This window comes from Condylostylus longicornis, unplaced genomic scaffold (assembly GCF_029603195.1).
Source record: "Condylostylus longicornis isolate FDR11 unplaced genomic scaffold, ASM2960319v2 ptg000077l, whole genome shotgun sequence".
In the NCBI taxonomy this organism is placed as follows: Eukaryota; Metazoa; Arthropoda; class Insecta; order Diptera; family Dolichopodidae; genus Condylostylus; species Condylostylus longicornis.
Genome location: NW_026578045.1, coordinates 2,278,957 through 2,423,135, shown reverse-complemented (window position 1 = coordinate 2,423,135; position 144,179 = coordinate 2,278,957). Strand labels below are relative to the sequence as shown.

The window sequence follows — 144,179 nt, the reverse complement described above, 5'->3', positions numbered from 1 at the left end:
ACTTTCGCTGGAACCTGATTCGCTACTATCTCCTTCACCAGACTCAGAACTGCCGCTTCCGGAGGTATAAGATGTATAGGAAGTGTAACCTGTTCCTGTGTATGTCGTTCCGTATGAAGTAGGACTTGTTATTGTACCAGTAGTAAGAGTTTCTGTACTTTCGCTGGAACCGGATTCACTACTATCTCCTTCACCAGACTCAGAACTGCCGCTTCCGGGGGTATAAGATGTATAGGAAGTGTAACTTGTTCCTGTGTATGTCGTTCCGTATGAAGTAGGATTTGTTATTGTACCAGTAGTAAGAGTTTCTGTACTTTCGCTGGAACCGGATTCGCTACTATCTCCTTCACCAGACTCAGAACTGCCGCTTCCGGAGGTATAAGATGTATAGGAAGTGTAACCTGTTCCTGTGTATGTCGTTCCGTATGAAGTAGGACTTGTTATTGTGCCAGTAGTAAGAGTTTCTGTACTTTCGCTGGAACCGGATTCGCTACTATCTCCTTCACCAGACTCAGAACTGCCGCTTCCGGAGGTATAAGATGTATAGGAAGTGTAACCAGTTCCTGTGTATGTCGTTCCGTATGAAGTAGGAATTGTTATTGTACCAGTAGTAAGAGTTTCTGTACTTTCGCTGGAACCGGATTCGCTACTATCTCCTTCACCAGACTCAGAACTGCCGCTTCCGGAGGTATAAGATGTATAGGAAGTGTAACCTGTTCCTGTGTATGTCGTTCCGTATGAAGTAGGATTTGTTATTGTACCAGTAGTAAGAGTTTCTGTACTTTCGCTGGAACCGGATTCGCTACTATCTCCTTCCCCAGACTCAGAACTGCCGCTTCCGGAGGTATAAGATGTATAGGAAGTGTAACCTGTTCCTGTGTATGTCGTTCCGTATGAAGTAGGACTTGTTATTGTGCCAGTAGTAAGAGTTTCTGTACTTTCGCTGGAACCGGATTCGCTACTATCTCCTTCACCAGACTCAGAACTGCCGCTTCCGGAGGTATAAGATGTATAGGAAGTGTAACCTGTTCCTGTGTATGTCGTTCCGTATGAAGTAGGACTTGTTATTGTACCAGTAGTAAGAGTTTCTGTACTTTCGCTGGAACCGGATTCGCTACTATCTCCTTCACCAGACTCAGAACTGCCGCTTCCGGAGGTATAAGATGTATAGGAAGTGTAACCTGTTCCTGTGTATGTCGTTCCGTATGCAGTAGGACTTGTTATTGTACCAGTAGTAAGAGTTTCTGTACTTTCGCTAGAACCGGATTCGCTACTATCTCCTTCACCAGACTCAGAACTGCCGCTTCCGGAGGTATAAGATGTATAGGAAGTGTAGCCTGTTCCTGTGTATGTTGTTCCGTATGAAGTAGGACTTGTTATTGTACCAGTAGTAAGAGTTTCTGTACTTTCGCTGGAACCGGATTCGCTACTATCTCCTTCACCAGACTCAGAACTGCCGCTTCCGGAGGTATAAGATGTATAGGAAGTGTAACCTGTTCCTGTGTATGTCGTTCCGTATGAAGTAGGACTTGTTATTGTACCAGTAGTAAGAGTTTCTGTACTTTCGCTGGAACCGGATTCGCTACTATCTCCTTCACCAGACTCAGAACTGCCGCTTCCGGAGGTATAAGATGTATAGGAAGTGTAACCTGTTCCTGTGTAGGTCGTTCCGTATGAAGTAGGACTTGTTATTGTACCAGTAGTAAGAGTTTCTGTACTTTCGCTGGAACCGGATTCGCTACTATCTCCTTCACCAGACTCAGAACTGCCGCTTCCGGAGGTATAAGATGTATAGGAAGTGTAACCTGTTCCTGTGTATGTCGTTCCGTATGAAGTAGGACTTGTTATTGTACCAGTAGTAAGAGTTTCTGTACTTTCGCTAGAACCGGATTCGCTACTATCTCCTTCACCAGACTCAGAACTGCCGCTTCCGGAGGTATAAGATGTATAGGAAGTGTAACCTGTTCCTGTGTATGTCGTTCCGTATGAAGTAGGACTTGTTATTGTACCAGTAGTAAGAGTTTCTGTACTTTCGCTGGAACCTGATTCGCTACTATCTCCTTCACCAGACTCAGAACTGCCGCTTCCGGAGGTATAAGATGTATAGGAAGTGTAACCTGTTCCTGTGTATGTCGTTCCGTATGAAGTAGGACTTGTTATTGTACCAGTAGTAAGAGTTTCTGTACTTTCACTGGAACCGGATTCGCTACTATCTCCTTCACCAGACTCAGAACTGCCGCTTCCGGAGGTATAAGATGTATAGGAAGTGTAACCTGTTCCTGTGTATGTCGTTTCGTAAGAAGTAGGACTTGTTATTGTACCAGTAGTAAGAGTTTCTGTACTTTCGCTAGAACCGGATTCGCTACTATCTCCTTCACCAGACTCAGAACTGCCGCTTCCGGAGGTATAAGATGTATAGGAAGTGTAACCTGTTCCTGTGTATGTTGTTCCATATGAAGTAGGACTTGTTATTGTACCAGTAGTAAGAGTTTCTGTACTTTCGCTGGAATCGGATTCGCTACTATCTCCTTCACCAGACTCAGAACTGCCGCTTCCGGAGGTATAAGATGTATAGGAAGTGTAACCTGTTCCTGTGTATGTCGTTCCGTATGAAGTAGGACTTGTTATTGTACCAGTAGTAAGAGTTTCTGTACTTTCGCTGGAACCGGATTCGCTACTATCTCCTTCACCAGACTCAGAACTGCCGCTTCCGGAGGTATAAGATGTATAGGAAGTGTAACCTGTTCCTGTGTATGTCGTTCCGTATGAAGTAGGACTTGTTATTGTACCAGTAGTAAGAGTTTCTGTACTTTCGCTAGAACCGGATTCGCTACTATCTCCTTCACCAGACTCAGAACTGCCGCTTCCGGAGGTATAAGATGTATAGGAAGTGTAACCTGTTCCTGTGTATGTCGTTCCGTATGAAGTAGGACTTGTTATTGTACCAGTAGTAAGAGTTTCTCTACTTTCGCTGGAACCTGATTCGCTACTATCTCCTTCACCAGACTCAGAACTGCCGCTTCCGGAGGTATAAGATGTATAGGAAGTGTAACCTGTTCCTGTGTATGTCGTTCCGTATGAAGTAGAACTTGTAATTGTACCAGTAGTAAGAGTTTCTGTACTTTCGCTAGAACCGGATTCGCTACTATCTCCTTCACCAGACTCAGAACTGCCGCTTCCGGAGGTATAAGATGTATAGGAAGTGTAACCTGTTCCTGTGTATGTCGTTCCGTATGAAGTAGGACTTGTTATTGCACCAGTAGTAAGAGTTTCTGTACTTTCGCTGGAATCGGATTCGCTACTATCTCCTTCACCAGACTCAGAACTGCCGCTTCCGGAGGTATAAGATGTATAGGAAGTGTAACCTGTTCCTGTGTATGTCGTTCCGTATGAAGTAGGACTTGTTATTGTACCAGTAGTAAGAGTTTCTGTACTTTCGCTGGAACCGGATTCGCTACTATCTCCTTCACCAGACTCAGAACTGCCGCTTCCGGAGGTATAAGATGTATAGGAAGTGTAACCTGTTCCTGTGTATGTCGTTCCGTATGAAGTAGGACTTGTTATTGTACCAGTAGTAAGAGTTTCTGTACTTTCGCTGGAACCGGATTCGCTACTATCTCCTTCACCAGACTCAGAACTGCCGCTTCCGGAGGTATAAGATGTATAGGAAGTGTAACCTGTTCCTGTGTATGTCGTTCCGTATGAAGTAGGATTTGTTATTGTACCAGTAGTAAGAGTTTCTGTACTTTCGCTGGAACCGGATTCGCTACTATCTCCTTCACCAGACTCAGAACTGCCGCTTCCGGAGGTATAAGATGTATAGGAAGTGTAACCTGTTCCTGTGTATGTCGTTCCGTATGAAGTAGGACTTGTTATTGTACCAGTAGTAAGAGTTTCTGTACTTTCGCTAGAACCGGATTCGCTACTATCTCCTTCACCAGACTCAGAACTGCCGCTTCCGGAGGTATAAGATGTATAGGAAGTGTAACCTGTTCCTGTGTATGTCGTTCCGTATGAAGTAGGACTTGTTATTGTACCAGTAGTAAGAGTTTCTGTACTTTCACTGGAACCGGATTCGCTACTATCTCCTTCACCAGACTCAGAACTGCCGCTTCCGGAGGTATAAGATGTATAGGAAGTGTAACCTGTTCCTGTGTATGTCGTTTCGTAAGAAGTAGGACTTGTTATTGTACCAGTAGTAAGAGTTTCTGTACTTTCGCTAGAACCGGATTCGCTACTATCTCCTTCACCAGACTCAGAACTGCCGCTTCCGGAGGTATAAGATGTATAGGAAGTGTAACCTGTTCCTGTGTATGTCGTTCCGTATGAAGTAGGACTTGTTATTGTACCAGTAGTAAGAGTTTCTGTACTTTCGCTGGAATCGGATTCGCTACTATCTCCTTCACCAGACTCAGAACTGCCGCTTCCGGAGGTATAAGATGTATAGGAAGTGTAACCTGTTCCTGTGTATGTCGTTCCGTATGAAGTAGGACTTGTTATTGTACCAGTAGTAAGAGTTTCTGTACTTTCGCTGGAACCTGATTCGCTACTATCTCCTTCACCAGACTCAGAACTGCCGCTTCCGGAGGTATAAGATGTATAGGAAGTGTAACCTGTTCCTGTGTATGTCGTTCCGTATGAAGTAGGACTTGTTATTGTACCAGTAGTAAGAGTTTCTGTACTTTCACTGGAACCGGATTCGCTACTATCTCCTTCACCAGACTCAGAACTGCCGCTTCCGGAGGTATAAGATGTATAGGAAGTGTAACCTGTTCCTGTGTATGTCGTTTCGTAAGAAGTAGGACTTGTTATTGTACCAGTAGTAAGAGTTTCTGTACTTTCGCTAGAACCGGATTCGCTACTATCTCCTTCACCAGACTCAGAACTGCCGCTTCCGGAGGTATAAGATGTATAGGAAGTGTAACCTGTTCCTGTGTATGTCGTTCCGTATGAAGTAGGACTTGTTATTGTACCAGTAGTAAGAGTTTCTGTACTTTCGCTGGAATCGGATTCGCTACTATCTCCTTCACCAGACTCAGAACTGCCGCTTCCGGAGGTATAAGATGTATAGGAAGTGTAACCTGTTCCTGTGTATGTCGTTCCGTATGAAGTAGGACTTGTTATTGTACCAGTAGTAAGAGTTTCTGTACTTTCGCTGGAACCGGATTCGCTACTATCTCCTTCACCAGACTCAGAACTGCCGCTTCCGGAGGTATAAGATGTATAGGAAGTGTAACCTGTTCCTGTGTATGTCGTTCCGTATGAAGTAGGACTTGTTATTGTACCAGTAGTAAGAGTTTCTGTACTTTCGCTAGAACCGGATTCGCTACTATCTCCTTCACCAGACTCAGAACTGCCGCTTCCGGAGGTATAAGATGTATAGGAAGTGTAACCTGTTCCTGTGTATGTCGTTCCGTATGAAGTAGGACTTGTTATTGTACCAGTAGTAAGAGTTTCTGTACTTTCGCTGGAACCTGATTCGCTACTATCTCCTTCACCAGACTCAGAACTGCCGCTTCCGGAGGTATAAGATGTATAGGAAGTGTAACCTGTTCCTGTGTATGTCGTTCCGTATGAAGTAGAACTTGTAATTGTACCAGTAGTAAGAGTTTCTGTACTTTCGCTAGAACCGGATTCGCTACTATCTCCTTCACCAGACTCAGAACTGCCGCTTCCGGAGGTATAAGATGTATAGGAAGTGTAACCTGTTCCTGTGTATGTCGTTCCGTATGAAGTAGGACTTGTTATTGTACCAGTAGTAAGAGTTTCTGTACTTTCGCTGGAATCGGATTCGCTACTATCTCCTTCACCAGACTCAGAACTGCTGCTTCCGGAGGTATAAGATGTATAGGAAGTGTAACCTGTTCCTGTGTATGTCGTTCCGTATGAAGTAGGACTTGTTATTGTACCAGTAGTAAGAGTTTCTGTACTTTCGCTGGAACCGGATTCGCTACTATCTCCTTCACCAGACTCAGAACTGCCGCTTCCGGAGGTATAAGATGTATAGGAAGTGTAACCTGTTCCTGTGTATGTCGTTCCGTATGAAGTAGGACTTGTTATTGTACCAGTAGTAAGAGTTTCTGTACTTTCGCTGGAACCTGATTCGCTACTATCTCCTTCACCAGACTCAGAACTGCCGCTTCCGGAGATATAAGATGTATAGGAAGTGTAACCTGTTCCTGTGTATGTCGTTCCGTATGAAGTAGGACTTGTTATTGTACCAGTAGTAAGAGTTTCTGTACTTTCGCTGGAACCGGATTCGCTACTATCTCCTTCACCAGACTCAGAACTGCCGCTTCCGGAGGTATAAGATGTATAGGAAGTGTAACCTGTTCCTGTGTATGTCGTTCCGTATGAAGTAGGACTTGTTATTGTACCAGTAGTAAGAGTTTCTGTACTTTCGCTAGAACCGGATTCGCTACTATCTCCTTCACCAGACTCAGAACTGCCGCTTCCGGAGGTATAAGATGTATAGGAAGTGTAACCTGTTCCTGTGTATGTCGTTCCGTATGAAGTAGGACTTGTTATTGTACCAGTAGTAAGAGTTTCTGTACTTTCGCTGGAACCGGATTCGCTACTATCTCCTTCACCAGACTCAGAACTGCCGCTTCCGGAGGTATAAGATGTATAGGAAGTGTAACCTGTTCCTGTGTATGTCGTTCCGTATGAAGTAGAACTTGTAATTGTACTAGTAGTAAGAGTTTCTGTACTTTCGCTGGAACCTGATTCGCTACTATCTCCTTCACCAGACTCAGAACCGCCGCTTCCGGAGGTATAAGATGTATAGGAAGTGTAACCTGTTCCTGTGTATGTCGTTCCGTATGAAGTAGGACTTGTTATTGTACCAGTAGTAAGAGTTTCTGTACTTTCGCTGGAACCGGATTCGCTACTATCTCCTTCACCAGACTCAGAACTGCCGCTTCCGGAGGTATAAGATGTATAGGAAGTGTAACCTGTTCCTGTGTATGTCGTTCCGTATGAAGTAGGACTTGTTATTGTACCAGTAGTAAGAGTTTCTGTACTTTCGCTGGAACCGGATTCGCTACTATCTTCTTCACCAGACTCAGAACTGCCGCTTCCGGAGGTATAAGATGTATAGGAAGTGTAACCTGTTCCTGTGTATGTCGTTTCGTAAGAAGTAGGACTTGTTATTGTACCAGTAGTAAGAGTTTCTGTACTTTCGCTAGAACCGGATTCGCTACTATCTCCTTCACCAGACTCAGAACTGCCGCTTCCGGAGGTATAAAATGTATAGGAAGTGTAACCTGTTCCTGTGTATGTCGTTCCGTATGAAGTAGGACTTGTTATTGTACCAGTAGTAAGAGTTTCTGTACTTTCGCTGGAACCGGATTCGCTACTATCTCCTTCACCAGACTCAGAACTGCCGCTTCCGGAGGTATAAGATGTATAGGAAGTGTAACCTGTTCCTGTGTATGTCGTTCCGTATGAAGTAGGACTTGTTATTGTACCAGTAGTAAGAGTTTCTGTACTTTCGCTAGAACCGGATTCGCTACTATCTCCTTCACCAGACTCAGAACTGCCGCTTCCGGAGGTATAAGATGTATAGGAAGTGTAACCTGTTCCTGTGTATGTCGTTCCGTATGAAGTAGGACTTGTTATTGTACCAGTAGTAAGAGTTTCTGTACTTTCGCTGGAACCGGATTCGCTACTATCTCCTTCACCAGACTCAGAACTGCCGCTTCCGGAGATATAAGATGTATAGGAAGTGTAACCTGTTCCTGTGTATGTCGTTCCGTATGAAGTAGGACTTGTTATTGTACCAGTAGTAAGAGTTTCTGTACTTTCGCTGGAACCGGATTCGCTACTATCTCCTTCACCAGACTCAGAACTGCCGCTTCCGGAGGTATAAGATGTATAGGAAGTGTAACCTGTTCCTGTGTATGTCGTTCCGTATGAAGTAGGACTTGTTATTGTACCAGTAGTAAGAGTTTCTGTACTTTCGCTGGAACCGGATTCGCTACTATCTCCTTCACCAGACTCAGAACTGCCGCTTCCGGAGGTATAAGATGTATAGGAAGTGTAACCTGTTCCTGTGTATGTCGTTCCGTATGAAGTAGGACTTGTTATTGTACCAGTAGTAAGAGTTTCTGTACTTTCGCTGGAACCGGATTCGCTACTATCTTCTTCACCAGACTCAGAACTGCCGCTTCCGGAGGTATAAGATGTATAGGAAGTGTAACCTGTTCCTGTGTATGTCGTTTCGTAAGAAGTAGGACTTGTTATTGTACCAGTAGTAAGAGTTTCTGTACTTTCGCTAGAACCGGATTCGCTACTATCTCCTTCACCAGACTCAGAACTGCCGCTTCCGGAGGTATAAAATGTATAGGAAGTGTAACCTGTTCCTGTGTATGTCGTTCCGTATGAAGTAGGACTTGTTATTGTACCAGTAGTAAGAGTTTCTGTACTTTCGCTGGAATCGGATTCGCTACTATCTCCTTCACCAGACTCAGAACTGCCGCTTCCGGAGGTATAAGATGTATAAGAAGTGTAACCTGTTCCTGTGTATGTCGTTCCGTATGAAGTAGGACTTGTTATTGTACCAGTAGTAAGAGTTTCTGTACTTTCGCTGGAACCGGATTCGCTACTATCTCCTTCACCAGACTCAGAACTGCCGCTTCCGGAGGTATAAGATGTATAGGAAGTGTAACCTGTTCCTGTGTATGTCGTTCCGTATGAAGTAGGACTTGTTATTGTACCAGTAGTAAGAGTTTCTGCACTTTCGCTAGAACCGGATTCGCTACTATCTCCTTCACCAGACTCAGAACTGCCGCTTCCGGAGGTATAAGATGTATAGGAAGTGTAACCTGTTCCTGTGTATGTCGTTCCGTATGAAGTAGGACTTGTTATTGTACCAGTAGTAAGAGTTTCTGTACTTTCGCTGGAACCGGATTCGCTACTATCTCCTTCACCAGACTCAGAACTGCCGCTTCCGGAGATATAAGATGTATAGGAAGTGTAACCTGTTCCTGTGTATGTCGTTCCGTATGAAGTAGGACTTGTTATTGTACCAGTAGTAAGAGTTTCTGTACTTTCGCTGGAACCGGATTCGCTACTATCTCCTTCACCAGACTCAGAACTGCCGCTTCCGGAGGTATAAGATGTATAGGAAGTGTAACCTGTTCCTGTGTATGTCGTTCCGTATGAAGTAGAACTTGTAATTGTACCAGTAGTAAGAGTTTCTGTACTTTCGCTGGAACCTGATTCGCTACTATCTCCTTCACCAGACTCAGAACTGCCGCTTCCGGAGGTATAAGATGTATAGGAAGTGTAACCTGTTCCTGTGTATGTCGTTCCGTATGAAGTAGGACTTGTTATTGTACCAGTAGTAAGAGTTTCTGTACTTTCGCTGGAACCGGATTCGCTACTATCTCCTTCACCAGACTCAGAACTGCCGCTTCCGGAGGTATAAGATGTGTAGGAAGTGTAACCTGTTCCTGTGTATGTCGTTCCGTATGAAGTAGGACTTGTTATTGTACCAGTAGTAAGAGTTTCTGTACTTTCGCTGGAACCGGATTCGCTACTATCTCCTTCACCAGACTCAGAACTGCCGCTTCCGGAGGTATAAGATGTATAGGAAGTGTAACCTGTTCCTGTGTATGTCGTTCCGTATGAAGTAGGACTTGTTATTGTACCAGTAGTAAGAGTTTCTGTACTTTCGCTGGAACCGGATTCGCTACTATCTTCTTCACCAGACTCAGAACTGCCGCTTCCGGAGGTATAAGATGTATAGGAAGTGTAACCTGTTCCTGTGTATGTCGTTTCGTAAGAAGTAGGACTTGTTATTGTACCAGTAGTAAGACTTTCTGTACTTTCGCTAGAACCGGATTCGCTACTATCTCCTTCACCAGACTCAGAACTGCCGCTTCCGGAGGTATAAGATGTATAGGAAGTGTAACCTGTTCCTGTGTATGTCGTTCCGTATGAAGTAGGACTTGTTATTGTACCAGTAGTAAGAGTTTCTGTACTTTCGCTGGAATCGGATTCGCTACTATCTCCTTCACCAGACTCAGAACTGCCGCTTCCGGAGGTATAAGATGTATAGGAAGTGTAACCTGTTCCTGTGTATGTCGTTCCGTATGAAGTAGGACTTGTTATTGTACCAGTAGTAAGAGTTTCTGTACTTTCGCTGGAACCGGATTCGCTACTATCTCCTTCACCAGACTCAGAACTGCCGCTTCCGGAGGTATAAGATGTATAGGAAGTGTAACCTGTTCCTGTGTATGTCGTTCCGTATGAAGTAGGACTTGTTATTGTACCAGTAGTAAGAGTTTCTGTACTTTCGCTAGAACCGGATTCGCTACTATCTCCTTCACCAGACTCAGAACTGCCGCTTCCGGAGGTATAAGATGTATAGGAAGTGTAACCTGTTCCTGTGTATGTCGTTCCGTATGAAGTAGGACTTGTTATTGTACCAGTAGTAAGAGTTTCTGTACTTTCGCTGGAACCGGATTCGCTACTATCTCCTTCACCAGACCCAGAACTGCCGCTTCCGGAGGTATAAGATGTATAGGAAGTGTAACCTGTTCCTGTGTATGTCGTTCCGTATGAAGTAGGACTTGTTATTGTACCAGTAGTAAGAGTTTCTGTACTTTCGCTAGAACCGGATTCGCTACTATCTCCTTCACCAGACTCAGAACTGCCGCTTCCGGAGGTATAAGATGTATAGGAAGTGTAACCTGTTCCTGTGTATGTCGTTCCGTATGAAGTAGGACTTGTTATTGTACCAGTAGTAAGAGTTTCTGTACTTTCGCTGGAACTGGATTCGCTACTATCTCCTTCACCAGACTCAGAACTGCCGCTTCCGGAGGTATAAGATGTATAGGAAGTGTAACCTGTTCCTGTGTATGTCGTTCCGTATGAAGTAGGACTTGTTATTGTACCAGTAGTAAGAGTTTCTGTACTTTCGCTGGAACCGGATTCGCTACTATCTCCTTCACCAGACTCAGAACTGCCGCTTCCGGAGGTATAAGATGTATAGGAAGTGTAACCTGTTCCTGTGTATGTCGTTCCGTATGAAGTAGGACTTGTTATTGTACCAGTAGTAAGAGTTTCTGTACTTTCGCTAGAACCGGATTCGCTACTATCTCCTTCACCAGACTCAGAACTGCCGCTTCCGGAGGTATAAGATGTATAGGAAGTGTAACCTGTTCCTGTGTATGTCGTTCCGTATGAAGTAGGACTTGTTATTGTACCAGTAGTAAGAGTTTCTGTACTTTCGCTGGAACCTGATTCGCTACTATCTCCTTCACCAGACTCAGAACTGCCGCTTCCGGAGGTATAAGATGTATAGGAAGTGTAACCTGTTCCTGTGTATGTCGTTCCGTATGAAGTAGAATTTGTAATTGTACTAGTAGTAAGAGTTTCTGTACTTTCGCTGGAACCTGATTCGCTACTATCTCCTTCACCAGACTCAGAACTGCCGCTTCCGGAGGTATAAGATGTATAGGAAGTGTAACCTGTTCCTGTGTATGTCGTTCCGTATGAAGTAGGACTTGTTATTGTACCAGTAGTAAGAGTTTCTGTACTTTCGCTGGAACCGGATTCGCTACTATCTCCTTCACCAGACTCAGAACTGCCGCTTCCGGAGGTATAAGATGTATAGGAAGTGTAACCTGTTCCTGTGTATGTCGTTCCGTATGAAGTAGGACTTGTTATTGTACCAGTAGTAAGAGTTTCTGTACTTTCGCTGGAACCGGATTCGCTACTATCTTCTTCACCAGACTCAGAACTGCCGCTTCCGGAGGTATAAGATGTATAGGAAGTGTAACCTGTTCCTGTGTATGTCGTTTCGTAAGAAGTAGGACTTGTTATTGTACCAGTAGTAAGAGTTTCTGTACTTTCGCTAGAACCGGATTCGCTACTATCTCCTTCACCAGACTCAGAACTGCCGCTTCCGGAGGTATAAGATGTATAGGAAGTGTAACCTGTTCCTGTGTATGTCGTTCCGTATGAAGTAGGACTTGTTATTGTACCAGTAGTAAGAGTTTCTGTACTTTCGCTGGAATCGGATTCGCTACTATCTCCTTCACCAGACTCAGAACTGCCGCTTCCGGAGGTATAAGATGTATAGGAAGTGTAACCTGTTCCTGTGTATGTCGTTCCGTATGAAGTAGGACTTGTTATTGAACCAGTAGTAAGAGTTTCTGTACTTTCGCTGGAACCGGATTCGCTACTATCTCCTTCACCAGACTCAGAACTGCCGCTTCCGGAGGTATAAGATGTATAGGAAGTGTAACCTGTTCCTGTGTATGTCGTTCCGTATGAAGTAGGACTTGTTATTGTACCAGTAGTAAGAGTTTCTGTACTTTCGCTAGAACCGGATTCGCTACTATCTCCTTCACCAGACTCAGAACTGCCGCTTCCGGAGGTATAAGATGTATAGGAAGTGTAACCTGTTCCTGTGTATGTCGTTCCGTATGAAGTAGGACTTGTTATTGTACCAGTAGTAAGAGTTTCTGTACTTTCGCTGGAACCGGATTCGCCACTATCTCCTTCACCAGACTCAGAACTGCCGCTTCCGGAGGTATAAGATGTATAGGAAGTGTAACCTGTTCCTGTGTATGTCGTTCCGTATGAAGTAGGACTTGTTATTGTACCAGTAGTAAGAGTTTCTGTACTTTCGCTGGAATCGGATTCGCTACTATCTCCTTCACCAGACTCAGAACTGCCGCTTCCGGAGGTATAAGATGTATAGGAAGTGTAACCTGTTTCTGTGTATGTCGTTCCGTATGAAGTAGGACTTGTTATTGTGCCAGTAGTAAGAGTTTCTGTACTTTCGCTGGAACCGGATTCGCTACTATCTCCTTCACCAGACTCAGAACTGCCGCTTCCGGAGGTATAAGATGTATAGGAAGTGTAACCTGTTCCTGTGTATGTCGTTCCGTATGAAGTAGGAATTGTTATTGTACCAGTAGTAAGAGTTTCTGTACTTTCGCTGGAACCTGATTCGCTACTATCTCCTTCACCAGACTCAGAACTGCCGCTTCCGGAGGTATAAGATGTATAGGAAGTGTAACCTGTTCCTGTGTATGTCGTTCCGTATGAAGTAGGATTTGTTATTGTACCAGTAGTAAGAGTTTCTGTACTTTCGCTGGAACCGGATTCGCTACTATCTCCTTCCCCAGACTCAGAACTGCCGCTTCCAGAGGTATAAGATGTATAGGAAGTGTAACCTGTTCCTGTGTATGTCGTTCCGTATGAAGTAGGACTTGTTATTGTACCAGTAGTAAGAGTTTCTGTACTTTCGCTGGAACCGGATTCGTTACTATCTCCTTCACCAGACTCAGAACTGCCGCTTCCGGAGGTATAAGATGTATAGGAAGTGTAACCTGTTCCTGTGTATGTCGTTCCGTATGAAGTAGGACTTGTTATTGTACCAGTAGTAAGAGTTTCTGTACTTTCGCTAGAACCGGATTCGCTACTATCTCCTTCACCAGACTCAGAACTGCCGCTTCCGGAGGTATAAGATGTATAGGAAGTGTAACCTGTTCCTGTGTATGTCGTTCCGTATGAAGTAGGACTTGTTATTGTACCAGTAGTAAAAGTTTCTGTACTTTCGCTGGAACCTGATTCCTTACTATCTCCTTCACCAGACTCAGAACTGCCGCTTCCCGAGGTATAAGATGTATAGGAAGTGTAACCTGTTCCTGTGTATGTCGTTCCGTATGAAGTAGGACTTGTTATTGTACCAGTAGTAAGAGTTTCTGTACTTTCGCTGGAACCTGATTCGCTACTATCTCCTTCACCAGACTCAGAACTGCCGCTTCCGGAGGTATAAGATGTATAGGAAGTGTAACCTGTTCCTGTGTATGTCGTTCCGTATGAAGTAGGAATTGTTATTGTACCAGTAGTAAGAGTTTCTGTACTTTCGCTGGAACCTGATTCGCTACTATCTCCTTCACCAGACTCAGAACTGCCGCTTCCGGAGGTATAAGATGTATAGGAAGTGTAACTTGTTCCTGTGTATGTCGTTCCGTATGAAGTAGGATTTGTTATTGTACCAGTAGTAAGAGTTTCTGTACTTTCGCTGGAACCGGATTCGCTACTATCTCCTTCCCCAGACTCAGAACTGCCGCTTCCAGAGGTATAAGATGTATAGGAAGTGTAACCTGTTCCTGTGTATGTCGTTCCGTATGAAGTAGGACTTGTTATTGTACCAGTAGTAAGAGTTTCTGTACTTTCGCTGGAACCGGATTCGTTACTATCTCCTTCACCAGACTCAGAACTGCCGCTTCCGGAGGTATAAGATGTATAGGAAGTGTAACCTGTTCCTGTGTATGTCGTTCCGTATGAAGTAGGACTTGTTATTGTACCAGTAGTAAGAGTTTCTGTACTTTCGCTAGAACCGGATTCGCTACTATCTCCTTCACCAGACTCAGAACTGCCGCTTCCGGAGGTATAAGATGTATAGGAAGTGTAACCTGTTCCTGTGTATGTCGTTCCGTATGAAGTAGGACTTGTTATTGTACCAGTAGTAAGAGTTTCTGTACTTTCGCTGGAACCTGATTCCTTACTATCTCCTTCACCAGACTCAGAACTGCCGCTTCCCGAGGTATAAGATGTATAGGAAGTGTAACCTGTTCCTGTGTATGTCGTTCCGTATGAAGTAGGACTTGTTATTGTACCAGTAGTAAGAGTTTCTGTACTTTCGCTGGAACCGGATTCGCTACTATCTCCTTCACCAGACTCAGAACTGCCGCTTCCGGAGGTATAAGATGTATAGGAAGTGTAACCTGTTCCTGTGTATGTCGTTCCGTATGAAGTAGGACTTGTTATTGTACCAGTAGTAAGAGTTTCTGTACTTTCGCTGGAACCGGATTCGCTACTATCTCCTTCACCAGACTCAGAACTGCCGCTTCCGGAGGTATAAGATGTATAGGAAGTGTAACCTGTTCCTGTGTATGTCGTTCCGTATGAAGTAGCACTTGTTATTGTACCAGTAGTAAGAGTTTCTGTACTTTCGCTAGAACCTGATTCGCTACTATCTCCTTCACCAGACTCAGAACTGCCGCTTCCGGAGTTATAAGATGTATAGGAAGTGAAACCTGTTCCTGTGTATGTCGTTCCGTATGAAGTAGGACTTGTTATTGTACCAGTAGTAAGAGTTTCTGTACTTTCGCTGGAACCTGATTCGCTACTATCTCCTTCATCAGACCCAGAACTGCCGCTTCCGGAGGTATAAGATGTATAGGAAGTGTAACCTGTTCCTGTGTATGTCGTTCCGTATGAAGTAGGACTTGTTATTGTACCAGTAGTAAGAGTTTCTGTACTTTCGCTGGAACCGGATTCGCTACTATCTCCTTCACCAGACTCAGAACTGCCGCTTCCGGAGGTATAAGATGTATAGGAAGTGTAACCTGTTCCTGTGTATGTCGTTCCGTATGAAGTAGGACTTGTTATTGTACCAGTAGTAAGAGTTTCTGTACTTCCGCTAGAATCGGATTCGCTACTATCTCCTTCACCAGACCCAGAACTGCCGCTTCCGGAGGTATAAGATGTATAGGAAGTGTAACCAGTTCCTGTGTATGTCGTTCCGTATGAAGTAGGACTTGTTATTGTACCAGTAGTTAGAGTTTCTGTAATTTCGCTGGAACCTGATTCGCTACTATCTCCTTCACCAGACTCAGAACTGCCGCTTCCGGAGGTATAAGATGTATAGGAAGTGTAACCTGTTCCTGTGTATGTCGTTCCGTATGAAGTAGGACTTGTTATTGTACCAGTAGTAAAAGTTTCTGTACTTTCGCTGGAACCGGATTCGCTACTATCGCCTTCACCAGACTCAGAACTGTCGCTTCCGGAGGTATAAGATGTATAGGAAGTGTAACCTGTTCCTGTGTATGTCGTTCCGTATGAAGTAGGACTTGTTATTGTACCAGTAGTAAGAGTTTCTGTACTTCCGCTAGAATCGGATTCGCTACTATCTCCTTCACCAGACCCAGAACTGCCGCTTCCGGAGGTATAAGATGTATAGGAAGTGTAACCAGTTCCTGTGTATGTCGTTCCGTATGAAGTAGGACTTGTTATTGTACCAGTAGTTAGAGTTTCTGTACTTTCGCTGGAACCTGATTCGCTACTATCTCCTTCACCAGACTCAGAACTGCCGCTTCCGGAGGTATAAGATGTATAGGAAGTGTAACCTGTTCCTGTGTATGTCGTTCCGTATGAAGTAGGACTTGTTATTGTACCAGTAGTAAAAGTTTCTGTACTTTCGCTGGAACCGGATTCGCTACTATCTTCTTCACCAGACTCAGAACTGCCGCTTCCGGGGGTATAAGATGTATAGGAAGTGTAACTTGTTCCTGTGTATGTCGTTCCGTATGAAGTAGGACTTGTTATTGTACCAGTAGTAAGAGTTTCTGTACTTTCGCTGGAACCGGATTCGCTACTATCTCCTTCACCAGACTCAGAACTGCCGCTTCCGGAGGTATAAGATGTATAGGAAGTGTAACCTGTTCCTGTGTATGTCGTTCCGTATGAAGTAGGACTTGTTATTGTACCAGTAGTAAGAGTTTCTGTACTTTCGCTGGAACCGGATTCGCTACTATCTTCTTCACCAGACTCAGAACTGCCGCTTCCGGAGGTATAAGATGTATAGGAAGTGTAACCTGTTCCTGTGTATGTCGTTCCGTATGAAGTAGGACTTGTTATTGTACCAGTAGTAAGAGTTTCTGTACTTTCGCTGGAATCGGCTTCGCTACTATCTCCTTCACCAGACTCAGAACTGCCGCTTCCGGAGGTATAAGATGTATAGGAAGTGTAACCTGTTCCTGTGTATGTCGTTCCGTATGAAGTAGGACTTGTTATTGTACCAGTAGTAAGAGTTTCTGTACTTTCGCTGGAACCGGATTCGCTACTATCTCCTTCACCAGACTCAGAACTGCCGCTTCCGGAGGTATAAGATGTATAGGAAGTGTAACCTGTTCCTGTGTATGTCGTTCCGTATGAAGTAGGACTTGTTATTGTACCAGTAGTAAGAGTTTCTGTACTTTCGCTGGAACCGGATTCGCTACTATCTCCTTCACCAGACTCAGAACTGCCGCTTCCGGAGGTATAAGATGTATAGGAAGTGTAACCTGTTCCTGTGTGTGTCGTTCCGTATGAAGTAGGACTTGTTATTGTACCAGTAGTAAGAGTTTCTGTACTTTCGCTAGAACCTGATTCGCTACTATCTCCTTCACCAGACTCAGAACTGCCGCTTCCGGAGTTATAAGATGTATAGGAAGTGAAACCTGTTCCTGTGTATGTCGTTCCGTATGAAGTAGGACTTGTTATTGTACCAGTAGTAAGAGTTTCTGTACTTTCGCTGGAACCTGATTCGCTACTATCTCCTTCATCAGACTCAGAACTGCCGCTTCCGGAGGTATAAGATGTATAGGAAGTGTAACCTGTTCCTGTGTATGTCGTTCCGTATGAAGTAGGACTTGTTATTGTACCAGTAGTAAGAGTTTCTGTACTTTCGCTGGAACCGGATTCGCTACTATCTCCTTCACCAGACTCAGAACTGCCGCTTCCGGAGGTATAAGATGTATAGGAAGTGTAACCTGTTCCTGTGTATGTCGTTCCGTATGAAGTAGGACTTGTTATTGTACCAGTAGTAAGAGTTTCTGTACTTTCGCTGGAACCGGATTCGCTACTATCGCCTTCACCGGACTCAGAACTGTCGCTTCCGGAGATATAAGATGTATAGGAAGTGTAACCTGTTCCTGTGTATGTCGTTCCGTATGAAGTAGGACTTGTTATTGTACCAGTAGTAAGAGTTTCTGTACTTCCGCTAGAATCGGATTCGCTACTATCTCCTTCACCAGACCCAGAACTGCCGCTTCCGGAGGTATAAGATGTATAGGAAGTGTAACCAGTTCCTGTGTATGTCGTTCCGTATGAAGTAGGACTTGTTATTGTACCAGTAGTTAGAGTTTCTGTAATTTCGCTGGAACCTGATTCGCTACTATCTCCTTCACCAGACTCAGAACTGCCGCTTCCGGAGGTATAAGATGTATAGGAAGTGTAACCTGTTCCTGTGTATGTCGTTCCGTATGAAGTAGGACTTGTTATTGTACCAGTAGTAAAAGTTTCTGTACTTTCGCTGGAACCGGATTCGCTACTATCTTCTTCACCAGACTCAGAACTGCCGCTTCCGGGGGTATAAGATGTATAGGAAGTGTAACTTGTTCCTGTGTATGTCGTTCCATATGAAGTAGGACTTGTTATTGTACCAGTAGTAAGAGTTTCTGTACTTTCGCTGGAACCGGATTCGCTACTATCTCCTTCACCAGACTCAGAACTGCCGCTTCCCGAGGTATAAGATGTATAGGAAGTGTAACCTGTTCCTGTGTATGTCGTTCCGTATGAAGTAGGACTTGTTATTGTACCAGTAGTAAGAGTTTCTGTACTTTCGCTGGAACCGGATTCGCTACTATCGCCTTCACCAGACTCAGAACTGTCGCTTCCGGAGATATAAGATGTATAGGAAGTGTAACCTGTTCCTGTGTATGTCGTTCCGTATGAAGTAGGACTTGTTATTGTACCAGTAGTAAGAGTTTCTGTACTTCCGCTAGAATCGGATTCGCTACTATCTCCTTCACCAGACCCAGAACTGCCGCTTCCGGAGGTATAAGATGTAAAGGAAGTGTAACCAGTTCCTGTGTATGTCGTTCCGTATGAAGTAGGACTTGTTATTGTACCAGTAGTTAGAGTTTCTGTACTTTCGCTGGAACCTGATTCGCTACTATCTCCTTCACCAGACTCAGAACTGCCGCTTCCGGAGGTATAAGATGTATAGGAAGTGTAACCTGTTCCTGTGTATGTCGTTCCGTATGAAGTAGGACTTGTTATTGTACCAGTAGTAAAAGTTTCTGTACTTTCGCTGGAACCGGATTCGCTACTATCTTCTTCACCAGACTCAGAACTGCCGCTTCCGGGGGTATAAGATGTATAGGAAGTGTAACTTGTTCCTGTGTATGTCGTTCCGTATGAAGTAGGACTTGTTATTGTACCAGTAGTAAGAGTTTCTGTACTTTCGCTGGAACCGGATTCGCTACTATCTCCTTCACCAGACTCAGAACTGCCGCTTCCGGAGGTATAAGATGTATAGGAAGTGTAACCTGTTCCTGTGTATGTCGTTCCGTATGAAGTAGGACTTGTTATTGTACCAGTAGTAAGAGTTTCTGTACTTTCGCTGGAACCGGATTCGCTACTATCTTCTTCACCAGACTCAGAACTGCCGCTTCCGGAGGTATAAGATGTATAGGAAGTGTAACCTGTTCCTGTGTATGTCGTTCCGTATGAAGTAGGACTTGTTATTGTACCAGTAGTAAGAGTTTCTGTACTTTCGCTGGAATCGGCTTCGCTACTATCTCCTTCACCAGACTCAGAACTGCCGCTTCCGGAGGTATAAGATGTATAGGAAGTGTAACCTGTTCCTGTGTATGTCGTTCCGTATGAAGTAGGACTTGTTATTGTACCAGTAGTAAGAGTTTCTGTACTTTCGCTAGAACCTGATTCGCTACTATCTTCTTCACCAGACTCAGAACTGCCGCTTCCGGAGGTATAAGATGTATAGGAAGTGTAACCTGTTCCTGTGTATGTCGTTCCATATGAAGTAGGACTTGTTATTGTACCAGTAGTAAGAGTTTCTGTACTTTCGCTGGAACCGGATTCGCTACTATCTTCTTCACCAGACTCAGAACTGCCGCTTCCGGAGGTATAAGATGTATAGGAAGTGTAACCTGTTCCTGTGTATGTCGTTCCGTATGAAGTAGGACTTGTTATTGTACCAGTAGTAAGAGTTTCTGTACTTCCGCTAGAATCGGATTCGCTACTATCTCCTTCACCAGACCCAGAACTGCCGCTTCCGGAGGTATAAGATGTATAGGAAGTGTAACCAGTTCCTGTGTATGTCGTTCCGTATGAAGTAGGACTTGTTATTGTACCAGTAGTTAGAGTTTCTGTAATTTCGCTGGAACCTGATTCGCTACTATCTCCTTCACCAGACTCAGAACTGCCGCTTCCGGAGGTATAAGATGTATAGGAAGTGTAACCTGTTCCTGTGTATGTCGTTCCGTATGAAGTAGGACTTGTTATTGTACCAGTAGTAAAAGTTTCTGTACTTTCGCTGGAACCGGATTCGCTACTATCTTCTTCACCAGACTCAGAACTGCCGCTTCCGGGGGTATAAGATGTATAGGAAGTGTAACTTGTTCCTGTGTATGTCGTTCCATATGAAGTAGGACTTGTTATTGTACCAGTAGTAAGAGTTTCTGTACTTTCGCTGGAACCGGATTCGCTACTATCTCCTTCACCAGACTCAGAACTGCCGCTTCCCGAGGTATAAGATGTATAGGAAGTGTAACCTGTTCCTGTGTATGTCGTTCCGTATGAAGTAGGACTTGTTATTGTACCAGTAGTAAGAGTTTCTGTACTTTCGCTGGAACCGGATTCGCTACTATCGCCTTCACCAGACTCAGAACTGTCGCTTCCGGAGATATAAGATGTATAGGAAGTGTAACCTGTTCCTGTGTATGTCGTTCCGTATGAAGTAGGACTTGTTATTGTACCAGTAGTAAGAGTTTCTGTACTTCCGCTAGAATCGGATTCGCTACTATCTCCTTCACCAGACCCAGAACTGCCGCTTCCGGAGGTATAAGATGTATAGGAAGTGTAACCAGTTCCTGTGTATGTCGTTCCGTATGAAGTAGGACTTGTTATTGTACCAGTAGTTAGAGTTTCTGTACTTTCGCTGGAACCTGATTCGCTACTATCTCCTTCACCAGACTCAGAACTGCCGCTTCCGGAGGTATAAGATGTATAGGAAGTGTAACCTGTTCCTGTGTATGTCGTTCCGTATGAAGTAGGACTTGTTATTGTACCAGTAGTAAAAGTTTCTGTACTTTCGCTGGAACCGGATTCGCTACTATCTTCTTCACCAGACTCAGAACTGCCGCTTCCGGGGGTATAAGATGTATAGGAAGTGTAACTTGTTCCTGTGTATGTCGTTCCGTATGAAGTAGGACTTGTTATTGTACCAGTAGTAAGAGTTTCTGTACTTTCGCTGGAACCGGATTCGCTACTATCTCCTTCACCAGACTCAGAACTGCCGCTTCCGGAGGTATAAGATGTATAGGAAGTGTAACCTGTTCCTGTGTATGTCGTTCCGTATGAAGTAGGACTTGTTATTGTACCAGTAGTAAGAGTTTCTGTACTTTCGCTGGAACCGGATTCGCTACTATCTTCTTCACCAGACTCAGAACTGCCGCTTCCGGAGGTATAAGATGTATAGGAAGTGTAACCTGTTCCTGTGTATGTCGTTCCGTATGAAGTAGGACTTGTTATTGTACCAGTAGTAAGAGTTTCTGTACTTTCGCTGGAATCGGCTTCGCTACTATCTCCTTCACCAGACTCAGAACTGCCGCTTCCGGAGGTATAAGATGTATAGGAAGTGTAACCTGTTCCTGTGTATGTCGTTCCGTATGAAGTAGGACTTGTTATTGTACCAGTAGTAAGAGTTTCTGTACTTTCGCTAGAACCTGATTCGCTACTATCTCCTTCACCAGACTCAGAACTGCCGCTTCCGGAGGTATAAGATGTATAGGAAGTGTAACCTGTTCCTGTGTATGTCGTTCCATATGAAGTAGGACTTGTTATTGTACCAGTAGTAAGAGTTTCTGTACTTTCGCTGGAACCGGATTCGCTACTATCTTCTTCACCAGACTCAGAACTGCCGCTTCCGGAGGTATAAGATGTATAGGAAGTGTAACCTGTTCCTGTGTATGTCGTTCCGTATGAAGTAGGACTTGTTATTGTACCAGTAGTAAGAGTTTCTGTACTTTCGCTGGAACCTGATTCGCTACTATCTCCTTCACCAGACTCAGAACTGCCGCTTCCGGAGGTATAAGATGTATAGGAAGTGTAACCTGTACCTGTGTATGTCGTTCCGTATGAAGTAGGACTTGTTATTGTACCAGTAGTAAGAGTTTCTGTACTGTCGCTGGAACCGGATTCGCCACTAGCTCCTTCACCAGACTCAGAACTGCCGCTTCCGGAGGTATAAGATGTATAGGAAGTGTAACCTGTTCCTGTGTATGTCGTTCCGTATGAAGTAGGACTTGTTATTGTACCAGTAGTAAGAGTTTCTGTACTTTCGCTGGAACCGGATTGGCTACTATCTCCTTCACCAGACTCAGAACTGCCGCTTCCGGAGGTATAAGATGTATAGGAAGTGTAACTTGTTCCTGTGTATGTCGTCCCGTATGAAGTAGGATTTGTTATTGTACCAGTAGTAAGAGTTTCTGTACTTTCGCTGGAACCTGATTCGCTACTATCTCCTTCACCAGACTCAGAACTGCCGCTTCCGGAGGTATAAGATGTATAGGAAGTGTAACCTATTCCTGTGTATGTCGTTCCGTATGAAGTAGGACTTGTTATTGTACCAGTAGTAAGAGTTTCTGTACTTTCGCTGGAACCGGATTCGCTACTATCTCCTTCACCAGACTCAGAACTGCCGCTTCCGGAGGTATAAGATGTATAGGAAGTGTAACCTGTTCCTGTGTATGTCGTTCCGTATGAAGTAGGACTTGTTATTGTACCAGTAGTAAGAGTTTCTGTACTTTCGCTGGAACCGGATTCGCTACTATCTCCTTCACCAGACTCAGAACTGCCGCTTCCGGAGGTATAAGATGTATAGGAAGTGTAACCTGTTCCTGTGTATGTCGTTCCGTATGAAGTAGGACTTGTTATTGTACCAGTAGTAAGAGTTTCTGTACTTTCGCTAGAACCGGATTCGCTACTATCTCCTTCACCAGACTCAGAACTGCCGCTTCCGGAGGTATAAGATGTATAGGAAGTGTAACCTGTTCCTGTGTATGTCGTTTCGTATGAAGTAGGACTTGTTATTGTACCAGTAGTAAGAGTTTCTGTACTTTCGCTGGAACCGGATTCGCTACTATCTCCTTCACCAGACTCAGAACTGCCGCTTCCGTAAGTATAAGATGTATAGGAAGTGTAACCTGTTCCTGTGTATGTCGTTCCGTATGAAGTAGGACTTGTTATTGTACCAGTAGTAAGAGTTTCTGTACTTTCGCTGTAACCTGATTCGCTACTATCTCCTTCACCAGACTCAGAACTGCCGCTTCCGGAGGTATAAGATGTATAGGAAGTGTAACCTGTTCCTGTGTTTGTCGTTCCGTATGAAGTAGGACTTGTTATTGTACCAGTAGTAAGAGTTTCTGTACTTTCGCTGGAATCAGATTCGCCACTCTCTTCTTCACTAGACTCAGAACTGCTGGTTATTGGACAAACACATTGACACATTTCTTCAGAGCTTTCAAGAGCGTACGACGTATAGAAATTAGTTGCACTTGTTGTTCCTTGAAAATCATTTTGCGCGCCACTACGGGTATCTGTTGAACTATAGGTATTATTTATTTCGTGAGATCCCGTTTCTTTTGATTCAGAGGAATCGGCAGTGCTTTCATCAGTCCCCTGGGTAAATTGTGAGTTATAAGAGGAATAGAATGTATAATCAGTGTCTGTGCTTGTTGTTCCAGAGATGCTTCTTCCATATATTTCGTTCGTCTTCAGAACACTTAACACTAAGCATATTACCCACTAGTTATAATATTGAATAATTTTTTATACATTAGATTGATTATTCCTTCAATAAAATAAAAATCAAAAAATATAATTGATAAGTTACTTACAAAATTTTTTCCAAAATTTAAACAAATATTTTTTTTTTTCATTATACAGATCTTGCTGTACACTGTATTAGCACCTTTCTCAAAATGCGAAGATATCAAGGGAAAGCTAAGGTATTTATATGCAAAGAAAATGTTAGCTGAAATTCAACTAAGGCAAATATTTAAACTTATTTATAGCGAATAGGATTCTTTAAACAGTTTAAAGAGGGCAATCATTCGACCTTAAAAGGATGTTTTAGAATTCTTGTCAAATTGTTAGCCCAATTTAATTGGAAGACGTTTTTTATATTATAATTGCGAACCAAAAAAGTGACCTATGAAGATTTAGAAATATGTTATTCTAGCACACCAAATTTTACAAGCTTAAACTTTTTTGGGCAAGAGCTAATTCTTAAAACACAAAAATTTTTTATAAAAATTGTACATATAATAAAAAGATATAAAGGTATTTTAATTTTTCATAAGAAGTTTTCCTTACATCGTCTCCATACTCAGGAAACTGTATAATTCGCTTAATTGATTTAGTATTAAAGCAATATTTGTCTATATAAGCCTTTCATTTTGTCAAAATCTTTTGTATGCTTGCAAAATCAAACTTAAATTACAATATTTTGGATTCAGGCCAAGTACATACATACAAATATATATAAATACTTTAATTGAAATAATATGTTAAATTTTGATATGTTAAATTAACGATGTTATTAAGATAATTCAAATACAAAATTATAAAGTAAAAAGAAGTAGCGCTAAAACTAAATTATTTCATAATTTGTAAATTAAAATTTCTAGAAATACTTGTAAAAATAAAATTATGTTATTCAAAATCGAATTTTATTTAAAAAAAGACAAAATAAGTTTTCATGATTAATAAATTTTTAATAAAACTTAAACGGTATTCCCTAATATTTACAAACGAATAATAAGACCAGTTGTATTTAATTTTTAAAGTTTCTAATTAAAAGGAAACTCGGCCTTGTATTGAAACAAAAAACGTATAAAAAAACATACGAAAAGCGCGAGGATGAATATAGTTAACCTGAACATTTCTAGGATATTTACTGAAAATTGTTAAATTATTAAAGACCCTTAATCTTTTCTCAATTTCCTTTTCGCACAATAAGGGATATAAGAGTTATGTGATGGCACCAAATTTCGGATGTCGAGTTTTCTGTGAAAACGCACTTCTCCATTGTAAGGAAGTGTAATTAAACTATTTTTAGAGAGATGTTGAGATAGGCGTTCAGCTGAACTGATTTAAAGAAATTTTATATGTAACCTCGTCTACCAAAATAAAAGATCTGCAGTCAATTTGACGTTCTTAATTTTGGTACAATCTGAATTTTTAACGAAAATAAAAATGTACTAAATTCACTTATTCAAAAACAAGCAAAGTTGACGTCAATTTGACATATTTTTGGCGACAAAAATTTCAGTATGCATTGAGAAAAGAATAGGAAAGAAAGATCAAAATGTTAAGTGGAAAATAATTTTTTTTTTTTGTTTTTGTAATTGAAGGTACACAGCTGACTAAAGTAGAATTGGCAGTCTACATTATATATTCGCTTACGAAAACGTTTAACAAAAAGTAGATTGCATATTCTGCGTTAAAAATTTTGCAGTTTCTTAGACACCCTAAGTTCATATTAGCTATGGTACGGATTAATCAACTTTTGGTCGTGACGAATTAGGTTCCAGCGAAAGTACGTATATCAGACCTCGAGAACTGCATCTGTTTGCGGACTTACTATACACTTTTCCGTGTATAAAAAGGAATTTTTTTTTTCCTTCTTCACTCCATAAAGAGGAATAATCAATTCCAAATTCCTTGAAATTTAATATTTCAAATCGGGGTGTCAAGACAATAAATCTATAAATTTTTTGGAAAGATCAGGGCTCGGAAATTAATTGGGGACCGATTTTATATTTTTTACCATATAATCGAAACGAATTAATGGATTTTCTTGAAATTTGAGTTCCGGTTGTTACCGAAACTAACTAATGAATTTTTCAGAGAATTTGGATGGCACGAAACGGAATTTTACCTAAAGCCAATTTTAATTTATTTAACATTTAGTGTTAGTATACTTAATACATATATAAAAAATTTATTTTTTATATATGTATTAGTATATTATTTAAATATTTTACATAAAACTCCAATTTCTAAATGAATTAAATTTGATTTATTAATTTTTTTTTAAGCCATATATGGAATATAATAAATTTAACCATATAATTCATTAACTATACATATAACTATATAACAAAAATATACCTAAATATAATTATAATATGAAATCAAATTTAAATTTTTTGTATAAAATTAAAATTTCGATAAATTAATTTAAATGACAATTTAGGTTTTTCCTTCATTACAAACGAAACGAAACGTATAGAGAAAGAAAATCTAAAAAAATTAAAATATTTAAAAGAAAAGAAGTAATATTTTATATTTTCTATATTTTTATATTGTCAATAATTAACTTCATTTGCCACATTTTAAAATTATTACGTATAAAAGTGTTATACAGATGTACATGTTATAATGCCTTTGTTTCAATTAAAAAATATATTGTAGCGCAATATTTAATCTTTTTAAATAGAAATAAAAAATTTTAATTTAGAAAAGTTTTTTTTTTTTTCGTTTTAATAAAATTCAAATTCTAGAAATATAATATTGTTTTTAAATTAAATATCAAAAAAGTATACTTATATTTTGGGTAATATAGGCGGTATACCGTATGTATGAATAAATTTAATGCAAATTTTTTTTAAAATTTATATTTTTCGAAAATAATTAATAGTAATTTCATATTTTTTTTTTCAATTAAAAATTTTACAATCAAATTTAAATGGTAGGTATTAAATTTTTGATATTAAAATAATGCAGAAAATAAATAAATCATTAATAAATAAATTTATGATAATATATGTCAATATATATTAAAAACAAATAATTCAATTATTAAACATACATTAATTATACATAGAAAATTTAATTTATATATTTATTGCAAATATTTTATTACTAAATTAAATACAAACATATTAATTATTTATCATTTTAATGATTGGTATATAGGAGCTCTGCACTTTAACTTGTATACTATTAAAAGTGACTTAGGTATCGACACCTGCATGTCAATCCCTAAGTCACTGTTTATGTCAAAATGCTCTCATACCCATACATTTTAAATCAAATGACTTAAATGAGTTGCGCACCTACACAACTTATTGGAATTTTTAATTTTGACAACGCATAGGAAGACTTTTATTTTTTATTGTTTTTTGTTCTTAATGCCGAATTAATTTGCTTATTATCAATTCAAATATTTTAAGGGTGAACTTTAAATTTAACAGTATAAAATTTTTTTTAAAAATAATTTTGAATTTTACAAATTGTCAAATTAAATAGTTTCACGTCAGATTACAAGTATATATGTATATACCTGCATATCCTATGCATTACGTTCTCATTTAAATTAAGCCCTTAAAAATCGGTTTTTTTTTCTGACGTAAATTATAATAAATTTGCAAATAAAATTTAATAAAAAATAATTTTCTTATATAATCATTTATCACCTATATAATTATATTATTAAATTTATATAGTTTATTTAGTAAAATGTATATTAAATAATATTATTTAAACATATTGCTTTTTTAAAGAAAAAAAAAACAGTAAGTATAGTGATTATTTTAGTAAATTTTTTAATATAATATAAATATTTACTTAGTACTATTCTAGTATTTAAATATTTAATTTTTCATCGAAAATATTCACAATTTTTACCTTTGTTTAATTATGTATGTGTCAAATAAGTTTGTTTAATTTTAAAGTACACACTTTCAGTATTCAATACAGGTAATACAATCACTATACATACATAATATGTTTATAATATAATAATTTATAAATATATTTTATTTATTTTACACTATTATTTAAAAACAGCAAAGAACAATACTAATTTTTATTAACTCTAAGCCACATTCCTATATACATGTTTATTATAATTATATTTGTCAATGATTGTAAGAAAATATTTACAAAGAAAAAATTACAATATTTATTAATACAATATTAAATATTTCCCTTTTTTTGTTTTAATTGTTTTAGTTTAATCAATGATTACTATAGCTTAATATATTGTTCAAATATTTTAACAAATGTTTTTTGAAACAAATAAATAAATAATTTGTTATTATACAATAGCTTGATTTTAACGAAAAAACACAGTTTTATTTTGATTTTTTATTGTAAAATATTTTAACGGCAACACTTTTTTATTACAGCAAAATATAAAAATAATTTGCAAAATTTTTACTATTTCAATCGATCAAATTTTTTTTAAAAGTGTTATATTTAATATTTAAATAATATGGAAATAAAAACAATTCATTGTAATTATTATTTTTTTGCGTTCAATTTACATGTTGAACTACTCATGAGTAGCAATAAAACTGAGCGAAACTACGCTACCTCAAACATATGCGTAGATGATCTACGTAGTTACGTTATTTTCTTCCCGTAAACGGAAGAAGTACTTTTCATTTAAAATTCTATTTTCACCTACCAGAAACGTCTTTCTTTTATTAAATTTACAATTGAAAAATAAAAAAAACCAATATATGAAAAAAAAAATGATCGTTCCATTTATAAACTACACATGTAAGCTCATCATGAGTAGTTAGAATATGTAAACGGAACGCAAATACCAATTCAACAATACGATATAATTGGTATTTATGTGAATTTCTACGGTTCATCAAAAATCAGAATTGCAATCAAAATGTGTTGTAAGTAAATTTTATTATAATCTGAAACAAAAAAAATTATTGTTGTAATTTCCTTCTGTCAAAAATAAACCATTGAGTACTAGTACACTTTATATGCAATATTATAAAATGTTAAAAATAATCTAGAAATAAATCTTGAGAGAAGATCTATCGATTTAAAAAAAAATTATTCCAATTTGTTCCAAAAAAAAATATGTTCTGTTATATTGTTATAAATAGTGAAAGTCACAACAAAAAATTATCATTTAAATAAATAAATGAATAAATGTTATTTTCAATATTAATTCCACAATTTATTTACACGTCACAGAATTGACATATAATGTCAGTATACAATCTGTATGTATGTATGTATATTTCTATAAAATAATAACATTGAAAATAATACTAACATTTTAATATCAAAATTATTTTAAAAATATTTTTTTTATATATTTCATATAGTAACAGAAGTTTTCAATTTCACAATTTAAACATATTAATATATTGTGTAAAAAGGAAATTATTTCAGACGGTATAAAAGACAAGAAAATATCAATATTTGAATAAGATATTATGCTGTATAAGTGTGTTGGATTATGTGTTCAAAATTGAAATGAATTCAAAAAGTTATTTAGGGGAGAGGGTGTTGTGATGCGTAAAATTATATAACTTCTATTGGCGGAGATAGAAAACAAACAAAGTGCCTCTCAAATAATTTACTAAATGATGGCCGGTAAGAATAGTTACATGAAATTACATTTAAATTTGTTTCAAATAAATTGTATTTTAAAATTTGTTATGCAATACAAACAAAATTCAATTTGGTCTGTCAACTCATTGAAAAATACGTTTATCAACATAGCCACTCATACTTCAGCATTATTACAATTTTTCAAACTGAAGATGTAGTTTTATACAACATCCAGAGTTGTGTCTGTAAAAATTAAAAATTTCAACCAAGTCAACCAACCAAACATCAAATTGTTGATCGGCAAGTCCACTAACGATTAATTTTTTTTAAATATTACTATGTTTTTAACGTGTTGAGAGACCACGTATACATTATATACAGATTTTTGACGTTTATTTGCACTGCTTTAATGATTACTATATTCGTAATTAAAAACTTCAAAATCCTACGAGAAAAATATTCTAATTTAGTTGATTACAATTCTAATTCGAGTTTTTATTAATTTTTTTTTTAAATTTGTATAGTATGGTTGTATTGATCTTAATAAGTCAAATTATTATAGGGCTTAAATTTATGTAGACCGTAAAAAAACTGAAAACTTCAAAGGCTTTAAAACTAACAAACGTAATATTTCAACAAATTAATATATTATTTGGTTAATTTTTAAATTTAATACATGAAAATACAGACATAAATGTATGACAAACGGTATATAGAAAACAAATATTTTCCATATGAAAATATAACAGAATTATCAGACAAATTTGAGTCTAATTTTCTGTGTTGATCACTTTAAACATTTCAAAAATATTTTTTTTTTTTAAAATAATTAATACAGTTTTTAAAAATATTATCAATAATTGCAAAAAACGCGAAAAAAAAGTAGAACACTTGTTAATATTTATTTTAATTAAAAATTTATTTTAGCAAATGTTTAAAAAGAATTCAATAATGTAGATTTTATTAAACAAGTGATCTTATTGAACACACTGAATATAAACAAACAAACATTCAGTGTGTTCTGTAAATATACACTTATGGTGTTTATTTGTTGAACACGCGTTTTTTCAACTCTGGTTTGTATAATATTAAAGTGTGTTTTTATTTTCTTAAAGTAACTGTTCACATCAACTTAACTACAAAATTTGATTTAATTTGTGAGTTATAAATAAAGAATTCTAGGAGATGACAAAAATGAATAGCAAAATATTAATAATTTCAAGGTAATTAAATTATAAATATAAATAAATTTTTTATAAAAATACGGAAATAGTATACATTGTTGACTTTATAAATTTTGCGATTTTATGAACTTTCAATTACTATATTAAAATTGGTGCATTTAAAAGCTGTCACATAATTAAGTCGTCTTTGTAAAATTTAATTATTTACAAAAATAGTAGCTCTATAACTGTATTCCCAAAGGACACATGTACATGTTAGTATATTTCAGATCGAGCAGAAAAGAGCATTTCACAATAAAACTAAATTAATATCTACAAGCGAAATGTGCTGTTTTTTTAATTAAAAATTTAAAATTCGAAAATAATTTTTAATATAGAAAATATCTACACAAAAATACCTACCTATTCCCGTTATTTCAAGTCAATATGCTATAATATTGTATACCTAATATTAACGGTAAGCCAAATCGGGTTATCCGACATAAAAACATAAATATGCACCAGCCTTATCGTAAATAATTTGTTATTGATATGGGAATAAATCAAAAATTTCCCTAAATTAATTCATCCTGAAAGTATACAATATAAAAAACAAAATTTTAATTTAAGAAATTTTAAATTACAATATTTATTATGAAAATTATACAAAAAATAAATAAATATGGAAAAATATACTATAATACAATTTTAATAACAGAATTCCACGACTGCTGTTGTATTCAACGATTGTTAACAATTTTGATTTACTCTCTTTCATATTTAAATTTAAGGCCAAATCTTCTCTTAATTAAAAAAAAATACACAAAACGAAGAAGTTCAAGTCAACAACGAAAGAATTTACGAATCCAACCTGTACGGAGGGGCTACAAAAACATAATTATTTAATCGTAATGTGTATACGTACATATACGTGATTTTTAAAGATGGCATCCAGCCTATATGAAGAGGCTACAGTACGTGGATAAAACGAAATTATTGAATTGTATTGAATGAGCACATGTATGTGTGATTTTTAAGATTTATTTAATAGCACAATGAAAATTTTCTTTTTACGATATTATTGCATAATTCAAAATAAAAAGAATTCTCGAATTATTTAAGACAAAATATTATTATTTTAAATATGAGTTATACTGAATTCTTTAATCACTTTAAGCTTGAAAATATTTTTATTTGACACTACACTTATAATCTTCTTAATTAAAATCAATATCTCAAATAAAAATGTGAACAAATTTTGTAAGCACAATATTCGCCTCTTAAGCTCATAAAATTCGACTCTTAAGCTCATTTTCATATGGAAGAACTAAATTACAATTCGAAAACCTTAATATCCGAAAATTTTAAATTAAAAATTATAAATTCATTTTATTCTTGCGATATTATTTTACACCTTTAAATTTTTTGTTTCTCTTATATCACAATAATACTGTATAAGAGAAACAAAACAATTATATTTTTAATAATATATAGCTTTTAAATTTTAAAATAAATTCTCTTCGATCTCGGATATAAGGAATTTCAAAATATATGTATATTCTAAAGCACCCCCTATACGCGCTATATAATTTAAGCGCTATTGTCGCTCTAATGAGAACACACATACAAAAGAAAAAGCTCTTTTCATTCAAGAAAGAAAAGAAAAGAGTAAAAGTCAAAATTTGAAATTATTTTTGTTCAATTTACTTTGTATTTTTTTTTTCGGTTTTCAATTCAGTTCAAAAATAGATTTAGACTAGAGTATACAATAATTTATAAAATTTTATAGTACAATGTGCCATTGTTGTTATTACTAAAGTGAAATACTTTCATTGCCTTTGTTACAATTTTTTTTATTCGTATATTAAATTTTGTTCAATAAAAAAAAGGAAAAATAAATAAATATAAATATTAAGTTAAAAACAAGTTCAAAAATCTTACAATATTAAAAAATAAAAAAAAATTAATAATAAATGATTTTAAAAAAAAAAATCAAATTGGACAAAGAAAAAATTCTTTGGAATTTTGTATCGTAATAAGCGTATACTTATATCGTAAATATGTTATCAAATTTCCTTAAAGGAAATTATGATATTTTATAAATTGTAAAATTATACTAGTGAAAATATTAAAAATGTGAGATAAAATTATAAATGTTCATGTATATTATAGTATTTAAAATGAATTAAATAAAAATATGAGTCGCAAAATATGGGTCGTAAAATTTTGTATAACAAAAGCATCAAGTAAAGCCGAAATCAACAATAACTTAACATTTTATAACATAATTTTTGAGGTTTGTAAATTACAAAATGTAAAAATATTGTGTTATTTTTTAACAATAAGAAAAATATTGCCAAATATATGAAAATTTAATTAAATCATGAACACTTTTTAAAGTTTTGATTTTTATATGTTATACATATACAATGAAGCGTATTTTATTCATTATTGGATATTGTTGGATAGGCTATTAATGCTCTGAGCTTTTCAAATGTCATCTAGTTCTCATCATAAGCTAATATAAATTTCTTTTAGATATCAACCATTTTATATCGATAAAAAACTGGACTATAGGCGCAAAACAGAAAATTACTTTCTAATGAAGATAATTACTTTAATCTATAATAATTAAATTACAACAATATTTACATATAATTGTTTTTATTTACAAAAATGATTTCAAATTTGCAAATTCGAAATATTCTTATCAATCATAATAAAATGTTTTCTTACAATAAAAAAAAATAAAAAATTAATATTGATAAATTTCTTCTTGACGTCTTCTAGTTTCTAAGAACAAAAACTAAGAAAGTGTAAACAACTTAATTATAATATGTTCTTTTCATAAAATAAAGTAAAAAATAAAATGTAAACAATAACAAAAAAAAAAAGATATTGAATTTTGAAAAGAAAACCGTTATCAATTTAGTAATAAACACACACACAATCATTTAAACGCTTAAACACTTTTCGCATTTTCTCTATATTAAAATATAAATTCTCTTTATTATTGTACTAAAAACAATCCCACACACAATTACAACATTACCCTTATAAACAGAGATAAAATTTTTAATATTATTACTTGAAAATTATAAAAGGAAAAAGCCATAAAAAACACGCGCCAAATTTTCAATACGTATTACAACAAATTCGTAAAATTTTTATTGTAAAAAAAATCTCTCTTATTTTAGTTTATCCAGTTATTATTTTATTATGTTCCTTTCCTACCATCCTACTTCTTTGAATGCACGTGAATTTCAAACAAAATACTCTGTTTAGTACAACAAAACAACATATGGATGACCACAATGAGTGCAACAACAATACTTCAATTTTTTCGCGTTGCTACAGTAGTATAATAAGAATTAATGCGTTATGTAGATTTTTTTTCACTCACTCACAATATCGCATTGAATAATTTTATGTACTAAAAAGATAATGCTTTTGTCGTTTTATCATTTAATATTTTTATTTGGAAATTTTGTAGTTAACACTCATTGAACTTAATATACTCTGCATTAAATGAGTAAAAATAATTTTTAGTTAATGTCCAAACGTGTTGAAGAATAGATATACAATGCATTGTTTATTAAATTATAAATATAATTAAATTAAATTCGATTTAAAAATTTAATAAAGAAAATAATATAATAATAATACGAACATTAAAATTATTTTATAATTTATTCTTAATATATTTAAAATATTATTAATTATTATATTTAGTTAATTAGATTATTATTCATTAATTTACTATTTTTTTTAAATTAAATTTAAAAAAAACTATTACTAGTACAATAAATTTTTTTAATTAATTAATTGATTAAAACATAATTAAATAATTAATCAATCTATAATCAAAAAAAAAAAAATAGAATGTTAAATTGAAAAGTGTCACATTTAATTGAAAATTAAAAAAAAAATGAAAATTATAATAGAATAATAAATATACTGGAATTAAATTAAAGCTAAAAATCAATTGATTATTTTAAAAACGAATTTATATATTTTATGTACAGTGTTTTTTAGTATATATACCTATAATATATTAGTGTATATATATCTAAATATTTTGTAGATTAATATAAATATAATAAATTTTATATACAATTATTAAGTATGTGATAATTGATTATTATTAATATTTTAAATAATATATGGTTTAAAGTTAAATGACATGAAATTATTATTATTTTCAAGGTAATAAATGTTATAAGTAATAAGAATAATAATAATAAGCGTTATAATACGTTATACATACTTTAATACCTAAAATCACTTATCAGTATAGTTAAAGAAATTAAATTTTCTTATTAAACAAAAGTGATATACACTGCATATTGTAAGGAAATATTTTATGAATTTTAATCATTATTAATCGTATTATATAATTAGTATATTAAGTGATTTAAATATTTATCGTATAATCAGTCATAATTATTTAATTAAGTATGAAATTAAAATTTGTGTGTTAAATACCTTGAAAAATACCTACAATATGAAAATTATTGAAGCTTAAGTTGATGCCTTAAAAATTTGATTACCTTTATTTAGTTGATAATTGAAAATTATTATTTTATTTACAAAAATCTATTGTACTAAACAAAGTTTTCATATGCTTAAATTTAAATCGTAAATATTAAAAATATATAAAAAAAAAATTTAACCTTGAAATTGATTTCCCGCCAAAAATAAAAATTAGTAAAACAAATCTTGTAAGAGCTTTTTATTTAAATGCAATTATTTTTATTTTTTGTTTTTTTAATTTTTATTTGTTGAGAACATATGATTATAGTTTTTTGTATAATTTTCGCATATACCTACCTAATTTTAATTCTGTTTAAATAATTAATAAAAGTTGTTAATTTTTTTTTTCTATCACTATTTTAATATTTGTGTATAAGATGATTACCTTGACCATTTCAAAAATTAATAATATTCGCTAATCACCCAATCAAATTAAAATTTTTTTCGTATATTTGAAAAGCAAGCATGATTGAAGTTTTGAAGTTTCCTTAGAGGCAATTCTAATACTATAGAATTCTTGTCTTGTTTTCTTTGTTTTTCGTTGATTAAGTTTTATTTTATGAATAATAAATAAGTATTTGTTTTTTAATATTTCTTGTTTTGAATTTTTATTATTATTTCTTTAAGTATTATAATGTAATAAATATTTATACCTAAACATATATATAATATATGTTATGAATAATTAAATAATTTGTGGGGTATCCCATTATTCATATACTTAAATTTTTTGAAATTTTGTGATATTTTATAGAGAAAATGCGAATTAATAAAATTATTCAATATTTTTGTAATTTATACGAAAATTTAAATAATATTAACGATAATAAAAACAAAGAAAAGATGCCAAACAAAATAATATGGCGTATATTGCAGCAAAATGTATTTAACATTCTTGACAGCAAAATAATGAGGTATGGCAGACAACTCTCTATATATTTTACTCACTTTATTGTCACAATATATCAAGAAATCGTATCAACATAGTAAATACCTGATATCAGTGAAGCAACAAATTTATATTAATATAAACATATGCTATCCTGCCAAGATGACGATATCCCAGTACAACTTCTGGGAAAGTGTGATATTCTCATTCGTGGGAGAAGTGAGATACTCACTGTAGTCTTGCAAGGTGCTTGAATTCATCAGGAGAGTGGATCACGAGCGGTTGCCTGTTCTCAGAGGGCGGGGGAAGGGGATCCTTATACACGGTTACGATGCACTGTTACCTCGAATATAGAAATCCACAAAATCTATCCTGCTGACGCACATTATTGTAGCAGTACACTATTTTCCTAACTATTATAGCAATTAAGTATTATTGCAATTTTGTAGTCATAAATGGTGTCACTGCAAATTCTATAGTTTCAATATATTCTCAATATTTTTTTACATAAAATGTGAAAGCATTAATGAGTATTTCTCAATTTGAGTATTTCATTATTTGATTTTTATAATAACAAAATCTAATTGCAACTTAATTACTACAATTGTTATAAATTTAAATCTTAAAGTCTATTATAATATACTTGTTCAATAATTATTTAGGTATATGCTTACCTCGTGGATTGAATATTGTAAACCGGCAATTTCAAATAGAGCTTTCAATGTGTTAGTGATCTAAAAAGAAATATTAAAAAATATATTTTAATTTAAAATTAGTTTTTAATTGGATTATATAGGAATATTTATGTAGTTTTAACCGTTTTAGGTAAAAAAAAGACTGTAAATATATAAAAATAGGCAAATATCAATAAAGAAGAAATTTAATCGAATAATAAATTATTGTTGTTAAATATTTCATAAGTGAAAAGTCTTTAAAAATCAATTCCGTTTTTAGTACATATTGATTTCATTTAAAATTTGCAATACTGCACTGCGACATACATATACTACAAATATAATAATATTTTGTGTCGCGTGTTAATTTGTAATAGAATATAAAATATTTATAGCTATCTAGTATATAAATATAGAATTTACAACTTGTTAACCCTAAAGCTTAATTGCCCCGTCATACGCATGAATCTTGCATACACGTGCTTGTTATTTAATTAATTTAATATTAGGCACTTAAACGTGTGTACATATATGTAGGTACTATTCTGCATTGGTATAAAAAAAATTATTCCACATGTTAGATTTGCTTTTAAAGTTTCCAATATTTTGTGAATAATAAATTCTAAGATTTTATAAGAATTTCGTAAATTTCATATAAAGCAATAATATGTTTATTGCTTTTTGATTAAATTTGGAAAATTAAACGCCGAGTTTGCCAGTTCATATCTAATTCTAATTGTACAGAAGTAATTTATAATAAAATATTTAATAAAATCAAGTCTTCTAATTACCACTTTTAATTAACAAATCCTTTAAACCTTAATTATCAAGTCAATTCTTTTAAATTTTCTTCTTTAAACTGTATCCCATTCTGCTGTTCCCCATTGTCCTGTTTTAATTCAAATAAAATTCAAAAAATGCAAACATTATTAATTTATTTCAAATAGAATTTTCACCATTAAATAAAAAATCTTTTTAAGTTTTACGGAAGTACATAAAAATTGTATATGAAAAATATTTTTGACACATCAAGAAAAAAAAATTTATAGCGCCGCTACTACGTTTACAAAAAATAAAAAAATAAATTTTTAATTTATTTAAGAGAAATGTGACGCAAATTAACTAAAATGACACCAAATAAAAAAAAAATTCTTATACTAAATTTATTTTTTTTTTCCTTTATCATTTTGGTCAAATATTTATAAAGTGTCTCTGCCTTTGTATACATATATAAATTACGTCTTCCATAATAAGCAATCGATCTTGTATTTATTCGATAATAAAAATATAATTTTAATTATTTCATGTAAATATTCCAACAAACATATTATGTAAATGATAATCGAAGTGTTAATTGGTTCAAAAATATTTAAGTATTTTAAAATTAAGATCGTATATTTGATACAAATACGGTCTCAATTTGATACTATGTATATCTGTTGACCATCAGTAACATTTGAGTTTCGTATTCAGTAGAAATTTTGAGTAAAATCATTAAAAACAATATTAATATTATGGTTTGCCATGTTCTCTGAAATCCAAGTTAGAGTAGTTAACTCAAGAAGACAACTTAACTCATAATAGCATGCTAAATGAAAATTATTGAATCATTCAGGAGGCAATTGCTACAGTAAATTGAGGTGCCTAAAGATTGTAGGTTAATATTGCAAGTACATAGACGAGCCGCTATTAAATCGATCGAAAAATCACATGAATCTAGTTGCTTTTTTTCGCTTTTCTTTTAAACTTTAAAATTTTGGCCTTTCTTGCTTTTTTTTTGGAATATTTAGTCCATTTTTTCATGAATGGCAACCCTGCTTATTGCTGGTAACCGAAGCGTGTACATTCATGAAACAAACTGTGTTTTGCTAATAAAGGACTTTTGCGTTTTTGCGAGTTACTTAGCCTTTAGATCTTAACCCTTACATTTACATGGGGCCTTAGATCTTAACCCTTGAATAGTTATTATGTTTTTCACAGAGTAAATAATTATAGTATCAAAATATTTATTAGAAATTTTTTTAATTTAATATTAATCGAATATTAATAAAAAGTGATCCACCTTCATTATATCAGTTAGAAACTAAAAATTATTAATGACCGTGTTCATAACCGCGTATATAAAATTATATAAAAACTGAATAAATATGTGCACAATACACGTACATTCATAAAATTAAACATATATTTACATTTTATTAAGAGGGCGTAAAACAAACAACTAAAATACGCCTATATATATGTTACATACTTATTTTGATAATCTTTATATATAAGTATGTAATTAAGTAAATTCTTGGTATTTCGCCCACACGCCTAATAATAAGTAACAAATTTATTTTCACTCGTAACGGTATATACATATACTCCATTTTATAAATATTTTAATAATAGTAAATAATCACGACACGAATAATATGGTCAAAAGCAAAGAAAACCATTAAAAGGACAAATTATATAAAAAAAAATTTGATTTCGCCTAACATAACAATATAAAAAAAATTTGTCCATGACCTTGTATGATTTTTGGGTTAAAATACGGTATACATAATGTAATTTTAAATACCGTGACTTTAGCATGAAACCGCAATTAATATTTTAATATACGCATATGATGATTAGAGTAGATTAGAGTAGAATAGAGTAGGTCAGAGTAGTATGATTAGATGTGATTGAACCTGAACTTGATTAATGCTTGAAAATTGTTTATAAATCACTTTTAATCAATTTGATTACCTTCTGGGACTCAACATTAAAAATAAACAGAATTGTATTCTAAGTGAAATTTTGAAGTTCTTAAATGCGTTTTCTATAGTTAAATTGTAAGAGAGATGGAACCAGTTTTTAAGTGAATTTTTTAAGAAGCACTTTCAAAAGAGCATTTTCCATTCTCCCAAAATCGAATCTAGTTATTCCGATTCTGATTCTGATTATAGAAATTTGAATGACTCAGAAATTTTTATATAAACTTGTATTTCTACAATTAATACGTTCATATCGATATAAAATTCAAATTTTGTTAAAATTATTCTGTGATAAACGATTTTTTAATTAAAATGTCCTTCAAATTTTAGGAATTACATTTGAGGATCAGCAAAATGCATAAAAAAATTTAATTCAAATTAATTATATGGAATAAAATTAAATATTCTAAAATATTTAATATTAAATAATCCTAACTTGACATAAATTTGTAATATTGCTTATTTTAGAATTTAACTGGTAATAACTAGAATTTTTCTGAATTTTGTATAAGGTTATTGAATTTTTTTCTTTGACGTGTGATGGCAATTTACGTAATAAAAGAATTGTTGAAATTCTTAAAGATTATGAGGAGGTTGGGTAATTATTTGGGTATGTATTTGAACATTTTATGACTAATAGACAATTTTATTTAATAACTATATTATACTTAAAGTTCTTACACTATCTTGCATTTCCTCGAACAGATAGTTAAGAATAGATTATTAAGCACATAAAATAATAAAAATTTCAATTAATTTTAAAAAGTTGGTATATCAATTGCTAATATTAATTTATTTTTTGATATATAATGTAGTTAGTATACATAAAAAAGCTATCGCAACATAATTGACTCATATATTTTAGTGAAGTCGACTGTAAACGATTTAGAAATTTTTGTTCTGCCATTTTTTTGATAAAAACTCTTTTGAGAGACGAGAATCTATTAGGAGGCAAAAATCTATTAAGATCTATCATTTGCACCTACCATCTATCTAGAGGTCTAGCGTCAATTTTATTTGTCCATCTATGTACATAGTTCCCTTCAAATGAGCTATATATTATATTGTATTGTTTACCGTTATTATTGAAGTATAACAGTTTGTGTTTTCGAATATTTTGAAAAAAACTAATATAAAATTTCAAGAACGCTTTACGAAATTCTTAACGTCTGACGTCGAGAATTATGATTCGATTATTTTGCATATTTTTCCTCCTTATAGCCATTCAGTATATTACATACTTATGACCGTATCTACATCAAGTATATTCCAATCCCTATTTAAGCTTGTATATGCCCTAAGTATACAATTTTATAAATCTATATTATAGAACAAGACTATACTTATTATATAAGTATATAAACACAATTTGTGGAATTACCCGATACGACATCTATACTATTGTTATAATACTGTTTCTAATATACTTATTCTTAGCATATACAAAGCACTACTTCTTAGAAATTAAAAAAATCACCATAAAATTCAAAAATTATAATGATTTATCGTTATAAAGATTATCAAATTTCAAAGTGCGACTAAAACACTTAAATTTTTATATACGAAAAAGTGATTATTTTTGGAATTTTCATTTTTTGCTTTTAGTTGCCAAATATTTAGAGAACATATACAAAATTTCTTTTGATTTATTAAATTTTTCGCTTATCTTATCAAAGTGCAAATTTTTTTTTTTTAAATTTAAAAAGAAACGTGTTAATTTCTTATCGCTTTTTTTTTGTTCCTCGTCACTAAAATTATTACGAAAATTTTATAATTCACAATTTTTAAAACCACAACAAATAATCTGTTCTTTATAGGCTGCGCATAATTTTGAAACTTTGATCAAATCAATTGTGTGCAAAGATTGGAATTCTTCTGTAACTTGCAATTATTTGGAGATTTTATATTAAGAGATATTTTGTTTAACGCTGGATTGCGTTGGACTAAAGGACTCTTACTAAGTTGTCGATATGACCGAAAATCAAAAGCATTATTTTCAATTTAACTGTCGTTGATTTTGTACATGGATTTTTTAATAAATAAAAAATTTATGTTTTTAATAAATATTAGTAATCGTAGCAGATTTTATACAGGAATTAAATAATGTATATATAATTTTTTTTCTAAAACAGCTTATAGACAGTTTACATAATAATAATATTTAGAATTTAATTTTTATGGAGTTGCTAAGATTAAAATTAATAATAAACCTACTCATTAATTTTATAATCCCATAAAACAATTTTAAGATTAATGTCAAATGAAGTAGAATGTGTTCTTCAAAACATTTTGTTTTGAAGAAAGCCTTTTTCATCCAATATTAATGACCGGACGGAAGACCATATTTGTCAACAATTCGATTATAACAATGGTTTTTCATGTTTAGTTTCCAGCTGTTTTATTATTTATACTTTTTGCCTTTCGTTTTATTATATATTCTTGTTAAATTCATAAAATTCAGATTTCGGATATAGGCAGAATTAATGTAAGCTATCGGTTATATTTTGCTTGTCGGGAATAAAATATTTACTTAGCAAAATGTTAATTAATTTTCAATTGTTATTAAAATCATTTGATATAATTTGAATAATAACAATTCAGTCATTGTAATTTTAATTTTTCAGTCATAAATGATGAAACACATTTAATTGATTACAACACGTTTTCAAAAAATCCAAAAATTATTACAATGTAGCTCATTTTTCCATATTACATTGTAACCAAATTAAATTTTGATTTAAAAATTGTTAATTAAATAATAATTAAAATTATGAATAATTTTTATTAAATTTTTGAATTGCAAATAAAATCCACAGCTTTGTTTAAATTAAATTCGAAATTTGTGAAGAATTTATTAATTTTTTAGTTATTAATATAATTTAAGAAATTTTTGTTCCATTTATCAATTTAGAATTTTCAATAGCCATCTTTCAGATCTTTCTAAAACTACATATATCCCAGAAAGTAAGTAAAATTTAAAATGAAAGCTATAATTTTTTTTCTACAAAATCCCGACAAATCCATCAAATTTATAAAATTTATACTACTTAATTGTACGGAATGAAAATTCTTATTTTCATATAGTATTCAAAATGATTTTTTTAATAGAATCTTTATTCAAAGCTATACTATTATATGGGGGTCAGTCAGATTATTTTTTGAAAAGAAATGAAAAATATGAATGAAAAATTAATTGAATTATCAATATAATAAATAAAAACTTTTATGAATTTTTATTATATTGTATACTTACACTTAATGTAAGGAATTGCAAAATTAAGTTCTAAATTATAACATAAATATAAAATTTTATAGTCATTTTATATTAGAGATATGACATGTAACAATAAAATGTAGTAAAATTGATATTAAAATTTAAATTCAGGCTAAAGAAACTATAATAATTTTAAGCGGGAGTAAAATACTCTCGCCTGCCTAACAATTAAAATTACTCGATAAAGTAATATATAAATAATACAACCGCCAGCTGTTCAGGTACAAATAATTTACGAGAGGAATGCATACATATGTACAAAGAAAAATTCATAATTATATTAAAATCAAGTCAAGAGAGCGGAAGAGAAAATAAACTTTTTTATCTATTTAAACTTTAGTCAAAGTCAAATCGATTTTGAAGAATTCCAAGCTTTAATTAAGAATCAACAAAAGAACAATAACCTTTTTCTGTAATCCAACGTAATATTGACGTACATTGACGCACATCCATCAATGTCAAAAAAAATTGTTATGGTTTAATTTATAATTAATTTATTAATTAAAACAACATTGACATTTTGTTAAATGAAGAGAAAACATTTTATTTTCTGTAAACAAAATTAATATTAACTGTAATAGTTTTCTAAATTATTATAGAAACAGATGGAAATTATATCTACATATACGTACATATGTATGTATGTTTATATTTGCGAATTGAATTAAAATTTTTATAAAAAGTCTTTGACATTGTATGAATAATAATTTTTTAATTAAAATACATAGAAAAATATGTCTAATTTAATAATTCCCAATCACATTATGTGTACTACTTGAAAACAGAATTAATTATTAAAATAATTAAGCATTTGTTTTTTAAATTGATTAAAATTTTTAATTCAATTCAAATTGCACAAAAGAGTATAATTTTTGTTGTTTTATTAAAAAGAAAATTAAATTAATTTACACATTTTTAGCGACAGGTGTAAGTCAAATAAGTCTATATTAAAATATTGTGTGTCGAAGCAAGAGGGTAAATACAAATTCACTAAAATATTATATTTAAAGACTATTCGAAATGTAATTTCGATTTAGTTGAAATTAAATAATCATTTGAATCAGAAATATTTTTTGAAAACATAAAATTTGTGGTTTTTTAAAGAAGTGAAATTGAAAATTAACTTACATATGCAGTGTAGTCCAGTGTTACTGTTGAATTGTGAAATGAAGAAAGTAAGTTCAAGTGAATTAAGTCTTCAGTAAGAGTAATTCTCCATAGGCATGGCCATTCTATGATAATATCGAATTTATAAAATATTTATTTTTATTATCAAAAATTTTTAACTATAAAATTTCCAAAAATAATCCCATATTTTGTTAACCGGACTGGATTATAAAATTGTAGTTATTTACTCATTTATTAAGTTAATTTTATAGAGAACTAACAAACTGCTTTCAAATCCCGTATAATTGGGAGCAATTTTTTGTAAATTTAAAGCTGTTTTCCTGTAGAAATTCTGAGTAAAATCTAGTTTATAAACTGCTTATTGTTGGCTAATGATTGTTTAGCTGGCTAAAATTAAAACTGGCTAATGAATTTTTAATTCAGGATTTGAAGTTTATTTCTCATACAATTTTTCTCATAAAAATATTAAGCCATATCAACGGAAATTTTTAATGTGTTACTACTCCTCGCAATTACTCTCATGTAATAGATCCTAGAGTTTTATATGTTTAGAGTGTTATAAAACTTTAAATCGAACGCTAACATTATTGTAGAAGCATGAAATCATTCGAAAAATAAACTTCTTTTGTTTGAATCTTTATTTTACTTATTCGCGAAATAAAGTATATAGAGGAAATAATAATATACATACGTGCATTCAAAAAAAGTATCTATAGGGTTTCTAATTGAAAAAAAAATAAGAAAAAAGTAGAGGTTTTTTTTTGTAATTTCTTGAAGTTCAAAACAAATTCATATTATTTAAAAATAACAATAGATTTCATTTTGAATTAAAAGGTCTTCAAATTATTTTTCAATTTAAAACCGGCGGGTATACAAAGAAATATAATGTTTGTCCTCATATTTGAACATTATAGGAAGAATTAAATTTTAAGAATATAATTTTTTATGTATATAGTTTGTTCAAAATGGTGGCAATTTTAAAGACTGCAAAGTAAATTATACCGCAAATGAAAAGTCGTGTTAGCCTGCGGAACAGTAAGAAAAATGTAGCCAAATACAACCCTACCGAATCGGATTTGTTCTTTTAAATTAGCCGTGAGGGCGTTGTCAGCCTGACGGGTCTATAATATACATTGATCGTTAAAAGAGCATGCGGCTAAGCTGGGGTTACTCTTCAATATGGCATTTCGCTGCCGCCGGGAAATGAACAAGGGAGACTGTTTCTCACTATCTCTGCGAAAGTCACGTGGGTTACTTGAAGAGCAGAGATAACATGGCGGGGTTAGACGAAATATCGAAGATTGACATTGAGGATTCTTTAAAAGGACCGGTTGAGTTAGATAGGTTTAATCTAATTGTATGTTCGATGATGACCAGGGTGTCACGGGGTAGTGGTAACAAAACGGCACATTTGTCGTATTTAGGGTGTAAAAGTCCTTTTGAACCGGCCATGAAAACTAACCAACTATCCAAAGTAAATTAAGCTTATTATTTGTTATATATAGTATTAAATTTTAACTGTAGATCTCCGACAAGAAACCTAGACCTTTTAACAGACATTGTTTTGATTAATGATATTTTGAGTTTTTTTTTCGAATTTTCTTATAAAGATTTTTATTTTTATTATAAAATTTTAATATGAACTGAAAGAAAAAAAAGAAAACTACAATGAACACTAAAAAAATTAAGAAAAAACCAACCATATCCCGTTCTCAATATTCTTAATAATATTCAGAAGTCCTTTAAATTCCCGTAAAGAGTTTTTTTTTGTTCTTATTATGATTTTATATTGTGTAAAGAAATCTGAACAAAAGAAAAGTTTCTATATACTTTCATATATTTTATGAAAGATTCTGATATTTGGTTTAACCGAAATTCAAAGATTTAAAACGGAAAATAGCTATTATAAAATTTTTGAAGTTCTTTTTAAATTGAAATCAATTTTTGTAGTTCGCATTATGAGATTTTATCATTTGATTCTCTTTTATTTATTCAAGATTTTTATGAATTTTCAGAATATTGCTAAAAAATTCTGATAGTTTTGCTATGTCCAGCAAAACAGTTTCACAAATATAGGTTAAAATGGTAGTTTTACCCATTTCCACAAAAGTAAAACTCAAAAAAAACGACTTTTAAAACAAATTCAGTCCCTGAACTGAATGCATATTCAGGACAATGCTCCTCAAGTTTAAGAATTTTTTAAATTCTTGAGCAAGCTCAGGTAAAAATTTTGATTCAATATCGATTCAGTCGAAATTGTAACATTGGAAATCAAAGCTAAACGTCAAGAAGATCAACATTCTATATTATAATTGAAAAAATATGCTATGATTAAAATTGTGAGATTTTGTATTAGCACTCCAATTTTTAATCTGATATCCAAACAAAATTCAAAATAACGAAAAATATCCCATAGTTGCAATGTTTATTCTGATTTCTTACTACTAATTTCAAATTATATGCTTAGATTTCTAAAATAAATTTAAAATTCCCATAATCTAAATGTCCATGGTCGCGAAATTTTAATTTAATTTAGGAAAAAATAAAATAAATAACAATAATGGTACTCACATAATTTTTTTTGTTGTTCATTAAATTTTCTACCTTGAAATCTTTCGAACATTATGTGCATGCATATGTTTATTTAGGGCAGGCACTTAACAATAACTTCATTCATAAAAGCATCAATATGTAGAATTTTTAAATATAAAAAATATTTTGACAAATTATTTTTTAATATTCTCATATAATTCAAGATGTCTGTATACCATACTTACATACGAATAGTAAAGTAAAATAAATATTTTTTTGTAAAAAAAAAAATTCCATTGTTATTTTGTTGTCAATACAATAATAATCTTATTATTTCCTCAATATATTAAATATGAGTGTCTGCGAGCATTGCAAGTGCTGATTTCCTAATATCAGAGTAAATTTACTATTATTTGTTTAATTGAAATTTAAATCTAGAATTTTATTGAAATTAAAATGGAATTTTTCCATATACGTGCATATATACAGGAATTATGCAGATCTTACAAATATACAAGTAAATATTTTGTTTACATCATTTGAGATTGTTATTTAAATTATTTAAGATTGCCTTTTTTCTGGAATAATCACACAATTTCAATAACATTTTACGTGACACAATTCAATTACACATTTAAATCATACAATTTCAATAATTTTTCGATCGAATTAATTTATGTGATTTAAAAATTCTTTTTTAAGAAATTTTCTCATATATTTTTCAATTATATCCAGAGCTCAGATAAAGTAAATTAAATGTTCTTTTCTGTTTTAGTTAAAAATTAAAGTACCTTTGAATTCAGTTCATTCTATGAAATTCTACATAATACCTACTTCAATACGCTGTAATAATTCCACGAAATATAAAGATTACATTGAAGTTATGCTCTATATGTTTGTATATATAGCCAGAATTCCAAGTTTTTTAAGTATGTACATACGTACTTGTATATTCTTTCAGAAACTATTTATAATTTTATAAAAATGGTCTTTGGTCCTATTAACATTACAATAGAAAGTATTATAAATACGCGTACAAGAAGGCAGCAAATTCGCGACATTATATTTTAATTGCATACTTATAGGGAAAGTATTAGATTCAATAATATAATTATAAATTAAATATAAGCGATGATAAGATAAATATAATTATAGACTTATTTAAGTGCATTTTTAATATTAGGACTTTGAATATTACCGCAAAATTTTTTAATTATTATAAATAAATATAAATCTTATAAAATTAATAGAGTATTAAATAATTAATTTAAGTAACTGAATTTTATTTATTTATTTATAATGAATTTTTAGTTAAAGAGTTTAAGTTATATAAGTTCAATTTGCAATATTTAGAATCATTAACAAGATTTTATGTATACATTAACAAAATATTTCTATTAGAATATTTGCAATATTTACGGCTTGATCGTCTATCTCGCTATTTTACTCTGAAAGTGAGTAACTATCATATAATTTTCGAGTGAGAAGAATTATTTGGTATTGCGTATCTCGTTTTTTCTTAATTAAGTTATTAAATATTTACATACAAAATTTATTCACTTTGTTTCTGAAAGTGAGACGTTCAGTCGATAATTTGAGAAAAAATACGAAAATCCAATTAAAAAAATGAGTAATCTTATTGGAAAAGTGAAACATCTATTAGAAAATACTTATAATTCTGATTTGAATGTCAATAAAAAGTGAGTGAAACAGCAAGATACACGATTAGACTGTTAAAATAAGATTATAAATTGGTGTGATTTTAAATTTTAATAACTTTTGCATATGATATCAAATCATTCTATCTCAATATCTTAATATCTTCTATGCCCCAGGAAATTTTTATTGGGTGATAAAGCGCACATGAAATTAAAATATATTCAATTGTTAACAAAAAATTTTGTTGACATTGACAAGTAGGAAGATTTTCTGGAGGTGATCTTTAAATAAAAATGTGCATAAAGTTTACTATGCTCGAGTTTACTATGTAAGTTAAAAATGTTATTGTATCCAAAGAAAGCTCGCATTATTTTGTTTTTCTTGCAAAATATCTTTAATTTTTAAGGCTGCAGGACGACTTGGTTATTGATTCTTTAAAATTGTAAGATGAGTCACTACAAATAATAAAATTTTAATTCCCCTGAGAAAACATAACTGAAATTATGTAGCTGAAGTTTTTGATACTATTAATTTGAAAATTTAATTTAATTAATAATTTTAATTTTCTCACCTATTTTTGATTTAATAATTACAAATTACACTCTATAGCATTTAATGAATTTTTTTATATATATACGAGTGTAAGAGCTGTGTTCAACTTCTTCATTTGATAATGAACTGGTTCCGAGTGGAAAACTACATACCACTATTCAAATTATTTTTAAATTTATGATAATTATTATATTATACACAATTATTTTGTTAATAATTAATTAATAGAAATAATTATAAAAATAATTGAAAAAATATTAATAAACATTTTTAATAGCCACGTAAAAATAATTAAGTACAAACATTAAAAAGAATTCAAATACCAAAAAATAAAAAAAAAAACAAAATGTTCTGAAAACAAAAAATGAAAAATAGAACAAATAAAAAACATCTTTTGTATATACAACATTTTTTTTTTTGTTTCTCAAATAAAATCAACCTTAATTAAAGATAAATTTGTAGATTAAGAACAAATATTTAAAAAATTTTTAAATTCAAAATTTATTTAAAATTATAGTAAATATTAATTATAATATATTTAAACTGAATTTACTGTTAGTTGTTATACTGTAAATAACAAAGAAAACTATTAAAGAAAAAAATTCACAATTTCATTTTTAAAAATTTTTTTTTAATTCACAATTTAATAAAATATTTCAAGCTAAATTGTCAATTAAATTGCCAAACTTAAATAAGTGAAATAATCACGTATTTCTACACTTTATTGATTTTGTTATTACATTTTATACTTTATACTTTGTATTTTTTAAATTCACTTTTATTTTTAAATTTTATCACAAAAACCAAATAATATTTGACATAAAAAATTTTTAAACTCAATTTCAATTGATTTTCAATTCAAGGTTAATTTATTATTTAGTTCAAAATTATCGAAATTTTTTCGTTTTTTCAAATATAAAGTTTAAATTATAGAAATTCAAAAATATTATGAAGGAAATGAGTGTAACAAGACATAGCAAACAGTTTAGGAATTTCACATTATAATTATTGAAATAAGTATGTGATTATATTGTATATTTATGAAGTAGATAATTAAGAAGTTGGTGCTAATGTCATGATTAATATATTGTAATTAACACATAATTTTGTTACTCATATTATCTATATTAATGAACTCTTGAAGATTTTTTTGAAAAAAATTTTTCAAATTTTGATAGTTGTAATCGAACATTTTTTTTTTCTTGCAAGCAGAATGATACCGACGGCTGATGTAAGCTATACAACTGAAAACTTTTTCCAATTAATATATTTTAACGAATTCTAAAATTCCAAGTCACAGTTTAAATGAAAGAATTTGCATTAAAATATCTTATAAATTATCAAAAATGCTTGAAACCTGAAAATTGGCATTTTTTTAAATTAAAACATTTTTATTTTTAGAAGTTCATGTATTTTGGTATACATGCAAACCTAAATAAGCTTATTTGGTTTTTAAAAAAAAAAAACCTTGAATCCAAAATATATTGTGAATTTAAGGTTTCCAATTGGCTTGAAACACGTGTGTACATATAAAAATATTATGTCAATATGTTGTGTATATATTATCTCCGAACAATTGAGAAATATTTAAAATTAATTAATGATAACTAGAGTTCGCTCGTCATATCTGAAACAAACTAAAGGTCGCCTGTTATATTAACAATTTACGTGTTGTGTTAGAAAAGACAGCATTCTCTAATTAAAGCATACGGCTAAATAAAGCTCATATAAAAAAAATATTCTCCACTAAAGTGCATTATAATTACAAAAAATTATTTAAAAATAAATTTCACTGTGAGAGCAAAAAATAATTAAAATATTTTGCAATTTGATAAACTATATTGCATATAAATACGTAAGTGTTCAAAAGTACAATAATTAATCTCCTTAAATAATTCAGTACAAAATGATAATAATAAAAATGAAAATAATTTTAAATATTATCATTATTTTAAGCAATGAATCACATTTAATTATTTTTCAATAAGCAATATTGTTGATTAATTTAATAAACATTTATAAAATAATTCCGAACCTAATTAAAAATAATGATGAATGTACTATGAACGCCTTTTATTATCAGCATAATTGTTATCGTATTTATTATAGCTTGTTGCCTATTTTTATATTTTATAATAATAATTGCAATTTGAGAAGGGAATTATTATTATTAAGAGACATGAATGCATTCTCTCTTTATGCGTATTTAAAACAGTCGTGTGTATACTGTAGTCGCCCAATTTAAATTATGAGATGTATTATATACCGTGAGAAATTTGCTCTGCCATTCAAACAGTTCTAAGTCATATGTTTATTTAATATTTTATTATATTTAATAAAAATTAAGTATAAAGAGAGAATTACCGCTACTTTTTAATGCATTCGAATTAGTATTTTCATATGACATTGTGTACCACTTTTTATTTAACTTATGTTATGTTATGAATGGGGCGAATTTAATAAGCACTTCGACCATGCAGGTCTTTTGTGCATTCCCGGCCCAGATCATTAGAGCTCAAAATTCAGGCTTCCGATAAATTTTAACAGGTCTGTCATGCACAACAATTCATCAGAATCCAAGGCCAAGGCCTTAAGAAATCTGTATCTAGAGCGGGCCAAGCCATCACACTAAAATAAAACATGAGTGGAGTTTTCCGTACCTAGCAGAATCTACATCGCTGCGTATTTGATGTGCCAATTTTTTGTAAATATGAGTTAAAGTGCCCATGCCCAGTGACAAACCACGATAAAATTTTCAGTGAAGAGGGGCTCCGCTTAATAATGTCAGGAAACCCGCGATCCGTCGACCAAAGAAGTCTTTGGACCGCAATAGTCTTGCACGGGAGCGCCACTCCTCCGAAAGCAGCCACGACCTCAGACCAGGCCTGATGAAGGAGGCATTTGTCTCCAAATTCGCCAGATAATCGGCCTCCTCATTTCCAGGCATTCCTGTATGACCGGTAGCCCACATAAGAGTGAATTCGTTACTCACTTGCAACGGGACCTATTATTATCGGTATTGAAGGTGAACAAGTAAGAATTTTGAGAAATTTTCTTAAAAAAACGCTGTGTATCAGTAATGTTCGAGTATTGTCATCTACTTCCATAAAAATTTTATCGAATATTTTCGATTCTCCATCACTAACTACGTTATATAATATCGTATACTCTACAGAATCAAATTAATTAGAAACCAAATTCTATATTTATAATTTAATTCAATTCAAAAACATTTTTCTATACTAAAGGTTATAATAATTTTATACGTCACAGTTAATTTAATCAAAAATTTTGTCAATTATAATATTTAAAAAGTTCAAAAAGTATAAATAAATCAAATCAAATTTTATTAATTTATGATTTTGCCGGCAGTAACAACAAAACAAAATGTCAAAAATCAACCAACATGGGCTCACATTTTTTTATAATAATTGGCAAATTTAATTTTTATACATATGTAGGTACGTACATATTTACATATTGGTGTGTATATAGATTTTATGACTTACCGCACTTTTTACAAAAAAAAAAAAAGAAAAAAATTAAAAGCTTTGCAATCAAACTAATTTTTTTCTATTTGTTTTTTTTTTTGCTCAAAATTATAACTTTTTTGAACTTCTGACAATTAATGTTATCGCCTTCACTTACTTTCAAAGCATTTTACAATATTAACTACATTAATTCTTGTTATTGCGAACTACATACATACATATATAAACACATACACAATTTAAACATTTTGAATATTTACTTTCATTTTAGAATTTTACAGTTATACGCAAATTAGAATTTTAATTTTTAAAGCAATTTCAATAAGATTTTTCACGTGAAATCAATTAATTGCGCTCTCCATTAAAATCTCCCAATTTTAAAATTATAAATTTTTAAGCGGTTTATTTAACATATTTTCACATACAAACTTATACATTTATGTATTTTACAACTCTCAGTCATATTTTATTCCTGAGAATTGTTATTGTACTTACATAATGGTTTATCCGAATAAATTGAACCGCAGTAGAGTGGGATATTCTAAATCGAAATCACATTATTTTGAATATCAAAAATAAGTTTGAGATAGAAACATTTGGAATATATGAAACACAATTAATCGCGTAAGAACGTTAAATTAAAAAAAATATATATGTATGTATATATATATATATATATATATTAATGAAGAGAAGTTCAATTCAACCTCTGTAAAGGAGATTTCAAGTACGAGAAATTTGAATAAATAAGGTGTGATTTAAATTTTATGTCCGATAAATATTTAATACTAAGACAAATGTTCATTATTAGATTACATAATTGTTATTAGCCATATATTGAATTGACATTGAAGACATTAGAATTACAATAATATTGTATATCACTAAACAATTCAGCAACTATTACTTATAAGCTAAATTGTGTATTAACACAGTTTTATCACTTATGTTTCAGATTTCATAATAGCTGTTGGCTATTTCGAGAATAACTTCAGTTAATATGTAGGACTTGTTATCTCGGCTTATCTTATAACTAATTTAGTTTAAAAGCGCCCCTGTATTGAGAAATTTTTGTAATGTAATTGATAGTTTTGATTATAAACGATTGAAGTATATTTAAAAAGTTGCATTTATTTGATTTTTTTATTAAGATAAGCCTTAAATTAATTGATGAAAAACAAGTACATATACAAATTCTATATAATAGATAATAAAATAATTAAGATAATTTTCAAAAGCAAATATATTTTACGTAATATACCAATGAAAAATATCAAAAAAAAATTTTTTTATTGATTTGACCGTTTAATGAACTTGTTAACAGGTGATATAAATATTAATAATGGTTATCGAATTACAAATAGTAACATTGTAATATTTATTGATAAAATTGTTTTTTTTTTTTTTTTTTGATCAATATATCCAATATGGATTAATCAATTAATTTTTTTATTTAGAAATCGAATAAAATGTAATTTATTGTACAAATAATATGATAAGAAAATATTTGAAAAACAAGTTAAAATATTTTAGTCGATCTAAGGCAGCTGAATTATACCCTGCCATCTTGACAATCTGAGCACAAAAAATTTATTTTAAATCGTAGGTTTTAAAAATTTTAAACGTAGCAAATTATCAAATTATTCGACAAAAACGTCAGGGATATATGTATGTGAACTATAATTGGACACACGACTGCTAAATATAACGCAGTTAGCCTAATTACTTTTTCAAATATTTAACATCATCTTTTAGCATTCGGCAGATACCCGATCCATTGCAGCTATTCCATTAAAATTTTCAGAATATTTATAAAATTTAATTGGATATACGAGTTTGCAAAATTTAATATCAATATCTTTATTCGTTTTCAAAACATCTAATATAATCTCTTTGAATTGTACGGGAGCTATTTGAACTCGTTTGGCAAAATTTGTCCAATTATAATATAACGGCCGCCATTGGTAATAAAGAAACAATTTGTGAAAGTTTTATGGTGTTTGTGTTTTTCGTTTTTTAGTTATCGAACGATCGTACGGACGTGTTTTAAATCAACCCACAGTATTACGCTGACCAAGTATATTTATTATATGTATACCATGTTCACAGCGCCGACGACTCATTCAAATGATCACAAACGCTCTTCCAAACTTAATATACATATGTACCATCCACGAAGAAGCGGGCGGGGTATAGACTGTGTACCGGGTTATGAAATGAAGCAATATTCCTAGTTGTAACGATGAAATATAAGAGCAACTTTTAATTACATATTATTATTAATTGAAAAGGAAACCGATAAATCAATTGGATGGTTAAAAAATAATCGCAACCAATTATAAATTGTAAAACGGAGTCGTTCTTCTTCAGGTATTTTTCTATATGTACTTAGTTCCATAACCCTTTCAGTACCAGATCAAGTTCATATTTACATAACAAGTACTTTTTGCAATAGAATATACATACATAAATACTATTACCTAGTAAGTACAAATATTAATAATTCTAATAAAATTTCAAGGCTAAGGTTTTTTTTATATACCCTAGAATTGCGGAAATTGTTTAAATAATTAAATTTTGTCTTGCCAATTTTTTAATTTTAAATATTTTTTTTTTGTTTAAATTTTATTAAAATGAATTTTTCTTAATTTCTCTTAATATTTTAATTAAACATCTCGTCATTGCTTTACTTGTACTAACCAGTGACGAGGCGTTATCAAAAAAGGTACTACTAATCTCAATGTACAACTACGCAGACTTTTAATCTACTCAAACGTATAGATTTAATTTAGCACTTGTCTTATTTTACAATATAATCGCTGAAAAAGTAAAATGGGTCTTAAATTTGGATTTATATGTAAAAGACTTGTGCTTATATTATTATATTATAAATTATTGAGAAAATTTTTTACCGAGAATAAAAAATTTTTCATATTAGCAATTTAATTGGATTGTAAATTAAATTTTAATTACTAAATTATAGTGTAACGCATGTGCTCCACTATTTATTTTTTCTGCTCCAATACTGATTTCTAATTACTTTATTTGCTTCGCCTCCATATTTAATAATAAAACTTACTCTATGTATTAAGCTAACAATTTGTTAATTAAAAACTAAGTTAAATAAAAATTTTATTTTTAAAATTTAATGAATTAATAAAATATTTGTGTATTTTAAACAATTTAAATTTTGAAATGAGAAATTTGATTGACTTACAAGGGTAATTTTCCTCAAAAACCATTAAAATAAAATTGATATTAATTAAATGCCGATTCTAAACTCAAAATTGAATATTTTAAACGAAATTTTGAAATTTTTATCAAAATTATTAACTAATTTCTTTTATATTTCTATTATTTCCAGATATTAATTTTGTATTAAAAAATTAAATTATAAAGTACTCAATGATTATCAAAACAAAATATTTAAAAATTTTGAAAAACAAGGAAGAAAGTTTGAGGAGGTGAAGACACAGGACTATTTTACAAACACGTACATATTTTTTTATAACTCAATAAATTTCTACAAGAACAAAATATTATTTAAAATAAGAGAACATTAAGAATAATTTATATTTTACAAAAATGGCGAATCCGATCAAAAATAATAAAGCTCCAAAAACTGTTGGTTTACAACGGAATCTTGGTCTATTATCAGCAGTAAATATAATTAGTAAGTTACAACTTTATAATTTATTTAAGAACTGATAATAATTAACATTTTTTAGTTGGCGTTATGATTGGATCTGGAATTTTTGTTTCACCAACTGCTGCTCTTAAGTAAGAAATTTAAATTTTATACATATTATATATTTTAATTCGAAATTAATTTAATTAAATAATTAAATTGTAAAAATTAATTATAAATTATTTTTCATATAGATATTCTGGTAGTGTGGGTATGTGTTTAGTTGTATGGACATTATCTGGTGTTATATCATTAGTTGGTGCATTATGTTTTGCTGAATTAGGAACAGCTGTACCAAAATCTGGTGCAGAATATGCATATTTAATTGAAACATTTAAAGAACAAAATAAATTTTGGGGACCATTACCAGCATTTATATGCGCATGGGTTTATGTAATAGTATTAAGACCAGCTGAAGTAGCAGTTATTGTATTAACATTTGCTGAATATTCAGTACAGCCATTTAGTCATTTAATTGGTTTAGATAAAATGACTCAAGAAGATCAAACACAAATTGTAAAATTGATTTCATTATTAGCTTTAGGTATTTAATATAAAACATTTTTTTTTTTAAATAAAATAAATTTTTGCTTAATTTACAAAATATTAATATTATATTTTAATTATTATTTTTATAGGTATTATAACATATATAAATTTAGTTAGCGTAAAACTTTATCTACATATCAACAACATATTTAGTTTTTGTAAGGTGATAGCATGTTTTATTGTGATTGGCGGTGGTATATATGAATTAGCAATTGGAAATACGAAAAATTTAAGCAGTGGATTTGAAGGTACAACAAGTAATCCGGGTTTTATAGCACTAGCATTTTATAATGGTTTATGGGCGTATGATGGTTGGTCAAGTGTAACAACAGTTACAGAAGAAATTAAAAATCCCGAAAAGTATAAACACATTATTTTTTTTGGTTTAGTTGAAATAAAATTAATTTAATATTTATTTTATATTTTAGAAACATTCCAAGATCAATTTTAATTGCTGTTCCTATTATAACTGCCTTATATGTTTTTATGAATTGTGCTTATATGACTGTTTTAACACCAACTGAAATGATTGAATCAAGTGCAGTAGCTGTATCATTTGGTAAAAAAGTACTTGGACCATTTTCATTTATAATACCTTTAGGCGTTGCTCTATCAACATTTGGATGTGCAATGAGTATACAATTTGGTGTAACAAGATTATGTTTTGTCGCTAGTCGTGAAGGACAATTTTATGAACCAATGTCTTATGTTCATGTTAAACGTAATACACCGGCTCCAGCAGTTGCATTACAAGGATTAATTACATTCATATTTATATTAGTTGGAGATATTGAAACATTAATAGAATTTGCATCATTTTTAATATGGTTCTTTTATGGATCAGCAGTTATTTGTTTACTTATTTTAAGACGAACTAAACCACATTTAGATAGACCATATAAAGTTCCAATTATAATACCAATATTTACAATTGGTGTGGCAATATTTTTGTCTACAGTGCCTGTTATTGCAGAACCATCATTGAAATTTTTATTTGCAATTGGATTTTTATTTAGTGGATTTGTTGTTTATGTACCAATGGTTTATATGAAAAAGAAACCATTTTTTGTTGGTAAATTAAAATTTTATACACTATTAAATTTAATTTAATTTTAAATTTTTTTTTTTTTGTAGAAAAATTATCACATGCTATACAAGTATTGTTCGAAGCTGTACCGTCAGAAGAACCGAAAGCTTTATAGTAGACTTTTATATTAATTTTTTTTATTAATTTTAGTAATTTTAAATTATTATTTTTTTAAATTAGTAATTAAGGAAATAATTTTTTATACTAAAAAGTGAAACTTTTAAAATATTGTACTTTTTTTTATATTTAAAAATCAATAAAATATGATTAATTTTTATATAAAATATGAAATTAATTAAAATAATTTTTGAAGACTTCAAAATTTCTTTTTCAAAAGTTCTAAAACTTAAAATTATGAATTTTTTTATGGAATCGGTGTGAGAAATTTAACAATTAACAAATTAAGTTGCGAAAAGGAAACAAATTAAAAGTATTGACTGAAATTCAAAATTTTTTTTATTTTATTTTCCATAAATTATGTATATCAATTTCTCAATAATACCAATTGATAAAAAGTAAAATTACTATATTAAAATTAAATTATAAAATTTTAAATAACTTTATTTATTCAAAATAATTAATATAATTAACGACTAAGATATAAAATTTGGATCTAAATAATTATATTTTTGATCTTTTGAAAATTTTGATAACAAATAATCTTTATCGATAGTATCAATTTGTTGTGAATTACCACCATCTGAATCAATATAATCACCAACTTCATTATCATATTGATTTTCATTTGAAACTCTAATACCCCTAAATTTATGTTGTACTGGATGTGGAGTTGTTGACATTAATTGTGTTATTAAACAATCTGAACAAAAATCGATTGATTCTTTTGTGCAAGTTTTACAATGCCATCTTGTTCCTAATATTGGTTCTTCTGAACAATAATTACATTTATAATTATAATGAATACTATTTGATCTTTGTTCATTATCATTTTCTTTATCCTTTTTAACTCTCTCTAATAACTTTAAAATCTTAAATTGATCATTATCTTCGTCTTTAATATCATTTTCATCATCACTGTCACTAGAATCTACATCATATTCATTCGAATTTGATAGGTTTGGTGTGCTTTCTATTTCAAGGGATTTTACACTTGTGTTTGTTGACATTGTATTCAAAGTAGGTTCACCAATATCATCATCTTCCGGTATACAAACTGGAACATTATATGAAGGAAAAAATGTTGATGGACGAAATGTTATTTTACTATATTTAGATACTTTTTGTAAATTTCGAGCTTTCGGAATACGACCAGGTACTGGTAGTCCAGCTGCATGTAATTTTTTAAAATATTTTTGTACACGACTAGCAACTTGCTTTGTTGTACGATTTCCAAGAGCACGCGAAATTTTAGCAAAACGTCTCATTTCATATTGTTCTGGTGGATATTCGACTAACAATTCTTCTAATCTTCGTTGTTCTTCAGTTGTCCAATGCTAAAATATTTATTTTTAATTATTGAAAAGTTCTCAAAAAAATCAGTAATAGCGTATTATTATATTTTTGTACCTGGTTAAAAGTATCATGCTTTTCTTCTTTGAAAATTGCTTCAAGATTTTCTGTCGTATTGTTGCCGGTTCTTGTAGAATTTATATTATTCAGTTCCGGGAATTTCACATTATATTTTTCAAAATTTATGTTAGGGATCTAAAATTAATTTAAAACCAGGTATCTTTATAAAACCTATGTAAAGTGGATAGTAATGTACCTACCTCGGCAATATTAATGGATTTTGGAAATTCGATTTCATTTTTAGAAAGAGATTGTACAAATAATATTGGATCATCAAGTGCCTTTTTTCTAATTTCTGCAAGTTCTTCTAAATCTAAAATCAATTTTTTCCTCTATAGTTGTCTATTAACAAATTGAAAAATTACCTTTGGCAGCTTGAACCCTTTGAGCTTCTAAAACTATTAAGGTTCGAAGAACTGATGTATAATCAGAATTTCCTCGTAAAGCTAAATGATCAGATTCAAAATAAAATTCTTCATTATCAATATCACTTTCTTCATTTTCAATCATTTTAATTTGAAGTTAAAAACACGATGAATAGAAATTAGGCCAAACTTTTAATAAACAATTTTTCAAATGAAAAATCACCAAGAACATTAATTGTTATTGTTCTACAAGTGTCAATACCAACTGATTTATGCGAACAATATTGCCATAATTTGATAACTTATTGCCACACAATTAGATAACTTATTGATAGCTATTTAGATTGATGGTTGACACTCACTTCACACCAGAGCACCATTTAGCCTATTAAAGGAACCATCAACCGCCACTTCCCACATGAACACCATTCAACTTAACATAATTAAACGGCAGAATAACCACCGTCAACAGTTTAATTTTAATAGGCTAAATGATGTTTTGTGGTAAGTGACTATCAATTGTTATTATATTTTTTGTTTCAACCAAAAGCATTTTTATGAACCCACTCATTCTTATTGAGTAGCAAAAATGAGTAGATTTGTTTACTGAGAATGTAAACATTGATGTCGATTGAGGTTGAATTAAATTGAATGTGGTGAAAGCTTCAAAAAATTGACGTTTGTAACACAAAATATAACCTCACTTTTAAATTATCAAATTTATTTGTTTACTTCGTTGTTTCATTCTACTTCTCCTTATAAAAATATAAAAATTTGATCTTTTATCTTGCATTTTTAGAAAAATTACTTTATTGTAATATGTACAAATTATTTTCCCGAAATATACATAGAACATCATTATTCCAATGTGATAATAAATCGGAAAAAATTAAATCTTTACTAGAATCTGCAGTAATTGGATCTGATATTAAGCCAACAAGTCCAGAGAACCAATGGTCAACTTTACCATATGCGGAGGGAACGGTTCTCAAAAGAGATCAAAAATTGAAATCTATTAGACCAGCAAGAGATCCAAGGGAATGTTCGATAATTCTTTTTCCAGGGCAAGGTTCACAATATGTAGGAATGGGAAAAAATTTACTCAGTTGTCCCGGTTCAAGAGACATTTTTGAATTAGCTAATCAAGTTTTAAATTACGACTTATTGAAAATTTGTCTTGAAGGTCCAAAATCAAAATTAGATAAAACAAGTTATTGTCAACCTGCAGTTTTTGTATCCTCACTGGCAGCGGTCGAAAAACTACAAGAGGAAAGACCAAACGCAATTGAAAATTGTGTGGCAACAGCTGGATTTAGTTTAGGAGAAATAACATCTTTGGTTTTTGCTGGTTCAATACCCTTTGATAAAGCTTTAAAATTGATACAAGTCAGAGCAGAAGCTATGCAAATGGCATGTGAGATGAGCGAAGGTGGAATGGCAACTGTACAATTATAATTTTTATTATGCATAAAGGATAATTTTAGAATATATTTTTTTTTTGTTATTTTAAGGTATTATTTGGACCAGACTCAGAAATAGGTGCAGCATGTAATAAAGCTACACAATGGTGCCTTGAGAAAGGAATTGAAAAACCATATTGTCAAGTTTCTAACTATTTATATCCGCATTGTAAAATAGTTGCTGGACATATGGAAGCATTACGATATTTAGAAACTAATTCAAAATTATTTAAAATTAAAAGAATAAAACGATTAGCTGTTAATGGTGCATTTCACACACCTTTAATGGAATCAGCCGTTGAACCGTTTAGGAAAGCACTTAAACAAATTCCAATTGAGGATCCTTTAATAAGTGTACACTCAAATGTTGATGGAAAACGATATAAAAATGCCGGTCATATTCTTAAACAACTTCCTCAGCAGGTAATATTTCGTTTCTGTTCTGATTTTTTTAATTACTGTTTTAATTACATTTTTTTTTGTCCAACAATTTAAATTACAGATTGTAAAACCAGTAAAATGGGAACAAACATTACATATTTTATATGAAAGAGATCAAGGCAAACATTTTCCAAGAACTTTCGAATGTGGACCTGGAAAAGGTCTTAAAGCCATATTAAAGCAAGTGAATGCTAAGGCATGCGATTCAGCAACTAATATAGAAGCTTAAGGAAGTTTTAGTTTGTTGTTAGGTTTTACAAATTTTATATAATATAAAAATAAAAAAATTTTTATAACATTTACATATCAACGTGTTAAATTAGGAAAATTATTAATTATTATTTTCATTTATAGTTTGTAGGTACAAATAACTTTATCTTAAGACTTAAAACTTACTTGACAGTGTATAATGTCCTTAATCGGTATGGAACGCTAATTAGTTATATATTCATAACGGTAAACAGTCATTCGATTTAATATTTAAAAATTATTTGACGAAATATTAGTAGCAAATTCAAATTGCGGTTTGCCGGATTGCTTGAAGGATAATATATATAGCTCAGATTTCATTTCAAGATGTAAATTTTCGATAAATCGGAAATTTTAAAATATTTTATTATTTCTAAAACACTTTTTAAATATTTTATATTTTGCTTATGACAACTTCTGAAATGAAACTGTTGAATTGGTGAATTTCTATAAAAAAAAAATGCTTGGCGCGTAAAATTAATGTGGTGAATAAAAATTAAAAATTTGAAAGTGGTGTAATGCTTTCATTTTTACTAGTAGTAGTCTAACCAGTAGCGTTCTCAGTTCGGTAGATTAAACAGTGATATAAAATAAAATTTAAATTGAAAAAAAAAGATATTAATCCAGAAATGGATAGTCAAATAATTGAAAAACAATAAAATCATATTTAAAATAACTGAAATGGTAAGATAAAAATACTTTTTACATCTTTAGAATATTTAAAGTAGCAAGTAGAGTATGTAGAATGCTTAACATTTAATTTATGTATTTTACCGTTACAGAAAACTGCTGCGCTTCATTCTCTATAAGCAGTATAAAATCACAACACATAAACTTTAATTATAATAGGTACTAGTAAATTACTTCTTCGTTTAGAAATTATAATCGAAAATGGTTTTAAAAAATTATAGTGAAATCAAGTGGTTCTGCAATATATGAGAACATGCACTATCTATACAAGACGCAAAAATATATCATATACTTTGCGTGAAGGTCTTAAAATTTTAACAAAGTCTCCTATTATTTCGTTTAAAGAATAGTCGATTGCAAATTTATTTAGAGATCATAAAAAGTGTTGACTCTATTTCTACTTAAAAAATTAATTACTTATCCAAGCTGTGGTAGTTAATGGTTAAGATCATTCATTTTAACATTTTAAATGAGATATAAACACAAATTTTTTTTTAATTCATTTTACATTACACATTTATTTTTTTGAACATTTTTTACATATTCAAATAATTTCTTAATCCTTATTCAATTTTATTACCTTCCTACATTAAAACTTAGGAAATCACAAAAAATTTCTTTCTTAAAAAGAAATAATTTCAAAGTCTATACCATTGAATTATTACAAATTACAAAAAAAAAAGAAAGCTAAAACTAAAAGTTATTTTAAAATGCACAAATCTGCATCTCTAATAATCATTAAGCTGGCAATAAATCGAAATCATCACTAACATGTACCATTGGCACATGAGATTCATCGATCACAGGTTGTGATTTATAATCACATAAAGAATGCTCTTTCATTAACCATTCCCAATCCATTTTTTGAACCGCATGCAAACTTTCAGCTTCATTATGATGTCTTAATAGCATCGATTCCTAAAATGTAAATTAAAAATTAATATTATTTATTAATATTGTAATCGATTCAGAATGGAATTAAATTAAATAATTTTAAATATTACCTTAATTTTCTCCCATTTATCATCAACATCTTGTAACCAACTAAGAAACAGTCTTCCATTATAACGTGATCTAGCATTACGATCTTTTTCTTCTTGTTCTGGTGTTATCATATTATAAACTTCTTGATCTTTAATAATTGTGCATACTGATAAAGGTAAAGATTGACATGCTAAACTACGTGCTGCTTTTGCATGAACTCGTAATATTTCCTGTTCTACAGTAAGTCCTAACTTCTCTCTTTCAATAGTATGTTGTGTTTTTAATTTATAACGTTCTTTTTCTTGTGTGGTAAATAATTCTTTCATTTGATTAGGTAAATTTTTAGGAATTGTAATAACTGGTTCAGTTGGTATTTTACCAGCTAATGCATATGTTTTACGATTCAATAGATAATCTTTAAAACCTTGTGGGGGGCGAGGTTGTATTGGCATTAATGATTTATGCTTTTTCTCAATTTGTTTTCTAATATTCAAATACATTTGATAACAATTCGTAAATGGATGATCGTGTGGATGGACTTCATTAACTGTTGATGTAGATTCATTTGAATTCGCTTGACTATCTTTTGATTGAGCGCTTGAACTTTTATTTGATGAATCATCTTGTTTATTAGCGCGAATTTTACGTTTACGTGGATGTAATTCTACATTTCCCTGTGGTACTTCTTTTGATGTCGATGAAGTTGATGATGCAGATGGACTTGGCACATTACCAGCATTTGATTCTGTTTCTGTTTGAGAATTTTGTGCTGATGAATTGTTAGCTGGACTAGGATTATTTGTATTCGTATTATTTTTATTTGAATTACCATTACCAGATGCCGTCCCTCCACCAGTTGATGATGATCCAATCACTTTTTTATCTTCAATAGAATTATCCTCTTTTTCATTTGGGCCAGCCGGGGATGGTGAACTACTCTGTAGTTGTGGTGAGGAATTATTTGAACCTCTATCAACACCTTGACCACCACGATGGGAACTGCGTAATACTCGTTGTTGGGCACGTTCTTCACTTGTACCCTTCATATTAGATTTTTCATCACCTGCAGCTAAACTAGATGAACTATTTTTACCATTACTATCAGCTGGACTACCACATCTTGATGATGTACTTTCTCTATCAGCTGCAACACTGTCGTTACTATTCGATGATGAAGCAACTACATATGGTAATGCTTGATGATTACGTGTTGAATTATTTTTACCATTACGCGGACCAACTTCATTATCACCGGATGGATTTTGTTGTGGTATAACAATTTTTAATGGTGGAACTTTTGGGCCACCATTATTACCAAAACTATCTGAATTTTTATTATCATCTGTTTCGGTATCACTATCGGTATTTTTATTTGCTGATGTTGATTTTGGACTTGGACATGGACTTTTACGTTCTAAATTTGTTGAGTTTTTACCTGTAAGACCTCCCAATGATTTATTTGATCCACCTGATTGTTTAACACCTTTTTCTTGTCTTTGTGATTGTGTATTACGACCGCCAGCGCCTTGTTTATTTGTATTATCACCACAATAATTTCGTCTTCTTTTTTTTAATTCATCTCCATCAGTACTAGTATCATCATGCCCTTCAATGTCAGAGTATACACGTTTTGTTGCACCACCGCTGCTACTACTACTGCTACCACCTCCGCCGCCACCCCCTCCACCACCTCCGCTATTATTACCGGAATTACCGCTACTAATATTCAAATTACCACTACCACCACTTGATGAGGAACCTGTTAAATTAGTATTAACTTTACTAGAAATTGAACTGACAGATATATTTCCAGAATTATTAGAACCTATGCCACTTAATGGATCATCAGAATTTTTCTCCTCCGATATTGAACGTTTATCAATTTTCCTATTATCTGGTTTATTATCTTCGCTACCGCTACCAGATGATGAATCTTTTGGTGTACTTTTAAATTCATATATATCATCTTCTTCTTTATTACCACTACCAGATCCTGAATGACTTGTACCTGATGTATGTGTTATATGATCATCATGTTCTTCAATAATTTTCTTTTGTTCAGCTCTTCTCATTTGTTGTTGAACAGCACGATTTGCGGGTGAATCTAAAATTATAATAAAAAGAATAAAGTATTCATAAATAATCAAGACTTCAAAATTATTTTATAATTCTATTAATTTTTTTAAAAAATTTAATTCTTTGAAGTTTTAAGAATTCAATAACATGATTACAAAATTTATTTTATTAATTATTTTAAAATCGAAGTAGTATATTCTTATTAAATCAATTATTTTCATTTTTAGGAAAGCAACAAATAAGGAATATTGCGATGTTAATTTTAATATAAAAATGGAAGATCACGTAAAAAAAAAAACAATAGATTTATTTTATTCAATAACCAAGGAAATATTATTGAAATGTAAGGAGTAGAAGAAAAATTAATACAAAAATAACAACGCAGACAAAGACTTAAAACAAGAAAGCATGCATGTATTTGAGGTAATTATTGTGTTTCGCAGAAAACGCTCTCATTCATCAGCCCACATTAACCTATCTGCCAGCCCATACACACCTACTTTTAAAATGCAATTAAAAGTAATATGTATTTAAATTTCAAAAGAAAAATTTTATTAAAATTCTAATCTAATGTAGATTTTTTAGTACTCAACTAATTATACACAAACTGATTATAATTGAGTTATTTTAAAATTCAAATGTACATACATATGTACACTAGTAAACAATAAGGAATATTTAAGTTAAGGAAGAATATTTTTTTGAAAAACACGTCATAACTATATGATCTTAAAAATTAATTATATTTAATAATAATTTGGAAGAAAAAACCGGTGTTCGCTAATTAACAGGTTAACAAATTGCAATTAAATCGCGAAACAACGTATTGTACATTAGAAAAACAAAAAATACAAAATTTACAAAATTAATCGAACATATTAATATAAAACTTAAATATTTTATTTTTTATTTTCTCTAATTAATTTATAAGTTTATTGAAATGTTACGATAGCTGATATAAAAATATTATCTGTATTATACTACTGTTTACAGTAAAATCACTATTAATGTCATTTATACGCCAAATAATAACATTCGATAGATGGTATTAAATGCAAAAATTGAAACATTGACAATTATGTGACAATTGTAATATAATTGAAATATTTAATATTTGAATTTTAGTTATTGAATTTTAGTTATTTGAATTTAATTTTCGTAAAAATAAGGTTGTAATTATAATACTGATTATAAGTCAAGTAATTACAAATAAAACAGTAGTTTATTATAATATAAAAGTAGCAATTGTCAGACAAAGAGTAAATACATAAGTATAATAATTTAATTTTAATAAAATTAACAATTCATTTTAGACTTATTTTGTGATTCATGGGTATTTTAGGTTAGATCAATTTAGGTTAATTGGGTATTTTTGTATGCAAAGCGCAAATTTTAGTATATTTCATTGCTGGAATTTTTCAGCGATGAAGTATGCTAAATTTTTATTAAATTGTCAAAATTTTTATTAAATAGATTTAAAATGCGATACTTTACTGTATAAATGGAAGGAAATATTTATGTTTATATTATAAAAGCGAAAATAATTATAATATATAAGAGAGGTTTTAAATCGATTAATTTTTGTTTTGTTACAACAAATGTTCTTTTTTTTGTACAATAAGATCACGTTTCTTTTGCACGAGAAATTCACATAAAAAAAATATACAATCAAATTACAAAAATATTACAAATATAGGTGTAATATGCAATACAGCCGTAAAATATATACACGAATGTATAAAAAATATTAAATAAAGAAAAAACATCATCATCATATCAGTAGTTAATGCTCATTTAATTTCTCATTTTCATATAAATAACCAAACAATAATAATAAAACACTTGTAAAAAAAAAAACGAGAAAGCTTTATTTAAAAATAATATGTTAGCGATAATTTTGTTGCCGCTTCAATAATAATTATAACAATAGCATAAAAAATAAACGACAGCTACGACATCTACTCTCAATGCTAAATTAAATCTATATAATTTTATATTGAATAGAAACCTATATTGTTAAGATTATTTTGACTCGCTTATAATATGAAAAGGTTATTAACACATCAGTTAACTTTTTATTTTTTTTTTATTTTCTTTTTATAAATTGTGATATTAAACAATAATGTGAAATAATTATAAGTGAATATATGACAAAAAAACTACTGACTCTAATAATGAGAGTATAATCATAATTGAAAAAGAGAACAATATCGTAAAAAAATAATATATAAATATTTTATAACAATTAATTTGAGGTTAGATTTAATTGGTATGTAACCTGTCAATATAATGACGTAAGGTTGACAAATTCTTAATATAATTTAATTTAATATTTGATATAATTTTCATTTTTTAAATAATTAAAAAAATTTTAAAAAATTGAAAATAGTTTAAATTTTTAAAAATAAATTACAAATTAATTTGAGTTATTTATTTTCAAGGTTGTAAAATAACTTGAATTTTAAGATGAAGCGATATATTGTAGTTGAATCTGATTCACACTCTTTATGTTACAAAAAAAAATTTAGCGAAAAATTTAATTTCTCCTTCAGGCAGTGAACTAAACTTTGAAATTGCAATTCATAAATGACTGCAAATACTTTACTTAACACTTAACGTTTGAATAAACTATAGAAATAAGAAAATTAAGTCAAAATTTAGGTAAATCATAAATTAATAAGATTATTTTTAGCATTAATTTTGTAAACATTAAATTATTTTAATATTTGGCTATGATTAGAGGCTTAACGTAAAGCTATACAATTAGAATTTCGGCCAAATTTCATTTTAGTTTAAAGGAGTAAGCATAAACCCAATGTAAATTTTTCGAAACTGATCGCGGATGGCTATTTCTAGTTCGTCGAAAGATTTTTTCGTCGAATCCAATAAACTAATTTTAATATACAATTTAACAGTGTAAGGTTAATCCGACAAAGATTTAAATTAGATTAAATTTTTCTAAAAATATACTTGTTTTTAATAATTCAAATGCATTACACAAAAAAAATTACTACAGTTTATACGTTCTAGCAAATACTAAAGCAATTCCAATGAAAAATATTTACTTTATTTATTCTAATAAATTTAAAACTGACGAATATAAAATTTCCTCGAAAATTCACTCTCTCATGGCATATAATGTTTGTTCTGCAAAATTTCTACGGCAAAAATCTGAAAATTTCTACAATTGCTTGTGTATTATATTTCATAATAATAATTAACATGATTTAATATAGAAATGAAAAAAAAAAATAAACATTTAAATCCATTTTAAATATAAATTCCCAGAAAAAAGAAAAACTCTTACCCTTTTTGCAGAAAATTTTTTGTTTTTACTATTTAAATTTTCTCAGAAATATTTTAATAAAGTCAAATTTTTATAAAGGGAAAAAATAGGAAAAGGTAAAACTTTTTTTTTTCTATTTTTCCTTTTTTTTTTTTAATTTTACTGAAAAAAATGTGTTCGGTTAAAAGGATAATAATTTTTTCTTTTGAGAAAAACGCGAATCATAAGGGAAATATTAAGAGTATAAAAGTAAATCAAATTTCTTTATAAAAATCTTAAAATAAAAATGGTTTATCAAAAATTTTATTCTTGTTCAGTTGGGTTCGAGGGGTCTTTTAATAATTTCCATTGTTATAAAATGTAAGATATTCCAAATAATAAAATTTTTCTAGAAAATTTTTATGATTTGAAAAATTTCAAAGAAATTTTCTAAATAATCTACTAGCTACTATAATATTAATAGAAGTTAAAAAAAAGAACTGCGCCTAAAATTATGTAATTTTAAAAAATTGTATTTTTCAATTTCCTTAATAATTTTACCTACCTACTTTTTATATTTATTTATTTTTGTTCTTATACATATTTAGGGGAATTTAATAAACCTAAATGACGGTAAATGATTTTGCTAGGACGAAGAAAAAAACACGTAAATTTGAGTTTTATGCATACGAGTATTATATAAATGTGAAGGCCATAATTATTTTCGAAGTAAAAATATATAGAGCGAAAACACTCCCATTTAAAATTTTTTAAAATATAAAAAGCGAGGATCGAAATATGATAAATTAATATGATGCTCATAGTAGTTTTATTTAATTTTAAATTAAAATTTTCTCGTATGAATTGAAAATGTGAGTAAAATTCAAACACAATTGAATTAATTGAGTTGAGTGATATATGTTATTGTTTTTTTTTTTTAATAAATAGAACTTAAATTTAATTTAAGAGAGCAATTTATATATATATTTGTAAGACTACATTAAATTTACTTTAATGTTTTTAGATAAAAATAAAAAATATTTGATTTGATATTTACAATGAAGTCATTAACACTTAGAAGTCACTCTATTAATTGAGTTCCGAATTCGGTAAACAGTTCAGGACCAAAATGCGGATAATATTTCAATATCAAAATGGTGAAACGTCCGCAAATAATAAGTGTACAAGAAAAATTTGATCTTCTTTCGAAAATTTCATTAAAGAAGAACAATAAATGATTTTTAAAATAGCATACCATTTTTTTGAAAATAAGAGAACTAGCTAAAAATGATTATTCTTATCAAAATTTTTATAAAAATAAAAGTAAATATAAAGAGGCTCCTTGATTTTTTTCATTATTATTTTATGACAAAGCTCCTTTCCAAATTTGAAGCTGAAATCGAATGAATGTTAAAATCATATTTTGTGCTGTAAAATCGAATCAAAGCCCAATACTACATAGAAAATATTAAAATTAAAAATACAAGTTTTGTGTGTGAATTTTAAATGCTTTCAATAATTTCGCTTTGTTTATTTTTCGGACAATAATAACCAATTTTCAACAATTTATAATTTCAATAATTGATGTGTCCGATTTCTCTTATTTATAAAAGTTGAATAAAAATTTCTTTATTACTTTAATTTAAAATTTATTTAATTTGCTATTGAATCTTCATTATTCCATATTCATTCAATAAAATAAATTTTTTTTTGGAGCTGTTAAGGAATTTGTGCCAAATAAATTTTCTTCTTAATACGAGTATCAAAAATTTCACAAAGAAAAGTAGAACAAAAAAAATAAAGAAGAAGACTAAAATTCTTAAATAAGAGTAAGTGAGTGAATAAAACAAAAAAATACTCATAAATGCAACATTTTTGTTTTGTGTTTTCTCTTTCGGCTTATTCACACAATTCAACACAAGACGCAAACACAATGTGAGTTCGAAAGATTTATTGATGTTTGCTTTAACAATTTTTACTTTAATAAATTGCTTTCCTTTAATGATATGACCTTGTAAAATTATTGCATTATCTATAAAAAAAAATACCGAAAAAAAGGAGAACGAAAAAAAAAATTATTTTGGTTGTTTTAAAAAGAAAGAGAAAAATGGGCGGAATAACTGAAAAATGAAATTTTATTTTAAAATGGAAATGGAAGTTTTTTTTTTTCTCTTCTTTTTTTTTATTTTGTTATGATCTATGAAGCTAATAAATTTACAGTGAAATTTCTTTTCAATTTTATTTTATTCTTGTTTTTCTCTTTTTATTTTTTTGATGGTTGTTTTTCATGGTTCAAAGAACCATCAAGAATACACAACACATAAAAAATATGAAAAAAAAGCAAAAGCAGAAAAAATTGTTATGCCAGTTTAATTTTGTTGTCATCACATCATATGTGGTGAAAGAGAAGAGAGAATATAAGGAAGGAAGAACTTTAGAGAGAGAGAAAAAAAAACGAATCTAGATTATCCATAAATTGAAAATAAACCCCTTTCATTTTTTGTATTTTGTTTTTTATTTAATAACCTTTTATATTTATTAACCATTTTATTTTTATTTTTCTCGAAAAATAATATCCTAACAATATTTTTTCAATTTTTCATTTTAGATTGTTACTTCGTTATATAACTGGGTCCTTAAAATAAATATCAATAAAACTGTGAGTGACCTGGACCGAGAAATTGTTAACTATAATATGATATTAAAATTATCTCATCGGGATGTTGTCGTACCACAAAAGTTTTTTGTTTCGAGCACTTGAGAAGTGCATTGTACAAAATATAAACCAAAATTGTACAGCACAATTTCAAAATTTTATACACCCGCAATGTAAACGGAATTCAAATTTTGTGATTCGAGTAAAGAGATTTGAGTGTTATGATATTTTTCAACTATTCATAACAAATTAATTTTTTAAATAATTTCACTCGAAATTTTTAATACCAAAAGTAAGTGTGAAAAAATTCTAAATTTTTGTTAATTTAATTGATATTTTAATATTTTATTAATTATTTAAAAAATAATTTTAGGAGAAGAAATTTTAAGATCAGAAAAAATCAACCAGATAGTATGATAACAAGAAAAAGGAGCTCAAAAAAATCAAGAACCAAAATATTGAGTTTGTCAATACAACAGAGTAAAAGGAGCATTTTATTAATATCTTTTATATGGTATGCCTACCATATCGCAACTATTGTCATACTATAGCCATTATTTAAAATTATTTTATTCAAATTAATGCTACAATTATAGAACATATAGGTATATACATAGTTTGTTTAGGTCGAATTTTATGCATTTCGTACTTCAAGTTTTTTGTCATGTAAAATTTTAATAATTGAAACGCCTAAATGTATGCAATTTTTCTACAACTTTTTTTTTTAGAAATACACACCATTATTACTTATTTTTAGAAAATTTAAGCTTTGTTTTATAAATAGATTAAGTATTATTTATCGTATAAATTAAGTATTATTTATCGTTATTTAAAAATTTTTATTAATTTTTCTGAAAAATCTACAATATTCTTTAAATCAAATTTTTAAAATATAATATGTAACTTTTCTATTTTTAAAAAATCATTTTCATCGCATTTGATCGTATGATGACCTTTTTTCTTTGTTAATTTTTAAAATTTATAATAGAATATTGTGAATTTGTAAATATAGATTTAGAGAATATTGAACTGTATCAATAATATACAAATAGAATATACATTTTAATTCTTTATATAATAATATTGAAATTTAAATTTAAATGAAAATGAATTCAATTATTAGAAATGATATGAATAGAAATTAGAATTTATATTTAGATTTTATTATCTGTATCTCTTTATGATCCCGGCCTGTTGAAAAAACCTTTATAAATAGTTAATTTTAATAAACATTTTTGTTTTATAATCATTATTTCATCTATTAAAATTAAATTAATTGTGTTTTGTCATTGAACTTTTGTGAAAGAAACACCTACATCTAAGAATATTCTGTAAGATGATGTATTTGAAGTGAATTAGCAATGGTTATAGGAAAATATTAAGGCTTATATTATAGAATATCTAATTTTAAATTACCTACCACGTCCTATATCATTTCTAATCATATATGTGTCACAGAACATAGGGTTAATAATTTTTGAATTCTAATCATATGATTTAATAATTTAAATTTAAATTTCATTTTAAATTTGCAGAAAAAATGAATGACCATGAAATTGCAAATTTAAATTTTCACTATATTTATAAAGAGTTGAATTTGGAAATATTTAAAAAAAAAATTTTTTATATAAAATTAATTTTTGATTAGATTTCTTTTTTTTCCTAAAAATCTAAATTACAACATTTATTTGTCATCTCCAGCGTAAATAAATATACTTAATTCTATTTTTTTTTTTTCAACAAAAATTTCTTTAGAGTTGCGAATAATCTTTTCCTTTTAACCTAAATTTTATCTTAATTTTACTTTGTAAGTGTGTTTGTATGTATGAAAATTTCTTCCTTTTTATACAAAAAAAACCATTTTATATTGCATATTTGCCCTATTCATCTTCGTACAACATATTTTCTTTTAGGTTTTATTTACATAGACATACACATACACATACACATAATATGTACTACATAGTTTTTGTTGTTGTTTGTTATCCTGAAAAATGAAGTTTTTATCCTTAACTTTATTTTTCCGTTTTCATTTCTGTATATTTTTTTTTTTTTTTCGGGGTAAATATACTTCAATAATTTAGAATACCTTAACTTTATTAGCCACAATTGAATGTTGAAAAAAAAAATTTGTTTTTTTTTTTTTTTTGGATCTAAATAAGGGATTTTTTTTTGTTTATTTTTTTTTTCGGCACATCTTGCCCATCTCTTCCCTTTCTTTTTATTTTTTGAGATTTTTTTTTTATAGAATAGATTTTTGACATTTTCATTCGAATGATAAAATGTGAGCTTTACGTGAGTTTCTGAATACCATGGGAATTATATAGTATACAAATATACATACAAACAAACATCTATATTTATATTGTATAGAATAATAAACGAATATACACTTGCACAAACGTTTGATTTTTTTCTTTTATACATTTCTGGTAGCGTTCATATAAGGACATATGTGGATAGGTTTTAAGGCTAAAAAATCTTTTTCTCTCTCCTCTTCTGTCTCTCTCTCTGTTTTTTATTTTTTTTTCTTCTTTTTACATATTAATGTTTTTGTTTATACCTACATTGAATACTAATTTGTAGAATAAACCATTTTAAGACTTTTTGAATATTATGTGGAATTTTTTTTTTAAAAATGAATTGTGCTTGAAATATTTATGTAAGGAAAAATAAAAATTAATGATTCTTAAAAATTATATAAAAAATTATTTTTATTTCTTATATCAAATTATACAAATTAAAAAAGGAATAGATTTTTAATAGAATATTTGTAGTATATTTTGGGTTTAATAATGATCGGCGAAGCAAATGACTATTTTTGATTTTGTTTTCATAATTCGCCAAGCTTGTCACATATAATATAAATTTGGCAGTAATTCACATTAAAATTTAGGTGATTTCACCAATTATAGTAACAAAAATTCATATACACCAAAAATGTAATTTGCTTCACCGATCATGATAAAGCCATAAATATTTAAAAATATTCTATTAAGACGGAAATATTCAAATATAAATTCATTATTAAAAAGTATTAAATAGTATCTTGTAGATAAGAAAATAATTTTTAAAAATTTTATAAAATTTAAAATTGTTAACAACATTTCATAGCTTTAAGTCAATATTTTAGACTTCAGAATTAAAATATACAAATAAGAGCCATGTTTAAAATTGAAAAAAAGAAATTAAATCAAATCATAGTAAAATTTTAGGATTGTATAGTATTGTGCTATAATTTAAATTTAAAATATTAGAGGTATTATAATAAAAAGTTTGCATTTTTTTTTTAATATCGTAAAAAGAAAAAGGCCATTCATATAACATTAATAGAAATTTTATATACAGTATTATGTAAATATTTATATATAGTACTGTATATAATAATGTAAAATACACAAAATATTTAGTATAAAAATTTAATACAAAATTTGGCTTTTATATTCTAATAATTAATTGTGTTCTAAGCAATTAGCATACTTATATTTAGCATACCATATACAAAATATTGATATCGTTTAATTTTGATAATAAAATTGTTAAAGAATTTATTATAAAATCTTCTGATTTCAAATATATTTGAAATCGAATTAAAATTTTGCTTCTGTCTTAATTCATTTTTAAATTCTTAATATTAAAATTATGTATACTTATAAAAAATGTGAGTCCTTTTCTATACTTAATATTTAACTATATATATAAGTACAATATATTGCTTATACATTTGGGTTTTAAAAAAAAAATTTTAAACTTTATATTTAACTTGTTTAAAAAAAATAGAAGAATCAAAACTGAAGGCTCTTTTTTTTCGTTTTTTGTTTGTGTACAAAAATATGGGGGAATAGTGAAAAGGATCTCAAGGAATTTTTAAAAAAAATTCTTGAAAACTTATAACATATCTATATAATATGCATATATGTACATTTGTATTTAAATGTAATTTAAAAAATTCCTTCATAAACACACATATTCTATGATATTTTAAGTTTTCATTGTTATTTATTATCTTAAAAATAAGATATGAAAACTCAGTGTCATTTTATATATTATATAATTATATATATGTATATATAATGTACAAGACAAAAGGCAATGAAGTTTCAAAGTTTTTTAATATATGTGCACATTCAGAAGAACATAAAATAAAAAAAAAATGAATTATAAATAAAATTTCTAAAAAGATTTTCTCTCTTATTTACTGTTCATTACAAAAATATACGTAGACATTTTATTTATTTTCACAATAACAACCCGTATAACACATGTATACATACATATCCGTATCTGTCATATAAGTTTCATTATACAAGTTTCATTTATGTATAAATACTTGTAAGAAAATCCTTAAAATATATATAAACACACATTATAAATAAATATTTATTGAAAAGTCAACTATTATATCAAAGTTAAGTGAATTTAATTTCAACCCCAAACATATACAATAATATTATATTCATTTTTATAAATTTATATACACCTATAAAAATATATATGTTATATCTTATAGGTATGAACATAAATCCAAACATATTGAAATAAATTTTTTGGTATGTTTTTTTTTGTCTTTTTATTTTCGCTTAAAGGACAATATGATTACATATTATCAATATTGCAATAGTAAATCGTGCGCAATAAAAATGTTCTTTATAGAATTTGAAAATATAAAATTATTATATAAACCCCTTGTCTACGCATATATATGTATGTATGAATATATGAATATAATAGATATTGCATATGACAGTAATAATAATAATAAGTGTTACCATATAAGTAGTTATGATTTCATTCATTATATATGTACACTTTATTAAATATTTCAAAAATAATTTTGTTTACTTTTAGAAAATTAAAAATTTATTCAATTGTGAAGTGTACGAGGAAATGGATTATTTGAGTTCCTAAAATGAGAATTGCGGAGCTTCAAATCAAATGTAGAACTTTGACAAGCTTTAAAGTTTTGATTTTATGAAGTAAAATATAACGAAAAATTCTAAAGTTTTTGAAGTATGCTGGCAAAATTTAAAAAAAAATCGCAAGTGTAGGTAAGATACTATTTTTTTAATAAATATTTTATCTATCAAAATTTTTGTAATGTTTAAATTGATTGGAAACTGTTCAGTTCGAAATTTAAGTAGGTAGGTTCAATTGTTACATTCAAAGCTTAGAGTTATTCCAATTTAAATTTTAGTTCCTAATATTTCTACCTATAATTTTTACAAAATATTGTTTAAGTAACACAAATTTAGAATTTATAATAAATCCTGAAAATGAACAATTTTGACTTGATCAATTTTTATTTTCAATTACCAAATTTTTTTTTTTTAAGAAAATTTAAAAATATTTTATTTTTTTAAAGCTAAATTCAGATTTTTTTTAAAAATCAAAACTTGTTTTTTTTTTGCAGAAGAAGATCTTAAAATTTAGTTTGATTTTAAAAAATTTTGAAATTTTATTTTTCAAATCTGGCAACATTTAGTTTCTTAACTGTACTTTTCTATAAAATATGTATATATGTGTATATTATATAAGGAAGTATTTTATATGAGTAAAATGAATTAGAAAAAAGAATATAAAAAAAATCTGCTCTTTTTTTTAAGGTTAAGTACTTGTCACGTGAATTTCTTGTAAAAATACTTAAGGGGTTTCTAGTTCCCAAAAATGAATAAAGGTTATTTTATTGAAATACTTTCGAAAAATAAATACCACAAAATATTTAATTTCTAATATTTTTACATTATTATCGATTATAAATTTAAATTGCTGGAATTTCTAAATGAGTACAAATATATAAAATTTGGCAATTTTATATTTCACGCCTTTTCAGTAAGATTTTTTATCCTAACTCACATTTTTACCGAACGCAATGCATTTAATAAGGCAATGCATGCTATTGAACTAAATCTTTTCATTTCTCTTCTCTCAAAATGTCGACTAAACTTGTCACTTGTTCAAAAGCAAAATTAATAAATGGTGACTCAAATTATGTACATATATCAATTTTGGGGGAAAAAAAATTATTGAATACGAAAAAATTCTTCTCACTTGAAAATTATATTATAAGTACATATGATACCCACACATTTTTTTCTCACTCAGGGGCAAAAAGACGAGATATCAAATACAAAACCTTAAATATGGCCATTATTTATAGTTCGCTATAACTTGCCTTTTTCAATACTCATATTTGGATCATTAAAGACAATAAATAACGTAATTTCGGGCAAAAGCATTATTATTCTTTAAAAAAAAATTTTATTATTCACAGTTTCAAAAATCTACTTAGGCAAATATTTACATAAGTAACTACTTGGTATTAAAGCTAAAATTATCCGAAAAAAAACTACACTCAGAAAAATTATTTAATCAAACAAATAAAACCAAACCACAAAGAATAGAAAATTATTTTTGTTTTTATTTTCTTTTTATAGAAATTCAGAAAAAAAATTTCTTTAATTTCAATTCTTTGGTTTTAATTCTTTTGTTTGAAAATTGAAAGAACAAAAAACTATTTAAAATTCATTTTTTAAAATAATTTTGAAAAATTCTTTAAATTCTTTAAAATATACAAGCAAACTTTCAAATAAATTAGATTTTTTTGGAAAAAAAAATATTGTGTACTAAACATAAGACTTTAATAAGTTCTTATAAGTTTTATAAAACAGAAATCTCTGTACTTTTCAGTTAACAAATAAGCAGAGTTGAAAAACACTAAAATTCTTAATAAAATTTTAACTTTCCACTTTTTTTTCGAATTTTCCTTCTTTATTTTTGTATATGGCTAAAAATTTCCCACTTAAAAACTTTTTCAAGAAAAAAGTGAAAAAACTCTTTGTATAATTTCATTTTTTTTTTCTTTATACTTTCGAAAGGTGCACTCTTCAAAAAATTTTCAAAAATTTTTAACTAAGATTTCTGAATTTTTATTTTACTTTTTTTTCAGTTTATTAAATTTATTTTACAAGTGTTTTTGAATAAAAAAAATTTACATAAAAAAACAAAAAAAAATTTTGTTAACTGTACTTTTTATAACAGTAATAGTTTTATGTAATAAAATGGTGTAAATTTTTTTAATTGTTTCACAGAAATTTTGAAATTTTCATCGGAACAATTAAAGTTCATTTGTAGAAGCTCAAATTAATTTAATTTTTTTTTTGTAAATGAATTTTATAGAATTCGAATAGAATTTTCCCCGAATTGAAAAACAAAATTTTACTGAATTAAATTTAAATTTTTCGGAATTGGAAAAAATTTCTCGGAATTCGAATTACATGAAATGAATTTTCATGAATTTAAAATATTTTCGAACTTTTATTAGCAGTTTGTTAGAAAATTTGACAGCTTTCTCGATTAAATATGAAAAATTTGCGGTAAAATTGAGGACAATTGCAAGCAATTATTATCTAATTCATTCCAAGAAACAAAAACTACTAAAATTGGTCAGCATAACACTAAAATTCACTCTCCGATGGAGAGATAATTACTACTCTTCTGAAGAGTGCACATTATTTCTGAATTTTACTTCATTTACAATTTTTTAAAAGAAATACTTAATTTTGAGATTTTTGAGCAACAACACTTTTGAATCTTAAATGAGTATACTCTCTAATTAATTTTAGTACAAGCTTTCTTAAATTTTTTCTCATAATATCGTCGTCTTAAAATCAAAATATTCACCTATTTAATATATAAAAATTACTTCGTTTATAATTAATTTATTGACCGGGATTTTTATTAACCTAAACACTCTAAGCAATTTCCCTTTTCTATACTTAGCTCATAAATTCATACACACATACTTAAAGACGTACATATAAAATGGTATAAATGCATTAAAAGAAAAAGTAAAACAAAAACAAAATTATAAAATAAAAACAAAAATAATTCGTTTGAAAAAGGATGTCCTTCGGCATATCCTTTTAAAGGAACCGGAAATTTGATTTTTTTTTTTTTTTTTTTTATTTAATTTTCAATGAGGAAAACAAAATAAATTAAAAGTAAAATAAATTAATCGGAAAGTAATCAGACACACATAAAATTTTATAAATAATCCCACGTTAATATTAAAAATAAAAAAAAAAAATCAATTCTTTTATAACCCAAAGGAATCAGTGAATTAATGAATAAAATAAAATGGAAAGAAGAAAAATTTTTTTATCATTAATTAAATTAAATTAAATTTTAAAAATTGAAAATATTTGTGAAATTTTCATAACAGAACTGTTATTGAACAGAATATTGCAGTCTTATTCTTTAAACAGCGAGCAACCATTTTCCTTATTTGTCGGTGATTTCCATAATATAAGATTAAAGTAAAACAAAGCAGCTTTAAATAAAATTAAAATAAATTTATAAATTTATTTTAGTAAAGGTCTACAATTCCAATGCAATTATAAAAGTTGGAAAAACTTACATGAGGGAAACCATTCTCATGCTCATACTTTTGTTCATAGAAAAAACGCTCTCTATCGGTTGATTTTCAATTTAAACAAATAAGAGTGGTTTTTGTCCAAAATAGAAAGCAAAGAATATCTTACGTACAAATTGTCATACTTTAATTAAAATAAATTACTTTTTTTTATTTTTTTACAGTTGTTGATCATTTGAGTGACATAGCCTTCAGCAAGATTTAGTGCCATAATATGTATGTGAATTTTGAATTCAAAAGGTATGAAAAACAAATTTTATTTATTTTCTAAATATAAAGTTTCTTAATAGAATTTCTTAAAAAGTTTTTTTACTCTAAGGAATCAGTATTTTTCAATGATTGATACAAGACCATTTTTAACTAGTATTAATAGATGACATCATAAGCAATTCATTTGCAAAAACTTATCAGTATTTTAAATTAATTTAAGACAGCAATAGAAAAAATAAGAGTAAAATTTAATTAAGAATAGAAAAAATATTCTTTCACATTAGACAAATATTTGTTGTAATTTTAATTTTTTTTCGACTTTCTTATCATTATTAATTTTATTTATATTGGAGGCTGACGATGTCAAAATTCTTGTTAACATAAGCAAAAATTTATAATTTTATAGTTTCTTCTATTTACAATATTTTAACATTTATTTTATTTTTAATTTCCTTAATTCCCATAGTACAATTTGTGTTTTTTGAATATAGCAAAGTAGCATTTTTCCCTTAAATAAGTGAAAGTACTTTTCTTTTAATAAACACTTGAAAATACCGATATAAATTACTTTCATTAATATATCAAAATATATCAAAAAATTGCATACATTCAGGATGAAAAAAAAAATCAAATAAATTGAAAAAACCATTGATGTTCGAAATTCATGGTTGTATATTTTTTTGATGGCAGGAAATTTACCGTTAACTTTTTGTTTTTGTAGAAATTTAGAAAAATTTGCAGTCAGAAGTATAAAGCGGCGAAATTCGAAGTTATTCTAATTTCGAAAGGCGATAACTTGAGAGAGATAATAGATGGAATAAAAAATGAGACTTCTACAACTACAATTTACTATTTTGCGCTAAAAGATGTTAATGTGTATAAAATTTTTGGGTTTAATCCCCTCCCCCCATAGGGTACATAAGTTTTGTAAAAAAGAAACACAAATGGACGGACGAACGCACACCATGATATTCATATAAGTATTTTTGTTTTCTAAAAAGTGCTAAAAAAGAAATTATCTTGTGACATTTTATTTTTTATCTTTAAAACAAAAATAAATTTTTATAACAAAAGAATGACAATACAGTAAATATCAGGGGTGTAAATCAATAGGCATCCCTTGACAAATAAAATATTTAGACATAAAAAAAAAAAAGTCAAAATAAAGTGCAAAACAACAGTAGCAAACTCAACACTTTTTGGCACTTTATCCTCGATAATTTATAAATGTTATTTGGATTGAATGCATTTAAAAAAAAAAAAGATTGAAAAGAAATAGAGGAAATAATATTTTTTTGCCCCTCTTGGCGAAATCCTTTTCAAAATGAATTTGCAGTTTTTCTCTTCTTTTTCTTCTTCTTATTTTTTCCGGAATATGAAAAGCTATAAAAAAAATCATTGATTTTTGTTTTTTTAGAAATATTTGTTTTTTTTTTTTTGAAGTTTTATGCCAAAAGTGTATGCATGCATCATAAAGTACTGACAAAACAAAAAAAGAAAAAGGAAAAAAAAAAAGAGAGGAAAAATTCAAAAACAGAACGTTATTGAGAGAGAAAATTTATTTCCTTTTTTCTTTTTCGCTTTTGCTATACTTTTGTCGACGTCCTCCTCCTTGCCTTCTTTTTTTTCTACATAAAACAAGAAAACTTTATTGCACTTTCGAATTCAGATTTTTTTTTTAATTCTTCTTCTGCTTCTTTTTTTTTTTTTGAATTTAAAAAATGCAATTTTATCTTTTTTACATTTTATTAACATTATTTTTTTAGTATGTCATACATTTGTATGTATATAGGGTAAAAATATAAATTAAAGTCAAGTTAATGTAACAATAATAAATTTTTGTTATTAACTTTTGCCTCCCTGGTTTTCACTTATTTTCCATTCTGTATAGAGCTTATTTTTATTTTGCATACCTAGAAATCCGTCATTTGAGGAATCTGCTTTAACTCTTATTTACAAGCAGAATTTAGAATGAGTTAATATATTATTATCTATGTTATAACACGAATTTCAATATATTATGATGACACCCGAGCATGCACCACGAAGATTTTAAATTTTTAAAAGAAAAATCAATTTACTAGGAGTCCAAAATGTTATAAATTTGAATGAGATTTGAAAGAGAAGACTCAAAATATTCGAAGATTTACAAAGAAAATTGTATATATTTTTAAAAATCTCGACTTAGACTGTCCTATTTTATAGAATTAGCACCTAAATTTTAAGTTTCTTCCATTTTTTAACAGTAATAACAGTAAACTAAAAAAAAATGGATTTTATAATTAATGCCTGTTTGACAATTATGCATTTAGAATTTTTCTCTTTCGACAAAAATTTGAATTTTTTTCCTGTGATTTTGAATTTTTTCAAATACATATTGTGATTGCCTGGTTTATAAATCAAACGATCAATTTACGCCTTGAAGCCTGCTCTGAGACAGAGAAATGCTAAGAAAATCTCTACATTCAATACAAATTTTTTATTTACATAGCTATTAAAATTTTTTAATAACAAATCCATTGGTATTTCTTTAAATCCATTGATAATATATTAGACTTCAATTTTAATACTGTCATCGTGACGGCAACAGGGCTTTACCATAAAATGTATAGGTTATAGGTAAACTCTTATAAAAATACACAGAATTTCTTTTCTTTCTTTTTGTTTTTTAATGTGCATTTATATGAACAAATTTCAAAGGAATAAAAAGGATATTCATATACATATAAAATATAAGAAATCAAAAAATCAAAGTTACATTTTTTTTTTCGTTTGCTTTTTGATTTTTTTTTTTATTTCATTCATTTTTTTGCTTTTTGTTTAGCTTTAAGTGATTGAAAGATTTATTTTTGTTATCCTTTAGTTTCACTTTTTTAAAAGAGAAGATTTTTCTTTTTCTCTTCTTTGTTTTGTTCTTATTTTTTTGTTAAATTTTGATATCCTTTTTCAAGAGAAAAAACTAGTATCCTTTTAAAGTTTTTATATTTAGTTTATGTACAAAGTCGAATATAAATTGTATGTATGTATATTCGAAATTGTTGAAATATTTAAGTTTAGTTGTTAAAATATTAAAAAAGAGAAAAAAATAGGAAAAATTACAATGAACAAGGGAAAAAAAATAGGAAAAAATAAAATAGAGAAAAAATTTCTTTTCTCTTTGGGTCGAATCGAAAATTTTTTTAATCAATTAAGTGGCAGAAATTCAATCAAATCCATAAAGTTGTTTTGTGAAATCAAATTCCTAGTTTTACATTTTCATTTCATTAGATTTACAAAAGAGAAAAGGAGAGCAATACAATGACATAAAAATTTTTCATAATTGTTCAAAATTTGACATAAAATATTTGATTTTAATTGTCATTAATAAAATTTGATAAATAATTAGAAATGCACTTCCCATCCAGTAGATGGCGCTTTTTTCACACGCTTCCTTAATAAATCGTCAACATAATATTTAATGATTGTCAAAATTACAGACAGCTCTAAAAAATTCAAAGCAGTAAACAAGATTAACTTGTTAAAACTTTAAAATGTTAGATTTGACGCAATTTGACATTAGATTTTGATGTAAGGTATGACGAAATAATGTGAAATTCACGGAACTGTGAAAAATGAAGGAATGAAATCAATATTTTTAACTTTTAACTCTAAGTTGCTAAAGTACTAAAACTTGTAACTGAAATTAAATTTTATTAAAAAATTTCTCAAATGTAAAAGATTTTTTTCTTTTGTTACTACAAATTTTATTCATATTTAAGATTTCTGGTGACCTTATGATCTTGCAACCATCCGCCGTAATCACGTATAGCTTCTTATTAAATTTCTTCTTAAACTCAAAACTTTTCAAAAATATAACCATGCTTTTCGACTTTTAATTTTAGCAAAAAAGACTAAAAAAGGGTTTGAAAAATTTTCTATAACTTTCGAACCTCCACGTTTTACAAAAATATTTGATTTTGTTGAAACAAAATGGGACTATTCTAAACAACTGTTTCATGTTGATTGAGAGGTTTATTAGTGATTAGCAATCACATAACATTTTTGTATCATTTTATATACCTACATATATGGATTAAGTATAAATTAAGTATAATTCGAACTCAATTTTTATGGTATTATTCCTTATCCCTTAAATTTTAAAAGAAAATACTCCACAAATTACCTTTTAACTCTTAATAAAAAGCACCTTTTTCTTCACAAATTTATTGACCGTGAACGTCTCGTTTCACATATTATAAATCAAACTCATTCCAATTAACTTTTTCGTAACTCAAATAAATTTGTTATTCACATAGCAAAACAAGCCTGAAATAACCTTAAATTGACGGCCATTGTTTACATATATTTATTCATTATACACATACATATATACAAATAATTCTAAAAATGATTATGCAAATATCCTTTTGCAAAAAATGGAAAAAACGGAGAGAAAAAAAATCGAAATTAATGTTATTAAAAAGCTATTCTAATTTAAAATTCTATTTATTTTATTTGAAAAAGAAGCAAAAAAGTAAAAAAAAAAAAACAAAAAAGAAAAATATGCAAACAAAAAAAAAACCTATAAAACCATTAATTTATCTCATGAGTGTAATAAATTAAACACTGCGGAGACCAGCCAAAAAAAAAAAACATATTGGCCTCGACAACATGCAATAACAAAATAGACCAGAGAGAAAGAACAACAAACAAACCCAATCGCGAATTCAAAAAATAATTTGAATTTAAAAATGAAAATTTTTTCTTTCATCAATGTTTGTTTTTTCTCTCGAATATCAACTAAATTTTAGAATGATTTTTTTTTTTAGTTTTGTGGGGCGACTAGCTTTATAGATTTTGAATTAAAAATCTATAAAAATATCTAATTTGAATTAAATTTGATTGATTTTTGTTATTAAAATTTATGAATTTTTTAAATATTTTTTTTTGTAGGATGCTTCAAATAATTAAAAAAAAAAACAAAATATTAAAATAAGAAAATTTTAATAACAATAATGAAATTATAAAAGAATTATGACTGAAATGCAAAAATCTTGGTAAAATAAATGAAAAAGAAATTTTGTGCGCCTCAAATTTTTCGAAATTTTGATGTTGGGCCTCAACATTTTTCAGACTTCAACTCTCCATATTCCGAAGAGTCTATAAATGTATTAAAATTCTTCATTATTTGTGATTTCATTAAAAAAATCAAAGTTTTTCAGCCCGTTTTTCATTACGAGTATACATACATAAAGGACATTATAAATTATCTTAGACAATATAAAAATATTAGCCCCTAAATTTATGCAATTTTTTTTTCAAATTACTTTCCATTGAGTTTTTTTTTGGTGAGAGATTACTGACGAATGGAATATTAGGAGTTTTTATATATTTTTTTTTTTTCAAATTTTACTCTCTGTAGCATCAATTTTGCAAACAAAATTACAAAGTTTTCTGCACAAACAAAGCACTTACAATCAATGCTTATATAAAAGAGTCTGGTTGTTTTCCAAAATCAATGAATTACAATATACATATTTGATTTTGACAGTTCTATTTGTTAAAAAATTTTTAAATAATTTATACTTAACTATGGAAGCAAAATTTTGGTAGAAGAGCTATTTTAGAGAAGAGTTGAAGGTAATGCAAACCAAATACAAGCACAAAAATTTTTTTTTACATTTGCAAAACATAAACTCTACAACATTAGCAAAAATTTTTGTTTTGCAACTTGGATTATGTGACTTTGCGTGTTATATTTTTTTTTTTTTTCTGCAAAATGGAATTCACGGTACTCTGACATGCCATTGAAATTTTATTTTTAGTCCACACTTGCGTTAAAATCTAAAATCGGCAATTTTGTTTTAAGAATTTTTTTAAAAATTAAATCATTAAAATATATTTTAGAATTTTTAAAAAGGTTTTTCAAAAAATAAAATCTTCTATTTCAATCCAATTAAAAACTTTATCTTCAAATCTTTCAAGAGTTAAAATTTTCTGTCAATGTTGCATATTCTTTGTCTATATTGAAAATTATTTTATGAATTTATATAAAAATTAATATCTGGACTGTTTGCACAAAAAACTGCACTTTAATATCCAAATATTAATAAATTTTATAATTTTGATAAAATTAGTTTTACATTTCAATAGTAAAATCTCAAAATTTTATTTGATTTCAAAATTGATGAATTAAAATATTTTTTTAATTAAATAATTTTTCTATTTATTTTTGAAAATCAATTAAAATTTATTGAATTTCAATTAATTTTGAAAATTTTTAAAATTAAACAAAAAATGAAAAAAGTTTTAAGTTCTTTTACCAAATTTCATAATGTAGAAATTCTTGAATTTTTATCTGTAATATGATGGAGAATAAGACAAATAAATTATTCAAATATAAAATTTAAATGGACAAATATTAGATGATCTGAGCAAATTTGTTTTAAAAAAATTTAGTTTCCATTACCACTGCATTGTTTTAAAACATCTGATATGATAAAATGTGATGATAATCGGATAATTTTAAATTTTTTCCATCAGATTTCGCTTATACATTAAATTTACATCAGATGCAAATTTAGTGTAAGATTAATTTTAATGTGTAATAGGCGTTATGGCATTGGTTTTAGAATCCCTTTCAGATTGTCATAATATTGTATAAAATTTTTTATTTTCTGTTAATTTTTTCAACATTAAATTTTTCTAAGCAAAACCATTAAAATCCATAGAAAATGTCAAAATTTCTACATACTCAACAACTTTAATTCTCAATATTTCCATATACATAAATCTCATATTTTAGTTAAGCATTAAAATTATTCAAAAGGACCACAAAATCACATTTTCCAGCATATTAAAAAGAAAATTTTTTTAACTTGTCCTTTTTAAAATATTTTGCATGTATAGCTATGGTTTTGTACGGAAAAAAAAAAAATTATCCGAATTCTCTATTTTAACATTTTTTATTTTTTTAGAAAAAAAGCAAAAACAAAGTAAAAATTTAAATTTCATTTGTAAATTTTTCTATTTTTCTTTTTTTGATTTTGTATGTTTTCCAGGCACTTTAAAAGCTAAAAAAAATTAAAGGGAAAATAATAATAAATTTTTAAACGATTGTCCATATTTAAAACAAAGCGAATATTTTCACGATTGACGAAATTTTACACTCATTTTTGTTGTTTTTTCTCTTTTTTGTTTCTCCCACTCATGTACACTTAAATTGTATACATATAACCGTACTGAAAAAAAGGGAAGAGTATACGTCGTAAATGTGAGAAAATATAAAAAACTAATAGCTACTCGTATGTAGAAAATAGATGTCTCTATAATACAAACTCGTATGTATTATAGAGACATCTATGGTAAAAAATTTGTTGTCTGAGAGAGTAGTCATCAAAAAAATTTTTTGTTGGTTTTTAATATTTTATTTTTTTATTACCATCACTGCAAATTTTATGTTACAAATATTTGATAACAAAATTTAGAATATTTTGGAAATTTGCAATTCTGTTGAACGAGTTCATTTATACAAATGGAGTGTAAACTTTTAACTTCAATTTGTAAAATTACTGGTATCAATTTAAAAAGCTACTGGATTTCGAAAAAATTCGTCTCGAAAAAAAAATCGTCTTGCCTTGAGCACATGCACGTGACCACGTTTTTGATGTGTTCGAGAAATTTTTCTTCTCTTTTGGACATCTCTCCTCCTATGCATCAACGATCTATTTAATTATGCATGTAAGAGTTTACCCCATAATTACCTTATATAGTTGCTATATGTTAATATTACACAATCCACACTTATGGAATCAGCAACCCTAACCTTTATAAATTATAATTCTACAATATTCATGCGATTCGAGTGTCATTGTCATATTTAGGGATTAATTTTTTATGTTGCTACCAGATTCTCTCTCAAACAGTTGCATCACTTGCTCACACCATGAATTACATGCATGCAAATATAAATTAGTATAATTGTGTATGTCAAAATCTTTGAATACATTAAATTATAAACAAAAAATCAAAAAGAACAAAGAAAAGAAAAATAAAAAACAAGAATTAAAAACAAAATAATGAAAATATTTTGAGTTCTCTCCCCTTTGTCTCTCATTCTACTCCCACTCAATAATGGGTTTTTCATTTGTCGTTTTTTGTTTGTTTTTGATTTTTTTATGTGTGCGGCACTCATTGCATTTGCAGTGTTGCCGAGAGTATATATATGCAATAAAAATCATTTTTTTCTTTTTATGTTTTATTTAATATTAGAGAGGGGGATTATTTAGAGAGGGCGAGATGAAAAGAATTATTAATTTATGCTCGAATTAGATGCTCTCGTTATACTTGAACACAACTTCGTTTTTTTTTTTGTTTTTTTCTTGCTATTTTTTGTTCTTTTACTTTTGTTTTGTTGGATTATTCAATTTTTTTCAAAAATGCATTTTACTTTAATAACTTGTGTGCATACCGTAAATGCACTTTTGTGTATTGGGTTTAAACTTTTTAATTTCTTTATTTCTCTTTTTGAAGGAGTTACCATATAAATATTTTATGGTAAAAGATTTTTATTATTCGAACATATATGGGAGTTGAGGGGGCAGCTTCCATTGAAATAAAGAATTTTTAGAAATTTAATTAGAATACTTTAAAAATAAAAAAGTTTTTAATTAAATAATTTTTCTTAAACACATAAAAGTAATGATTTCAATTATTATTTTTATTATTAAAAAAATTCTTATTGACTTTAGAATAATTGTTTAATTGAAAAAGGGAATTTGTTTTATTATTATAAAAGTTTTTCTATTCTAGTTCAATAGTACAATTACAATTAATTTAGATTTTATATTAATTATAAATAAATAATTACAATATTTTCATATGCATTTTGTGTTGGAACCCTTTCTACATTGTGGAAATTTAATATTTGTCCATGCATAAAATTGAAGAAAAAACTTAAATCTGATATTTGAGGCGTTAAAATGCTTAACTTATATGAGTAAATATGTCAAAGTAAAAGAGCAGAGTACATAAAATTTGTTGTAATTTTATGGAAGACAAAGACTTTCACTTATATGTAGATATTTGTTGCTAGAATATTCAACAGTATTCCATCAGACGGTACTTGTAATCCAGGCTCATAAACCATTTAAATTATGGTTAGCATTCCTACATTTTTAATTTTAATAATTAAATTCTAACATTGACTAATTTTATACGAGTGTACTAATATTTAACACACTCCCGAAAACACTTCGTTTGGAAATCATTCGACAACACTGAAATCTGGCATTTATCTATCTGTCATTTACCAATTGCATTTCTGTATACAGAAATGGAATATGAAAAAATTAAGTTTTTTTTTAATAAATTTATTTTATTGTTAAAAAAAATAAAATAAAAAAATTTCTCTTTTTAGGTGCATAAAAACTCATGGAGTAAAACTGGACAAAAAAAAACTCCATGCTTTTATATAGAATACATATTTTGGACACTATGAAAATTCAGATACGTGCAGGTATGTATAAAAAAAAACTTAATTTTCATTGCAAATTTTCAAATTTAAATAATTTGTTAAAAAAAACACAATTTGATTTTTGCTGTTATTTGCATTCATTCACAGCAATAGTTCTCTCATTGCTACATTCATCACATTCTTGAAAAATTCCTCATCCTTGATAATCCTGCTCATTAAAGAAAGCATTTTTAAAGCCAAACTTGCAATTTGAGTACTACATTATTACACCGAGTTTTAAGTGCTGCTACTATTGTAAATATTCGTAGGTTTGCCAGAAAATTTACTAGAATATCAGGTGCCATTGCAAGAACATATAGATCTTTTAAGGAACATTTAATTTTTGTGTTTGCCCATGAATGATATGGTCAGAAGATACAGTTTTGAGAAAAATTGGACTTTAAGACTAAATAACTGACAGAATTTGATAAGTATATTCTTCAGTTTATCAATAATTTCCGATTCCCGAAATTACTAATTGCCTCACTGATGGGTATCGACCAGTGTATAATCAGTGAATACTTCAACCCAATTGGGTCATACCCCTGTATGAAGAGAGGCAGAAGTACAGATTATTGATAAACATTGGAGATTCAACCTAAAGAGGGATTGTCAGAAAGATGATATAAAATTATGTTGTTCCGTTAAACTATTATTGAAATATTTTTTATACTAGAACGCAATAATAGTAGTTTGGGGTGGTTTTTAAATTGGTTCTGTTCTGCTACTATTAAAACGCTTGGGTTATACTCGGGTACCATGATTTCTTTCCTTAATTTTGGAGTTCAGTTCTATTTTCATCATTTTGTAATACAAATTCAATTTTAGTTTCATTTCATATTTTTTTCTTTTAAATTTAAAAATAATTTAAAAATTAGAATATTTTGAGTTGTAACATTTATAAAACAATGGAGCAATATATATAATAGATATGTATATAACAGTTATACATACATAAATTAAAGTTTACATTATTTGAATAATCAATTTATAATTATATAAAATTCTTACTCGTTTTAATTCCTTTGAAATTTCAATCATTAATTCATTCATGTAAATATAATTTTTTACCTATCAATTACATGAATATTAATATATACACACAAGCGCTCATGAATATGTTAGTTTGTATAACACTATATATAAGCATATATATCCAATAATATAAATATATAAATGTAAATTTCATTTAAATTATAAAAACAAAGTAAATAGAAAATAAAATTGACAAAATATAACAAAATTATTTTCAAACTAATTATAAAACTTATATAAAAGAGATGATTTCTCATTTAATACGATATGATAAAGGAAGAGAAAAACATTTACCATTGAATATAAAATTTATACAAAAACATAAATATGTATAGCATTATATATTTAATATTTAGATCAAGGTTATATACGTACATATATGTATATAATATTAACTTTTATACAATTATTACAAAATATGAAAATATGTTAAAAGCCATTATATGAGAGTATTAATAAAATTCTTCGAATTATATTAATTTTATGGAAAATTTTACTAAAAATTTTCCCATTATGAAGGTCTTACCAGTTTTCTTTTAGTATATTTTGTAAAATACATATATAATTTCTTAAATTTTATTAAAAAAAATTTGTTTTATCATGAAATTGTGTTGAACAATGAGAAATGAGACCAATCCATAATAAACAGTAACCAAATTATATAGAAAAAGAAATTCTGGAAGAAATAATTTCTCGTAGTAAATTCACATGCTGGCCACATCATTGTAAATATTACATATTTTTTGAAATATAAGACGACAGACGAAAATATGAAAGTAATTGATGGAATCGAACCACAGATTTTTGTTTCAACAAGCAAAGAAAACATGTGATAATGGTGGTTTGTTTTTATTTTGTTCGGTTTTTTCTGGAACAATATATAAACCCATACTTTAATTAAATGACAGTAATAACTTATTAATCCGAACGCGTGAGTTTCTTCTTGAAAGTGGTTTTTGATTTTGGCCTCAAAAAATTGATACGTGTAGCTAAAAACAGTGCTCGAAAAAAATTGTTCCGAATTGGACGTCCAGAATTTGGCTCCATTTTTGAATATAATTCTGTAGCAGCTCTATAGATAGACATTATATTTTTGATTGTATTTATTAATCTGCCATTAATATTCCAATAAATAGAAAATTTTTATATTAAAATTAAATTTTTTGGAAAAAAAAAAAAAATAAATGGAAAATCGAATCGAATATTTAAATTTTTTTCTATTTAAAAAAATTAAATTAAATTTTCCAAATCAATATTTAAATTAAATCGTTCATATTCTTTTAGAAAACACTGTACAAATTAATTTTAAACAAATTTCTTAGTTTTTGTTGAATTAGTTGAATCTTAATTAATTAGTTTTATGTTGAAATGTTCTAAATTAAATTTGTGGTAAAAAAAAAAAATTGTCTTCGAATGTGACTGATAACAAGTTTCAGTTTGTTATTTGCAATAATCGAGAATTTCTAAATAAAGCAGCAAGGGTTTTGTGAGTAGGGTCACAGAATTTTGACATTGAAGCTTTTTGACCACCGAAATAATTATACTTTAAGATTTTCTGTAAAAATTTTTGTATAACAATTATATCAGAAACACAAACCAATATTCGTATAAATTGTAAAATCATTATAATTTTCAATAGATGGACACATTACTACTCGTATCAATATTTTTAAATTTCTTTATTATTTATAACAGACTTATTAATAAATTCTTTAAAATCCACTAAAATCTTATTAAAAAAACGACATTCAATCAACAATAAATTGTTCCTTTCAACGTTTTAATATTCAAATATCTTATTGACAACCGTATAATATACATTTACGTACATATAATATACCCCATACAATGGTATAAATACTATTATATTAACAGTTTATTATTAAAATCTCAATTTAATTTATTGCATCATTAATTTATTTCCTTATTCATAACTATAATATAATAATAAATACTATGTGTGCATACATGTACTACCATATGTACTCACAATGATATTTTGAAATTCATAGTTTTTCTGTAGGTATACTCGACATTATAATAGTCGAGTATGAGTATAATAGTCAATTACATACTAACAAACAATATTTATTATCGATTACACTTAAAATGTTAATTGTTCATCAGTAGCAAAAAAAAAAAAAACAAAAATATCAGCGCAACATTTTATATTTTACAAGTGTTATAACAATTAAATCGATAACATTATTGAAATAAAAATGCATGAATATAATATACAAATATGTATGTATGTATGGAAAATATATAAAAATCAAAAACAAAAAATAAAAATATTTACAATCATTTATTAACATAAAGAATTTCATTTCCTTAATTCTTTTGTCAATATTATGTATTTCGAATTGAAAAAAAAAATATAACAAATAAATTCAATAATCTTTTATACATACATATGTATATTTAAATATAAGTATATGTTGCGTATATGTTGCGTTCCTTTTTGAGAGATAATCGTCTCTCATTCGTACAACGCTCTTCTAAATTAATCCGGCCAGTATAATTAGAGGGGGATTGAAAATAGAATACTGCTTTGTATGTCAATTCTGTTATACAGGAATAAAGGTCGATAAATTTAAATATTAAAAGATATATATGGCATTTATTTTCAATTTAAGTCAGTTAAGCTATCTACTAGAATAAACGTGCATTATAATCCACCTCTTTACAATATAGGCTAGTGTATTTTGGAGTAGATATTATGCATTTAGATTGTATACGCCTAAATAGAACACTATAAATTATTACTTAATTCTTTTATATACATACATATGCTATACACATTATAAAATATTTATAATTTCCATACACAATACAAGCATTATTATTATATTATAAAAATATTAAAAATACAATAATAAATTTTGATTTAATTGCTCTTTATTTTTTAATTTGAGTAATTATTACTCATTCGCTCAACCCCACATCTACTCTCTTCTTTCTGGTTCATTCTCTTTCTGTTTTTTAATTACGTACAATTACAAAATGGTTAGTTTTCTGTGTTGAATAATAAATTCTATGTATATACATACAATTGTCAACGCAATGTCAATATAACATTATGCGACATACATACATACGTTAATGTTTGACAGAATATGTGTTCAAAACACACATTTATCATTTAATTTATGACAAATGATGTGACATTTAATATTTTAATATTGCCTTTGATTTTGATTTATGTTTTAATTATTGAGCTATAATCATTTTTTTTTAAATGTATGTATATAAGGATATAAAATTATAATTATTATTTTTGATTTAATTGGTTTTTTTTTTGTATACATATCTGTTCATTGTTATTAATTAAATTTAGTTACATAAAACATGTTGATTTGAATTAATAATGGAAGAAAACAATTTATTTAAATTAGAAAAATTATTCAAATGCTTCCATATACTCTTATATTTATGTATGTACGTATATGTGTTGTAATTAAACACGATTGTTATATGTAAATCAAATGAAAATTAATGAAATTCAGTACGCTTGTACTAATGTCTATAATAAAAAAAAATTTAAATTTATATTGTTCAGTGGTTTGAGAATATAATTCAGTGATTTTAAAGAAATATTGGAGATAATGATATGTTTGGTTGGTTGATTGTTTGACGTGGCCGGTGTAGCCGGTCTCGTCCGATAACATCCCATTTCGCTACTACCACCCGTGATCAATGATAAACAGCATTGTCTGTAAAGTTGCGTTTCTTTAAGTTACCTTACGTTGTCTTACATTGCGTTAAATTTTGTTAGATTGCGTCACATTGTATTATCTCACTTCACGTCAAATTACGCGCTTTAATAGTTATAAAGGCGCTTTAACAATTGAATTACTTTAAAGTTTTTACATGTTAATTCTGTTTTTTGCCAAAATTTTTATTTAGATTATGATATTTCGTGAAAAATTTGGGGTTTTTTCTCGGTTTCGATTGACAGAAATTTTCGCATTTTAAAATTGTAATTGCGTCATTTATTAAGTATTGACGTACATGTATAAGAATAAAATATTTTAGAAAGCGTATACATTAAACAATTTAACGAAGAAAAGCTTTTTTTGACTACTTTGCGTTTACTTATACGATTATATAAAATACTTGATATGATAGTTAATTTATTCACATTGTTATCACTTTATATTACTTTTACATATATACATAGAAATTTGTATATACTTAATTATATATTTAAGTACTGATAGAGAGAGTTATTTGATACTTCTTTCATGTATTTTTTATGTTTTTTTTTTTGTTTTAAGGACAATGTGAATAACTGATAAGTAATGCTAATCACGTCCGTATTGTTTTATTTATTTTATTTCATTTTTGCTTTTTTTTTGCTTTTTTTTTATATAATATGTATATAGATAATAATAAATACAACCTTGTAGAATACAAAACATAAACAAAATAAAAACCATAAAAGAACAAAAATCATTATCAAATAAATTCGGATCGAGCTCATAGTTTGCTAAGCAGCACTTTTCCCTTGCATATGTAAAATTAATTTTTTTTTTAAAATGTTAAAAATTGCATACATTTAGGATGAAAAAAAAAAAAATTCATTGAAAAAAGCGTTAAGATAATTATTGTCGAATTCGAGGGTTAAGTAAGTGATTTAAGATAAGTGGTTATATTTTTTTGGTTCTGGTTCTGTCTATTCTGCCTTATAGTTTGACCCCTACAGTTTCAATTTAAGCAAATTTTTTAGGGTGATAACTTGCAAGGGAATGGAAATTGAAGAAAATTTTCTTTCAGCCAAATATTATTCTAATTTTTTGTATTAGGGCCTAAAAGTAAAATTTTGTAAAAGCCATTAGTAGCTTAATTTACTCATGGTGGAAAGCTCCAGTCGATACACTTCTTGAATTGCAATATGTAGAAAACGTGTGTGGTTTCGATACAAAAAAAATTTCAAAAAATTGCATGTTATGCGGGGATATAACTTTCAGAACAGGTGAAGATCTACAAATATATAGAATTTCTGATTTTCTAACTTAGACGATGAAGAAGTGTTGCAAAGAGACGCTTGACGGACGGACAAAATAAAACAAAACAGCATTTTTCTTCAATTCTGCTTTTTTTTTTTTTGGAAAATTTCTAAAAGAAAAGACAAAATGGTTATAGAATTTCAAAGAAAAGAAAAAAATTTATTTATCCTTGAAACTTAGAAATTTTTTGTGATTTCATATATATACAAATTATGTTTCTGTATCCATTATATAAGTATAAATTTAAAAAAAAAAATTCTTTTTAAGAAATTTCAATCAAAAACAAAATTATATAGGGGAACAAAAAAAAAAATCTTATATTAAAATACTGGTCAAGGTTTTTCATACTAAATGCATTGTATATAAGCATGTTTTGAATATTTTATCATACTTAATGTACCAAATTTAAAAAAAAAATTTTTATAATTAAATAATGATTATTTTAAAATTAATTTGTTTTTAATATTCATATAGATGAAAATAATTAAATTCTTTAAAAGAAATTTGTATTATACTTTTTAAACTTTTACACATACATGTATGAAATTACCTTTCATACTTCTTTAATCAAACATTATATTTCATTAATTCAAAAAATTTAATGTTTGACAGAACCTGATGTGTTATTCAAAACCTGAATTGAGAAATGGAAATCGGTCCTCGTTTGAAGACTATGATTCAAGGTCCTCATTTTGTATTCCAATTATATTGTATTACTCGCCGCATGATAAGAAAGTAAAAAGACTAAGATAATATATGTATATATTCACATATAATGTAATTTCCAATTGAAACGATTATTTTTTGATCTTATTCACCTCCCTTTGCAGAAAAAAAATATATATATATAAATATATATAAGTCAGCAAAATTTAATCTCCACGGAGTTAAAGTAGCAAGTCATAATTCATAATATACAAATTCGGATTAAAAAATATTATTATATTGAATGAGATTGTGCATTATTGTTATATAATTGTTATTAAACTTTTAGTTTTTTATGATTGCTAAAATTTTATAAAATTGGAAAAAAATAGTCATTATCTTTCAAACATAATGTATTCTATCATTTTGTATTATTGCAACACTTTCAAACAATTAGTGTTAGAATAAATTTATTTAGTATGAAAGAGTAATATTATCAAATTAATACTTATTTAATTAAAGTTCAATTAAAATCAATTTAAATATGCTAAATTACATAAAATACTTTCTCATTTATATCATAATATAAGTCAATTTAATGAAATCGTACATATACTAAATTGACTCATACATGTATGAACGACTCATACATGTATTAACGACTCATTCACACTTTTGAAACTAGATCTCTTTTAAAAAAAAAATTCTGATTCACTCATAAACATTCTTTGATTGTGAATAAAGAATAAATCACAAAATTTTCTCATTAAGAAATCTATGTCATCATTATTATATTTATACTTTTACAAAATCACACCGCATATAGGTGAATAATTTGAAATTCAAAATTGTTATATTTTTAAAATATAAATAATTTTACACGAATAATATTGCTAAATTGACTAACTTCAGAATTCTGAAAAATTTCAGATTTTCCTTAAAAAAAAATTTTATTCACAATTTTTTCGAATTTTTTAATAAAAAAGAAAATATTTATCAATTATTTTAATAAATTTTCATTGAATGAAAAGAGTATAATAAAAATGGTGTATAATTTCATTTAAAATTTAATTTAATAATAATTTTTCAAAAGAAGCAATAAAGTTCTTAAAAGTGAAAATTAAATTGAAATTTATAGCTAGAAACCTAATGATTATAAACTTATAACAATATAAGGTAATTCTATATGAATTTACCTATATACAAGCGAATTTAAAATTAACCAAACAATTTCATATAATATGTATGTATGTATACATGTTCGTATGTATACCTGTTCATATTTTATAAATAATTCTACACAATAAAGCTATTCTACACATACCATTGTTATAATATAATTGTGTTATATTATTAATATGAATAGCATTTATTCAACGATTTTAGCCTTAAGGAAAATTTTAACAAAATTATTTAGTAAATTCTTTAAAAAAAAAAATTATATTTTTTGTTATATACACATACATATATGCAATATTATTATTAAATTATTTTAGTAATCCTTGAAAATTTCAATAAATATATATGTATGCATGAACATCAAACTAACCACACCATTATTTCAAAATAAATTATTAATCGTATTATTACTATATTACGAGTATTATTATCTGAATTTATGCTTAAGGAATTAAATTTATAATTAAAAAAAAATATACAAATTAAAATTAAATTGAAAATAAATTAGAAAATTTTCTGTTCAAGTTAAAATTACATAACTGTTTAATATAGTAGTTTTAAAAAAATTATTCGAATTAAATCGCATTTGACAAGTTTTATTGAAAATAAATGACATTTCTTTTTGATGAACATTTCGGTTATCTTCGGATCATTTAATGAAACTAACTCAGAATTAAAATCTTAAACAATTTAGAGTTAAAATTATGACTCATATTTGTAATTTGTCATTAAAAAATTTGTAATAATTTTTGTATTATAGAATATTAAATAAGAGCAAATAGTAAATTCTGACCCGAAAATAAAATATTTTATGTTATTTCTTCGTTAATATAGGTATAATTGTATATAATACACAATATAATGAAGTGGTGAATAAAATTTTAATTTATATATTAATTATCAAAATTACAAAAATTAGATTATATCTATAAAATGACATCTGCATAAGTCATTTAATATGTGACAGTACAAAAGATAATTCAAAAAAATTTTAATAAAATTGGGGTTGTTTACACTTGTATATACATTAAGTGTATATACACAGTTTATCCCTTATGTTTCTCACGCCTCCTATTGTATTAAAAAAAAATTTTATTTATAGAAAAGAGAGTGTGATAAGTACAAAGCTGTGCATACGTTATGTTTACACACGTAAACAGGCTCAATTAATAGCTTTAACTTTCAAATTATTTTAATTTAAAAATTTTAGTGTAATTTAACTATTAAATTTAATATTATTTCATATAATTCAATAAATTTATTACGTACATACATATATTTTTTAAATTAAAATTATAAAATCATGTTATGCGTAAATAATCGTTAAATTATTTATTTACGTTTTCCTTAAGTATCAGTAAAAATAGGAATAAAAACAAAAACACATTTTATACGCTTTACTTTCATAAATTCTTATGAAAAATTAGAACCAAAATCTACTCCATATAAAAATATTTTTTAGGAAAAAACAAGAAATCAATTGAAGCCATTTTATAATAAATTTTATTTTTAATTAGAAACAAATAAAAAGTGCTTTTCTCTTTCCATTAAAAATTAAGATTTTTGCTTTTATACACAATCAACTCTCTTTGATGAAAATATTTTCTAGATTTTCTTCTTATAATCGACTCTATATACATATATGTACATACATACATATACACACTTTGATATTAAAAAAACTTTCTAAATAAAGTACATACAAAATATATAGAAATTATGAAGTTTCTATAGTTACATAACAATATTTTTTTAAAAATTATTTGAAATTTATATGATGTTTTTAATACTGCGGAAATTTTGTTTTTCTTTTGAACAAGTAAATTTTTATGAAAGCATCAATCGTTTTATGAAAAATTTCCCGGAAATATGCCAAATATATAATAATTTATAAATATTTTTTCTAGATTTTTCTTTAATTATATCAATAATTTTTTTATTTACTTACATACATATGCATATGAAATAATTTTCATATTTAAAAAAAAAATAAATTTAATAAAATCAATTGATTTTCAGTCATGATTTTGTTCAAATTTTAATGTTACTCGTATTATTATGGCAATGACAGGCGTATTATAAATACATTTATTATAGAATAATAAATAAGTATCGTGTTAAAATATTTTAACACCATCTGTTGCTAATAATAATAATTAGCAAGAGTTTATTTATTTTGGACTAATTTTAATATTTTGAACTATGTATAAAAACAGACAATAAAAGTGGAAAAAAAAAATTATTCAGATTTTCTGGATTTTCTTAAAATATTTGAACTTATTGTTTATTATTATAAAAAAATTTTATTAAAAATTAACAAAAATATTAAAATTTTTGAATAATTTAATGGAAATTTTAAAAATTTTTTTTTGGATTTGTTTTTTCTAATTGTGTTAATTTTAAAACTTTGTATGTATATTTTGTCTGCCGTATTTAGTTTAGAAATCAATAATTTTAATTAAATTTTACAATTTCTAAAATATTTTTCTAATACCTGGAACATTTTTGAATTAAAATAATTAATTTGTTTTTTTTTGTAGATATTTCTAATAATTTTAATGCAAATTATTTCTTTATATATCGAATTCTTTTTGATATTTTACGAATATTTTTATTTATTATTAAATAATATGAAAATCGAAAATTCTATTACAATTGATTACTTTTGAAATTTTTATTTGAGTTTAATTAAATATTTTGCTCGATTAGTTTTAAAATTTTTCGGAATCAATTTTTAACAATTTTTCAAATTCTTTTTTTAGAATAATCATCAAATTTTATAGAGAAATTTCTCCAATTTGTAATTCAATTTCAATTAAACAGATGCCCTTTCTGTAACAGCTCTAATTTCATTTTATTTTACGCAAAAAAAACAAACAATACTAGCATGAAAGTAACACTAGTATATGACAACATACATATTATATTAAACCTACATTTCTACTACATTTATTATTAACCGTTCTCACCTAAATGCAAATATTATGTAAACATTTTATATTTCACTTGTCAAAATTATGCGTTCATTTCAAATAATTACAAACAAAAAAAGAAAAAATAATAGCAAAAAAAAACTGAAAAAGTGAGAAGTGAGAAATGTTAAAAATTGAAAATCGTTTACACTTTTTCTTTTTCTGTTATTTTTATAAAATACTGTAAGAGGCAAGAGAGGTGAAAGAGAAATGAAAAATGACAAAAAAAAATCTTTTTTATAAAAATTTCATATGAAAAATTTTTCATTTTTCACCTTCTGTGTTCTCTCATAAATTATAAAATATAAAATTTATCATGTCACGTTGTTTTGTAAAAAAGCAAAAAAAAAAAAAACAAAAACAAAAGAAAGACAAACAAATGTTTACTAAATGATTTCTTATGGGAATATTTAAAGTGTTTGGTTGGAAGAGAAAACATAAATAAAAAGAGAAAACAAAAGATGTTAAAATAACACTTATATAATAAATACACCTGATCTGTTATACTTTGGTTTTGTTTGTTTTGATTTTGTTGATTTGGATTTTTTTTTGGTATATTTTTTTTTTTTTGGAAAACAGCATGAAATTAAGTAGGTTTTTCTTTTAATTTAATCTTCTTCAATTTTTTTTTATTATTTGTTCTCTCTATATTGCAGAATTGAAAAATTGAAACAAAAAAGTCATTTTTTAATTTGGATATTTTATATAAAATAAATTATTTTTTTATTATTATAAATAATTTTTAAAAATTTTTTATTTAAATCCGGTTTACAACACAATAAATTTAAATGAATTATCGCTATTAATTTTTAAAATCAAAAATAAAACATCAAATTTTTTTGTATAAATGAATAATGTCTGTGGTAACGAATAAAAACTGACTAAATTAATTTAATGTCAAATGTCAAATATCTTCAATTAATTTCGAAATTATAAACGTAAATTTATAAGAAAATCAAAATTTTTTTCCTACACATTAAAAACCTAAACTTTAAATTGAAAATGCTAAGTCGAATTAGGCGAAATTTTTTTATTTTTCAATATTAATTTAATTTTAATTTTTTTTATTATAATTTGACAAATAATATGCAACTTACATAATTCCGGCATTTTGAATTAAAGTGTGAAAAAAAAAAGAGATTTTTCACTGAACGAAAAAATTATACTTCAGAACTATGTACTTCTTTACTGTGCTGTTTACCTTCGACTGACATACTTGACAATAGTTAAACGTGTTAAATATACATAACAAAAGGAAATAGTGTACGATCATCGAAAAAAAAATTTTTTTTTTCAATTTCTAATAGGAGCGTTATGTGTGCATTATAAAGAGTTTATATTAAGATTTTTCCTTCTTATTATTCTTATATTTTTTTCATATCGGACCTAAGCTCCATATTACAACTATAATTTTTGCCATGATTTTTTTTTTAATTTTTATTGTTTTGTTTATGTGTGTATAACAATTTTATATAATCAGGTTTTATTTTAACCCTTTCAGTACCAATAAATTATTGATTTTATATCTTAGATTTTTGAGGAAATTTTCAAGATTTTTTAGGACATAAAAATTAGTTTAAAACAACACAATTCGAAATGCTCGCTTAGACATTTCATAAAACAACAAAAGTTCTTTCAGTGCGCCTTCTTATATGCAATTTTTATAAAATTATCTTTTTTCATTTTCTAACAGCATATTGTTTCTATGTCAATTTAAATAAAGGAAATTACATAATTAAGTCGATTTACCAGCCATATATCTCAAAGTTTTAATAATTTACGAATATAATTGAATTATTTAAGGGTCGCATAAATTTATCAATTCCTTGAATTTCAAAACACAATTATACAGAAATTCTACTAAATTTCGAAATTTTACAACGAAAAATAACCGAGTATGTTCTTAGATTAACTCATTATATGGATCAACATAAATTAGAATCCAATCAACAACGATTTAAATGATCTGTGTAAAAGTTTTAAACTTTTATTGTAATGACTTTTGCAGCATACAATTGAAATTATGCACCACAAAATTATTACCTATATAACAACTAAATGAATCCATAAACAATTTAGAGTTGAACATGAAATATACAATCATTTTAGAGTAATACTTAAACGTGCTTCCTGTGACAAATTTTTCACTACATTTTACTATACTAATAAATGTTATAACAATTTTCAATGGAAATTCGATGATTTTTAAAACATCGAACTTATATAGGATACCATTTATTTATGGCATATATGAATGTATATACGTATATCCACATATGTGCATTTGTAATAATAACTAAATTTTATACACGGTTTTCAAAGTGTAAATTGAAAATGACTATGCGATTATATTTTCTTTTTTGCAATGTTTATTCATGCGAGAAATGCAAAGTAATAAAAAAATTCTAAAATTACTTTACTTCCAGACTTTGAGTATACCTTAACTGCTCTGTTGCTAATATTTTTTTTTTTTGTATACTACTCTTTTTTTCTCTTAGTTTTCTACAGAAATTTTCTAATAATTTACATAAAAAGTAATTAAATTCATAATATTTCTGAGAAAAAAATGTTTTTTTTTTTCGGTGTATTAAAATTTCATTAAACTTGAAATGTTTTTTTTTTTTTTTCAATTTACACAATTTTAAAATTCGACACGGTATTAAAAATAAATTTTTAATAGTATAAATTTTATGAGATTAGGATATTGAACGATCGGAATGTGCATAAATGCATATTAGTATATATAGAAAATATTAAATAGAGAAATTAAAGTCATTAAAATTTTGAAAAATTTTAGTTTTTAGAAAAGCATCCCATTATCTGAAAAATTTTAAAAAATCTTAATTTTCATTCTCTAGCTAAACTACATGAAATAGTAAATTTTTAAGTGAATTTTTAAAAACGTTACTTAAAAAGCATTTCACATTTAATATCAAAAAACATTGGATTATACGAAAAATTTTGAAAATTCTTCTAAACGCGTTTTTTTGGTTAAACTAAAAGAAATTAGGAATTTTTCAGCGAATTTCGTCGAATTTCGGCGAAAATTCACCAAAGTGACTATTAATATCGAATAACCTCTTAATATCAAAAATAATTCCTCTTAATATCAACGTGTTTTTCGGGTTAAACTAAAAGAGATCAGGAGTTTTTCGTCGAATTTCCAAAACGTTAAATAAAGTGACTGTTTTTCTCTTTATATCCAAAAACCATTTATGAAAAATTTTGAAATTCATCTGAATGCGTTTTTTGATTAAATTATATGAATTAACAGATTTCTAGGCGATTTTTTTGCGCAATTAATTCAAATCAGTCATGGCACCCTTAATTAGAAAAATGAATTACATCATATGAAAACTGTCAATTTATGTTTTCTAATTAAATTACAACATTGAGCGATTTTTGAGCGAATTTTTTTAAATTCTTGTTTTTACAATTTTCTTGAATAACTAATTGTGATAAATTTAATAGCTTCTTTTATATTAATAGTGAACAAGAATTTAACATTATAATCAGTTTGTTGTAATGAATCACAACATGTTCGATGACTAATTACTTTTGAAAATAAAACCGATATCAAATTCTTTAATACATACATAATTATCTTTATTGCAAAATAATCGCATTTTTAAACACATATTTTTGTTGTAGACTAATAAATTTGGTATAAATTTTTAATTCGAATGAATGCAATCAACAAGCCAGAGCATTTTACGTGACTATAAAAATTTATCTTCAATTTTTTTTTCTTATTCTTTGTCATCTATTTATCGCGCTTAGCTCACTTTAAATTATGTTTAAAAATATTAAAAAAAAAAAAATTTAAACCTAAAAGCCACACAATTTTCTGTTTTTTCTATTTTTTCTTATTTTAATATAAATTCAATATAGCCTCCAACGGGCAAAAACAAGTACCTACCAAGCTTTAAAAAAAATATAATGAAAAATCTATAATTGTATGTCTAATAAATGCTTAACAGAACAAAAAAACAAGAGAAGAACAACAACAACAAAATGAATTTTTATAATTTTAGTCACACTCTTTTTTTTTTAATAATTCTAAAAAAGAGAGAAAACAAAAAAAAATTTTCTCTGATATTATTTTGTTGGTGTATGCATGTTTGTCATACTTTTTTTTTACAACACCAACTTTATAATATGGCTTATTGTGGTGAATGTAGCTGACATATAGAAAATAATGAAACTGCTTATCTAAAAAAAATGAAAAAAAAAAAAATTCTTTCATTAAATAAAGAAACAAAAAAAACAAGAACAAACCAAAAACAAAATAAATGAGAAAAAATCAACAATTTTCTGTTAAAATTTATATAGAATCGAATAATATACATACAATAAAGTCAACGTACTATGAAAATTTTTTACTTAAAAAAAAAAACATTAAATGTATATATAAAAAATATTGTCATACAAGATGTTCAACTGCATTGTATACATATGTACATATAATAAAAGTGAATGAAATTCTATGAAATGAAGGTTTTAACAAGCCTAGTATGATATTCATTTTATACAAAATTTATTTGTATCAAACATGTTGTACATGTATTTCACATAAGTTTGAAAGTATTAAAATTTAATAAATTTGAATAAAATTGAGTAAAATTCGAAAAATTTTGAATTGAAAATATGAAATGAAAAATCATTTTACGAAAAATATTTTATTCATTCAGCATGAACTTGTTTGACATAAGAATCGAACATGTTGTAGAGGTATTCAATATAAATGAAAAAGCTAAGTGAATTTTTGAACCACTGTTGTGTTATTTTTCAATATTTGCTTTTTTACTGAACTGAAAAGTTTACAATCAAAAATAAATTCTATTATCATACCTGTGTGAATGTATGTTCGAAGAGTATTATAAATTTGTCGCTTACGGACTAAAATGTTGACGGAAATTTTTCCACTTTAATTCTAATTTTTGGTAAAAGTCTTTGAGGATCTATGGATTTTTATTATAACTACTGGCTTATATAATTTATATATAATATAAAATACCACTATACATTTGGTGTACAACAAGATGCCTTATGAAACGGTATGACAATTATCATACAACTTTTAATATAATTATTTTGGACACGATCTACTTCTATATATTCTCGTTTTTTAATTGAAACAACTTGTAGTTGATAAATTAAAAGTTTTCGATATACCACTAAAAGGTTGCCGTTCAGAACTCTAAAACCACACTGTACTAATTTTAATGAAAACAGAATAAAATTATTTAAAAATTTGTACTTTATTGTATGATTTAAGAAAAGAAGGAAAAAAAAAATTCAAAAATGAATTTTTGTAAACAAAATCATTTTTTTCCGGGCGATTATCTTTCTTCTTCAAATAATAATAAATAACTTTTAATTTTTCAATGACTTATTATTTTATTTATGCGCGTTTTTAATAGTGTTATAAAAAAAACAAAAATATTCATTTCACTTTTAATTTATTTTGTTTTCATTTTCGATTTGAAAGAATTGAAAGAACAGAACAAGAAAGAAAAAAAAAGGAAGCAATTATTTTTACTTTATCGCTTAGGACAAATCTCGTATACTTTATGAACTTAAAAAATAAATAAAACTTTTCAATATACCAGAAATGACTCCATAAAACACAAGTTTACAAATGGCGTATAAGAATCATTAAAAAATTTATTTTGTAAATATTTTTAAAATTATGGTTTTTAAATTTATTATTATTTTTAGTTCATTTTCAAAGAATTTCATTTTATTTGTGATGAAAAATGGAAAAAATGAAACTTTTTTATTTTGAATAAAAACACAAATGCAAAAGTTCATTATAGAAAACTTATAAAAATTTTCTATATAAGGTTTAGAATTTCATTGCCTCAAAGAAGAATACACAGTAATGAACAAAATAAAATTTTTGAGAAATCAAACAAAAGCGTGAAAATAATTAAGACTTTTTGTAAATGAAGCCCTCCTAGGCAATCTATTAGAAATCAATGCTTACTAACTCAATTAGAGAAAAAAACTAGAATCAATGCTTAATACACTCAACTAGAAAAGGCCCTTTTTTCCTCCTCTTACTCTCTAAACTCTTAAAATCTTCTACTAGGAATAAAATGTTGAAAACCGAATATACAGAAAATTATAAAATTAATTTAAAAGTAAATTTTTGCTTTCACCTCAATATTTTTCAATTTGCCATTTACTGTATTCTTATTTTGGACAACCAATATTGTTATTATAAATTTGCATTTAAAAACAAAAAATATGACTTAATTTAAATTTTGATAATTTTGATAATTTAAAATTAATAATTGCTTCCTTCCTCTTGATGATATCGAAACTAGTATTTAATTTGGAATTTAAAACACGAAATGTAAATTTTAATATTGCTGTAATATTTAGTAAAACGAAATTCTGCTATTATGTACGAGTAAATATCATTCAAGAGGAGGAGAATGGTGTTTTTTTAGTTAAGGGGTCCATATGACATAATTAGAAATCTAAAATATGGAGGAAAGTCAATTAATTACGATTAAAATTGAACTTATTAAATATAAAGAAATATTTGAGGATTCTTTATGTTTAACTCTATGTTTAATTGGAGATTAGGGCTCCTGAATGAGGTCAATTAGTGATAAAGAGCTAAGGAAATTGTTCAAGAATTGAGATTTTGATGTCATTTTACAAGAAATCCGACTTATTGGTTAACAACTGTCCAGCTCTACAAAATTCCGGCTCTTATTGACTGCTTTATATCCAAGAAAATTTAATCAAATTTTATGAACTTGATAGACAATTTTGATTTAGATTCAGATCATACTCTACTGTTATATTCAACCCTAGTGAGAAAAAAACTTATGATTTAAAGTTGTTCAATGCAATTTAGAATTTATTTGAAATTTTATTATGATAAAATAAAAAGTATGTCATTTTAATCTAAGTATAATTCTGGCAACCCTTATGCACATGTATGTTCTGTCATCAAAAATAAGAAAATTGACAGCTGTAAATTGACAATTGACAGCTATAAATTAATCAAATTTGAAAAATATTTTTTGTATATATCAAAATGGTTTGTTGTTTAAAATAAAAAGCAACTAGTCAATTAATGTAACTAAAATAAATTCTTTTAATTCTATACTTACGAAATAATTTATAATATTTATAATTAAAATATATACATTGTACTATAAATAATTTACAATAATTTGCAATTAAAATATTTATAGTAAAATGTACAATTTGTTTTACTTTCATATATAAATAAGTATAGCAACTTCATTAAAAATTTAAATATGCGAATTTAAATTATAAGAATATGAAATTATTTTAGTAAATTAATTCATTTTAATTAATTATTATATAGATAGGATTATAATATGTCAAAACTTCAATTTTTACATTCTCGAATGTTCATTTTTAACATCGTGTTTTATTGTATCAAAAATATATGGTTTTCCCCCCCGAGAAAATATCACATGTATGAATGAAAAATATATAATAAATCATTTACTATAATAATTATTGATTTTAATGTTGATATCATCCAAAATTAATTAATTTTGCAATGACATTTTTGTTTTATAAAAATAATTGATGACAGTATAAGATTAAAATCAAAAATAATTATTTTTTTTATAATTATACATGGAGTCAACACACGTAACAAGACAAGCATATGATATTTTAAAATAATTAAAAAAGCCGTACCTATCTGGAATAATTAAATGTAAATCATTATTAATATTCAAGTTCATATTTATGTACTTATATTTGAAAATAGATGTCACTATAATATTGCGTCAGTAGCAAATGTTATATAGTATCGTTTAAATTACTACCGACAAAATGAAGCAGAAATTAATTTTTAAGAATTTTTCTTTTAAAATTTTACTCATAACTTCCTAGTAATTAGTTCAATTCCTATTTTACGATTGTTTTGCTTAAGCATATGCATGATTTATTTATTTAAAATCATATTTCATAATATTTTAAATGATTTGTCAAATTCATCGGAAAATAAATATAGTCGTATACATAAATAGAAAAAATATTAGCAATTTTTGTTTAAAATTAAAAAAATTAAGTCAATATGAGTAAAATAATTTAAAAATAAACAAAAATAACATCATTATTAAAATATGAAGAAACATAAGTTTTATATACGTATGAGATGCGAATTCAGAAGCGTTCACACATATGTCAGATACAGTAGAACTTCTATATCTCAAACTCTGTAAATATCGAAAAAAAATTCGAGTAAGTGAAATATTCTAGATAGAAAAACTAAAATATATGAAAAAATAATTAAAAATGCTAAAAGTTAAAAGAATACATATACATTCGAGCTAAAACAAAATATGTCTTATGAAGAGTGCGAAATAGGTAGATTTGACTGTAAATATTCTCCAAACTGGCATGCGTATGGTTTATTTGTATTCATATACGTATTGGGTAAGCCTAATCCAATTTAATTAAACTTTGCTTATTATAGTTTTTTATTCTTATAAAATTTAATCTAATATTTTGATTTTCTTAATATTTAGAAAAAAATATATAAAAAAAATATTTTATTCTAAGAAAAATTAAATCTCTAATTTAAAAAATTATGCAAACACACCACAATTGAAATTATTCAAGAAAAATAAATAAAAGGAAAAAAAACAAAAAATGAAAAATTTTACATGGGTTTTATAAAAGTTTTCGATAAACTCCGTATCGAATTACCATAATGTTGTTATTGAATTAGATTTAAAAAGAAATTAAAATTGTTGCTTATGTTTTCTCTTATTTTTTTTTATTAATAAAATAATAAACAATAAGAATTCATTTATAAATTGCATTTTTAAAAAACAATTTTAAAGTTTATTAAAGTTTTGTTATAATTTAATTGTTATTGATTGTAATTTCATAGAATGATTGTGAATTCTTCGTGAGTAACAATATAACGATACACGGAGAGGGAGAGATGGAGAGAAAGGGAAGAAAAGTTGACAATTATAACAATTTATTGAATTTTCTGAAAAATTCTAATAAAGTCAAGATGTCTTCAAGATGACGTGCTTACTGAACAATGAAAATAATTGAAAAAAAATTTATAATTACTCATATTAATTGTTAATATTAATTCTTAATATTGATAATAAAATTGTTTCTTTAGTTTGACGTAAAATGAGAATAATTTTCAATAAAAGACATATTATTCTCTTCTGTATCATTCTCTTCTATATAATTCTTGTTATAAATTTTATTTTTAGTTAGAGATTTATTTACACTTTCTAATTATCTCGTAAATTTTAAGAGTACTATGTCCGAAATTTTAAAATTTCAAGACGATATAGAATTTTATGTAATCTAAATGATTTAGATTTTTCATAATTATCAGTTTTTAATCATTTTGAGCAATAATAATTTGTAGTATAGTTTTTTCATTCAATTTCTGTTATGAAATTATAAATTGCCTAAATTTTTTCTGCCTCTCTTTTAATAACCGAATTTTGACATATACTAGGAACAGATGACTCGAAACAGTAATTGTCAGTAGATATAATACAATTGTATTTGTTCATATTGTTATTTCAAAAATATCAATTTTATGTCATATGCAATTGTTCCCTCAATTTTCACTCTATAATAATTTTATAACTCTCTTGTGTTTCTCTATGAATGTTTGCATTTTTGCAATTGTCCTTCCATTTTTGCTCTATAAATTTTCACACTCTCTTATACTACTTTAGCAATATTTATGACAGTTATTTACTTACAAAATTAACATAATATGCATTTATATTTCAAGAAAATTTTCATAAAATATAAGATTTTCTAAATTACTAACAAAAAATATAACCTTTATGACAGTAACTTTAAAAACAATAATAATGAACAGTTTAATATTTATATACAAGTATTTTAAAACATATACATACATATATCTATAATATTATTTAATATAATAAATTAAAGATAATATAATAAATTAAATTATTTACATTATATTATGTATTATTATTATTTTTTTGTGTTTTTTATACCTCTATGTTGTAGAAGTGGTGCTCTTCGTTGAATAGCTGCATTATTTCTATTCATTTTAAATTAATAAAACGGATTATTAATTTGATTTTCTCTTTCTTTCTTTCTTTCTTAGTTTATATTTAATTACAACTATCATTTAATAAATATTATTATATTTGTAATATAAAGTATATTTGTATATAAATGTATTTTTGGTATAATTTTATTTGTTTCGTTTTTAATTATTATTATAACAGTATTTCTTTTTTTGTTCTTTTATAGTAATGTTCTTGTATAACAATATTTGCGTTTTATTTATTTAATATTTTATATTATATATGTTTTTGATTATGGGCAATGAAAAGTTTATAATTTTTTTGATTTTATTTTTATATTTAATCTCTTGTCCTATATTAATTAATTTTAATATTTTTTATAAATGATTTTAAAATGAAACAGTTTTAAATTTAAATTAGGCCGATTATTAGCCATTTTGTTTTGTTTTCTCTTTTTTTTGTTCTATAATTATTTGATTTTTTTTATATTTAATTCACAGTTGTTTCAATGTAATTGTCATATAAGTTACAAATTATTTATATTTTTCATGTTTTTGATTTTTAATATTTTTTTTTTGTAAATAATTTTTTTTTGTTTTATCACAACATTCACAGTGTTTTATGTAGATTAATTTGTTTATATAATTTTTTTTTTGTATAATTTATTTATTTTATGTCTATTTAATATTTTTTATATTTCACCTTTAATTTATGTGAGTTGGTTTTTTGAGATGAAAATAAAAAAAGTAATCTGAAAATGAATTTTCGTTTTTTATAGAATTTTATGGATTTTGTTATTTTTTTGCCGAAATCTTATTTTGTACTCTCTTTTCTTGTATAATTTTCGTAAAAAATATAATTACAAAAAATAACTAAAAAATATATAGACAAATAATTGAAAATAATAATAAGAGAGGAAAATAATAATAAGATCTGATCATTGGTGCAGTGGTTATGGCACCGGCCCTTTGGGTCTCGGGTTCAAACCCCGGTCAGGTCACTATAAAAATTATATTCAATATTATATAACTTAATATGCAATACTAATAAATATTAAACAAGTAATTTTCAAATATTCATAATATTCGATACTAAAAACTAAGAAAAATAAACAGTAAATATTTAATAACCTCAAATAATTAATATAAATAAAACTACGGCAGGCTAGTCACCTACCTAGCTAACTCTCTATGACTATAGAAACTAGGGCATGATAGATATCATGTACTAGCCCTATACTCCTCCTAGGAGTGAAGAAGGAAAAAAAAATAATAATAAGAGAGGAAAAGAAGGAATATTTGGTATTTGCATACTTTTGGGAAGATACTTTTTGACAGTTTTTTATTATAAAGAAAATAATATATAGATTGTGGTTTTTACTCTTCTTTCCTGTACTTTAAAAATTTTGTGCTCCATTTCAGTAGCTCACAGCGCCAAAAAGTACATTATAAACTTTCATATGCAAAACACATGAAATGTCAAGTTTTCACAAAGTTTACTTTAACGGTACTTTGTACTTAAAGAAAAAATGATACTTAAAATTTTTATTCGACGAAAGTGAATGCAATAATTACAAAAAATAAACGGTTTATCTTATACAGCTACACATCACATATTAGAAATTAAACACATTGTCTCTGTTGTCGTTGTGTTGAAAATTTAAACTTTAATTTTTGACATTTGCAATTTTAACAATACTCTATAATTAAAATTCAGTCAAACTGTCAATGACGACTTTATCATTTCAGATAAAAATGCTTGCTATGACTCAAATTTGCAATATTCTGATTTTTTTCAGTAAAATAAATTAATTTAAATTATTTTAAAAAATAACTTAATATGTCAATTGCCTAAGGAGACATCTATAACACTCAATAAAAAAATACATTAATATGTCTTATGTCATATTTTAAGTCAAAGTGTAAAATTAGAAGAAAAAACGAATTCTTAAGAAATGACTTCATTCAGAATTTTAATATTTTCTTTTACTTTTTTTTAAGAAAACATTACTTATTACACTTTTTATATTATTCACATTGAGTATACACATGAATTTGCCATTAGCATGTCTGCTTCTTGAAAAATGAGATGCATAACAAAGAATTGGCGACAAAATTCATATAAAAGTTCATCTGATACAATTATTTATATTTTAGCAAAAAAAAAAACAAGCCAAACGAAAAAAGAACAGAGATGGAAATTGAGACAGAAAGAGACAAAAAAAAAATAAAAAACATTTCACCACCATAAATAGTATTAAAAAAAAAAATTTAAATAAGGCGAAAATTTATTTAAAGAGTCGTGGAGAACCATGCTTCATTATTCATTTTTATTAAAACCAATAAATTTTATTATTTTTAAAAATATTTTGCTTTCTTTTTATTTTCGTTTTAGTTATTATTAAAATCAACATTGAATTAAAATTAATATACGAATATGCAATCATTTTTACACTCCTACGTTACTACAGGAAAGATGTATGTGTTTTTCCCTGAAGTCATTAATGCATCATATTCAGGTAATTTAATTACGTAATTTCTCTCATTTACTTTTTTATTTGCAAATTTTTTAATCACGATTAATGAATTTTAAAAGCTAATCTAATATTAGTTGGACTAATTCAGCAATTAAAATTATATTGCTGAATAATTCAATTTGACGTTAGATCAGCAATTTTGAGTAATATTAAATCGCTTTGTAAAATAACCAAGATAAGTTACAGATAATTCACCCCATAAGTTACTTTTTTTTAATAAGTTGTAATTGCTGAATTGCATGGTAACAAACTATATCATGAATTGTTGTATCAGCCACACCACGAAATGTTCACAACTTATTTATAAAATTTAATATGAACTTCCTTGATTTGTAGCAAGATCAAAAATTCTCGTTGAAAATTCGGCAAATATTTAGCGCATTTACTCAAAATCCAAAAAGATTTCAAAATAAATTATTGAATATTTTGATTATTTCTTTAATAATACACAATTCAGCAAACCTCAATTATAAGCTGAATTGCATAAAAATAATATTAAATTGTAATTTTTAAAGCTAGAGTATTTTTGAAAGGAGCAAAAGTTCAAAACAATTAAAGTAGCAAATATTTTTCGACTAAAAAATACAAATATTGTTACCGACTACTATATGAAATAATCATCTTGGTAATGCAATCTTTATTTAAATTATTGCAATAACGAATAGGGTCATGACATTTAAATAGCTACTTTATAATTATTTATTAAAATTACTTTGTAAGAAGCAAAGTAAAGCAATAAAAATAATAATTAAAAACGCAATTTCTTTTCTATATACTTTTAATTTTTCATCATAACGTAAATTCTTCTAGAAAATATGGTAAATACAAGTACTTTTTGTATATGCCTAAAGAATTAAGATATTCGAAAACGTTATTCATATTAAATAAACTAGTTAAGAATATCAACAAAAAACTTAGCTATATATACTCTTTATATAGAAGATTCAAATATTTCTTGGATACTATTTAAGCCCACACAAAACTTTAATTTGCAAATAAATAACAAGATTATCATATGAAAACTGAAAACCAAAGAAAAAAGAAACCGAATCGAGCGAAAAAAGTCTTTAAACTCTGAAAATGTGTATAGAAAATCGTCTTAAAATGTTTTAAGAAAAAAAAAAACAAGAACAAAAAAGGTCTTTTACAATATTTTGTAAAGCGAAAGCAAAAAAAAAAAAAAAAATTACGCAGAAACAGAACAGAACAGAAAAAAATTAATCTATAAAATTTAAAATATGGGATCGCACGTAATCAGAAAAAGATTCCAATCCCAAGTCAACGTTCAAGTTTATTTCCGGTTAATTAATGTACAAAATTAAGCATTTAATTTAAAACTATTTTTTTAAAAAGTTGTCAATTTTATTAAATAGAAAATTAAAAAATAATAAAATAAAATTTACAGTTAATTATAGGATATAAAATTTTTTTCTGTTATTTTGAGTACAAGAGCATTTAAATAATTTTTTTACCGTTATAAGATTTTAGATATTTATTTATCTTCCAATTAGTCAATTAGTAGCTTACAATTGTCAACGTTAAATATAGAGTAAATTCGTTTTGACTTTTTACCATAGACGAATTGACGCTTGAACTACGTTTTATACTTATTTAATAATAATTAAGATATGGGTTCGTTGAGTAATTAGTTTCTCGTTTAAATTACGCCTCAACTACTCTTTTATATTTAATAATATTTGAAATCAGGAAACATTTTAAAGTTCGCCATTTGGCGCCTTTAGAATGTTTTTATGAGAAATTTCTTGTTCATATTGACAATCTTGGGTTGACTGCAGCTGTAGAAAAAAGTGTAAAAAGTGACGTTTCGACAAATTCGATTATTCGAATTTTCGTCCTGCACCGTAGCTATAGCCAACATTTACAATAAATTATATTGCAAAATTAAATGGTGGCAACATTTATTTAACTAAAAATATAATATTTATTTACATTATAAAAATTCTTAAAGCCATCTACCGGAATAAAGTTTTACAACTGTTTCTCAATTATCCGGCTAGAAATAATAAAATTGTTGTCATATCATTTGATTAAGCAATTAACATCGAATTTCTTTAGTTTGTAAGCTAATTTGTAAGTTAGAAATTAAAAGAAGGGTATTGCTACACACTTTATACAAACACGATTAACACACATATTTAAGTATATATATATTAATATTACTACATTTTATCTGAGTACTATAGCTATCGTCTTACAGAGTGTTTAAACATCAAGAGATAACCGTAATTATCTTCATATTTAATACTCATTTCCTCAATAAAAATATATAAATATATGTAAATCAATTTGATTGCAAAGTAAATACATGTGCGTGCACATGTACATTCATATATTTGTCAAGAAAAAAATATACGTGTAATTCTGTAAAAATTCTTTTCTCACGCATTTATGCAAAAATATGCAAATGTATATGCATGTCCACTTTTAACATACATTATTACTTAATTACTATTAAATACACTCAATAGGTCTACAGATCGTATATGTATACGATATTAGCATAGTATATTATCAATTAACATGCAATACGTACCGTTAATCGCAATTCAATTTTCTTTATTATATTGCCATAAGTAGACAAATTATTTATTATACCAATACACACAATAAATGTAATAGTATATATTGAAGAAAAACGAAATTATTAAGGAACGATGGGGAAGAGAGAAGAAGAAAAAACATTCATTTTTGTTTTCAATTTGAAAAATAGTTTCTTCTTCTCGTTTGACATTATTAATTAAGATTAAAATCCCGAAATTAATTAAAACTTAAGGTTTTTATTTTCTATTTGAGTATAAAACCGGTGAGGGAAAAGAAGTAGCAAAAATGACGTTATTATAGCGATAATAGAACAAAGACGATAAGAGAAAAGTTGCTCGATAGAAAAGAAAAAATTAAATTGTGGTTTTGTTTTTTTTTTACAACTTTTCAAATAAATAAATTGAGAAAGTAATTATTAATGATTTGTTTTGTCGATTTGTGACAGACTTTCGTCCATTTGTTTAAAAAAAAAAATAAATAAAATAAATGTTTGTAAAACTAAAACGACAATACTGGAAGCGCTCTTCTGACTGCGATTTATTATACACGAATATGGGAAATCGGGTTGCGGTATAAGATAAATTTAATAATTGCGTAAAAGCTAACTTGGTACTTTTTCTCACACTTTCATATTTTCTGTATCTTCATACCTTTTTATACTCTCTTACTATTATATGTTAATTTTGCTATAGTGCGTAAAACACATACGGAGTAATTTGGAGAGAAGTTTACTAATTACTACCACCTTGACGAATATGTTAAAAAATTTCACCTCATAGCGCGGGTTAAAGGTTAAGACCGTTCTCTTTTTCTCTATTCTAATTTTCTATTTACAAATTACTTATCTATACAAAATTTTACTGCTATTTAAGAAATCCGTTATCTCTCATTCGAAATTAAAACAATATTAGATTTTTATATATATGTACATATATAGCTACATCATATACATCATACAATAGAATCACTTTATAAATTTCCTTTCAATAATTTCATTTAATCACAACTCTCATTCACATTATATAGAGTATAAATATTTTATAACACTTTCAAATAATTCTTCAATTAATACGCAATCATTCATTCAATAAATAATTATCATTTATAATAATCATTATCTTTTATAAAATTAACTAATTTTTGATTTTATTTAATACTTATATACAATATACATTCGTTGGCAACTGTTATACATTTTATAAAATCATTCTTTAATTCATATGTGTATATATGAATATGTGAATAGTTTTATATTTGATAACATTATAGTTAAAAAAAAAAATATTTTATTTTCTTACTCATTTCACTTACTAATTATCTCACATTCATTTCTGTTCATTGAATTTCTTGCGTCATTTTACATTGTATCGCATTTTATATCTTTTATATTTAAATATATATTTTTTAATATATAAGTATATTTACCTAAAAGAGATAATTATAAATAAAATTTTATTAATTATTTAAATTATAAAAATCGAATTTAATAATATATTTAAAAAATAAATTTATTTTGCGAAAAAAGAAGTATTAAATCGTTTGTAATTTAATATTGACGAATCAATTTGGAAAATAACAAGTACTTATATAATTATAATAATATTTCTTAAACTCATTTGTTTGTCATTGTTGACAATTAAGTGTCAAACAAGGAATATGAGAAATCCACACATCACTTGTCATTTCAATAATTGTCACACATATTTGTCTAAACCGTGATGGTGAAAGTTTTCATCAATAATAATTTAAATACCGCAACGTATTACAGCATTTTATATCGCCTTGGTATCTTAGTACTATGCAGTGTGTTATAAATAGATACCATTTTTTAAACTAAATCGCATTTAGATATAATTTTTCCATATATTTTCTTTGTAGACGCGTGAAAAGTTCGATATTCAGTATCCTAATCTTGATGAGATTTTATGGATTATGTTACGAATTAAATAGTGTTAAATTTTAGCTTTATAATTTTAAGCAAAGGCTGTGTTAATACTTGTATTTCATCACGATTCAGTTCTACTCAGCTTAAAAATGTGTGTATATGATAATAGCCATTACTAATACTCTAAAACAATTTTTAAATCGAATTCATCTTAGACACGAACAGCTGAAATGAATCATAAACATAATTTTTTAATTGGAATCAAAAAACCACTACATTAATGGAACTAAAGGTAAGTCTGTTATGTTGAAAATGTTAAATTTAACATTATGTGTAAGATTCTCATTATTAAATTTAATCAATACATCTTAATTTTTAAATTAAATCAATTATGAATATCTTACTAAAAGTGTTCACGATTTCACATCACACTATACTCTCATACAATCATACTCGTAACTACACTATTGTGACATGAATCTTAATTATCAAATCACACAATTTTAATTAGTACAACAATAACAAATAGTTGAATAAAAAATATTATTAAGTTTTTCTCGAACTTGTCAATATTTATCGAGAAAAAAGAGTAACTATTATTTTAATAAATTTATAATTTTTACTATCATTCTATAGAGACAAAAAAAAATTTCAATAAATTCAATTATCAAATGGATTTATTATTGTTTTCTTCTACTTTTTTTGCTTGCGAACGTTCTCTCTCTCTCCATTTTTTTTTGTCGTGCAGAAAAATTTTAATATTATATTGAATTATACTCAGAATATAACAGAAAATAATATTGATTGACTTTGATTGACATCTTAAAATATAAAATATCATTTTTTTTTTTTTGTTCCGCATAACAAAATGAAAAAAAAGCACCGAAAAGCTGAGAATAAAAATAAATAGATAGAACAAAAAAAAATGTGAGTTGCAAACTTATAATTTTTTTTTATCACATTTGCACGTCCAATACACATAAATGTATACATACAACAAAAAATCTGATGTGATCAGCCCATAACCGACCGCATTGTGTATTGTCTAGTTAAATGAAAGTGTTACAGAATATTATAAAAATGTCTGTTAAATACTTCTTTCCAATTTTTAGGACATTAGTAAGCTTATAGTTAACATACTTAGAAAAATGTAAATTTGGCTTTTAGTAGAGTTTCGCTTTGTGCTACCCGAATTCCCTGAAATGCTCGCCAGTTAGTTTCGGTAACAACCAGAACTCAAATATCAAATTTCAAGAAATTCCATCAATTTGTTCTGTGGATATGGTGAAAAATGTAAAATCGGCCCGCAAATCAGTTCTCGAGCCCTGATCTTTCCAAAAAATTTATATGTTCATTGGTTTAATACGAGGAGTTCATATATTAAATTTCAATGAAATCGGTTGATTATTTCTCTTTATATACACAAAAATGTATATTTGGCCCGTAGTAAACGTCTAGTTGCCGATGCCTGATTTCTTCCAAAACATACGAATTTTTGCGGACGGTCGAGCTGAGCTTATATATAAAATTTCAAGTAAATCGGTTGAATATTTTCTTCAAAATGTTCAAAAATGTAAAACAGGCCCGCTAAAAAGTGCAGTTCCCGAGGCCTGATATATACCAAAAGTTGATCGATCCGTGCCATGGTGGAAACAAACTTACATATAAAATTTCATCAAAATCGGTTCAGCCGAACTTGAGATACACGCGTACACACACAGACCGACAGACCGACAGACGGACAGACCGACAGACCGACAGGTTGCTAAAAATAGTTTATTTACACTTCCCTACTATGGAGAAGTACGTTCCCACCGAAAACTCGATATGCAAAATTTGTTGCCATCACATAACCTACCTATTGTTTACACAATACGGTCGGTAACAATTATATATTCACATACAAATGCATGTACATTGCAATTTTATTAATCGCCATTCAATTAATGTTTGCACACTTTAAATTTTAATATAATTTTTTAAAAAGTCATTTTATATAGATATAAACATGTAATCCCGTAAAAACATAAATTTTTCACTTAAATATGTCGACATGTACTCTTTCTATAATGGTTATAGAAAAAGTACACACATGTTGTGCACATTAACTGGTGACAAAATAAAACATAAAATTGATTTATGAAAAACTGTACTATAATATTATATTAAATGAGCAATTATAACAAAATATATTGTGATTTTATTTTACCCTCACATAATTATTATTACAAAATATGTATATTAAAATAGATGGCGTCTATAATACAAAATCACATACATAATTTAAATTTAACAAACATAGTTTATGTATAACACTTTTAAACTAGAAAAAGAAAAAAAAAACAAGCAAGAACAGGAGAAATTTCACAATAAAAAAAACCCTCATTTTCAAAATGTTCCTTGATTTATAATTTACTTTAATATTTTACTTGTAGCTTATTTCACTCATTTCAAAATTATTCCTCTTTCTCAATTATTAATAGTTTAAATCACTTTTTTAGTCAATCTCACATTCATTTTCATTTCATTTACACATTTTCATATTCTCAAAGACAAAAAAAAATTTACTTTGTCTCTCATTTTAAAAATGTCTCAATTCATAATTTGGTTTTGACACATCAAATAATTTAAATATCGGTTTCAAGAGTTCCGTATAGCAAATAATCATTATTCAAATTTTGTAATATTTTGCATTAAACATCACAGATATTTATCAGTAAAAACATGCTGAGCAAATAATAAAAAAAAATCTAACTTGTCACAATTTATAGTGCAGAGTATCAAATTCGAAATTCTGCATAAACAGTACGTACGATACAAACAGATGTTAATGCTAAGAAAATTTTCTTTCATTTACCGTAAAATTGTCAATATATCACTTAATACATTCTTCCATGTACCATCATCAATATAGTAATTTTAAATATTAAAATTTGTTAACTACTCATTTTTGTTATTAAAATACAAAAATATTCTAATTAAAAGTTTTTACATAACAATTAATTCATATACCGTAAATAATTAACCATAAAAAATTTTTTTCTCATGTGTATATAAATATTCACTTGTTTGTTTGTACGTTATGTATAATTACTTTTTAATGCTTTATTTAAAATTAAATTTAAATATACACGTACACGTGTTAAAATTTTCCGTTCTGTTTTTTTAATTTTTTTTATTTTTTACGATTAAAACCTTGTGCCTTCATTTGTCAGCATTTTAAGATTTAGAAAAAAAAATTATGCACTTGTTGTATATTTGTTATTTTACATTTGTTATTTTACAAATAAAAAACAACAAAATTACCATTTTGAAAAAAAAAAATATGCATAAAATGAAAAAGAGAGAATTTTTTTTCCTATGAATTCTAAAATATTAACGAAAGAACAAACAATTTGCATACATGATTGAAATAAAAAAGAAACTCTACTGATTTTTAAATGATTTCGTTGGAAAATTTTATAATTACCTATGTAGGAAAGTAAGTACATTGCAATACAAAAGTATTTATTGAGTTATACATAAATATGAATAAAAGCGACACCCTTATTAATTATGAAAAACAAAAATTTTGAAATAATTGTACTAATAATTTTATATTTGCAATTTTGCAGAATTGTACATATTGACGTATTAAACCAACAAAAATTTAGTAAAAAAACTGCGGAAGGCTGGTCATTGCTTGCAGTTAATTCAATGGCTTGTCAAGGTGAATTCAAAACTGAGCTCTGAAAAATTCAAGTAGAAACCCCTAATGCTCAAATAGAGTAAGGCAATTATAATATTAAAATATTAATTGAATTATAAATTAACTATAAATTACAAAAATTTCTAACATGTTACAAAACAAGTAAGTATAGTACTATCAAATAAAAGTAAAACACATTAAAAATGTCAAAGTTCTCCAAATAATTCCAATCACTTGAATAACGTAAGAAAAATACAGTAAAGTAAATTATCAAAACATTACGTAACGTTTACACTTTTCCATCAAACTCTTTGAGTCATTTTTCTCTTCATTATTTCTCTCCAATTCTCATTTACAAGAGAACAACAATGACGTTAAAGTTTGAAAGTAACAAAGTACTTACACCAACTGCATTTTTAATGTAGCAACAAAACATAATTTTTATTTGCCCTTCATGACAACACAATGGCATAACACAATTATTGCGAATATCTTATATAAATATTCACAATTGTTATATAGATATTCACAATATTATATTGACGTATACTGTTTGACATAATAATTTTAATAGATTTTAAAAGTTTGAAAATACTTATCGCATTCATTTTTATTTAATAAATCATTTAACAAATTATCAATTAATTTTGCATTTATCTGGTATATTTAATTTTATTTTGAATTCTTCTATTGCTATTGTTCTTCATAATATATTCTAATATAAGTATATTAAAAAAGTATAACATTATAATCGTATGACTGAATAAAGAAGGAACAAAAAATAAAAATTGTAGCGTCACTCCCACAATTCAATTATTTCACGATTCACTGTTATTTTTAATATGGCAATATGAAAAAATAAATCAAGAAATCCAAAAAAAAATAATACAAAAAAAAACATGTAATATTTTTTTAATCGCATTAAATAACAACTGATTAAACATTGCATAAAAATTGATTTAGTAGGGTGGTCGATATTTAAAAAGAAGATTTGATGATTTGATATTATGACAGCTGAATATGTTTTTTAAAATGACAACTTATAATATCAAACTACGTACATATACATACATATAAAACTTGAAAAGACTATTCAGATAAACTGGTAGCAATATAGATATCTGATGCGTTAAGAGGTTATTAATTCAATAGCGGTGTCTCTTCTTAGTGTGAACAGCATTTTAATAAACTTCTACTTTTGCCATTGTGTAAATAAAAAAAAATAGTTGGAAAATAATATTATTGTGAAGTCATATTCCGATAGATGGCTCTTTTATATGTATATTTTTAATGAACATAAATGTCAAATCTTTGATAAATATTTGAAATTTTTGGGTTAATATCGACTCGTTCAATTATAATCAAATTTTACCATTCAATAAGTCATTAAAAAGCAAAAAAAGATCAATAATGGACCATAATTTTTCATCAAATTAAGATTTCATAAGAAAAATATGCAAATTTTAAAATTATTTATAAATATTTAAAATATTTTTATAATACTTTAAAAGCATAATATTTTTTTATAAAAAAATATTCTTCTTAACTTCTGATTGTATAGAAATTTTACTGGTATTTGTTAGGTAATTCAATTTATTTATAATTAAGGCTGCAAAATATTTAAAATAATGCTAAGGATTTAGCATTTAAAACTCTTATAGGATTTAGCAAAAAATTGGCTTAAATTAAGCAATTGGAGAATTCAATTCTAAAGAATGGAGTTGTACTGAATGAATATTATATAATAATTAAAAATCGAAGCATTCATTAAAGATTGCTTCGACTTGTATTCAACAAATCCTTGTATAGCACTTCAGATTCGAAATTACCTCATCTCTCTCGTCGGATTTTAATTGAAAATTTATCGTTGCTGCAATTGAAAACTCGAATTCCAATTCGGTATATTGAGGCTACTAGAGCAAAATGAATTATAAATTTTGTATTTAAGGAATTTGATCAACTTTTCACCTAAATTTAAAAATATTTCAGTTCTAACTTCCAATCAAATTTAGACTATTAAAACCCAATTTAGTATTTTCTAAAGAAAGTACGAAAATGAAAAATATGTACTTTATTATTGTACTTAATTTCTTAAAAGTTCAACTTTTTATTATATAATCTTTCCTTACTGTATACAAATATATGTAAAAGGTATAATCAAGCAGACAACAATGTAAACACATAATTACATAATTAGTGGGTATTTAGTATGGAAATTATAAATATAGAAAAAGGTTGAAATTTTCCATTTAAACTGAATTATTCAAGAAAATTTATAATTTTGTATGGTTCATTAACATTTATGCAAACAAAATGTAGGTACACGAGCATAGAATATTTAATAAAAATTTGTTATATAAGAATAGTATATAGTTATTATAACGGACTAAATAAAATTTACAAGAATATTGTAAAAAGAAATTAAATGGCACAAATAAATTATTATAAAAATTGAATAAACTTTAAATAAAATTATTAAATTTAATATATTATATTAAATATTAAAAGTATGGTGACAGAAAATTACTCAGACCCGAATTAGATTTTGACAGCACTTAGTAACAATTTATTGTAAACACCACCCTTCGATTTAAAAAAGAATTTTGACAATTTTTTGTTTTTATATTATTCACTCATCTCTTAAAATATACTCAAATAAGAAAAACGTCTGAAAATACGTTTAAAATTTCTCAATTCTCTATTCACATGTTATACTCATATTTTTATAATATGTAGATTGAACAGTAGGTGCTATAAGTAACATGCACATGTATAAATGCAAATTTAATTTGATTAAAAAAATTTTGTATTGAATTAAATTTTGAATTGCAAATTTTGTTTTTTTTTTTTAAATACGTTTTTTATTACAACAATGTTTATAGTTTTTTTTTATAAATAAATTATTTAAATAATAATTTATTATTAATAGTATGTTAATATGTAATTATTGTAATTTTATACAATATACTTTTAAATGCTATATTGTATTCATTATCAGTGGTTTCCTAACAACTGGTGGTGAATCCAATATAAGAGTGCAAATTGAATATTTAACACAGATCTGCAGTATACATCTGATTTATAGTAATATTGTTTAAAAAATGGTTATGAGAATTGGTTAAAATTAGTCTGCGAAAAATCGATCATAAGAAACATCTGCATTTATTCAGATATTGAATCGACCATGAGAAACTTAGCCATTTCTGAAATATGAGAGTAATTAGTGACATCATCATAACACATTTATTTTCTTTAAACACTTTTTATTGAAACTATGAAATTGAATTAAACAAGTGAAATTCAGAATATTTTTAGGGCTTGTATAATCGAGTATTCATTAAATGTATATGCACAGTTCTTGTTTCACGCTTCAAACATGCTCTCTCGTATAAAAATAAAATTTATTTGTAAGAGAGAGAGACATGGTGCGAGAAGCACAAAGTAAATGATGTGCATACACGTGTAAATAGCCCCGATTTCGTTTCGAATTATTTTAATTTTTTTTTAATCGATTTGATTCCACTTCATTTCCTAAAATAATTTACAAGTGACTATAATTCGATTCTATTTCCACTTTTAATTAACTGTCTCTAATATTTTATTATACCAAATCCCGAAACTAAATAGTTTAAATATTATATAGCTTATGCAAATGAATATAATTCATTATTATACAAAATTATTTAAAATTTTATATACAAATTGTATTTAAAGAGAGAAAATAAAAAAAATATTATAAACAGCAATTGAACCACAATTGTTATTTTATTCTATAGGTACATTTGAATAATTAAAATGCTAGAATAAAATGCAAAAAAAAAAATAAACAAATTATAGGGACAAAAATGCATAATTAATTTAATTAAACCAATTAAAAATTGTACTGACTGATTTAATAGGTTATTCATTAAAAAAAATTCTTGTGTAGTAGTGAATTTAGTCCTCGACTTACAATAGATTGAAAAATTGAAAATATTTTTTTTTTCTCTTTGTAATTTAATTCAAAGAAAATTTCGAAAAAAAAAGTCAACCATACATAATTATGAAAATATTTTAATAAAAAATTTCATTTGAATTAAATTTGGAATAAAATTGCAAAAAAAATTTAATCCGAAATTACGATACTTATGTTTACGCATAAATTTTGAAAAGAGGAGGTAATATAAAAATTATTTCTCTCGCTTAAAAGAGAGTATTTTTAATTTATGAGCCTCTGGTTTGTAATATTTTAACGAGATGCCAGTACCATTGTTTATCGCCAGATGGTCACTTATAACAAGCGCTCAACATGAAAAATAAAGCGTAAAAATTAAAAGGAATAAAACTAGCAAATTAATTGTAAGATATACACTAATAAACAATTTGGCCTAAAGCTTTGTACATGCTACATACACACAAGCCAGATTTGAATGCGTAAACACGAACCGCAATACAAATTAAATTAAGTATGGCACTTTTTATTAAGACAATTTATGAATTCTGAAAAATGAAACTGATTACTTAAAGCTCTTTTCATAAATTGTTCTGTCAATGCTGAGTTGTCAAAGTAGTATTACCGAGTTTTGGAATGCAATTAAAATTTGATCGTTTGCAATTAAATTTCATTATTTATTTGTCAAAAGTGAATAAAAAATATTCCTCTTTTAAATCACTTTAAAACAAATTCATGAAAATGACATTAAGTACAACATACTTTTAAAGAATACAATGTTAATTCAGCACATTTTATTTATTATGTAAAAATGTTTTTGATTTAAATTCTTAAAATTAAAAAAAATATTAATAAAATTAATTGTAATTCAATTCTTGCTCGCAAAAAACAAAAAAAAACAAATCCAATTAATTTAAATAATATTATAAAAATCAAAAATTCAAAAATGACAAGAAACGTGACAATGTTAATTCTTTAAAATATTTATATTATAAATTTTTATTATAAAAATCAGAATATAAAAAAAAAACAATTTTTTAATATTTTTACTTTTTATTACAATGCAATCAACCGTAATAAACAAAATTAAATATTAAAATTTTATTTGGATAACATTGTAAATATTAAGTGATTGAATTATTTTTTAAATAAATTTACGATATAAGGATTTTAAATTTATTACTTGAAAATGGAAAAAGTCCAATAAAAAGTAACACTGTAATTAAAAATTAATATATTCTTTCAGTTTTATGCAAATAAAATGAATTTTAAATTTGCAAATACTTATAAAAATATTTTTACTTTTTATGTTTTAGCAACAATTCAACTTCATAAGCTTGGCAAATCAAATTTGTTCCTGTTCTTCTGCATAGTCACAGAGGTCTACTCTAAAGCTGTTATGGCAAAAGCAATTGAAAATTCCAAGTTGTTTTGATCAATCACTTAATGAATGCAGCCGGAACTTGTTTCAAGAAGCGATATTTATATCGTCAGAATACCCCTATTTGCGAATTTGCCGATTATCTGGGGGGGTACCAACTATGAAGAAATATTTCTATACGTAAGTATATTACGTAAAAACTATTACATTATTTCCTATAATAAAATGTGGGAAAAACATCGTTTTTTAACCAATTTGCAACATTACCTTAAAATAAAACTAATTTTATGAGGTGAAATTTACAGATTATCAAATATTTTGCTCAATTTGAAATATGATTGTTGCAACATAACCTCAAAACGGAATGCGTGAAATACGCAATGCAAATTTATTGTCCAATTAACATACTTATAGCAATTTAAAGGAACTTAATCGAAAAAGCAGCCTAATCGAAAACTAAACCGAACAAATTCATACTGACAACTGAATTAGTTAAAATTTTTCAATTTTTATGTGCGATTACAACTGATTACATTCTAATTTGACAAATGACATTTTCGAATTACAAACTTGTCACCCTTTTTTTTTGCTCAAAATTTTAAAGTCTTAATTTTATTGCCTCATAACAAATTTATAACTTGAGCTGAAATCACTAATTAATTTTCCAATTTTTTCAATCATAAAAAACAAACCAGACATTTTTACAATCAAAATTCCAAACCATGATCAAATCTAATAAAATTCAATTTACAAATTACTTTTCGTTAATGTAAACGCAAAAAAAATAAAATAAGTTCTGCACCACACTTACATATTTAATTTTTATTAATTAATTTTATTTGAAATAGAAAAAAAATAAAATCAGAGAATAAAAACAATTTTGCAAATTAATTCAATCGACTTATAAATAAAAATGAAATTTGTAAAAAAAAATACAAGTTTAATACAATTAATTACAAAAAATTTAATTTAATACAAAACTATAAACTAAAATAAAAAAATATTCTTCACTTTATTTTATTGGGACTTAAAGAAATAATGAAAAAAAAATAAACATAAAATCAACTATCAAATCAACCAATAAGTATTAATTGAACCGGTTTATTTATTTCTCTTCTCTCTTAACACAATGTATTGTAGTGGATTATAGTGCAGGAGCCCAAGAGAAAGGAGAAAGAATTTTTAATATCTTTTTCGTATTATTTACATTGATTATAGGTTAGAGTAGTGCTGTCGTTTTTTGTTGCATTTGCATATTTGTAATTTTTAACATTTTTGTAATAAATAATGAAAAATCCTTCAAACAATTGCAGAATAGGTCAGAGGAACCAGTCAAGGGTGAAGAATTAAAAAATTTTGCTTTTTGAATTAGAGCCGGGCCAATGACCTACCGCTTTCTTTATGGACGACTTAAACAATGACCTACAGAATATATGAAAGGAATAACCAAAAAATTTGCTCTGCACATTGGTTTCTACAGTAGTCGTCACGATTTTCCATGTATTAAATAATACAATTTATCAAATCTAAATACATTTGATCGATTAGATCTTCTTTGAAACACACAATCATTACATTGGACATAATGTTGTAGGATTTTGTCATTATAACTTAATTTTATCTATATACAAACGAACAATAAGAACGTGTAGTTGTTTTTATATTTTTTTATAAAACTGCAGAGGAGTTAAAAATTGATTTAAAGTTACAAATCGTAATATCCATAAAAATGTAGCGCAAATGTAGCGTGTGTAGTGGTAGACATTATTATGTCACGTTAACTTGTTTCTGATATCTAAATTCTTAATAAATACATTAGCTCATCATATTAAAAGACGCGTGGTTAATAATATATACCGATAGCCGTCTCTTCGGCAGAATAGTCTTTCTTAAATCGACATATTATTATATATAACAAAAAAAATCTACTGCATTATAACTGTATTTATTGCAATTTCAACTTCCATTTTACTGCAACACAATATTGTAAAACGACAACACTATGTTAGAGCCTGCCGGTACATTAAAAAGTGTAATGCACACATTCAATTAAACTAGTTTTTCTTCTTTAAATCGTTTTTTATAACAAAATAAAAACTGAAACACAAAATTTTTGCTAATACACATATTCTGTTTTCCTCTCTTTCTCTTTTTTTATTTATTTTTATTATTATTATTTTGTTTTAATTTCATTTTTATTAGCATTTAACATGCAAAGAGATAAAAAATGAAAAAAAAAAAGTTATTAACTTTTTTAAATTGATTTTTATTCAAACATATCTTGTCAGTCACTATATAATAAAAAAAATATTAAATTGAAATTCTAAACTTTTTTTTTTCATTATATATTTATTATGAATTATTATTTTTAAGAAATGCTTACATTATTTTTAAAAATGAATACATTTATAGATGCCATTTATATATTTTTTTTATTTATTCTTTAATAGCTAGTTAGTAGTTTGTTAGCAGCTATCAAATTAATTTCAAACAAGTTATATATAGTCAACTAGTTGTAGCATGCAATATTAAAATAATAAATTTGTCATAAGCATAATGTGAAAAATTTTGTCACAATAATATTTCTATCTATAAATATTTTTAAAATTATTCATTTATTAGAAATTATAGAAGAAATAATTTATTGTATTGAAGCGAAGATAGCATAATAATGTAAATTATGTTGATCGAACATGTTTGAAACGAATTCTATAAACACACTTAATTGAATTCGAACGCAATAGTTTTTATAACTATTGAAAATAATAGAAAAAAGAAGAAGCTATTATGTTTATTTCCAAACAAGAAAATATTTCAATTATAAATTGAAAAAGTATTAAAATGAAATATTAAATTAATATAGTTCGAACATGTTCGAAACGATTTCTTAAAAACACTTTTGCAATATGAATTTTTAGTCAAAAATGAAAAAATATAAAAAAATTATTTGAACATTAACCATAATTTATGGCAATGACATTTATTTTTTTAACCTTTTATATTAAAAATGGCGTTTTTTTTTTTCAATTTATTTTTATATTGTTCCTAACAATTATACGCAATTTTTCTTAATAATTAATAAATTATTTAAGACATATAAGGTAATTAAATGATTTAGAGTAATAAAAATTTAAATTAAAAAAAAACTAGCAAAAAAATATTAAGTTTTTTTTTTTTTTTTAAATTATTAATAGTCAGTCACTTTGCTGTTAATTACTTATTCCATTATGGAATTAAACTAAAATTTTGTGATAAGAATAATATTATTTAAACTTTGGACATGTAATATTAACTTTAGAATAATTTAATTGCTAACAATTTCCATATTTATGTTTGTTAACATACATTAGCTGTTAAGCTTTGACATAAAAAAAACTAATTGATCGTATGATGTTGTAAGAAATAAAACAGTTCAAAAAGATCATCTTTACATTAAACTTTTTTAGAATTTGCAATGCAAAACATTATTGAATTTTAATTACATTTTACTGTTTTTTGTTATTTTATTAAAGTTTTAAAAAATATTAATTTTTTTTTGTTCGCATTAATATGCAGCATACGCAGTAAAAAAATTAAATCCTCGTCATAAAGATCATAAATCTTATATTCAATTAGGTAATGTTATAGAATTTTAACAAAATTATTATGTAATTTTCAATTAATTATTCGTAACATGTTTGATCAATTTCAAAATGTTTAATTATTTTCGAATGTTTGATCAGTTTAAACATGTTTCATAACTTGCAACATGTTTGATTGTTTTAAATACTTCCAACATGTTTGATTATATTAAATACTTCGATTAATTAATTTTGATTACAATAAAATGAAATGAGAATCAAGATTCTATATTAATTTTCACAATTTCAAAATATCCGTAACTCCTTTCATACATAATAGATGTCTCTATCAAGTCAATTTAACATTACAATTAAAACATTTATTTTATTTCAAAAGATTAAAGTGATATAGAAAGTTTATTCATTTTCACTATAATTTATATAAATATTAAGTAGAAAATATATATTTATACACAGACATATAGTTAGAGCTGGATTTCAAATGTACTTAATCATATTTTTTTTAACCATTTTTAATAGTTTTACAAGCAAATTCAATTAGAAGAAAAAAAACCGTTTCTCATATTTGTTTTTCTTATTTTCGCATTTTTCTACTGAAATTAACGCACGCATAACTTCGTTTTTTTTTTTCAATTTAACATTTATTTAACATAATACATAAATTCATACATAATTATTCATACAAAATTCATTCACTTTCTTTTGTTTTTTATTTCACTTATGTATTTGTTGTAAAAGCGTATAAAACTAAAAGTTAAAAAAAAACAATGAAGAAAAAAAAGAAGATTCACACGAATATTAAAAAGGAAAATAAGTAATTCCAGAAAATGAAAATTGCAAAAAAAAAAAAATAGAAAATATCAATTTTAACACTTTCATAAATGAATAAACGAACACACACATTTGACGTACAAATTCTTTCTCACATCATTGAAATTTGAACGTAAAGTGAAATCAAACAAAATGTTGAATGTATAAAGTAAACGTGCGATAATAATCAAATCAAACATTAAATATTTGTACGTTTTTCTTTTAAACTCACAATAATCATTGAACAACGGAAAATAAATACAAAAATATTAGAAAGAGTAATAAAATAATGAAATATTTGCATACACGTACACACATTGTATGTACACATTTACATTATTTAGTTATATTGCAATATAAAAACTGTAAATATTAAAATAGCGGAAAATCTACTAAAATTATATTATAATTTTACAGTTTATAATCATAATTAATTATAGTTTAACTATATTTTATAATAATTAAGCATAAAAATAGTTATAAATTAATTAAATGATATCGTAAAATGCATAAATAAATGCAAATTTTTCGATAATAAAATAAAAATAAATTAAATTATTTAAAGTAATTTGAAGTTATAATAAGTTAATTATGAAATTATTATAATTTTTTAATTATTGAATTTTAAATGACGGTAAATTTTTAAATAAATTACGACTTTCAAATCTAATAATTGAAATTTCGATGACGTTGTTTGTTTCAATGCGATAAAGACCAGGTCTACACCTCTTTTACACTTCTCGAATTTCATATTTCAGTAAAAATTCTATTATAAAAAATGTCTTTTTTTTTCTTTCCCTCCTGCTACTTTTGACTCAATTTTTTTTCAGAAAGAACCTGAAATAAAACTGAAAAGAAAAATATAGCGGCGTCTATTTGAAAAGTTTGAATTCCTTTCAAAGGGTATCATTCATTTTGCTTATTGAACATATATTTCTCTATGTTATAAAAATTTAATTGAACACAATTCAATTGAAAATCAACGACAACTCGGCAAATATAATCATAATTGTGATTTAATTTTTAGTGACTAGTGCTATGATAGATAAACGCATTCGAGATTTTTAATATTTTTCTTGACAAATAATAAAAGTCCTCAAATATTCATTATTTAGAGCAATATAACCTTAAAAACAAAGAAAATACTACTTAAAACTTTAATTCAAAAATCAAAATACTGTAAAATTCATTTCAATTACAGTAATGTCAATTAAAAAGTTTCACATAGATGTCAAAATACAAAATGTCAAGTTTTATACAAAAAAACACAAATACAAATGGAATTAAATTTTTCAATTTAAACAAAATTACTTAATAATAAATTTATTAAATTATTTATTGTTATTAAATTAAAACAAAAGAAATCATTAATATTATTGAAAATAATTAATTGAACTTAATGTGAATATTAAATTTCTCCAAAAATTAATAAAATCCTTGTTCTTAATTTATAAAACATGCATGCTATTTCATATACTCATATGTATGCCAAATTAACCCACACTTACATAATTATATTTTTAATAATCTATATACATATATGGATGTTTCTGTATGTGAAACTCTTGTCCATATTTTCATACATAATTAATACCTACATGAATGCTTAAAGAGGAAATTAACCTCAAAAAATGGAAAAATTAATTTTAAATTCTCATAAAAAACGATATTTAACATTTTGATACAAGAAATGATATACGATTTGTATTTATGTATATATTACGTATATATGCACGTGTATGTACAAGAGAATGTAAAATATACCCAAAAGGTAAACATATTAAAATCATTTATAAAGTCATAATATTTAAAAATTTACAATTTATTTATTTTGTACTCCCAAAAAATAAAAAAGCCAATAAGAAAAAGAAAGAAAATCGATTTAAATAAATTTAACATAATAAACGCAAAAGAGCACATCACTTACACAATATACATTGTACATGTTTATATATATACATACCATACATATGCACAATAATGATAACATTATGATGATGTTACTATTCATGTACGTAATTCCATGTTTATATACACAATAATGTGAAAAATATACTTAAGTGCTAATTACTTTTGTATCTCTGAGCCAATTCTGTCTGTAAATTATACTCATTGTATATCCATACATACATACATATATGTATATGCATATAATATAGTTGGTTATTCGGCGTAATAATAATGAAAAGCAAGGTTTCACCTTTTTGTCTCTTTTTTTATTCTTTTCCTTTATGGTTTTACATTCTCCCGAATGCCGCTTTTTTTATCTGCACATACATGCCATGTATTATTCAATACAATTTCCATACATATGTATTTATGTATATAAATTATATGTACAGTAAACCAAATGTAAGTGTTTTCTATATTTAGTAGCAAATCTCGTTTCATAAACGTTTTTGAAATCTTTTGAAATATCGAATTCGTACCCTTTTTAATTCACTTACGTTGATTATTGAAATTTCTGTCTGCTCATTGACGTTAATTACGGAAATTTCTGTCAAAATTTTCTCAAATTGGAAAATTACGTTAATTCTTAATTAAATTGAGTTTCTTATAGCTATGTCGAAAAAGAAATTAATTGTACGTCAGTATGTTTACAATGTCAATGTCAATGAATTTTTAAAATAGCCTAAAAATTTAATGAGTTTCAATTTTCATATTGAAATTTTGTAAGTCTGCTTAAATTGTAAGAAATCTGTGTATTCGATCAAATTTCTCTGGTCAAATTGCACACACGGTTGAAAATATCTAAATATAAACTTGCATGTCGGCAAAATTTCTTTTGACATTTTTTAAAAAGGCAATAATAAGCGAGCTTTACTGTATATTGGCAAATATTATAATGTAAAAAGTTGCATATATAGTTTTAATGGAATATTTAATATATTGAAAATTTGAAATAAGCTTATACTAATAAACATATGTATACCTGCACACGTACTTTATGTACATATATGAATGACATTACAAATTTATATGCCACACACAAACATGGAAATTATATTTTGAATTTTTCTTTTTTTTTTTTACTTTTGCCATTTCATTTTCATTAATTTTACAATTCATACCCAACCAACTCAATAAATTAAAGGTGAAAATTTTTGCACGCACATTACCTGCACAAAAAACAACATTACTCGTACCTGCTAAGTGAATATGCGTATATGTACATAGATATATAATTCAATTTTATACAGATTTGTATATGTTTTTCTTAAATATTTGGGTATGCATATTAGATATTGAAAATTTTGTTATAATATTATCAATTTTAAAAGAATTTTCGTATAACAGTATTTTAAAAATTTGATTCTACCTTACAATTATTCTTTAATTATCGACCTTTGGACTTTTGCAGGATTTTTTTTCTGGTTTTTTTGCCTATTTATCTCCTGCAAAATTCAATTTAACGCTGCACGGCAATTTCTTATGTGACATGCTGTCACTTGTCTATACTACTTGCGTTTACATGTATACTTAAACACGCATGAAATTTTTAAAAAATAAAATTGGGCAAACATCAACCTATATACATATACTACACTGCGGCTAAATTATTGCATAATAATGATATTGACATATTTTAAATTATTCATTTTTCAAAATCAGAATTCTCACTACTATTCTTATTCGTAACCTTTACTACACAACTGTGTGTGCCATTTACTCTTCTCTATTTTTTAGTAAATACTAAAATTAATATACAACCGAAAAATATGCAATATTAAACTCATTACAGTCAAACCTTTATAACACGAACTACTGTTACACGAAATTCTCGTTAATACGAACAATTTTGTAACATTTTGCATTTATTTTAGTTCTTCATAATCTCATAACACGAATTCTCTCTAACACAAACTAATTTTGTTGCAAAATAGTGATTGTGATAAATAGTGTTGCAGAGGTCTTTACACACTCAAAAAAATTTTTTTTTGGTTACAAACATACATTCGTACATACAAATATACACATATATAAATATATATGCAAATATTTAATGAGAAAATGTGTTTTTATACGCACAATGTTGTTACATATTTCAATAAAATGCGTAAAGAAATAAGCAACAACAATAAGGTTAATATAAAAATAAGTAATACAATAATTTACTGAGTGAAATTTCATGAACAATTTTAACTCTTAAATTTTTTTTTGAGAAAATTTAAAGAGATTTTATTTACAAATAAGATTTTGCTTTATTTTACCTTCTATGTATAAAAACCACAGGGTTTTAGAAGGTTAACATTACATTAATGTCAGTTATACATAATTCTAAAAAAATATAATGTAGGTATGTATATAAAATAATATGTACAATATGTCAGTGTTCAATGAGATGTAGATATTTTATTAGATTGAAAATAATAGAGGAGAAAAAAAAAAAACAATAACAGAAAAAAAATTTTATTTACCTTCGATTTTTCATTTAACATTTTTATTTTATTTTATTGTTATGCATGTAGGTACTTATAAAAAATACTATATACACTTCTATACATCAGATAACATAACAATATTACATACCTATATGAACGTAAAATACGCATTTTTTGTAGATTATGTATTATATTGGTTTTGCTCTCTTCCTCCTACTCTTCTTTCTCTGTTTGTTCACATTTCACAAACAAGACAACACACAACAAAAAAAAAGATAAAAAGAGAGAATGAGTGTAATGTTGAAGAAACGAGAAAAAAACAAGGGAGAATTTAAGTTTAATTCGTAAAGTAAACAAATTATATAGAAGAAAATTTCATGTCATTGTACTCAAGTTGGAAACAGACAGAATATTAAATACACATTCATTTTTACATGCATATATGAATATAGTTCCTATATAGGTATGTGGGTATGAATATTGGATTTGCAAAAAATATCGTCATATCTCGAAAATTCTAGTTTTTATTTTAAATTAAATATCACAAAGTATAAAATATAATAACGAGTTCTCCTTTTATCATAACATAACTTTAAGGAAAATGCAATCAAATAAATAATAAACAAATAAAAGATAAACTAAATTTTATAAAATTATTGAAAAATACGAAAATATTTAATTGGAGAGAAATTTGTAATTCTGCCGCAAAATTATTATAATGATCTTTTGATTTCTATCAAAATTACAATATTAAGAATAAATTATATGCAATATTTAACAGTGAATATAAGCATGAATTTAATATTTATTTGACAATAAAATTTTGGTTGTCAATACCTGGCATTAAAAGCAAAAAATTAGAATTAAAATTTAAGAAAGAGAAATTTAGAAAGAAAAATAATAGTCAAAGAAAAGAAAAGTGACGCTTTCGTTTACTCTTTTTTTAGCCGAAAATCGAAAACAGAAAGATGAAAATACAAATGTACAATACATAATAGTACAATAACGAAATTTCAAAAGTTTAGCAGGTATTTATTTAGTATTTACCTCACTAATTAATAAATTTGTAATCAAAAGTATTAAGTACTTTTACAGTGGGAGTGTAAGTGAGTGGATTTGTCTAATTCGTTTAGTGCTAGGTGCTATTTGCTTTCAAAAATGTCAAATTTAACATTAAATTTTAAATTCAAATTTTTGTTTAAATTTAATTTTTGAATAGTCTCTAATATTCACAAAAACAAAGCAGTATAACAGTTAATATTGAAAAAAAGAATTTTTGTATGAAAATATGGAGTATACTGTATACGTTTTTATGTTATACCCTAAAAAATATAACAACAAGTTCTCTTAAAGAGTACGGCGCTGAAAAAAGACTAAAATTTGAGATTGTTTAACATTGGCACATTGGCGCAATTAATTATATTTCTCTTTTCTATTCGACACCATAAACGATAGGAGAAATTTATCGTTTTATTTTGTCAGTAAAAACGTTATAGACTAGGGCATTTAGGTTACTTCAATATGACAGATATTTTGTTTTTCATAATTCATGATTTTAAATTAATATTCTAACAATTTGTAATTTGCCATAGGCTACAAAAATTACAAAATTTATTGAAAAAATAAAAAAAAATAATTAAATTAATATTTTTGGTATGTTGAAAGCTAGTCGAACAACTTCAAAAATATTTGTTACAATTTACAAATTTGAAATTATTTTTTGTTTTTTTTTTTTCTTGTGTTTTTAAAAACTCCATTTGAAATATTACTTTAATTTAGAAACAGTTTTCAAAGTGACCAGTCCACTATAAAAACAATTACATAGTTGCTTACCTATTATAAAAATCTAGTTCAACTAATTTAAAATTTTGATCGACAAGACTGATAGGTTTTTTTTTTTCGTGCTTTAACTTATGGAGGTTAGAATAATGGCATTTTTATTATTGTATGTATGAGTGTGCCTGTGTATCCATTTATTAACCGTCAGACATAATTTTTAATGTCTGTCTCTTATTGTATATCATAAAACACGCGCATAGAATATATAAAATATTTTTGAATAAAAATCTTCATGCATGGTTATACATACGTATATACACATACATATATTAAGGTCTTTTTGTAAGTGGGTATATTTAGTTAGAAAAAAAAAAGAATGAGTGAAAATATTTCATGCGCTCATCAAAATGAAGAAAATTTAACACTCTTTTTGTTTTTCTCTTTTCTTGGTTTTTTTTTTTATTTTTCTTCTTCTTTTAAAATAAAAATCATCTTCTTCTTCTTTTACAAAAATCTTTTGCTTCTTATACATGCCATGCCGAGGTTTATTTTTTTGTCTTCTTTTTCTTCTTCAAATGTATTTTTAGAATTTGCAATAAAAAAAACAACAACAAGATATACAACAAAACATCTATATTCCATCGGTTATAAGATATACAACTCTCTCTCGCTCTATCCCGTAATAAATTTATATTACGAAAAAAAAAAAAATAAGTAAAAACAAAATGAAATGAAATAAAATGCTAAAGTGTGTAAACGTACGTCTAAGCCTAACTAACATATTGTATAATCATATCGAATTATTAATAATAAAGATATACACAGAAACAAACATAAATATTTTGGGTAGTATATAATTTTACAGTAGAAAAGTCTTGGCCTCGTGATATTTTGAAATATAAGTACATATGTATGTATATAAAAATATATTGTATACATAAAAGTAAGTAACCTGTTTGTATGTGAAAATATGTGCAAAATATAATATGTACGTCGCTTTCAAAATAAGAATTAAGTAATATGTATAAAAAAAATAACAGGAAAATTTAAATAAAAAAAAAAATTATTTATCTACCTACAAAATCTAACTAATATTTGACAGTTTGTATCTGTAAATTTTTGTTGGTTTTTTTTTTTTCTCGTTTCTCAATAAATTTCAATGGTCTTTTCTTACGGTATTTTTCCTTTTCGATATTTCTTTTAACTCTTCTTCAATAAATTGCGTAAAATGATGTAAAAATAATAAAAGATTACAAATATTTTTTTATAGTTTTTTGTGCAATATTTATGTACAAGTAAAATATAAATACTAATTTATGAATACTTATGATATAATGTGTGTACATACGTGGATTGCAAATAAATTATTGTGCTAATATAGGCAATTAAATTTTTTTCAATATTATTTTTGGAAAATGTTAGAAAATTTAATAAATTACAATAAAAGTTGATAGTTGGAAGATTTTATTTTTAATTTTTTCTCAGTGTAGATTTGAAAGAATTGACAACAATTTTGACAGAATTTTTTATTTTGTACATTTTTGAATATTTTTTTTTTGGAAAATTAACAAAAAATTAACTAAAAAAAAATTGAATGAAAGTTTACAATTAATCTGAAATCAAAAATTGCATATTTATGGGCGATATCTACATAATATATAATTCTCTCATTAAAAAATAATAAAATATTAAAAATATTAAAAAAATTAAGTATAAATATTTTTCTCATTAAAAATATATAAATTTGTAAGCCTTAGCATGAAAAAATATTTTACGTTTTGGAAAACACACAATATTTTCCTTTATTAGGTCTTATTTAAGTCATGTTCAAGTAATAAAGAAAGACCCCTAAAGTACATTTAACCCTATATAAGAAAGATAAAAATGCTATAAAATAAGCATTTTTTCGAATCCGAAGTTTCTGTAATATAATAAAAATAATGATTTTCATAAGTGACTTGAAATGGAAGTCAAAAACTCTTTATGACAGAAAAGGAAATCAATGTCATTCAAAGTGTCATTAATGACATCTGTTATGTCACAATAAATGAGAATTAATGATAAATACACATTTAATTTGTCAAACTCTCTAAATATCATTATTCACTAAAACTATTCTACTAACTATTAACTAAAACTATTATACTCCAAGGGAACGGCCTCTTTGATGATATAATAGAATTTTTATTTTTGTTTTGTTTGTTGACTAGCTACAATTGCGTTCTAAATCAAAATATTAAGAAAAACCAAAATATGTGTGATGAGAATTTTTTAAAAAATGCCTACGCTTACTATATAGCCACATATATAATTTTAAGAAAAACAATTTCCAATAAAATGTTTCAAATGTTAAAATTTTTATTATGATGACAATAATATTCAGTCTATTGACGCGTTCTTTTATTTACTCTAAATTAAATAGCAACAAACTAATTAAATTAATATATATACTTAATTAACATTCGGAAATTATATTAATTATTTATATTGAAAATAGAAGCCACCACTTGAGATTCTTGCTATACATAGTGAATCATTATTATATATATGCATTACATTTCGAAGAAAAAAAAACAAATGGAAACAAAGAATGAAAAATAAAATTTGTATTCATTAGAGTAAAAAAAAAAAAATGGTGTTTTTTTATTATTAGATCAAGGTAATATATGATTATTATATGTGAAGATCATTTTGAACGTAACTATATGTGAAAAATATTTTATTAATTTTATATAACTGCAATTTATATTGTTTAAATACTGTGGCGGAAAATTCTGAGACATTTTTTCAAAAATTGATTTTAGAAAATCTTAAGAAATAATTCTTTTAATATCTTAAATATAATTATTTTAAAATAATCAAACAACTTCTAACAGAGTCTTTGATCCGTATAAGAAAATTTCGTGAAAGTACACACATTTTTAGTTACTGCCGCCCGACATAGCACAAAACGAAATTAAAACTTTACCGTTTCAAAAAGTTTTAAATCAATTACTCATTTAAAAAATGTTATTAATTTAAAATATTATCTGGAAAAAATTTGGTCAATGTACTCGTATATACACAAATAAATCGAAATGAACTATACAAATAATATATAAATAATATATAAATGTACATATGTCGCTGACGCCCCATGTCGGGATGATACTAATTTACGTTATCTTGCGTAGATCTATGTTACTATCATTTGAAATTATTAAATTCAATAATAATAACATATATAATTGGCGCCCGATATGGGTCAGCAATGACCGTTATCAAAATAAATAAGACGGCAATAGCTAGAAAGAAAGAAATTTACGACAAAAAAAATAAATATATGGCAATAACTTGTAGTGATAACAAAGAAAGAGTCAATATATGAAAAATAAAATTAAAAAAAGAACAAAATTTATAAAAAGACAAGACAACTTCTATATTCGTACAAATGCATAACAATGGAAAATATTGTTGAAAATAATAATAAATTTATTCCAATGTATCCAAAACCAAAATATGTGTGGTAATGCACAATATATGGTCACATCTCTTGTTTTTTTTTTTTCATTTTTTATAATAATTTAAATTTGGTAATCACGATCTATTCTAGAAATAATGTTCACCTTCATTTGACTCATCATATTGAAATGCTTAAAATAAAGTTAGAAAAATGCTTAAAATAAAGTAAATTAAAACTAAATTATTTTGTTTATAGTGTATTGAACAACAGAAAATTAATTAAATTCTTACTAATTGAAAAGGAAAACTTTACATAAAAATTATAAATTCTTATAGTTTTTGCTTATACATTAGTGTATTTGAATAATAGCCTTACATTATGCTCTTAATTAATAACGTTTTTATTTCCAAAAAAAACTTTTAATTCGTTTGTCTTTATAATTTTTAACATAAATATTCTACTACTGATGTATACTCGTATATTTATAGACTAGAATAAAAAAAATTGGTAAAAATATGGTAAATATGGTAAAAAGAAATTTAAATAGAAAAATAAATTCCAAAAAGAAGAAAACGACATTCATTGTTTTAAAATAAAAAAAAAAAATATAAACAAATACACAAATAATATAAATACAGTTACTTATGCATATACACACAAACATACACTCAGAAAAATAAATTGTTATTTCAAGTACAAAATTCTGATTGCAATCAAATACCCCAAATTGATCATTTCGTATCCAACAAATTGCTTTCTCGTTCTAAGCACAACTGAAACTAAGTTCTTGATTTTTTTGACAATTGATATTCAAGCTACAACAATCATATATAAAAGTATATTTCATAATATATGTACGTATAACAAACATAATGACAATCGATTGTAAGTTTTTTAATGAATTGTCAAAAACAAGTCAAAATTTTGAAGTTTTTCGAAGCAAATCCGAGAACTATTACTTTTAAAAACTTAACATTTGTTCGTTTTTGAATCGACAATAAAAGTATTTAAAAATTAAGAATATTTACTTTTTCATTCTAAAAATACGAAAATTGTTAATATTGACAAATATATTGTTGATTTTAACAAACGTTTTATATTCTGAGTGTAAATACATGTATATTCAAATAAAACAAGTCTACGAGTAGGTAAAATATATATACGTATTAAAAAATAAAAACAAATTTAGACAATAAGGTTAAAAATAAAAAAAAAAAACCAAAATAAAAGAAAAAACAATATGCAAATATTAAAATGAAACAAAAAACAAATAATTTATTTTGCTCAATAAATACACAAATAGTAAAAAATTTTATTTTAAGTTTACATGACAGTAAAATTTGTGTTTAAAATTATGACAGTAAATTATGGGTTTTGTGTTAGCCGAACTGCGAAAATTTATAGTAGGCAAATGTTATGTCAACTGAACTAATGTCACAATATTATTTTTATCGTAATAAGATTCGCGTTAAACTTACTTTTACAAAAGTGTTGGCCCTTTAGTTTATAAATCGAAAATCGATTATTTCATAAAAAAATTGCATATTTTTAGCCTTTTTTTTTTTTTAAAGGCTATGTACATATTAAAGTACAACACAATATAATAAAAAAAATTTGCAACACATGTTGCTTTTAAATCAGATAATTTGAATAAATCAATTTGATTTCTTTCATTTTACAAAAAACGATTACTTTATTATAATTTTACTTAATTACGTTTGATTACTTTTAATTAAATACTTTAAAAATACATTCTATTACACTATTTTTAGTAATAAAAAATGATCTTTATTAAATATTAAATAAATTAAGATAAAACTTTTTTAAAAAAATAATCAAGTTTTGTGTTACTTTATACATTTTGTAATCAATGCAATTCGAATATTTGATTACTTTAAATTGTTTCTTTAAATTTCAACTTAAAATTTTGTGTTTTTAAATGCAAACAGTTTAATATTAAACAGTTTAGTATTAAACTTAAATTACACTCTATTTTGTCATCCTACCTACACATATTACTCTTTTATACTTCAAAAATTTATTGAATATATTAAAATCAAATATTTATATTGAGTACCTAATACAACATATTTATGAGTAAATAATAACGTAATCGCGGCGGTATTATTTAATTACATACTTAATTTGAAGTAAATTTTTTTTGTTTTTTGAATGTTTTTTTCTAAATATAAGTAAATAAACTAATTTAAATACCTACAACTTCGACTGTATTATTATTGTTTTGTGTTACTACAATACATATGAGTACAATTTATGTAGTAGCTATTTAACTGCCATCTACCATACAAATAATATACATATTTAGATTGTTAAATATGCGTGCGGTTTAAAAAATTTATTGACAATTCAAAACACTATAAATTTGTGACATTTATTTGAAAAAGAATAAAGAAAAAAAAACCAAATTTATGTTTTGAAAAAAAAAATATTAATATTTAAATATTTAGTTTTTTTTTTCTTTTTTATTTATATAACAGTACTTGTGCTTAATATTAATATACAATATTGTTAATACAACAATATTATGGGTTTTTAAGTCAAATTTATTTATATTTATACAGTTTGTTACTTTGTTTTATTTTTGTTATACTTTAAAGCTTCGTTTTAAAAAAAAAAAATTATGATTATTTATAAAATAGTGAAATTATTATAACACTTTAGTAAAATTTCAAAAAAAAAAAATTATTTTTTTAATATTTACATATTTTTCTTAATTAGTTAATTTTTTTTTTTTCAACTCATTCACAATATTTAGTTAAAATTTATGACGTATGTATAAGCAAATATGAATACATTGTGAATGTAAACATTAATTGATTGACTTGTAGATGAGCGCTAAATAATTGTTTAAACAATATTGTAAAAAATAATAATTTTTAAAATAAAAATTTTAATATTTTATTTCATATAAATTTTTGGAATTGTTGACATGTTAAAATTCCAGTAGCTCTGATAAACTGTGTTATAAATTTGAAATTGTAGCAATCGAGCTACAAGATCGAATTCGAAAATATAAATTTTATTAATAAATAAAATTAAGAATAAGTAGAAGATGAATCAAAATTCAATTTTTGAATGAAGAACAAGAATACTGAAATATTGAAAAAGTTCGAATTTAGACATAACTCAATTTATATTGAATTTTAAGAATTTGACTCAATTATTATATTAAATCCGGAGTAATTTAAATTCCACTCAAAATAATCGATAACTTCCTGTTGTTAATGAATTAAGTTTTGTGAAAATTTGCCCGATCCAAAAATCCAAAAATTTTAATTTTTCGGTATGCCGAATAGAAAATTTTGAAAATCAGTCATAGATTTACTTACAACACATTTTCATCTATCTGCTAACTTGAATTTTACCGGACTAATTTTTATTAATTTTTGACCATGTGAGTTTCCGCTAACCCTCTATCGACAAAGATATTAGATTTCTTTATATGTAAGTCTACTTTTAAAAAACTCATTTTATGATTTTAATATCATAATTTTTATTATGAGTTTTTTAATTATAAATAAAAAAATTTTATTGTATTTTCATTATCAAATTTTCAAATATTATAATGATAATGAAAATTTTTTCTAGTATAATAATATTATACTAGAAAAAATTTTCATTATCAAATTTTTTCTAGTATAATATTGCTAATTTTAAAAATTTTTTAAAAAATTTATTTGAAAATTCCCTTTATTTACATATAATATAATATGTAAGTATATTATTATACAGGCTGATAAAATTAAACTAAATTGACAGATCGAAATTACAAAATAATTTAACAAAAAAAAATTTTCTAATTAATTTTTGAACAAAAAAAAATATATACATAATACGAGTATGTATGTTCAACATGCTCGTACATAACATATGTACATTTATGTATTTTGCTTACTTAATAAATTTAAGCTAATTTCTATGAATTCTAAATGAAAAAATATTCTCTATATAATATTAATTGTCTAAATACTTTGAAAAATTTTTCTAAAATTAGCATCTGTAAATATACAAACATATAATATGCGTCACATATAATATATACATACATACATATATTTGTATGTACATATTGACATATTATGTTTGTTTATTTTGTTGTACTACAAATAAATTTCGTGACAAATTCAGATATTGTGATAGTACCTATATATTTTATAATTATTATTATTGGTTTTATTGTATAACATATAACATTTTAATTAGCAAGAATATTATACGTTTAAAAACAAATGGAAGAAATGTTTTTAAATTTTAAAATTACTCATTTATAAATGAAATGAATA

General features: G+C 26.6%; 4 protein-coding genes across 9 annotated transcripts; 2 read left to right on the top strand and 2 right to left on the bottom strand.

The window, feature by feature from the left end:
- Positions 1–32,543: 32,543 nt before the first annotated feature.
- Positions 32,544–57,397, top strand: LOC129612850 (b(0,+)-type amino acid transporter 1-like). The gene is made up of 7 exons (XM_055526636.1): positions 32,544–32,649; positions 55,194–55,502; positions 55,558–55,609; positions 55,712–56,061; positions 56,156–56,426; positions 56,495–57,138; positions 57,201–57,397. Exons 2-7 carry the CDS (start codon positions 55,415–55,417, stop codon positions 57,266–57,268), a joined length of 1,473 nt encoding a protein of 490 aa, XP_055382611.1. The 5' UTR covers positions 32,544–32,649; positions 55,194–55,414; the 3' UTR covers positions 57,269–57,397.
- Positions 57,398–57,706: 309 nt separating this feature from the next.
- Positions 57,707–59,243, bottom strand: LOC129612882 (ZZ-type zinc finger-containing protein 3). The gene is made up of 4 exons (XM_055526689.1): positions 59,049–59,243; positions 58,884–58,996; positions 58,681–58,818; positions 57,707–58,607 (listed from the first exon to the last, which is right to left on the bottom strand). Exons 1-4 carry the CDS (start codon positions 59,191–59,193, stop codon positions 57,747–57,749), a joined length of 1,257 nt encoding a protein of 418 aa, XP_055382664.1. The 5' UTR covers positions 59,194–59,243; the 3' UTR covers positions 57,707–57,746.
- Positions 59,244–59,799: 556 nt separating this feature from the next.
- On the top strand, positions 59,800–61,255 carry LOC129612870 (probable malonyl-CoA-acyl carrier protein transacylase, mitochondrial). Its single transcript, XM_055526675.1, has 3 exons — positions 59,800–60,491; positions 60,560–60,931; positions 61,011–61,255. The coding sequence occupies exons 1-3, from the start codon at positions 59,868–59,870 to the stop codon at positions 61,176–61,178; spliced, it is 1,164 nt and encodes a 387-aa protein (XP_055382650.1). The 5' UTR covers positions 59,800–59,867; the 3' UTR covers positions 61,179–61,255.
- A 1,129-nt stretch (positions 61,256–62,384) lies between these two features.
- LOC129612903 (uncharacterized transmembrane protein DDB_G0289901) lies at positions 62,385–128,286 on the bottom strand. 6 transcript variants are annotated; one of them, XM_055526733.1, is made up of 4 exons: positions 109,863–110,030; positions 64,698–64,976; positions 62,893–64,631; positions 62,385–62,806 (listed from the first exon to the last, which is right to left on the bottom strand). In XM_055526733.1, the coding sequence occupies exons 1-4, from the start codon at positions 109,915–109,917 to the stop codon at positions 62,627–62,629; spliced, it is 2,253 nt and encodes a 750-aa protein (XP_055382708.1). In that variant the 5' UTR covers positions 109,918–110,030; the 3' UTR covers positions 62,385–62,626. The 6 variants fall into 6 exon arrangements, with proteins under 6 accessions (XP_055382708.1, XP_055382709.1, XP_055382710.1 ...); XM_055526734.1 differs by lacking the exon at positions 109,863–110,030 and adding an exon at positions 128,265–128,286 and having other exon boundaries at positions 62,893–64,976; XM_055526735.1 differs by lacking the exon at positions 109,863–110,030 and adding an exon at positions 126,693–126,714 and having other exon boundaries at positions 62,893–64,976.
- Between the last annotated feature and the right edge of the window lie 15,893 nt (positions 128,287–144,179).

Bases quoted from the DNA above. Each gene is read 5' to 3' on its own strand.
- LOC129612850 (XM_055526636.1), top strand. From the start codon at position 55,415: ATGGCGAATCCGATCAAAAATAATAAAGCTCCAAAAACTGTTGGTTTA. The intron at 55,503-55,557 runs GTAAGTTACAAC...AACATTTTTTAG, and splicing joins ATCAGCAGTAAATATAATTA to TTGGCGTTATGATTGGATCT. The intron at 57,139-57,200 runs GTAAATTAAAAT...TTTTTTTTGTAG, and splicing joins AAAGAAACCATTTTTTGTTG to AAAAATTATCACATGCTATA.
- LOC129612882 (XM_055526689.1), bottom strand. From the start codon at position 59,193: ATGATTGAAAATGAAGAAAGTGATATTGATAATGAAGAATTTTATTTT. The intron at 58,997-59,048 runs GTAATTTTTCAA...AATTGATTTTAG, and splicing joins AAGGGTTCAAGCTGCCAAAG to ATTTAGAAGAACTTGCAGAA. The intron at 58,608-58,680 runs GTACAAAAATAT...TAAATATTTTAG, and splicing joins AGCATGATACTTTTAACCAG to CATTGGACAACTGAAGAACA.
- LOC129612870 (XM_055526675.1), top strand. From the start codon at position 59,868: ATGTACAAATTATTTTCCCGAAATATACATAGAACATCATTATTCCAA. The intron at 60,492-60,559 runs GTACAATTATAA...TGTTATTTTAAG, and splicing joins GCGAAGGTGGAATGGCAACT to GTATTATTTGGACCAGACTC. The intron at 60,932-61,010 runs GTAATATTTCGT...TTTAAATTACAG, and splicing joins TTAAACAACTTCCTCAGCAG to ATTGTAAAACCAGTAAAATG.
- LOC129612903 (XM_055526730.1), bottom strand. From the start codon at position 109,917: ATGAATAGAAATAATGCAGCTATTCAACGAAGAGCACCACTTCTACAA. The intron at 64,977-109,862 runs GTATAAAAAACA...TTATAATTTTAG, and splicing joins ACCACTTCTACAACATAGAG to ATTCACCCGCAAATCGTGCT. The intron at 62,807-62,892 runs GTAATATTTAAA...TTTACATTTTAG, and splicing joins ATAAATGGGAGAAAATTAAG to GAATCGATGCTATTAAGACA.